Genomic DNA, 129,795 nt, shown 5'->3' with positions numbered 1-129,795 from the left:
AGAGGACCTCCAAGATAGACAGGGATGGAGTGGTGGCCCTGTGAGGACAGGCCAGGTAAGCAGGGCTTGCTGAGCCCGGAGGAGGGATGACTGGGCGGGAGCCTAACAGCCACCTCCCTGTGCTATAGAGAGGTCAGCAAGAGGAAAAGTTGGTCTTTACTAAAGTCATAAATTGAAAGAGGGGAAGTTCCAGCTGGGTGTAGGGAAAACTCCCTACGAGGACAGTCAGACGCTGGACTGGCTGTGCAGTCTCTGTCTTGAGAGGCCTTCAAGACCTGACTGGACAAGGTCTGAGCAACATGGGTTCATCTCTAGATGGACGCTGCTTTGAGCAGGAGGCTGGAGTGCAGATGTCCCAAGGTCCCTTCCAGCCTGAGCAATGCTGTGGTTTGGATGGTTATCCTAAATCCGCATTCCTGTAACTTTGACCTTTTCTACTTTCTCCTACTCTTGAAGGAACATAAAAAATGGTTTATCCCTTTCTCATTGCCCTTCAGCTAAATGAAGTCAGTTCTACCTTTTATTCAGTTTTCTCTTCTCTGAACATCTCCACTTCTTTCAGTCTTTACTCCTGGGTTGTGTTTCTCTCTACACCTTCCTCAGGCCATGTCCGACATGGGCCATATCTTTTTTGAAATGCAGCATTCCAGATGGGAGGTGGTACCTCAACAAAGCGCACCAGAGCTGAGAGTGCCATGTGTCCTGCAGACTATATTCCTGTTTGCATAACCCTGTATGATGTTTGCTTTTTTCACAACAGCAGGGCCTTGTTGACTCACATTGAGGTTGCATGGCACTATAGCCATACCTTCCACTCCACACAATTGCAGTCCAGATAGTGGCTACTTGAGCAGGTGATTGCCCCTGTCTGGCTGTAAAATTTTGCATTTGTCCTTAATGGCTAATTTCCTATTTTACTTTCTCATTTCACTTCTCCAGTCTGTCAAAGATAATTTTGAATTATGATTCTGTTCTCCCATGCAGTTAAAATACAGAGTGGCTCTTCTTGGGCTGCTTTTTCCTCCTTTTGTATAAAAATGTTTTCATGAGCTTGTGCAATAGCCTCGTGCTCTCCCTTCCCAACAGGGCTCTGGGTACCACCAAAGCACCATTTGTTCTTTGGGTGACTTCATTAGTCGCTCACAGAAAGCCTCCTCCACCTGATCGTCCTCCTTCAATGATCCTACCACAACAGCATTTACCTTTTTTTCCCCCTCCTTTTGATCACTGATTGCACTTGTCCAAGGGATCTCTCTCCTCAACCTTTCAGCCTTCAGCATGTCTGCTCATCACTGATACAAGAAACAACATTCTCTGCTTGCTGTTCTTAAGCAAGCTGTTTATTTCTATGTTAAAATTCCAGATGGTGTCACATTGCCGCTATGCTGATCAAATAATAATTTTGATTATATACCAATCCTCACTGCAACTCCTCTTGTTCCTTGGGAGAAAAATAATCCGAAGCATTGTCAAATCTCAGGAAATGGCTTAAGTGGCTCCACTTATGAAATTGGTAGTGACCTGCTGATTTATTGAAGTTGTTTGCAAGGCTGGGTTGAAGAGTAATCTCAGTGTCCCACTGATTGGGCTCAGCCATAATGGGTCTAATTAGTGGGCAGTGGGGTGAAGAAAAGCTTTGTGTATTCAGTCCCAGAGACCATGACTGATTTTACTGCCACTAATGCCAATGGCACAGTGTGTGTCTGTGTTGCTGTGGATACATTTTAAATCAGGTTTTCTTTTTAAAGTCAAAACTCCCATTTTCTTGTTAATGTTGTCAGTTTACCTTCACCTAGCTGCTGCCATGGTGAAGGAGATCGAATTTTGAGTGCAGAGCTGTGATGCAATTACAAATCCCTCTCATTAGCCTCACATGTTATGTTCAGATAGTTTCCGACATGCCTACCGCTGTCACTTGGTCTTACAAGTTTCCTCTGAGGTATCTGGTTTGCATTTTACAGGATCTGGCAAATCCACCTGTGCTGCCGACTTCATATCTTGATGCCCATCTGCCTGAAGTTGCAGTGGTTGCTGCGAGGCTGCCACTTTTTCAGCTAGAACAGCTGACTCAGCGCCTCTTCCCTCCATCCCTCCTGAAAGGCATGAAAGGTATGGTTACCCTCCCTGGCTACCCTCTGTGGGTACGACTGCAGTTTTCAAACCCTTGCATGCATTCTGTTCCAAATATTCATGATTTTTGCTTTGCTGTGCTTTGTGGCTGGACCTCACGTGTGCCCTGGTGTCTCACGGTTTTTCTGATATCCATTTCAAGGGCCAGGCATTCTTAACATCACCATCTTCACGTCTGTATTCCTCTTGTGCCATTCTGTAATTTAGCTGCACCAAATGCAAGCCAGAATCTGATTCCACATGCTTTTCCAATTGATGTTTTTCCAGTGGGACTGATGGTTACTTGTGCAAACATCACTTTACATGCATATTTCAGACATAATTAGCTAGGAAAACTGTGATTTGAAGTAAATAATTGTCCTGTTTAACAGCAGTATTTTCTAGTAAATCTTTCTTTAGGAAAATGAGGATAACAACATGGAATTCAAAGTAGGTTTGCATCTACTTTGATCCAGAAAGGGGCAAGGAAAAAGCAATGTCATTTGTTATCAGCATGGATTTTTCTCTGTAATTTGTGTGGACTTTTAGCATACGTAATGAAACAGTTGCCTCAGTGTCACTGTTTATTTAAGGCCAATATAAAATACCTGACTTTTGATTTGGTTTTAATTGCTCAGTGTTTTTTCTGTGGTTTTTCATAAATTTCACCCCACATTCTAGTCACTGTCCATTTTCTTACCAGAGACACCCTCAACTTTGTAACCCTAAGACTGGTCATTCATTCAGCTTCAGACCAGTCACATCCAGTTATAAAGTCTCTGCCGTCATTTTACCACTTGATTAAAACATCCTGTTCCTTACTCTTTATTTTTATACAGCATGCAATACTCTCCAAATAGCTATACTACGTAGTATCTATATGTACAGATGGAGGCATACAGTTGTCCCCACTCCTTCAATTACCTAAAACACATGGAACAGTTCAGGGTGAATCATGTTCTAAAATAAAGCTACCTTGAATTGCTTTTCTCTTTATTGGTTATTTTTTATAGATACAGAAAAAATTGCTTCTTGGACTTCCTACAGCAACAAGCTACGTTCCTGAGATCTCTGGTAAGCCTTTTTGGTATCTCATGATTTCATGCAAGGATTTCGGTTTTGGTTTTTTAACTTTCTGAATAATCTGGAGCACCTTGTGATTGTAAAGAATTACTCTGTGACAATTTGCACTGAGTGTCTTAAATTCACCTGCACCCCGTGTTATATATCGTAAAGCTCCATTTACAACAGTGCAGATGCAGCCATTGTGACCCTGAGCAACTTCCCAGGCGAATACCTCATTAGCACATTCTCAGACACCATCAGAAGTGTAACAGTTACATCAGAGTATAATAAGTATCTGTTACATTGGTGACATAAGGACTCACAGAGATGAAGGCAATTCAGCTAGGACACAGGCCCCCCACAAGGCTCAAGATGGCTGCTCCTTCTTCACAGGCAGCTCGCAGCCTGCCTCTGTACCAGCAAGTGCATCAGCAGACGGGTGCCAGATCGTAGGCAACACAGGAGCTTCAAACAGAGAAAGTGTTTAGGTGTTTTCCAGCATCATGCTCAGGGCTTGGCACCTTTTGGGGTAAACACATTTCTCCATTTGTGGCACAGCTACTGCTAGTGAAATGTGGTGGGGGTTTGTTTCAGCGACACACTTGCGCTTGCTTTCAGTAGCACCATTTCCAGCCTGCATCTCCCAGATGGAGGATTCACCGGCTCTTTCTTGCCCCAGGCTGGGTATTTCCAGGCTTTGACATGAGACCAAGAGACGCCTGGGCCTTCTCTCTCCACCGATGCCGACCTGGGCAAGCAGAGACAAGGCCCACACCGCTGGTGGCACAAGGCCGGGTGCCCTGACGCAGCGCCCCCCGGAGACCTCTTCAGGGGCTTCAGGTGCCGGAGGAGGGGGGTCTGGCTGCAGCCCCAACCGTGACACCCCTCACAGCAGCCCCCTCGGACGCGGTGGGTAGTTTTTTTTCCCAAATCAGACAAGCAGCCAGTGACACAGGCCGTGCGTGGGAGTTCCAAGCAGTCTCTGTGCCTGTTCCTCCCTACGGCCGGTGCCCACGGCCCCACGGTTAAATGTCGCCTTCGAAGGCGGGGGCCTGGGCACCGGCCGTAGGGAGGAACAGGCAGAGACCTCGCCTCGGGCTCCGCGGAGGCCATTTGGAGACACCCGGGCCTTTTGGTCCCGGTTTCCCCTCACGGCTCCGGCCCGGCCCGGCCGCCCCACGGCTGCAGGCGGCAGGGCCCCGTGGCCGCGCGCCGCCTCCCCATTGGCTGTCTCTGACTCGCCGACGCCCCCGTGACGGCCAATCGCCGCGCGCGGTCCCGCTCCCTCCCCCTCCCTCGGCGGGCGGGCGGCGGGGGCGGGGCGGGCGGGCGGCGGGGGCGGGGCCGATGCGCGGTGGGGCGGGGCCACGGCGCTCGCGGGCTCTTCTTAACCCTCGCGCCGAGGCGGCCGCCGCTGCGCCTCTGCCTCCCCGCCCTCCTCTTCCTCCTCCTCCTCCTCCTCCTCCTCCTCGCCGCAGCACGGGTGGGCGGCCTGGCCGTGTCCTGGGGAGCGCCCGGCTCGCGTGGGTGAGGTGGCGGCCGTAGCGGCGGGGGCGGCTGCGTCCCCCTCGCCGCCCGTTGCATCATCCGCGGGCGCGGCGCGGGGTGGGCGAGGAGAGCTGGGGCTGGCCGTGCCCTTTCCCCCCCCGGCCGGCCGGGCCGCGCTTCCCCTCAGCGCGGGCGACCGTTACGCGGCCGGTGTGGCGTGGGGGTGTGGGGAGATCGGCCTCGGGGGGCTGCGGGCTGGTGGGTGAACGTGGTCGTGCTGCGCGGTTGGGCTTTTAGTTGCTTTTTTGTGATGAAGAAAAGAGAGAGGAAGGGGCAGGTTCGGAGCTGTTCTGGGTGAGGGGGGAGCCCTGGAGCCAGCCCCGGCGCTGGCGTCTTGCGGGGAGGGCGGGAGCGCGGGGGTCGGGAGGGTGCGGGCTGCTGGGGATGCTCTGGGCAGGCCGGAGGGTGCCTGCGGGCTGCCCCCTCTCAACAGGGAACAGGAGGAAACCTTGGCCGCCTGCTTCTTATACAGGCTTGCATGATGACACTGTGCCTTTTGTTTTTCTCTCTGGGTTTGACACCAGCTCTTCAGCCCTTCTCGGGCTGTCATCCATTGTTCTCCTGGGTACCGTGAGGTCTCTCGCCAGTGTTTTTGGGGAAGCCTGGCTAAGGCAGTGGACCAAGAGGCTTCTTTTCTTACATTTTATTTCATACATGGCCCTTCTCCTGTTGGGAAGGGCCTGAACTTGACTAAAACCTGAGAGAGCTACTGGCATATTGTTGAGCCAGCTACTACTTGAAAGACAAGTGATTCTTTGCCTGTTCCTGTTTGAGTATCTATGTTCTGTATATCTCTCTAATCCTAAAGTCTTTGACTATGGAGGTTTTGGAGTACTGGCCCTATTCCAGCAAAGTTGCTCAGACTGTTTACCCTTTCAACAAGTCTGTTTGCTGATCTGAGGCATGAAAGCTCTGTGTTCTGCAAAACTTGTGCTGCAGAAAGGAGGGAAAACTCAAGGGTATGGAGATAGGTGAAATCTGAGGATTTTATGTCAGAGAGGAAAGGTATATCCTGGGAAACTGAGACCTGCTTAGAACCTGGTATTTCTCAGCAGGAGAATGGCTGTAGTGAGATTACTACAGGTGAGGTATGGTTTAGGTGCTAGGTTAGTAGGTCCTGTACTTGGAGTGTTTGGACAGGTCATCCTTTTTTGGTATTAGTTGGTGGCTCTTTAGTATCACCCTCTGCATGTGAGTTAACCGGCCTGCTTTCCTGAAGCCAGAGCACTGCTTCTAAAAATCGTGGTTGGTAGCCAGGGTCATGGGGGGCCTGTGGCCTGGAGCGTGCCAGCTGGCTCAGGTACGTCACTAGTCTGGCGCTGGCAGCATAGCAGGCTGCCAGGACGGCTGGGACGGGCTGGCCTCTGGCTGTTGGCAGGTGCCCGCTGTCTGCATGTGAGATCCATAGGAACTAGGCAGGGCGTACCGTGCTCATGGCTGCACTGTGGATGCCTGCCAAAATCTCTACAGATGTAGCTGGAGTGGGTGGCAGCTGGGCTTTCCCACAAAATATGCATCAGCCAAAAAGCTGGCTTCCTGCCCAGGCGGAGATGACCAGTGGTTCTCTGGCAGCCTTCATCTGAGGTCCCCGGGCTAACAAAAGATGTGATGCCTTGTGGGGGGGCACCATAATGCTGGGGAAGGGGAGCTGTGCTTCTACCTGTTTTACCGACTTGGTTAGAAATTGAGAGCCAAGCTCCAACTCCCTCTTTTTGTTATGCTGGGCAGCTTAATCTCTGAGCCTCTGTTACCCTACCTGTAACGCTTCTCTCCCTGTACTTGGAGATCTTGGCAGATCAAGAGCACTGTTCCGGCTGTAGGTTGGTCTATCTTTGTGTGCTGACTAAGAAGAGGGAACTGGAAGCAGGGAAAGAAATAGTGAAAGCTTCTGACTGCAGCAGGTAAAAATGCAGATAAGGCACTCTCCAGTCTTTTCTCTAATGCTGTTGTGCTCCTTGAAGACATCAGTGTTCACTCAGAAGACTTATCAGCTGAGTCCAGACAGGGATTGGAGCGAACTCAGGAAATGGAGGTGTTAGAAGACACCTGCTTTAGGGCTGCATGCACAGCTTCCCTTCTGTGGGGGGAAGGCAGTCTGAACACTTTCATGTTTTCACTGTCTGGTTTCTAGCACAATGATTGCCGTACCGGTGGAAGTTGTTTTGCTGTTGAAGTTTCAGTATCTTTGCAATGTTACAGAGGCAGGGGCATTAAAGAACTACCCATTTGTTTTCAGGAAGGTTATGAGTATGCCAGTCTGGCCTTGAAAGAAAGAGTGATGATTGAGAGGACATGCATGTGCTCATCTTCTCTGTAGAAGAAAGTGGAAATAAGACTTTTGATTCTTGAAGGAGCCCTTCCTAGAGCCACAGTGTCGTTAATTCATACCCCAGTTACTTCAGGTCACTTGATGTCTCCTGACACAGGAGCGATGGCTGCCTGCTACTGAGGAAGTAAGAAGGGGACACACATACCCAAAACAACAACAAAATCCCAAACCAAATGGTTGACTGTCTCCTGAATCACTTATAGCTGTGGTGTTTCTGAACAGCTTCTAAAGGCTGAATGGGTACTGCTACATCTGTAAAGGTCCTAAAGCTCTCTGAAGACCCTGCGATACTCAGAGTGAGCAGAACAGCTGGTTTGTAGTGATTGTTCACAGAGTAAAGTACCTGCTTAATGTCAAAGTTTCCCATTCTCAGGCTGCAGCGTAATGGAATCCTGTATCTCATCTCTTGCTGAGTAGTCAGCCCTTGGGGCATCTCTCTCTGATCCACCTCATACACCTGCCTTTTAGACAGCTTCATTTCTGCTTCAGACAAGACTCAAGTTAATTAGGTTCTTGCATACATGATACTCTTTAAATATCTCCATTAGTGCTGACATCATATACTGTTAACAGCCTTAGAAACTTTAGCTCTTAACATATCTGTTTGAGGATTAATTTCATTCACTGGCCTTGAATCCTGTTCTGTAGGAGTTGAGAAATAGTTTAGGTCTTGGGTTCCCTGTGGAGATGGATCCAGAGATGTGAGCTTTGCCCATGAGGCTTTCTGCATCTCGTACCTCTGTCTATGTCCCAATCCCCTTCGTGACTTAGGTTTAAGTGACTTTGTAAATCGTCTTTCTGATTTTTCTGCCTCATGTGCTCTGCAGATATAATGGCAGAAGTTAGTCAGGCTTTTCTAGCTAGACTCTGCCCACACCCCCAGCTAGTTATGGGAGTGTTCTCTTTTACAGCAAACCTAAATTCAGACTGATGGAATTTCTTTCCTGAAGATGGGCAGCTCTTCCTGCAGCTTATCTCCCTTAGACTCTTCTGAGCAGCATTCAGTTGCAGTTAGAGTAGCAGAGCTGCCATTCTCCTGCCCTGTCTCCTCAGCCTGTGTTCCTAGAAGAAAAACAGAGGAGAGGGTCAGACTAGCAAAGAAGTTGCTGTTATCCTCTGTTTTGGTGATTTCTGCTCACTCTCTTTCCTTTGTTCCCCAAAGGTCTCCACAGTAGAAAGGTGCACCAGCTTCCCATGGCCTGATTTGGACCTGTAGGCATAATCAAGGGGGGAATTTGGATGTCCTAGATTGACCGCCTCTGCCCTCTATTGTGCTGAAGTTCCATCATCTAGGGCTGTAAGCGCCAGTTGGATGTTCTGGGTGGTGTGTCGGGAAGCTCATCAGTAGCTCTGAAGGAGCTCAAAGATCTGAGGTCTTCCTTTTGGTTTTGAACATGACAAGTCACTCTTGGGCTCTTGACCTGTTTCTTAAGTATAACTGTAAGCCATTGCAGGTGTTTTTATGTCTCTGTTGAGTGCTGTAGTAAGAATTCCCCTTGGAGAACAACCAAGTCTGTCCTAGGACTTTTCTGTCCTTCAAAACCCTAAGATACTAGGTTGGCCAAAGCTAGGACTGATTCTCTAGTAGCATGATTAGAATTTGACTTTATAAATGTGTATATATATATATATATATGCATACCTATTTACTTTAGGTTGAGTGGATGTGGAGTTATTTAAAATAATGCCTAATAAAATGATTTGAAGGGATTTATTGAACAGGAGCTTGTGTTCCTTCCAGTGAATGATGGTTAGTATTTGGTGACAGGACTTTTGTTGGCAATGTTTGTGGTTAGCTTTTTCCCTCACCTTGTTTTTGTTCACAGGTCTAGCCCAATTACCGAAGCTTTGATTAAACATCAGAGTATTGCCATTCTAAACATATCTCACAGCTTAGTTGAAGGCAATAAATACAGCTTTTCCTCTGTTTCTGCTGTTTCTAGTTCAAGAGGTGATGGGTGTTGCTGTTAGTGGATTATGGATTTTTTTGCCTTGCAGCAGAGGAAATGAGATGAAATTGTCTTGCCCAATTCAGAGGGAATCCTCCAAAGGCAGCTTTTGAAGAGAGCCACATTCATTTCTTTCCTGCTGTCAATACAAAGAACAAGTACTTATTTTTTGAAACCTCTGAAACTTTTACTGCAGCAAATTTGTCTCCCTTTCTCCTCAAGTTTTGGACCCTCTTGAAAGACACTGAGGATTGGTGATTTAAAGCTTTTAAAGGTTTTGCACTCCTATTTTATGAGAGCCAAGAAGATGACCAAAATCTGCTGTGTCCTGTCTATAACGCCTTGCTGCTTTGTCTATAATCCCTTCCTGCATGTTGAAATGGTTTGATTCTTTGGCAGCAAGGTACCTTTATTAGATGGACTTTGTAAATATTGTCCGTGTTACCTGTGAGCAGAGGCAGTCGGTGTCCATGTCCAGTATTGCATGCCAGCTGTCTGAAAGAACATGTGGATGTGGCTTATAGAAAGACTTGAAACTTCTTCAGTATATTTCTTTACTAAAAAAATGCTGAAATTCTGAACTGTGAACCAGGGACCTTCTAGAAATAGAAATGAAGTCTGTGTTTCATTCTGGAATGGGAAGTAGGCTAATTTCTGGTAACAAAGACTGGTTGGTGTAAGATGATGTATATTTGTGGGATGTTAGCTTTCTTGGACTGGTGTGTCTCAGCCTAGTCCTGGTCAGTAGTCTAGGACAGGATGTAGTCCATCTTGGCTCTTGGGCATGCATTAGGCTAAATAAAATAGACTCATATAATTTTGGTGGCATGGAAGTCTTTATATCCAGAAGGAGAATTATTTCAAGCCTTAGTCTGGAAAGTTGGCCCTTTCAGAGGCTTTTTTTCCTAAAGGAGGACAGTTTAGATGCTTTAGGCATTTTCTTCAAATCAGCATGCAAGAAAAGAATTGCTGTGCATAAGGCAGTAGCGGTTAGTGGAGCATGCTAACTTGCAGGATCAAATGCTAAAGTTCACTGATCCTGTGCTTCAGAATTTTTTCCAGTGTGTCACCAGACCATCAATTTTGTCTGATCTAAGCTGTATCTGTTTTGCGTGCATTTGTCAGAAGGAGGAGGGTGAGGCGGGGGGACACCCTTTCCTGTGCTTTCCTAGCACAGTTCAATAATGGAAAGAGCAGAACCTTGCTGCAAAATGGTGATGAGAAAAAACAAATATTGGGAAACAACCTGCCATGCTTTCCAAGACTTCAGCCAGATTTTTGTCTTCAGTGAACAGGAAGCAGGCAGTGCTCTATGAACAACTGGCTGGAGTAGGAGAAATGAACTTACTGGCTTCCATTTTTGTATTTACTAATTTCTGAAACAAAAAGCCTGCTAGAAGGCTTCCTTGTGGTTGAAGTGTTTGCTGCATGTGCTACATCCAGCATCACTATAGTTGCGCATGCAACACTAATTCAGGTAGGAACTTGCAAGATTTTGGACTTCTCAAGGGTAGAGAGGCCTCTGCAAGTGTTCCTGTATAAAGCCTTTTCTTAAGTTGTCTACAGGGTCTTTTGGTGATGGCCTCATGAAGGCCTTTCACCCTTGGTGTCTCCAGAAGTATGTATCCTGTGAACTGGAGTATTTTCTATTACTTTGTGTGGCTTTCAAGCTTATGGAATTGCAGATAGTCCAACAGAGATGTTTTCTACTTACTTTACTGGTTCTGAGCTGTGGCGGGCAGGACAGAGGGAACATTAGGTAACGTGGGAAGAACAGGGTCAGGAGACCCTCAATTGGTCTTGCACAGTACCTCTGCTGGATGATTTATTTTTTTTTATCCTGTTTATACAAGTCATCTTCACTTGTTTTGCAGCTTCTTTTTTTCCCCATGGAAGTGGGACATGTGTCTTGCTCCTACAAGACTTTCCTGATGTATTTTTTTTCTAACTTCCATGATCTGTAGCTTTGAAGAAGATTCCAGTCTTGTGACCCACAGTACTCTGTCTCCTGAAAAAAGTCCAGTCTACTGTACCGTCACCTTCACCAACAACATGGAGAAGTTGATATTCAAAAGGCCTGTTTCTGTATCTAAGGTACCCATTGGTCTTTGGGGAATACTGTTGCCTGTCTTTCTGTCACCATAATTTGGGAAAGCCCTATCTGTTTTCAGAGGGATTTCTAGGTATTTTTGCTGGAATGCTGTGGAGGTAGGTACTATTGAAACCAGTGGCCTTCCTGGAAGAGTTGTCCTTGGTGACCACAAGTAGCAATGGAGAGTCTTTGGCACCATTTTCTAATTGGTCAACAAATAGGCTTACTCTGTTCCTCTCTGCTTGGAATGGGGAGGTTTTATTCCAGAGAGCTGGCTTTTGGTGTGGGAGGGGTGTCTCCTATGAGACTAGTCCTGTTTCCTTGACATTTATGGAGGCTAGTTACAGTAAGCCCATGCTTCAGTGTGTTTAAGTTCTCTTCATGTAGGGCACTGTATTGAGCTTTTGCACTCAGCATTGCAGTGCAAGATTCTTGTTTTGGTGATAAGGATTTGGCAAATCAAAAATATGCTGAAATGCTTCCCTGTCTTCACAGTACTATGGAAATAAAACTGAACATTAAAACAGCCACTTGTTGTGACCTTTTTCATATAAGGGGAAAACAAGATGGGGACACTTGACGATGGGACTTGTCTAACTGAAGCATACTGTGCTCTCTCCACTAATGCACGGGTCTTGGGTATAGTGACAGGATCTCTTATAGTCAGTGGCAGAACCTGTTCTTGGATATTAAAAGCTACTTGTTGCCACTGCCTCTTTTGGCTTATAGGCTATACTGCTGTCTTGAAAATTACCACCAGGTAATTTCTGTTCAGGCTTCCCTCCAAAGAACTGCATGATGAAACACTAGACAGGAAATAGATGTATCGGTGAAGGGACAGAAACAAGAGTAAGTACTCATTAGTAACATGATTTTTTAGCTATTGTAGGGTAGGCAATGATTTGAATGGGTGGTTTCCCGTGGTGCAGAACTTGAATAACTTTGATAGTCTCAAAAGGTGTTGTTACATCTGTTACAGCAGAGCATATGAATCACTCTGATTTGGGGTTTTTTTAAATTTTTTTTTTCCTTTCCTCTCCCTCAAGGATGAAATGCCTACACTTGCTTCCCAGGAGGAGCCAGATATGAACTCATGCCCTCATGCACCTGGCAAATATTTTCTCCCTGGTGGGATGGACAATGAGAACTGCAAGGCTAATGAGAAGGAAAGGGAGTGGATCCGCCCTGATACACCTAGCAAATGCACATGGAAGCTTGGGAAACCCCTCTCTGCCTCCCCTCATCGTCATACCACTTTGTAAGTATTTTATTTGTTGATTTTCAGCAGAGTGCTAATCCAGGTCCCCTCAGAGACATGTGGATTTAACAAAAGATGACTGATTTAAATTGATGCTGTTTGTCATGCTGGTGCTTCTTAATTTTCATGTATAAACAAAATTAAGAACCCAGATTAAGCATACAAGAGGCCTTGCACCAAAGATATGAAACTACATGGACTGGAACTAACTTAAGTAACCTGGCAAGCAGTTCCCTGACTAGATGAAAGATTGCACTGTTAATGCCTTTTGCTTGTAGAATAGCTGACTCTGAGCACTGCTTAGCTACTTCATGCCAGGAGGAAGCGCAGAGCACTTTGTTCTTGCCTCAGCACTTGGCTTGATGTCTGATTAATGCTTGTTTTGGATCAAGGACTTGATGTTTTGTGAATTTGTATCCAATGGGCATTCTTTTAAACCAAAATATCTAAAACAACTAGCCTGATAAAGGGGAGGGAGAGAAGAAAACTGGTTGAAATAAAAAGCGTTGGAAATACTGTGTTGCTCTTGTGTGACCTGCCTGTGGCCGCTTCTGTGAATACACTGACTTTTCTTGTATGCGTACCAGGCCAGAGCCTCTGAAAATTCTGCCAAGCATCCTGAATAAAGTTGGCAATACACCCTTGGTGCGAATCAACAAGATTGGGAAGCAGTATGGGCTCAAGTGTGAACTCCGTGAGTACTGCTGTACAGGCAGAAAATCAAAATAAGAACCATTGTTTCAGAAACATGGGTAGTCCTGGTTAGTAGTGTTGTGTAACCTGAGCATAGAAGGAGTGCAGGTACCCTGCAGAAAATGGTGAGAAAAATTCCTCTTTTTCCTCAGCATATTTTCAGGGTTCTAGGATTTGGTCATCTAAAACATCTTTCAAGTTATACTTCATGAGGACATTTCCTGCACTTTTTCCATTTTTTGTAGAAAAAGTAAAACTTTTTTCATAGAAAATAATTTTTTAATTTTAAAAAAGTTGTATGAAGTTTTTTGACTGCTGCTTATGTTCAGAGTATTTATCAGTGTGTGTAAAATCCAGATCTGCAGTTACTACCAAAGATCACTAAAAATGATGAGAGGGTTGAAACTGTCAGTGAATGTTTTCTTGTTTGGTTGTTTTTTTTAAACCCCAACCATACTGGAGATATCTGGAGGCTCTGATCAGAGTCCTGAAAGGTCATGTTTAACACCATTGAAGGGATTAATGCTGGGAGTACTGAAGTGGAGGCTAAACAAGGGGAGAAGCTTCCAGTTTGATCAGAAACATTTTGGCTGGACAATATAGCAGGGAAAAGGCAAGGCATGTTGCTGGAGTTCTCTTCCCCCGTGGTATTGCACTGGAAGAGCCCTGGGGCTTTTTATGCTGATGACTGGGCTGTAACAAAAAGGAAGGATTGAAAGGAGGGGTCATATTTTGAGGAGACTGACAGAGTATGGGTTCCTGGCTTCTGTGGCCAGCATCAAGTACCAGACTTGCTGTGTTGTTGTGACCCATAACAGTAGAGGTGGTGTGAACTGAATGCCCATCTCTGGTGTTGTAAAGCAGGGAAGTGAATTGGGCAGACATGTTAAGAGTTGCTCTTGTGGGTATGTTAGGAATCAGCAGCCTGTTAAGCAAATGACTGCTGTTTAAGAACTCTGCTTGGTTTCTTTGTTTCCAGTGGCAAAATGTGAGTTCTTCAATGCTGGGGGCAGTGTGAAGGACCGCATCAGCCTGAGAATGGTAGAGGATGCTGAGAAGGCTGGGATCTTGAAGCCTGGAGATACAATCATAGAGCCAACCTCTGGAAACACAGGTAGGGGATGGAGAGACCCTAGTAAAGTGTGGGGGAAAATGCTGTGGTGTTTTTCCGGGAAGAGGCAGACTTGAGATTAGAGCATGGAGGCTGCCTGTGCAAGGAAGAAAGGGGATCTCTTCTTGCCTGCATGGTGTAGGGAGCAGCGCCTCTTCCATCTCGCACAAGGAACAATTCTGCAGTCTCCAGCTGACCAGAACTACTAGGGAGGAGCTCTGCTAAATCTGCAGGGTGTCTTTGCTTTAAAAGAAAAGAAGTGGTAGGCCAGATTCACTAGGGTCTTTAGGTCCTATTCAGGAATTAAAGTCTGACTGAAATTCTTGGAAATAAAGCACCAAAAGACTAGAGTGAATCTGGATCTTCCCCTTCTGTTTGGGAAGTCCCATGGTCCTCGTTTCTATACTCTGTCAGGTGAGGTGGGCCTGGTTTGAGAAACAGCCTTTCTCACGTGGTGCAGTTGAGATGGGAGATGAGCTTCATCCCTGCGGCACCATCTGCTAACACAGGCCTTGCACACTTAGACTGTTGATAGATCCACTTGGATCAGTGTCTCTTCCTTGGAGGACTGGAGGAAGGAACAGTCCCATTAGTCAGGGGCCAGGGCAGAGCATCTGATAATCCAAGCAGACAAGTTAACTCTGGGCTCCTGCATCACAGCTGTTGTACTTCTGTTAAGCTGCTCTACTGGTGGGGAGTAAACATACCTGGAATGTTCCCTCTTGAGCTAGTTAAATATAGAATATACTGCCTCCGAGGAGGAGGATTCTGAGCTGAGCTACAAGCTACTTCCCTGCCTGATTTGCTCTTAGAGGGGTGTTTTGTCCTGTCCTTAAACCCTTTCCTGGGCATCCATCCACTGTTGCCTTCTGATAAACACAGGCCAAGCAGATCTTTCTCTTGTTCTTTTGATCCAGTCCAGCCTCTGTTAATGGAGGGACGGGGGTGATGACCTGATCTGTGACCAGTTCCCCTGCCTTCAGCAGAAAACTGAGAAGTCATATCTGTTGCTGTTTGCTCAGTAGGTGCTCTGTGGGGGGAGCAGTGCAACTGAAGCCCTGTGACTGTGGCTATACTTCTTGCCTGAACAATGGCATGTAGTGGAAAATACCCATATATTGCATTTCTCCAGTATCTGAGGTCATACTATGACACCCTGCTTTCTAGGTCAGTACCTGATAAATGGTTCTCCTTGCCGCAGAATTCAAAAGATAGAAAGAAGGCAAAACTGAAGGAAGTACAGGACAATTAGTTCAGAAAGCTGTCTTTTTTAATTTAAAAGCAAAGACTAGGGCAGACAGTAACCTGAGAGAATTGGCATTTGCTCAAGGCTACTGCTGAGCTGCTGCATATGTTAAATGTAAGAGCTAACGTGTTACATTTTTGTCCTCTCTGCATCCCACTTCTCCCTCAACCGAAGTCCTGTTTTGATGTTTGCTGTATTTCCAGGTCAGTAGCATAAGGTACAAACTGTTAGAGTTCAGGTCTCAAAATGCTTTCTTCATCACAGACCATAAGGGAAGATGCTGCATGGCTTCTTTTTAGTCGTTGACCTTAGTGAGGCCTTTGTCTTTTTTTTTTTTTTATTTTGGCACCCATATTTATCTATAATATACAGGGAAAAGTTTGTTTTTTTTTTTCCCTGCCCCCAAATATTTAAACACTACTTGAAGTACTTGGGGTGTGAGTTATACTTCCCTTACAGGAACAGTTAAAGATTTTTCTTTCACTCCTACACAATCCAGCACCATGTAGAAACAGAGCCAGCTTTGAACAAGCAAGTCTCTGTGTAGGGTGAACTGCCTGTGAGCCTTCGTCACAGGCATGTGTTGGTATTGTGCCTGGTACCCAGAACTGCAGGGGAGGTGCCATGCAGCCCAAGCTCAGACACATCTCAGCTAACTTGATCTGTTTAGCTTATCCAGGTGTAAGCTTCTCTTCTATGGGGAAGGCACTTCTGAGCTTAGCTCTTCAGGCAGGCAGACAGTGACAAGCTGGAAGGCAGAAATCAGGCTGGAGGTGCAGATTTTTAAAGTAGAAATGAGGTGTCTGTCTCTTAACAGTCAGGATACTTCACTGTGGTAGCAAGTTGACATAATGCATTAGAACTGCAATCACACACAGCATCTAAGTCATGTCTTTTTAGAAAGGACTTAGTTTTGGCACATTGCAAACTAGGGATTTAATGCAGAAGTGAGTCAATAGAGGTTCTAATACTCTTCTGACAGTATCAGAATGATTACTGTAGTCATCTTTAGCTTAAAGCTCATTCCTTTCCCAAAATACTTCTGTAAAAATGAAATGGGTGAGACAGGAAGAAGGTGATGTGCATGTGGTAAAGCTCGCAGTTTGCACATGTCAAGTTTCCCCACCCTTGGCTAAACTTTCTGTTGGCTGTGATCCTCAAAGAACTAGCAGCATCTGTAAATCCAATTTTCCTCAGCAGCCAGAAACATTCCCTTTGCCATCCCTCTAAAGACACTGTACTCAAGCCTCTGGTAAAAATCTGATTAAAGTCAGGGCATGCCAAAGCTAGCATTGTGGGTTTTGTTCTTTGTTGCTTCTCAACTGTATGCTCTACTTGTCTTTGCTTGCTTCCAGGAATTGGGCTGGCCTTGGCTGCAGCAGTGAAGGGTTACCGCTGTATCATTGTGATGCCAGAGAAAATGAGTATGGAGAAGGTCAGATATGCTTTTATTTTCAAGAATTAAAAGATAAGCATGCTTGCACTTGCAGAGTTCCTGGTGCAGATGCGTGCTGTGGCTTTAGCAATGGAGGTGTAGGCTCTTGGCTTCCAAGTCACTGGCCAAGCAGAACTCTGCTGAGGGCCTATTGCCAGTGTCCAGAGAAATCCAGACTGGCTAGCCATGGACAGAAATGTGTTTTAGACCTGTCCCCACAGCATTGTCACTTGGAAAACTGTCGTAACTGGTTTAAATACAAATGCCAAGGGAACTTGGGAACTTGAGATTTACCTAGCACATTGAAGTAACTACCCACCCCTAGGTTAGCTGTCGCTCCCTGAGCAAAGGGGGATGAAGGAAGGCAATGTTGAAGCTTTGAATATTCTGTTCTGCACTGGGCTAAGCAAGGCAATGAGGGAGCCTGCTGAGCTCCTCAGGTTACACTGGTAGGTACTGGCAAGCTTCCAAGTTGTGTCACCACGGGAACAAAGGGGAATGAAAAACCACCTGGGTAATGTCCACTTACCTTCACTATAGAAAGCACAAAATATCCAGCTCTAGAGCAAGCCCTGTCCTGTGCTCCACTAGGGTGTTGCTGCACCTGCAGCCAAAAGGAGATCCCCTGTGTTTCACAGCTGAGGCAGCAAATTGCTGTCAGCAAAACCACTTATCTCAGTTCAAACACTTCCAGCGTTCCAACTGAAAGGCAGTGGCACAAATGAGAACAATATCTCCTGAAGGCCTATACCCATTACTTGCTCTTGGCTACTCTGGAGGGAGAGGTACCACATGGCCATTGCCATGTGCCACACAGCACTAAAGGGCGCTCCTGTGAAGACAGGCCTTGTCTTAGCTCAGTGTCGTGATCCTCATAGCAGTCGAGCAGTGCATAGGGCCCTGGAAGATCTTCTTTGCTGCCTGAATCCAGTGGAGGAGGTAAATATACATAATTTGCACTTGAAATACTGGGCTACAGTACTGTTGGAATGCAGTACGTATGTGACTGGCATGAAAGAAGATGGTGTTTTGCCTGAATGAGACTTCTCAATGTGTAGTAATAGTCCCCACAGGCCTGAGGCCTAGAATAGAAACAGGAATTTGACATCTAGCTCTCAAGTAGAGCTTAATTAAGATCAAATGGCATTAAGGACTTGGACCCATGGCTAGTGATGTGAGGTTGGGGTTTAGGAGAACTGCTAAGGAGGTTATTGAGGACCAGGTAAAAAGGAAGATGTCTTCTTTCCCCTCCATCCCAATGAAGTCTTTGTGCTGGGAGAGTGTTTTGGAGTTCTGTGACCTTTGTTTGCTACAGGTGGATGTCTTGAGAGCTCTGGGTGCTGAGATTGTGAGGACCCCGACTACTGCCAGATTTGATTCTCCTGAATCTCATGTGGGAGTAGCATGGAGACTGAAAAATGAAATCCCCAATGCACATATACTAGACCAGGTAAGAGCCAAGGTGTCAGAGGTGCAGGCACAGCGTGGGAGGAGGTATTGCAGCCTTGTTCCTCAGTTGTCCTTGGTTGAATGTTCAACAGCCGAGGTGTGTCTCTGGAGAAAAAGGGGTCCCAGGTCTGGAGCTGTAGTTAAGCCATCATCGTGCTGTAGAGTAGCAAGCTTTTATAGTCACTAGAGGGCAGCAACAAGCCTATGTTTGCAGAAGCTGCAGGACACATGGCTGGCTTTTTCTGCTGAATTGGCAGCCCTGTGTGGAAGAATGGGTACAAAGGTCATGTTCCTAAAAAAAACTGTCCCGCAGACAGGACTGATCTTGGAATTGGAGGGTGCTGGCACCTTAGAACTACTCTTAAATTAGGTCACTTAGGAAGGTTGTATCTCCCCTCAGGCATTCTGCCTAGGTTAATAGATAAGGAAATAGTCTGGAAAGAGTATATGTAGCTGTCGTGGGGCTTGGAGAATGTTTGTCATGTTCTTGAAATGCAATGTAAATTTTGTCTTTCTGGTCTACTTAATGGCTATTCTGTCTTTCAACATAGTACCGTAATGCCAGCAACCCCCTGACGCACTATGACACCACAGCTGAAGAGATCCTGCAGCAATGTGAAGGTATGTTTGCTCTACTGCTAAGCCCCTCTTCAGTGAGTCCCTAATATTCTCTTGTTGTTAGGTACTTGGAGAATGGGACCTGAGGTGGTTGAGAAGTGCATGGATTTTGATGCAGCAAATAGAATACATATGCTGTGTGTCATTAGAGTTTCTATTCACGATTTCAGTAGCTGTAGTAATGAATTTTTTTTTTCCATTAAAGAGGGATGCTTTGGTTTTTATACTCCTCTGCTTATCATCAGGTGGAGAAAGCAGTGATGCATAAGTTATCTTTTTTTTAAAAAAAAAGACATAGCTAGAGTGTCATGAAGGAACAGGGTCTTTTTTCTCTGATTGCAAATACAGAAATAGGTATTTTTACGTTCTCAGACCACATACTCCATTACACTTGAAGTTTCTTAGTTAGGAGTCTTCAGGAGTACAAACTGTTGCTGTTGTCACCAGTAAGACCACTTTACTCTGCAGGGGTCACTTCAATGTTAGCGCTGGGCAGGTGAGTTGGAGTACTGGAAGTGATTGAGCTGTGGCAGCAGAGAGCTTTGGCTGGGCTAACTCACCCAGCTGAGGAACTGATTTGAGAGCTATTGGAGGCATTCAGTGTGATGCTGCAGCCCTCCACATAGGCATTTGCCACAGATGGTAGGAGGAGGTCATATAGGAGGCTACTGACCTGCTTTATAAAACAGTACAGTTTCTGATGGGACCCTCTAATAAGAAAATCAGCTATTAAATTCCTTCTCATTAACGTGAGAACCATATGAAGGGTTCTCCTCCCCCTCAAAAGTAACTCTAGCTGTTGAGAGGATTTAGATTGTCTTTATGGCAAATTTTTCTTTGAGTATGCTTTAACAAACTGCCATCCCACAAACTGAGAGTTTAGATGAGTTCTAGCTTTAGGCTTCTTGTTTATATTTACTTTTCCTCATAGGCCAGGCACTGCTTAGTTATTACTGAGCTTAGACCCCTGCTTGGCGTGGTGTTATTCTTTTGGCTGGTAAGCATTTGTTTTTGTGTGTGAATTGGTGACCTTTTAAAATGTATCTGTTAAAAACAAAGCTGTCATGTGGATGCACCATGGAAACTGTAGAGGGTTGCAGAAGAATGAACTATCATACCTGCACTCACTTGGAGTGCTCGTGACTGAAACAGTATTTTTCACATGAAAATGAGAGAGTAGTTGTGTTAACAGTTCTCTTAATGAATACCTATCCCATGCTCTTGGCACTCATTCAGTAGATTAACTAATATAAAGGGCTCCTCATTTTAAGTTAAAGAATGAATTATCTACTTCAGCAAATACAGTAACAGGAAAACTACAGGTGTCAGCTGTATGGGCCACCTCCAGCTCTATCCAAAGTACTACAAATTGGTGCCTTGTCAGGCCACTGGATGGACATTTCAAAACCATTGTTGAAGTAAATGGGGATTGAGCAAGGTGGTCTCAAGGTAGGCCTCATAACACAACTCTTAGGAAGCAAAGAGCCTTATATTGCCCATTTTTGTTAGAAAAAGTCCATACTTAGGTTTGAGTGGGTTTTTAATCCATCATTCTGGGGGAGATTTCACAACTGCCTTCTATCCCTCACCTTTAAACAGGAAAAATAGACATGCTGGTGGCTGCAGCTGGCACAGGAGGTACTATCACTGGCATCTCCAGAAAGCTAAAGGAGAAGTGTCCAGGTTGCAAAGTAAGTGGCAAGCCTAAAGCATTTCTCTTTAGCGGGGTGAACCTCAAACTTCTCCACTTGGCACTTCCTATTCCTTGCGAGCCTGCCCCGTGTCTCTGCGGGAAGGTCTTGGATGTTCTCAGTTAGAAGGTAGTTCTGAGCTGCAAAGAAAGTTTTTCAGACTGTCTGAAATCATCATGCTCTGGTCTCACTGGTGACCAGAGTTCAGGTTTGGCTCAGTGGATGAAAACTGGCCCTTTGATCCCTTCCTGGGGTGCCTTCATGGGATCAATTCTCTGGTGTGTACTGCAGCCTTGTGTTTCCTCTCTGACTGTTCCTTCACTAATTTGTCTGGAGCTGCTGAGGTTTTACCCAGTGAAATTTTTCTCTGCACACACCACCCTGTGTGTCTACCTGTGTGCTGTGTTAGATTTCCTCACAGAAGTTGGTATTGTGTTTCAATCGTGAATATTTTCCTACATGGGGAGAGAGTGGTAAACCAAATAAAACTTACCTGCTTACATTTGGCACAAAATGTATTGGCTGTAATGATGTCCGATGTGAATGAGGACAATCATGTCTCAGGGAAACCCTGTCTTCTGTTTAAACCAAACAAAACCTGTGTAGAACATGTGGTGCCCCTCACTTAGTGTCCATAGCCTGAGGAGGCAGGACGGGTTGCCAAGGGGCCAGAAGCAGCAAAGTATTTTGCTCACAGGGGAGGTGGATGTTGCCAGGAAGAAATGAATAAGAGACTAGGTTGCTGTTAGCTTGGCTGTGTGTGCAGCTGGTGTGACACCAACAGCTGTAATGAGGCCAGCACTCCAGAGTAAATAGCTGTTCTCAAAAGCAGTGGGTCATGGTAGCCAAAGTGGAAACTGCTTCTCCAGATTATAGGTGTTGATCCTGAAGGCTCCATCCTTGCTGCACCAGATGAACTGAACAAGACTGACAAGACAATGTATGAAGTGGAAGGAATCGGATATGATTTTGTCCCCACAGTGTTGGATAGATCTGTAAGTCATGCTGCTTGGTTTACTGCCCTTTGCCCTCTGTTGGGATGCAGAAGTGAGGTGAAAGGTGGAAGAAAAACTTGGGGAAGTATTTCTTTGAGCTGAAAAGGGGGGGCTCTAGCAGACAGAACTATTCCTGTTATTTTCATCAGCAAAAGCAGTCCTCGGAAGGCTTCTGCACTGGCCACATTCATTTTACAATGCTAGGTCGAAATGCTGTGAGCAGATAACACTTTCCTCGAAAACAGTACTTTTTTAAAAAATCCCAACAAAGCACACCAACCCCTCCTGGCCAAAAGTGGTATGACTGTGTCCTGAGCAGAGCCTGTGTCCCTGGGAAGCCCTCCAAGAGGGGAGGGAACTGATGCTGTCTGTGGCTGTCTCACAACAGCCTGTTCTCACAGCGAGGTTTCAGTAAGGAGTCTGCTGTGCTAATGTAATCGTCTTACCTTGGCAAAAGACCCCAACTGGCATTTGGAGGATGGAAACCCAGGCACATGGCTCAGTAGGGCAGCTGTTACCTCAGAGAGCATGGGCTGAATTCACACTAGTTGCGTGGCTCCCCTAGCCCTCCGCATTTAAATAGACCCTTGTTTCTGTCTTCCTGCCCCTTCCCAGACAGTGGACCAGTGGTACAAGAGCAACGATGAGGAGTCGTTTGCTTTAGCCCGCATGCTGATCCGAGAGGAAGGACTGCTGTGTGGTAAGAGCAGATGTGAATCCTTTGGGTTTCTCTGCATAGCATGTGGGAGGCTGAAGCCTTGTGCAGGTCAGGGAGACCCCCTTCCACTTCAGAAGCTGTCTTCCTCACCCTGGGCTCCTCTACTGTCTCTCCTCCTCTCTTTCATTCTTTCTCATTTCACTTATGGTTTGACAGTTTTGCCCCTTATCTGCACTTCGGCAGGTGGCAGCTCAGGCAGTGCCATGTCTGTAGCTGTGAAGGCAGCCAAAGAGCTGAAGGAAGGTCAGCGCTGTGTTGTTATCCTCCCTGACTCCATCAGGAACTACATGTAAGGACCTGCTTGTTTTCTCTCAGGGAAAAGGGTGAGGCAGTCCCTCAGACCTCCTTACAGCAGTGGCGAGTGGAATACGTATTTCTTATAGCACCCGGTTATGCAAGCAAGGAATGTGTTAGGGGCACAACTTCTGATGTACCTAGAGAGGGTCTGATGTGGAGTAGAAAGGAGCTTAGCCCTCTAAAAGCTGAACTCCTCCTTGTGTCTGACTTCAGTATATAATCATATAAAACTGGTTAGCATCTTCCACGGGAAGAGACTTGCTTTCACTGTTATTGGGGACCACTGATATTATCCCGTTTCTGGAAGGGTCCAGGTAGGGCTGTCTGCTCTCTCTGCCTGTATCCACAGCAGAACACAGCACAACTGGAGCAGCAGCCAGTGTTGGGGTGAGTTTACAGGTGGAAGTCTGAGGGCTTTGAGCTGTGGTGAGAAGTTTCTCTCCTACCACATTGAAACATATCCCCAAACATGATGTTTTTAGCTGTGTTTCCTGACTTCTGTTGCATCCGACACAATACTAGACAACTAGAAACTGCAGACAGACCTTGCTGAGTACAGGTTGGCACTTCTCAATTCCGGGCTGTGTCTCCATCATATTGCAAGGGACTCTGATGTAGTTGAAACTTTGTTTGCTATGGCATTCCTTTTTCTTCCTATGAGTATTACTTCTCAGTGTCCCTGGCTGGTAAGTTTGGATGACAAATGGCAGTATATTTTCAATTATGCTTTAGCTGTTAGTGGTAGTGAGCTGTAAACAGTTGCCTCTGTAGGCTGTTAGGTTTCCTGTCAGATGTTCAGCCTGCTACTGAGCTTTTCACTTCTTGATGCTTTCCAGGTCCAAGTTCTTGAGCGACAAATGGATGATTCAGAAAGGATTCATGAAAGAAGAAGACCTTGTCAAAAAACCTTGGTAAGCATGTCAGATCCATTTGGATTTTCATGAGTCTATTCAATCAACTTTATGGCAGTTACTAATTTAAAGCTCATTTCAATTTACGCTACTTCCTTTGATTTAGCTAATCTTTCATGCTATTGTGCTGCTGTATAATTGCAGCTATTAATCAAATCTGCTTAAATTAGTTGATTTCCTTTGTGTTGCATGACAGCAGAAGAAAACGGTACTTAATGATTTTTTAAAATTTTTTTTTAATGAAAAGGGTTGTATCTGAAATGAAAAAGTAGTATACAGAGAACCCTTCTGAGATCAGAGTTCTTGAGTGCAAAGCACTGGAAGTCTACATAGGTGGAGGGGGATCTTCCCTAAATTGCTATATATAATGACTCTAAATATGGCTAACTCTTTGAGTAGGAGCACAAAATTTTCTGTGTAAGATACAAATAATGAAACTAGGGAGATTAGTGCTCTCCACTATCTGTAATCCTAGAAAGCAGATGAAATTAGGAAAAGAGTTTCGGTCTTAAAGCTGCCTCACACTTCAGTGACTTTCTGATATGGAGGAGGAAACTTGAAAGCCTTGAAGCTTTACTGAATCCTGGCTCTTCCTTGCAGCCTTTTGTCATTCCTGTAGTGTTAAAGGCCACTGTACATGAACAACTGGTTCTGGTCTCTCCGTAAGACTTGCATGGTTTGTTTTTTATTTCATCCCCAGGTGGTGGAACATCAGTGTTCAGGAACTAAGCCTCTCTGCTCCCCTGACTGTGCTTCCAACTGTTACCTGTGCAAAGACTGTTGAAATTCTCCGGGAGAAGGGATTCGACCAGGTACCAGTTGTTGATGAATCTGGGTATGTCCACATATATCACTATTCATCTATATGTATCACTTCCCTCACCAGGTTCCAAGAGATGTTTTTTAAAGCTTACTAGAAGTATAATATCCTCTCACTCATATTTCTTCAGTTATAGTAACACAGTTCAGAAATGTTACGTTAAATATACTGATGCTGGACTTAATATGTTGTCATGCCAGGACTGTCCTTCCCTTCACATAATAAGCTTCTAATGATTATGATGATATACTTACTCAGTGTGTCTCTGCAGGTTAATTTCATTGTTTTTTTTTTTAATAGCTGTTTAACTTAACAAAGCAAAAATTCGTATTTAAAACAACAACCCCAAACATACTCATCTCCACCACAGCTTTCACCCAATTTCTTCAGAATGCTGCATTATAGTGCAATGTTGTAGTGACCCCTATAAACCAGGGTGTCCCCAGCAAGCTGGTATGCCTTATTACCCTGTAGGTCTCCTGTAGGACAGGCTGAATAATGAAGAGTTGCTGAGTTACTCTCCAGTTACAGTGCTAACTCAAGGGATTAATTGTTGCAGGTCCCTGCAACATCCTTGCAGGGAGAAGGGAAATGAGCAAAATGGAGGCAAGCATGTCTCTGGCCCTGTCACACCTTTCAAAAGGACAGATGACGGTGTAAAACAATGAAGTTGTGCTTCTCAAAAGCTGTCTCATTGCAAGATGCTCTCCAGTTGCAAGGACTAGAGATACAAAGAGCCTGATGCTCAAAATGGCCAGGCACCCACAGCAGCTGCTGACTTCTGTATGCGTCTCCAGAACTTCTGAGAGCTGGACTCTTGTCTCCTGCAGAAACACGGAGTCCAAGTATACCATCAATAATGTTGCTTTATACCATGAAGCAGTTGAACCGAGTTCTCCAGGCCAGCTGAGAGTGGATGCTTCTATCTACAGGAACAGCTGAGGCTTTTGTGTTGTTTAGCCCTATCTTGCCTCTCTCTTTCCCCAGGGTGATTTTGGGCATGGTTACCCTGGGTAACATGCTTTCTTCACTGCTTGCTGGAAAAGTTCAGCCTTCTGATGAAGTCAGCAAAGTAATCTACAAGCAATTTAAACAGGTAAGCAGGTATATTCTACAATTCCTAGTTCTCTGGTTTAAAGTACTACTGTGGGTGTCCTAACACTACAATGGCATCAGGTTGGGTAAGGTTTACCTGGGACTATACAGAGAAGCTGTTACTGAGCACAGATGTGCTCTGTCCCGATCCAATATCGGGGTGGGTTCTTAAATGGTCCCAAGAGCGAGATTAAGACACAAACAGATGTGCTCTGCATTCTGTCCCAGGTCACTCAGTAGCTCCCAGGTTTGTGTTGTGACTCTATATTGTGCTGTTCCATTACTTCAACAGGCTTTCTTCTAGCATGCTTATCCTTTCTTCCTTCCCCAAAAACCCCGGCACAAATCGGGGCAATGTAACTATCCAGGGGAAGAGACAGGGAGATGTTGAAACAGCTCTTCTAAATAATTTCTGTATTGACTGAAAACAAGCAACTGTCTGCCTTTTGTATCAGATGCCTGGCTGAAACAGGGGGATGGCTGCTGAAAGCTGATGTTGTCAAGATACGTGGATTTTGATGTTATTTTGATGTTAGCCAGTTTCGCCTGTCTGTCCAATGTGGTGTGCCAAGATATCACAACTTCCCAGCTGTAGGGGTGCTCTTCTAAAATACATAAGTATTGTTGCTGTTGCTTTGCTTCTCTCGCAGGAGAAGAATTTTGCTTTTAACATGGACTCCTTGACCTAGTTTTCACCAGGCTTTTAGTTTCAACACTGTCTCAAAGTAGATGAGGTGCTCTGTTCTGGAAGTATGTGTAACGCTTTCACTCGGTCTACAAACTACCAAGTCCCTGAGGTTGAGAAAGGATGCTAGTTCTTAATGGACAAATGTAAATATATTTTTTCCTTCCCAGACAGATAATCAAGCATCAGGTGGAAATGTGGTGCGTAACAAAACTGCTTAGTTCATGTTCTCCCTCACCTTAAGAGTTTCTGGGGCTGGTGGTGTGCAATCATTTCTGTAGCTACACTGGTGTTAGCTGTAGTAGCCAATTTTCTGCGTTTCTGAGGTTGTTGCTTTTTTCCATGGGCAGCTTGAAGTTTCTCATGCTTCTTCAGTAAAGAACAGCTTAACTGTTTCTTTTCTGTTTAGTTCTGACTTTTTTTCTTGGTGGAGGATGGAAGGGGAGTGACACAAAAGTGCTGGTATTGCTAACATGCTAACAAAAGGCATCATCCATTGGTTATTTTCCATTTGAATTGATGATTTAATGGAGAAACATGGTTAAATGCACATAACCTGAGAAGTGTTGTGGATTTTGCTTTTCTTACCACTTTAGTCAAGCTTATTTGGCTTGTTTACTGGTGGAATTGGGAAAATGGATCATCTGTGTTGCTGGAATGAATTAGGGTATCGTACAGTTAGGATCTGTACCACAGCATGCAGCAATAAGAAGTCAGCTTAGCCTGTGACTACCAATGTAAAGCTATCTTTTGGCAACTCAGGAAGCTTTTCTCTCTTACAGTGGAAGAGTAATGGTTATAGCTTTTTTAAAGTCTCTGGTAGGATAGTACTCTAGGGCTTTGAAACACTAGTCACAGGATAATTTGCCAATACAAACAAGTGCTGTGTGTCAATGGAGAGGAGGGCCGTTCTTGTGGAGTCGTGTGTTAGTTCTAGTGCTTTGGGGTCTCTCTACCCCTCCTTCCCCAAAAGATCTTTGCATCCACTACTAACATCTGTTAGGTGTGGTGCAGACATAGCCATAGCACAGTTCTTGTCTGCCTTTACCAGAAAATAGGGCTGGGGCATGGTCTCTGACACTTCCTTATTACTATACCTAGTGTTTAATTGTCAGCCTGTTCCCTGGTGTGTTTTAGGTTAGTGTCCTAAACCATTTAGCACTCTGCTAAACAATGCAAGGCCTGGTGTCCTCAGCATCCCTGGTGGACCAGAGCCTACATCTGGGGAAGGAGAGAATTTAGTCGTAGGGCCATGAGCAGTGCCGTGTCACTTGCCCTTAGAGCCAAACAAACAGTCCCAGTGCATAGGCTAATTGCCTTAAAGACTTAGAAAGTTTAAAAAAAATGCCTGAATGTGGGAAGACTGCTGGGAAAAATTTTTAGGGCGTTCTGTTAAATTTCCATTAAGCATTTCAAAACATGTTTATGTCTTCATAGTTGTCCCAATGCTGCCTATGGGCTGCTTGTCCTGGTCATCTTTAGCCTCCTCAGTCCCTGAAAACAGGTCAATTGATTTTACACAGTCAGATGTCAAGGGGCTCTACCCCTCCAGTGAGCTTTGAACTTAGGTTCAAAAGTTAGGCTTTGCATGTAGGTTTGCACAAAACTGCTTGTCAGTGGTAGTGACCGATAGCTGACTCGATGTGGCAGGAGGTCCAGATTTTCCCTCACCCCTTGCCTGACCCACAAGCTTAAGGATTGATGCTTCAGTATGCGCTGTAGCCTGCTGGCCCCTTAAATGCAGGCTGCTGGGAATCCTTTTGATCTGTTGTAACTCACAGTATGGAGATGAGAGCAATACGTTCCAGTGCGGCCCAACTGTTCATGCTGTGGCGTTTATTCCTCAGTCACAAGCTGAGCTCACTGCAAGATACAGGCTTTTTCTTATTCTGCAGTGCAAGACTTTTCTTTGCTGTAAATTCCTTTAATCCCCTTTAATGAAAATATGTCAGATGGTGGGTGCTGCTGCTACCTGGGGAGAGTCACCTGGGTAATAGACCTGTTGCTGCTGCTTAATGTATTAAAGCATGTAGGAAAACCAGTTTTATACATTCTTTCAAATAGTTCCAGCAGGGGATCAGCTAAAGTGTTTCAGAAGGGTCTGTATTCTTTCTGTAGAGTCAACACAGGGTGCTTTCTTGTTTAGTCTTAGCAAAGTTGGACTTCACTAAAAATGATTTCTCAATTCTCAGTTCTTTGATTTGCACCTGAATACAGCATTAGCTGAGCAGTCTTCACCCTTGGGTTTCTTCTTGGCATGTTTGGGCTTCTCTCTTCCCCTGCTGCCTTTGCAGATCGTATTCACTTCCACAATGATTTGCAGCCTGATTCATTCACTTTTTCCCAGTCCTGTTAAAGTCACCAAGTACAATGAGTTTTATGGTAACTTTTGTTAGATACTTGGAACACTTGACCTTCTTCCATCATTAACATTTTTCAGATATTCAGTATGTTCAGTATATTCGTTATGTTTATGGAACCAGAATTCATAACTTCGTGTAGTGCTTCATTTTTTCATTCTGTTTTCTTGGAAATTAGAAACAAAGAAAACTGATCTTGTAAGCTGGGCTTGATTTGTTAGTGTTTTACAATACTTCAGATGGGAGCAGTATATAAGTACTGATGTATTGTTTTTAATACTGCACGAAGTATATGGGGATTATCTAAACATATAAAGGACTGTTTTGTTTAAGTGTTGTAACTGTCTCCTCAGATTAACCTGAAAGACAACTTGGGGAAACTCTCTCATATACTGGAAATAGACCACTTTGCTCTAGTGGTTCATGAACAAATTCAATGTAAGTATGATGTACTGCGCCTTGTAAGAGGTAATCTTTGAGTGGTCGCAAGAAGCAAGTAGGAGTGTGAGTGTGTAAACGGGTTCTGAAGAAGCCAAATCCTCTTTCTATGTGTGTAACTATGTGCTACTAATACTTAGTAAGACACTAGCACTTTAATTCTTGTGGAGTAAGTGTTAAATCCATTCATAACCTCACATACTGTAATGTACCTGCTTTTGGAGCAAGGTACTGCTCAGAACTGAATGCCTGAGCCTAGTCCACTGTACAGTGTCTTTGTTAGTAGCAGTAAGCCAGTGAATAAGCTCCTGCAGTACAAATGATCTTTGCTTTTTCCTACTCCTGTCATACAACTTCCAGCAGTTCCATCACAGCGAGCGTCCCAGGTTAACTACATTTCAATTTTTTGCCTTTCTAAAGCAAAACCTTTATTACCACTTCATAAAGTTTAGTAAGATCTAGATGTCAACACTGATATCACTGTCTCAAAACAGCTTTATTTATTTTTCCCGTTTATTTTGTTGAAACTAACTTACTCCTCTTCACTTGATGTTTTGCCTCCAAACTCTACTTTTCTTTATCCTTCTCAAAGCTCTTTACACTGCCTTCTTTATGAACTGGAAATGACTAAATAAATCTTCAAAGCTATGGTATATCACTGTTACATGTGAATAATATTTCTTCCTGTTCTATCTTCCTTATAGCAGGCAACTTGCAAAATTACAAACACTGAGAAACTAGACTAAAAATGGTATTAAGACTCACCAGATAAACTTATCTGACAGCTATCTCAATTGTAACTTGTAAATGAAGAATAGTCATCAAATCTGGGCTTGTTCCTGACAATATCCATAAGGATGTGTTCTTGACTCTGTGCTGACTATTTATAAACCTAGAATCTCACTGGAAGCTTACAATGGAACAAAGACTGAGTAAATAAATGAAAAGTCCAGGACAATCCAGCTGGCTGAACAAACTGAGTATACAAGTAGGCTAAACATCTCGGTACAGCCAGACTTTAGGGACACGAAACTTGGACCACAGATAAAGGACCAGAGGTCACGTGGTTCCCAGGTCAGAGGCTTATGCTCACAATGAAAAATTGCTTGAACCTGTGCTGTCAGTGCAGCAATGATTAGATCATTGTTAATTTTTTTTGAAATAAATGGGGAAATGTTGTATTGTGATTTTTATACTAATTCTGTATTTGACAGTGGTGTAGGAAGATGGTAGTGTTGCATGTCCTCTAGTGGCCCTGGCTCAAATGAGGGATAATGTCAGTTTCAAGTAGAGCCACAGAAACTAATGTATGAGGAAAATATGCTTTATAACAGAGGATTTGGTTTGAATTTTCATGTCAAGAAGAAGAAATCTTATGGACTCTTATCCTTCCTTCCATAATGTTTCAGTTTCTAAATCCCTTTTGTTGAAGAGCCTTTCTGAAATGAAAATCCTTGAAACTTCCTGTGTGACTGTTGGTCAAGATGCCATTTGGGTTCCCCTTCCATGTACAAGGGTCACTAGTGATAACCAGCTCCACCAACAGGCCCTGACATGTGGAGCTGAGGTGGCTTGGCACCTGACTTTACAAACAGTGCCATTAAAACCAAGTGGGATGGTGTGGGTTTGTGCCTCCTAAAGCCAGAATCCCCTCTTTGTTTCTGTGTAGATCACACTGATGGTTCCTCAAGTAAGCGGCAAATGGTGTTTGGCATCGTTACAGCCATCGACCTGCTTAACTTTGTGACTGCACGAGAACGGGAAAGAAAGTCCAACTAAAGTCAAGTAGCAACATGGAGCCTCTTCAACAACATTTTGCAATCTCCAAAGAAGTATCAGGTTTATTTCTTAGGTAGAATGGTCTGTCCTTAGGATGTTTTTTCAAAAATTCTGAAAATAAGCAGTTAGCTATCCTGGTGTCAGCTATGCAGCTAGTGCATTTTACTGTATTGCACAGCTTCTGGGGACTTGTTTCTTGATCAGGTTACACAATATTTCTTATCAAGACAGTTTATTTTTTTACCTATATATATGTATGTAAAAATATTGCTTAAATTAACTGGTGTGTTCCTTACTTGTTACCTCTAAAGTCTGACTTTCCAAAACATTGTTTCAGATTCATAAAATGTGTTGAAATAAAGAGTTACTGAAGCAGAGGCCCAAAAGAGCTCTGGAAAGTTTTGGATTTTTTTTTTTTTTTTTTTTTGGTGCAGGGTGTTAAGTTAGATAAGACCTGTGTGGAAACAAAAATGGCACTGGGGCATGGAAAGAAGAAAGAGGGGTTTCCCTTTTGGTGAAATCAGTGTAAAGCAGGAGGAAATCCTGAGGGCTGGAGTTGAGGCTTGTTTCAAGCAGCTGCTCTGAGGAAAAACTGATTTGAGTTGGAAGCCTGACAGTGATTAACATAAACTAGTGACTTTGTTTTACATGGTGCTCCCACTTTCAGTGCAAAGGCAGACCTTTCTTTTTTTCCAGTTGTACTCTGATAAGTAAGCACCAGTGAAAAGATTAAAAGGTAAGATCAAGCTTCTTGCCTGAAGGTTTTTGAAGATCATGCTGTTTCATCTAGTGCCTTCTCCTTACCTCCCCACCCTCTTATTTCTCTTAAAGTGCTGCTTCTTATGCCAGTTTTAGAAGAGCCAAAGGTAACCTGTCAAGAGCTTTCAAGTCCTGTTCAAGTGCTCCTACACTGTAGTGCCTTATTCCAGGAGAAAAACCCTACTGTTAATTGAATTCACTGTAGCCAAGCTTGGAAGTAACTGGCAAATGTGATGTGGACTGGCACTGTCAAGAGTACATAGACTAATGTAGAGTAGGTGTGTGCAGCTACAACTTTTCACCACTTCTGTAACTCTGGATTCTTCAGTAATGTTTGATTGGCGTAGCTGTGGCGGAGTTTGGCACTAGCAGCCCATCTGTATGCTGCTGGGCTCAGGCTACCGACTGCTGCTAGTAGTAATGATGAGTGGAATCATCCTGTGGTTACAAGAGAAAAGTAGTTGTTCTTCATCTTCATAAAGACTGTTCTAATCTTCTGACTGACCTTTTGCCAAGAATAGTTTTTGATCAGCAAGGAGTTACATTTTTAGATTGTCTCTCTTTCCACTGAAGTAGAAAAGTACTATTTAGGCTGGGGCTATTGCTGATAAGATAGCAAAGTTGTGGTTTTGGTTTTTTTTTTGTTTTTTTTTTTTTTTAAAAAAAACAACCAACCAAACAAACAAAAAACAACCCAAAAAACTGAAGGGAGTTGTGAGTGAACTAAGGGAAAACAAAGGGGTTATTTAAAAATCACTATTGCTATCTCCTGTATATAGATTTCTTTCTACCTTGCTGGCCTCCCTGTGGCAGTGGAATTTGCTGTACATTTTGGAAGTGTGTGCATGGAGGACAGAGGTGGTGGAAGCCCCCCTGTCCCATGTCAGTGCTGAGCAAAAAACATCAGTTGTGCCTTGGGTGATGCTGGCCTGGATGAGGGAGGCAAGTGCTCAGAGCCAAAGAAGTGACACCAGTGGTGATGTCTGCCTGCCAGCACTGGGGCAGCCTCGTTTGTTTTCTAGCTGCTTCTCTCTCACCTTAAATTTATGAATGTTAAGAACTTTGTTGTAATAATAAAAAGCCTCAGACTGATTTCTAATAATTCTATAATGCCATGGTGGTGAATGCTGAGTTCATTCTGCCCTTTTTCAGTTTATTTCCTTAGACATTGGCTGTCCCTTCAGATCAGGGCTATTACTGAAGTAACATGACTCATGCTTACCTTAAACTATGGTTTAACAATCAAGTTCATATACTTATTTAGGATTTAAGACAACTTTTCCTAAGGCTCTGGAATAAACTACTATAAAATCTAAAAATGTGCAACTTCAGTAATAATTGGTTCTAAAGGATGGTTGATTTTTTTAAAAATTCTTTTTTCTTTTTTTTTTTTTTTTTTTTTTTTACTCTTATGCTGTGCAGTGATTTCTTTCTCACTGTTCCCCCTCAGTGTAGTAGCAACCCCAGCTTGGGTGCTTTGACTAGTGGAAAGCTGAACTAGTGTGAGTATCGGATGTGTGTACTTGTGTGTTAAAGACACTATTTTCAAATCTGGATTAGCTTTTCTAGGCTAAGCAGTTCTGTCTTACCTCTGTTGCTGCTTGCCAGAACCTAGTAACTTATCTTTCAAAGTGTATTTTTGATCTACTTCCCAAGGGGTCGTGAATAGCTTATCATGATTAAGGGCACAGTCTTTGCCCTGAGTGTTTCTGACATCCTATATGTTTCTTAGTGTAGACAGTCTGTGAATGGTCACTTGTATCCTTTGAGACATTAGTATTTCAGCCAAGCTTCTAAACTCCCAGTTATTTCAAATACTGTTGTCTGATATATTTTCATATTTATTCTTAATTTACAAGGAAGGCTGAGAGGGACTTATTTCTTTGATTATTTGTATTTTTTACTATATCCTTTGATTCTCACACTGTTAAAAGTGCTTCACTAGATGCTACTAACTGAAGGGTTTGCTGCAATCGTAGTTGCACTGCTGCTAAATTTTGGCATTACTCTTGCCCTTGGAAAATTTACTTTACTTGCTTTTATCTGATTTTTCCCCTTTTCCATCTGACCTTTGGTGGCAGTGGTGGGAGGGGGAGTACTTAAGTGTTTGGGTTTTTTTTCCTTTTCTTTTTGTGCCTGTAAAAGCTCCATGTCCCAGCCTAACTGAATTCAACAAGAAACAGGAGGAGGGTAGAAGGAGATTCCCAAAGTTGCTTTCCAGAACAGCAGTACAAGAGAGAAGTAAGATTGCTGTGTTAGAGTTGGAGCAACAGAAGATTAATGGGTGGCTTTACCTGTGACACAGAGAAGTGTAAAGATTTTAATTTGCTTTTTCAGTTTACTGTTCATAAATTAGTCTCTGTAGTGTTATGAAAACAGGGAGTATTGCTGACTGAGAAAGAAGAGGTGGTCAGAGCTGGTAGGGAAGAGGGGATGTGAGTCTAAAGCAGTCAAGTAAGCCAACATATCCAAAGAAATCTACCTGTGTGCCTCTGTGCGGTTTGGCAAGAGCAGGAGCTGTCTGCTCTTCTACACTGGCACAAGGAGAAAACGGTGGCCACCAGCCACTCTTATGCCCAGTAGCAACTGTCTTTGACCAGAGGAATTGGGGAAATAGATGGGGTTGATGAATGACTGAAAAACTTTCCAGAGCTCTTTCCCACAGTAGGGATGAAGGCGGCAAAGAGAAGGGGACAGGGAGTCCTGCAGGGCTAAAGTTTCTCTGATGCAAAAGCTTACGAGCGTGATGCTTTTTTGCATGCACGAGAATGTTGTTACTAGCCTGGTCCTGGTTAGTAGTGGTAGGGTTGTAATAACTCTGGACTCTTTGTTTCAAATACTGTGAGGACCAAGAAAGACATTGCAGTTTGGTGTTTAACCTGAAGTTCAAGTCCAGAGCTTGAACAGAACTGTTTTGGTTTGGTTTGTTTTTTCTTCTGAAGTGGGTGCCTGTGTCTTCTGTTTACCTGTGCTGGTTAAGCAAGTGCTAACCATATGTCTGAAAATTATTTTGCACATGGATATTTATATCAACAATTTATGCTGTATTTGTTTGTCACTATAAGAGAATATCAGTCCTTTTGGTCTAATGTTGGCTCTGCAAAAATACTTTTTATTTTCTTACCTGAAGACAATTAGCCAGTAAAATCTGTATAATATTTTGCAAACAGCTATCAGGCAATAACTTGAGGATCATTTTGAAGTTGTTGCGTCCAATGTTATTTCCCACTTCTTGCACAAGCTGTGGTTGACTCCAGAACTCTGTCTAGCTGAGGTTCCTCTAAGCAGCCAGACCAGTCTCATCTGCCCACCAAGCTTGTCGCTCAATGGTTTCTGAACACCACTTCTTGCTGTTAACAAATGTCACACAATATGCTCACGGTGAGGTGTTGCCTAGCACTGTCACTGTCATCCAACAGCCTTTCTTACTGTGTAGTGTCAACACGCTACCATGACAAAGGGAAGTCCTTTTATGCTTTAAGGAGCTGGGAAAAATCAATACTATGCGCTGTATTTATTGCACAAATGTTCACAAATGTACAAGATAGAAAGTTCAATAAACACTGTTTGATTGCAGAATGACTCTGGGTTTCTTAATGGCAGCTCAAGTTCACAGTGTATTAGACTGTAGCCTGTGAGATGTTTCTGTCAGCTGCAGAAGACCTTTCGCTTTCAGTGTGTGGACTGTGATGCTCCGCAGTTCTTGGGTCTCCAGAGAGCTGCTGGTAGGGCAGGACTGTCAATGAGCCAGCCCACGATCTGCTTCTCAGGGCTGGCTTTGCTCCACTCCCCGTGTTTCTGTACAGCCTGGGAAAGGAGGGATGTTGAGCTAGGGCTCAGATGCCACTGGGGAAGTTTTTAGAGCAACAGGTGCCTGTGTGGCCAATTGGATATTTCTGAAAAATTCAAGGGGTGTGGGCCAGCCAGTGTTTCTGTGAGAAGGCAATGTCTTTTGGGAATTAAGGTGAAGCTGTAATGTTAAAAGGTGCACGAATTCAAGCGAGGTGCATGGGTGTTGTTCTGTGCATGAGGAGCAGCCTGGAGAAACCAAAGGAGCTGATTGTGTATTTGTGCTGCTGCTCAGCGTTTTGGTCAATTTGCTCAAGTTAAACCATGGTGGAGGTGGTTTATGTCTGCTGGGCAAGTGAGTAAACTCCTCATCTCCCTTGTTTTTTCGGTCCCCCTTTCCTTATGCAGTGAGTCCTTGCTCAGCCCTGTCCAAATAGCTTCAGCCCCTGTCGCCCAGTCTCACTGGGATGTTGTTTCATCTTGCAGAGACGGGGGAAGGCTGGTGGGTGGAGAGGTGCAGGGGGGCTTCCTCTGCCTGCCTCAGGGGCCGGGACCAGTCCCACAGGCACATGGCATGAACTTGCTGGCTCATTCACCTGCATTCTGGGTTTTTGTATAGGGGCACAGTTCATTTACCTCCTCACACACACACAGTGCTCTGTCCTCAGCTTTATCTTCTTACTCCTGATGCAGTGTGCTCTCCAGCAGCATGGGGTGACTGACACAGCAGGAAAACGATATGCTAAACTTTCTTTACCTTACACATCCTTTTCATGTGATTAGTTGAAATGCTGTCATTGCTGGCAGCAATTGCAGATCATTACCTTACCTTTACCTTTTGGCAGTCCACTCAGAGGCAGAAAGGATCCTGACATTGCAGTCTGATACACAGAGGGCTGATGTTGCTCCTGGGCTCGCCCGTGCAAGGCAAGAGCGTTTCAGCAGAAAGGCCAAAGGCTAACCAGGCACAGAGAGCAGCAGGCAGCATGTGGGATCAAGTTCCACCTGCCACCAGGCTCAAGGCATGCCTGGCCCAGCCGCAGCCCCTGCTCCATGCTGCTGCCCCTGGCCCAGGGTCACAGTCACAAACAGGGAGGCAAACCAGTTAAATACCCTGGTAAGGTAGAATAGGGGTGGTTTTAGCCAGTGCAGCTATTGAGAGAAACATCCAGGGCTCTTCGGCGTGCCCCAAGGGCATCCCGTTAGCAGCAGCCCCCAGGTTCGAGTGTTGGATGCAGGGGACTGCACGCACCCTATTTTTGCAGGAGAAGGCAAGACCTTTCCTGACTTCTGAGGAACTGCCTAATGTCACTGCTAGGACTGAACTGGCCCCAGCTGCGGAGGTGCCCCTCCTCACGGGTCACCAGCACAGGGGAAAATTACTGGGTACAATCTGATGTACTAGCTCTGGAGATAAACAGAGGACTTCAGTCCAGAAAGCTATCTTACAAAGGCAATAAATTCCCTTTGGGAAAAAAAAAAACAACAAACACCAACTCACACTTGTGTTGCTGATGGAAGTGCCGTTACCTTTTGCTACTGCAAGGTAAGGCAGACGTGTTTGAGCTTTGCTTATGAAATATTCCTGAAGGCGTCCTTTATCTATGCGGGCTTATCAGAAATGGACCTTTGGAGAGGGAAGGGGCTGTGCGCAGGCAAGCAGAGGCACAGCCCCTGCAAGGGCACAAGGAGCCTGGCCTGCACCAGGGTGCTGGCCCCACTTGCTGAGGGGTTAAACACATACAGCAGGGATGCTCAGTGTGCGTGTGGGTCCCACAGAGCCCGGGTGGGCCCTCTCCCACAGTCCTTGGCAAGCCTGTGCTGCAGCCATGCTCACGCCCTGCCGTCTTGCCCGCCGGGGCCCTGGCTTGGCCCCAAAGCTGTGCACAGTGAACTGTGTTGCAGATGACATCCAGCTGAAATGCAGCTTTCCCCCCACACCACATTACCTCATCAGTGAAATCAGTTTTCTGGTTTGTTTTTCTAGGATTCCCTAATGGAGAGGGCAGTGTGTGAGGGGATGGCTGGAACAAGGGTGGGATGGATGGCTGCAGGCAAGGGTTGCTCAGCTGGGTATGGCTGCTGCATCAAACAGAGACTCCTACAAATCTGGACTGTCCCTGTGCCTTCCCTAGGGTCGGGGGGAACAGTGGAGGAGAGCCGTGTGTCATGGCTGTGTCCAACCACTTGGGTGCCAAATGCCAAGAGTCACCTGGCAGCTGTAGTGCTGGAGGACAGTGAGCGAGGGGAGAGCCTGCAGGACCTCACCCATGGCAGTAAGAAGAACAGCCAAGTCACCTTCCATCACTTGCGCACCCCTGCCTTAGACTTAAGAAGAAAAAAAATCTGCCCTTATTTAGGGGAAAAGCCAAGTGCTGTTTACACTGCAGGTTACACTACTCTTTCAGTAGCTAAAAATACACCATAGCTTCTTCAAACAAATGCACCTTCCTCTTTCACACCTGCTAACTCTCAGGCTTTGAAAAGTCACTGCCTCTTCTAGTGGTAACCAGCTGGGTCTGTATACCCAAATAAACAGGGCAAGTGGCCTGCATGCACCGACCGTCCCTGTCTTCCCTGCATGGTGGGGCATGCAACAGATACTCCATGTCCGTGGGGAAACTGGAGTGAAAGCAATATGCTAATTCATCACAGTGAGACTGCTGCCTTTTGGGCCCATCAGGCTATGGGAATGCGCTGATCAGCCCCATGGGGCAAGCACAGCGGGACTGACCTGCGAAGGGTGGGAAACCCAGCGTGTTTGGAGCTGCTCGTGCCTTGGGTTCCTTCCAGTGTCCTCCTAAAAAAGGCTAGCAGGTCTGCTCTTCCCCTGTCTGTCTCTCGGTGCATTGCTCTCCCTACAGCCACCAACAGTAGATGCCTCAAAGGCAGCACATCAGATGTGCTGAAAACATCCATGGGTTGTACAAGCAAATGCTGACCTCTCCTGAAACAGGTGGATGTGAATGGCTTCTCCAACTCGGTAACAAAAATGTAACTTTTCTAATCCATTTCTGCCTTGGACTGTGACAGGCTTGGGCTAGTGCACCTCACACTGAGTACCTCACTCTGTCCTACAGATCCCTGCTGAGGTGAGACTAGTCACAAAACACAGTGCTGCTCAGAACTGTCAGTGGGGTCTAGCCACTGGCAATTAAACTCTTTATCTGTTTTTGGTAAGACTTAAATTACAGGGAGGAGGGCTTCATAAAATCTGTATTTTGGACAGATGGCATATGTCATGTTTCAGCTGGAATAGTTTTGTACTAAAATAAGGCTTTTACACCAAGTGTGTTGAACAGGTGAAAAATATGTTTAACAGCAGGTAAGATCCTCCTTTTTTCCTAGTTTACCCACGTAATTCAGGTAGTGGGTATTCTGATCAGTATTCCAACTCACAGTCCCAGTCAGCTTGGCCAGTAGTGGTTTTGACCCCATGTCCTCACCATAAAATGGCTTTCTCTGATGGCCAAAGATAAGCCAAGAGCTAAGAAAGCCTGTTCTGCCCTGAATTATCTGCTGGGCCTCCTTAGAACATTGCTAACCCTTCTTCTCCTGACATCCTATCAAGCCCTAGCATGGAGCTTTCAACTGCTTTGACAAAGCCATTTTGATTATTAGACTACACGAGAGGAAAAAACGTGGTACAGTAGAATGAGGAACATTTTAAAACCAGATTGTCTCCTCCAGGAGAAAAATTCACCAGAGGGATGGCTCTGTGGTCATGAAAGATCTCTCCTTCCAAGCACCCAGAAGTAAAACATGAATGCTGCATCCCTTCCGACCCTGCCAGGATGGGCACTATGAAACTGCCTCTGCAAAGAATCTTGATGCTTTAAAAGCAGAGGCCCTCTCCCTCTGCATGGGCATGAACTCTCCTGTTACACTGTCATGTGAGAGCCAGGAGCCGTCCCGGTGCTCTTGCCTCCCTCACTCCCTGTGCCTCCCTCTCTTTTTATGGCTGGCTGGCCAGTTCTCTCCAGTCGTTGCTTCCCAGTCTGAGGACGCTGCTGTTTAGTCAGCGGGATCCTGCAGGGTAAAAGCCACAAGGTAACTCTTCAGATAAAGGACAGGGCGGTGCGAGCCTGCTGTGGAATAAACAGCTGTGCGATGTGCTCTCGTGTTTTTTCAACTTAGTAATGCTTAAGCACAAGCACCGCAGAACAGCAAGGTAAGATTAAGTACCCACAGGCCACATTTTTATTAGGTGCAACAGGCTATGAAGCGCCTGGTGTGTCTGTGTGGACTGGAAGCATGACAAGGGTGCCACTGAAAACCCCAGTCAGACCCCACAGACCAGCTCCTCCTCTGCCCTTAGCCCAGGCACAGGCAAAGTAGGAAACCCCATCTCAAGATGCCTGCCGTCCTCACCTGCCAGGGGCAAAACGGGCTGCGTGACCGCCCGTATGGCTGGTGATGCCAGAGTCAGACTGCATAGCAGCTCGGGGGCGGGGTGGGTGGTGGTGGGCAAATTACCTGAGCATTTGGATAAAGTTTAGCAAGCTTTTACCTCACCCAAAAAAAGGGCATGGGGAAATTTTTCAAAGTCCCCAAACTTGTCATTTAGATCTTTTGTGAAGAAAATGTTTCATTAAAAAAAAGTTTTATTAAACCAAGTATTTTATTTCAAAATTATCTTCTGTCCCTCCAAATGTGCATCCATATGTCTGTTTATTTTAGGCTGAAAAGATCTCCGTTTCTTGCAGTTTGGTCACTGAATCTTTTTTTTTACTGCGTCTTCTCTTTGAGCAGGCGCTGCTTCAGGAGGTAGCCAGGAAGGGGTGGCTGGGTTATTCTGTAACTGCAATGCCCAGAAAACACAATTCTTCCTGGGGTTAGGGTTATTTGCAACCTCTTTATGAGAGACCTGCATGCTCTGTGTCACATCAGATAGCCCACAAGATTTTCCTACAATGGATTACCTCTGGCAATGTTTTCCAGAGAGTTCATTTATTGCAAAAAGACCAAAAGTAATGTCATTCCTGTGCTAATACCTACAATAGTCATGTCTTTGAAAGGTTTAATTCCAAAATAAGCATTCCAGTAAGCCTTATTCTCACCTGATCATCTGAATAGTGGTGAAGTTTCCTTCACGACTGTGTTTTGGGGGAACATGGCCCCAGTGGCTCTGTGTACTGCCCCAGCTGTGGGAAGGAGTGGGGGAAGGAGAGACTGAAATTCCCATGGGCTTTTCCTCTTCAGTAAATCTTCACCCAGATAATTTCCTAATTGCCCAGCCGGCATTTGGGAATCACTGCAGAGCAGAAGCTGTTTGCTGATTTAATATTAATGCAATTGCATGAGGAGTGGGAGCTAGCACAAGAAAGAGGTTTAGGGCTGGAGGTGGTGTGGAGACTAACCCTGGGTTCCCAGAGGACACAGGGAGTCCATATCAGACAGCACCTAACGTAATATGTAATTTCTGTCGTTGCTTATGCCTGATACAACAAGGCACATGCTGACACAGACAAGCCAGGTTTAAGCAGCAGGTTAAGTATGAGACACGAAATCAGATCAGAAACAAAATTCTAAAACCACCACAAAATTGCTGAGGGATGGGTTGAGAGCACTTCTGAAGATAAGTATGAATTAAAACGAACAATAAATTGCTTATCTTTTTTTATACCCCAATCATTTACGCTCTGAGAGCAATCAGGTGCTGGGCATAATTAGGTGTGAGGCAGGACCCAATCAGCGTCCCTCCGCAGAGCGCTTACCGCCGCTCATTGGTGTCCCCTGCCACTGGGCACATATAAGCTCAGTGCTGGAGCACAGCGGAGGCATTCGGCTGATACACTGAATGTGGTAAGTATGGCTTATCTATTACTGAACACGCTGCTTTTTTAATGGCAGACTGCATGGGAGCCATGCCTACTAACCAGGTAACTTTGTTGTCGTGGAGAGGCTTGAAAAGAGGAGGAATCTGGTAGCCTCTGCTTCTCATCCTATTCAAAGGTTGACTCTGATCCGGGGAGTGTCTGCGCTTTCAGCAAGATCTGAATAAATCTGAAAACTGGGGAGGTTCTGGCTTTATGCTACTGACTTATGTCAGTCAGGTGGTGGAGCAGGTTGTCTGGAGAGCTTGTGCAGTCTCCATCCTTGGAGTTTTTCAAGACCCAAGAGGACAAAGCCCTGAGCAACCTGAGCTGAACTTAGTGCTGAACCAGCTTGGAGCAGGAGGCTGGACTGGAGACCTCCCAAGGTCCCTTTCAGCCTGAGTCACTTTGTGATTCTGTTAAACTGATGTTGCATTTGTCTTGCTCAGCGACAGCAATACCATTTCTTTAAAATAAAGCAAGAAAATGGCATTTTGCTTTGTCTGGGGCAAGTTCACATGTAACTCTGCCCTGCCGAGTTAATCTTATTTTCCTTCAGTCTACTTAATGTCTTGATTTTCTTCCTTTTGAAGTTATCAGTGCAGTCTGATAACCTAATAATTGCAATCTCCTATCTGCAAAGTACTCTATAAACATTAGCCTATGCTCTTTGTCGTGTATTTTCAGTAAGTAGCAGCAGCTGCAGAACTACGTGTTAGCATGCCCGGTCTCTTGGCTTGCTTCCCAGCTCCAGTGGATATTTCCATTTATCCTTTGTCCGGTCTTGTGCCATCTCAAACTTCTCAATTTAGAAGAGAGTAACGGGGCTGTTGCAGGACACCTACAATAGGTCAGATGTATTTGATGGTTGATCAGATGATAGCTGAAGCTTCAAGCAGTGGTTAGGGGGAGTACTGGGACATAGGTTAAGAGTTTTGGTAATCAAGAGAGAACGTATCTTTGCTTTGTGATGTAAGGTGATTTAAAACTGCACTGGAGGCAGTGTAGGAAGATGTTTGCACTGGACACTGCTCCTCTCAGCCATCCTTGGCTGCAGTCAGACCGTCCCCAGTGGCCCCATGCCCCTTTCTGCTCATACTTCCCAACCAGCCTGTGTGTTCATGGGGTGTAACTGCTGAGACCATCAGCAGAGGAGCAGCTTGCTGGTGTCGTGTCAAGGCCTCTGAAAGATACAAGAAAGTCAGATTCTTCCCATCCTTTGGTACCCTTTCAGGTCGCTTGTTGTCTCGCAGAGATGGTATTGGATTCCCACATTTCAGGCATTTTTTAAGGTTACCTTCAGAACCACAGTGGTTTTAGACATACCTTAATTTAAATATGAATCCAGACCCTGGGCACAGCCATGAAGATGTTTTAGAATGACTCATAACTGGAAGGACATCTGTGCAGTTCTGCAGCACCACACCAGGAATTAACCAATGCTTGAAGAGATAGTTGAGAAATCCTCCAGCAGAGAGGAATGTAGATGTTGACCTAGTCAAGGGCCAGGTCTTGTTTCTTTGTTTTCTGGGCATCTAGAAAATACATTTGCATACACTTTGGGTGAGCAAACAAATGAAAACTCCATTCTTGCCATTTTTTTTATGTCAGACATTATGGGAACTGAACACAATGAGCAGAATGCAACCTTATTTTAGAAGGTGGAAAGCCAGTAATGCTCTTCCTTCCATGAAGTCCTCCTGCACCAGCTGCCTCAGCATGGCATGCTGCCTCCAACCCTTGGCTTCAGGGCCAGGTTGGCTGCTCCTGGCAGGGGCAATGCTGGGGCCTGTGGCACTTCTTGGCGGTGGCAAGGGAGATGCTTGGATGCTGCCATTCCCAGGTGGGTGCTTAAGGGGGCATCAGGGTGCTCCTGAGCCCCCGCAGAGGTCACCCACCTTCACCCAGGGCTTGGCAGGTGTCCGTCCCTGCAGCCAGACACATGGCGTTGGCTCCCCTTGTGCTCAGGTGAAACATGTAGTAGCTCTGGGGCCACTGCCCTAAAGTGGGGGTGCAAACCCTCACCTGGAGGGTAGCCAGTGGCACTGGGCCCTCTCTGGCAGTCCCTGCAGCTCGATGTCACTCCTGCAGCTCCACCGAGCTGCCCCATGGAGAAATATGGGGCACACATAGTGTGTCCACGCAGCCGGGGCTGGAGAGGAGAGGGAGTTTGTGCGAGGCCCCGCTGCCGATGCCGGCCTCCCCCAGGCCTGGCACCCACCAGGGCAGGGAGTCACATGCCAGCAAAGGTGGAAAAGACCAGCAAAAGTAGCCCTAATAATTTCCGTCTCCTGCCTCTCCTCTCTTTCCACTCCACTGCAGAATGGTCGAGATGGGCATCACCAGCAAAAAAAAAAAAAAAAAAAAAAAAAAGGAAAAAAATACTTGTAAAATCTAGTTTGCCAACATTTTGGTTGGTAACCAGTGACCTCAGTTGTGAAAGCATGCTAACTGCCTCAGATACACGGTGGCTTATCTCTTCTTTACCCACAAGCGACTTTTGCTCCTTCCCAGTTAATTCATTAGGTAAACAAGGATTTGCTTGGGGAGATATACTCAAGGCCGACACAAATCCTGGCTTGCAAGGAAATTAACTTTTTTTTTTTTTTTTCGTTAATCCCTCCCAAAAAGCAACAGGTTTGGCAGTGGTGGGGAAGAGCACTGGGAGGCAAAGTTTGCCAGGAGAGATTTTGTCGGCTGCAGGGTCCAAGCTGTTTTGGCGTGACTGCCCTCATAGTCTCTCACTGTTTTGTGAGGCTGGAGTCAGTGTTTCCAGAGGAGAAAAGGCAACTTAGTGCCTGGCATGGAGGCAGCCTGGTATCCCCTGCCTTCTATCCTGCTTCAAGCTCCAGTGGCAGGACCAGGCGGCGACATGAAGTTGTTGACCTCCATCTTCAAAGATGCCCTAGGACCTCTGGCTGAGAAGAAAGCTTGGCCACACGCCACAGGCCATTTCAGCCCTCCTCTGCTGCTAGTATAACAGTGTGGTGTATTTCTGTGTTTCAGGGACAGCCTGACACTCAGGGAGTGAACCACAGCTCCATCCTCCCGGCTGGTGGGGAAACCACCGGGAAAGCACGGCGCAGACCTCAGGTAGTCGTGCTGTGCTACTTCAAAGAATCTCCTGTCAAGTGGGTGAAACGAGCAAGCAAGCAAAAGGAGAATGGCAGAAATGGTAATTAAGGCCTCCCTTGGACTCACATGTTGAGCCACAAATTAATTAGATAATCAGGACCCAGCCATAACAGCGTGCTGGCTGCGTGCCTGGCTGCTGTGACTCAGCTGGTCTTCACAGGTGCTGCAGGCAGCCCGGCTGTCTGGGGGGCAGAGCCGTGGCCTTATGGCCTGAGATGAAGATGATGCTCTGCAGACCTGTTTGCCTCCTCTCTCTGTGCAGTGCATGTTGGCTCCAGCATCCTCCTGTCAGCAGCCCGAATTCCCTCCCCGGGGCAGTAGCTAGAGTTCATTCCCACATCCCCTCCCCTCCACGTGGCAGTAGGCCTTGTCCTTCTGCAGGCAGTCCTCTGCGTTTAGAAATGTAGAGGTATTTCTTCTTTGTGTCCCTGGTTTGGTTCTATCAAATTTCAAAATTATGTCTTTGTTCTCAATCTGAAGTTAAATGTGAAAGAAGGTCCAATATCATGCCCTTGAGAATTTCTACTACAGTGAAGTTACCGAGAGCATTACACTTGTTCTAATAGTAAAATGCACCACCATGGTAGTGTAGGAAGATAGGACAGACTATGCTACAACAAGCAGGTTATTACCAACTTTCACCATCAACTGTAAGGAAGACACAAGTCTCCAACCATGACCCTACTGAGTTGCAAGGTCCCTTTATTCAACAAAGGCTGAATCAAGACACATTCATTCTGTGAACAAGCCAGAAAAGAAACTTTCAATTACCAAAATCATGTGTCTTTTCTCCATGTGGCTGGTTTCCTTAGTACAAAAGGTTGGCTGATGAATTTCAGAGAGGGTTACACCAGAGGGGGTCACACCAAAGCTCCGTGTAACTTGTTTCTGCTATTGGTCAGTAGCAGATGCAGAGAATAAACTATAAAACCAGACCCCTCCTTTTCTTTGTAAATGCACCAGCAATACAGAGAAACCAGCACAGCAAATTACCGTGTTCACAGAGCACAGGTACCATCAAGGCCAGTGTGTTTAAGAGCCATTAATGAACTTGACCTTTGCAAACTTGCTTTACTCTTTTCTGGTTCCACTTCTACCTGCTCTGCTCCTATGGTTGTTTCTGATAATTTCATTTTGCCTTATTATTTGATGCTGAAAAGCAAAAAAGTGTTTCTCGGTCACCTTCTCCCTATCCCCCGGGATTTACAGCCCGCTTTCACCACTAGCCACCTGTCTCATTTCCAATCTGACGAATCCTCCTCTAATTAAGCTGTTTTACTGTAGAACTCGCTCTTTACCCCTGAGCACCTTTGCTGCCCTTCCCTGTTGTTCTGTTTCTATCAATTCTCTCTTTTCCTTTTAATACTCAGATACCAGAGTCGAGGTGTCCTCTGGTGCTTTGAGGCCCACTACCACCATACAAGTATACTCAAATTATTGCTGGGTAGACTTATCTACAGTTTCTTCACTGCTAGGGTGAAAAACACTGCTCTTGACCAAATAATTAAATACAGAGCACCAAATTTTCTAGTGGAAGGAATGCTTCAATGTACATTAGACCAGGGGAAGACTTACTGGAGATGGCGGCCAGGTGATGGTTTACCATGTATGTGGTTCAGTACACTACTCGAAAAAGAGCAGTTTGATGCATCTGTAGAACTGGGTTTCTGAAATGCTGCTGCAGGGATGCCCCATGCAGGCTGACTGCCCTGCTTTCACACCCAAACAGGGAAGTCATTCCTTGTCTTCAGCAATTATTGCTCAGGTGCCTGCCTGCCTGCTTGTCCTCCTAGGTGACTGTGGGTCTCTATTTCTACAACACAGGAGCTGACCAAGACGTGCCTGCTCGTGAACGGCAGTTGTGTGGGAAGTCAGGAAAGCAAAGCTGACAGCACGTGGATTCTTCCCAACTTGCCCAGTAAGTGCACATGGACAGCTGCAACGCCTGCCACCAAGTCTCCACACTCCTGTATGCCCTTGTAAGTAATTCTTTCATGCTGGTTATTTCAGAGTGCAGACAGCTTGCTATCTTCTTCTGAAGATGAAGTACTACTGTTACACCAGGATGGTCAAGTCAATAGTTTGACAGTATGTTACATTAATGATGGTTTGTTTTCCAGGAGGCAAAACCCACCTACTATCTCCTCTCCAGGAAGAACTTTCTCACTCCCTTTAATCTTGTAGAAAGATGTGTCTGGCTCAACACTCAGCTATGTGTTTCCCAGCACACATTTGAAAGCGTCTGCTAGTTCGGGATATCTCATTTTAGAAGAATTAAGATGAACATATTTTAAAGGTAGATTTCAACCAGGCACTTGTACACTTCCGCAAAGTGGACTCCATGAGGTCTGGTGCACAGCAGAAGTGAAGCCACTCCCAGCTTCTAGGCACTCGAGGAGGTGCAGCAATGGCTCTCCTGGCTGTAGTGTAATGCATGCATACACCCCAAAGCTGTTGCACCCATCCGTTGTACAGCACAGGCAGTAGCAGCCATACATTCATGTGCAGTGGGTTTCCTCCCATGGTAAGATAAGCCTGCCAAAGTGCCCAGACTAGACTAGACGAGATGTGCTTTAATGGCCCGGCAAACCAGACCCAGACAAGCTATTAAAGATAAGGCTGTCCTATAAATGTCAAGGGAACTGCGGTCACATCCCTGCTGTGCTAAAGATGTAAAACATGAATTCAGCTCCAGCACGTGAGGAACTGGAGCCCGTGGAAGGTGCGGCACTGCTCTGTGTGGATGCCTGCCTGCCTGGGGGAGCTTTGTACAGCATGCCAGGCAGGACACGGCCAGAGCACAGCCACCAGGCTGTTGCTTCTGGGTCTGGCTGATGAAGGAGGCAGGAGTGGGCTCCACAGCCTCAGAGCTGACCCAGCAAACATGCATCCAGGCAGTCACCCAGTAAATTCCCTGTGCCTCAGGATAGGATCAGCTCTTTTTAGTCAAACTTTTTTTTTTTTTTTCCTTAGTTACCATGCCGAGCAGGATAACATTCTTGGTTTTTAGTAATTTAGCATCAGGGTGACATGGGGCAGCAAGGCGGGGCTGGTGCCAGGGCCCATCCCACCCCCCAGTCAGGAGATGGGCAGCTGGGGAGGTCACCAGGGCAGCCACAGTCCCAGGCATCGGGCACCTCCCTGAGGATGGGGTCTGGCTGAGGGGGCCCATGCGGTGTCGCTGCGGCAGGGACTGAAACATAACTCCTGTACAGCAGTGAGGAAAATACACTAGGACACGTCACACTGGAGGGGGGTGTTTGGTTTCTCTGCTCTGGGTAAAGCACAGGTGGCAGCCAGTGTAGCCAAAATCTCTGGACTTTCTGTGATTCCCATGTGAAAACTGATTGAGTTTTGGTGGTAGAAGCAGAGGATGGGGGTGAAGGGAGAAGACAAGATGTTATTTTAATTAAGAATATTAATTATTTAAATTTTTCCAAAGATACAGAGGTAGACTAGTTCTGATATCCCTTAAGCCAATTCTGACCCTCTAAACCCTCAGTAAGAATCACTTCATTTGCCAGGACTGTTTTTCTCCTGGACATCTTATGGAATAACATGCCATGAGTAAAAGCAGGGATCTTAGAGAAAAACCATCCTTGTCCACTGCAATTCTGAACTGATAATAGCAGCTGCAGAACTAGAGTGTCCCCACCACATCCTTTAGAAGGCATTTGCCAGAGATCCTTGTATCCCCAAAGATCTGCTGCCTTCAGGCACATGTACAGAGCTCATGCAGCTGGGGAAGGAAGCTGACCATGTTACTATTATTTTTGTAGTAAAATATGGCAGTGATTGGGAAAGGAATTTGATAGGAACTGCAGAAAACTTATCCCAGAGTGAGAGAAAGGCTATTCTTTTTAGGGGGCGGTAGCTAATTGCAGTGCAAAAGAGCAGTGCAGTTTCTGGTTGCCACCTTTGCCCTCCTGCCAAGGCTCGCTCAGGGATGCAAGGCAGCACAGATTGCCTTCCCCTTCCCTCTCCCCTCACCAGGCTCCATCACTGCAGACCCTGGAGCTGCACAGCACCTCACTATGCCACATCACCCCTTGCTGGGGTTCAAAGGGCACAGTAGCATCTTGTTTACCACAATTACTAGCTGAAGGTAAATAAATGGCCTTACTTTCTTCTCTTGAAGACTTCCAGCAATCTAGATGTGTAACGTAATATGCAGGTCACTCTCTTGAAAGCCAAGCTCTAGTTAAAAGCTGCCTGAAGGAGCTGGAGTCTCCTCGTGCCATGGCTCAGCTCCACTGAAATCCCTGAGCATTTTGGTGGCTTTTAGAGCAGATGGAAAATGGCTGCGGCTGTGGGTGAAGCTCATTTATTGAGTTATTGCCTCACATTTACCAGCACTCAATAGAGGTTGCAATGTGCGCAGTTACACTTTCCATGGAGGGAGAAGTAACAGCATGCATGTAATACTCCATCATTTCTGGGCTTGAGATGTAAGGAGGCTGGCTCCTTTTGGTAGTAAAGACCTGCACTAAACCACTACCCCCATACTCTTGCAAAGCAAAAAGTGTTTATATCATGCTTGCAAAACCTGGAAGGAGGTGTGTGTGTCTTTCAGTAAATCAGCATGTCAACCCTGCACCATATGGACTTTCTGTCAGCAGACAGCCATCTGCCCAGCTGTGATAGCAGACAAGGATAACCTGGGTTCAAGGTTCAAAGGATGATAGTAGGCGAGAGCTGTTCAAAGGAGACCTGAGCAGTGAGGGGGTGGGGCTTTGTCACCCCACTCAAGAGAGAGACGTGCTGGCTATCAACCAGGGGCAATACTTTTGTGGCCCCAATAAACACAGCCCTCATCAGTCTTTTCCCTCCATCTTTTAAAAAGTGTAAGGACACAAGTTCACTGGCTGCGTAGCAAGATGAATTCAGCTGTGTGTTGTGCAAACAGGTCTTTTCCATTCTGATTGCAATTGCTGTGACATGGTTGTTGGCTTCTGTTGGAGTCTGACAGAGACTAGCAAAACTGGGAGGCTGGATTGCACTGATCCAAGAGCTTAGTTCAATTATTTGCAAAAAAACCCTCCAGAGTCCTCTGTGGCTTGGGCCTTTCTGATGGCTTGGAGCCACTCTTGCAAGTCTGTGAGTCCTGGCCAGGCAAGCAAAAGAGATAGCTGAAAATGCGAAAAGCAGAGGTGGTTTTTGGTAGGACAGAGAAAAAAGGGGGAGCCTTGTATTGTGCACAGCCTTCCTGCTTTCTCACCCACTACATAAAATCCTGAAGCTTGTCAGCTCTTCTCACTTCATTGAGTTATAGGCCTGGCCCAAGGCCTTGCAGAACAGGACATTTCAGAAAAGCCCTGAAAATTAATTACCTTATTTTTTATGCAAAAGAATTAATAATTCTTTGTAAGAGTGATGGAAAACTGTAACTAGCTCCTGTTGCCATTAATTGTTGATGGGAACCTTTTCTCTTGGAGTTGGGGTGTCTCTCAGTGGCCTTGAAAAAGTTGCTGAAACCTCACTCAGATTTTATCTTGGTTCATGTTGCATAACAGTTGCTTTGATTTGACTTTTTTTTTCTCCTCTCTGCATTATTTCAGGCCAGAAGAAACAAAGATCTTGCCCAACATCCTGAAGAAAATTGGCTGCACCCCAATGGTCCGAATCAACAAGATTGGGAAGTCCTATGGGCTCAAGTGTGAGCTCCGTGAGTGTCCCCTTTCCACCCGGTTTTTCCGTGCCACGAGGTGAGGGTGAGGGGCGGTGTTGGAGGGGGGCTTCAGAAGAGGCTCTGTGGAGAGCAAGGACAGATGGGGAGGGCCAGATGTGGCACGTGTTGGGTACTCCTGCTTATTAAGTTATACTACAGTCATTTGTCAGACCAAACAGGATGGTTTCAAGCTGCAATGAGCAGGGGCCTAATCGTAGTGGAGGCAGCTCTCCTAAATAACTGCAGCATAAGCCCAGAGCAGAGCTGGGCTGAATTTGAGGATGGGCAGATGACATCATGGCAACGGGCAGGGATGCTGCAGTGCCTGGGGTAGCATGTGCCCAAGAGAGACTGGCCAAACCTTCCCAAAACGTGGTGGCTGGGATGGGGCCATGGGCATGGCAGGACTCCTCCCGTAGCCTGCCCGGACAGAGGGAGCAGCTTGGGCTGCTGGGGACACACACCAGCACAGCCCCTGGCCACCAGGCATTGCTCCCACGCAGGGGGGGATCCGCTCTGCTGTGGCATCGCCTGGCTGTGCCACCTCCACTGGGTCAGCTGGAGCTGGGCCAGGCGCTGCCGTCTGCTGCATCATTGTCCCAGGGGCAGCGACAGCCTCTCTTGGGGACCTTCCCAAAAGGCAGCCCCAGACAGAGCAGCGGGGACTGCGGACGGCTGGGTTTGTCAGCAACATTCATGCCAGGCCCTGGTGCTAAAAGCCAGGCCAAGGCACTGGCTGCTGGGGCAGGTTTTCCAGCAGGACTCAAGTCCTCCCCTGAGGGGATGTTAGCGTAGCGCTGGTGCTGTCTCATATAAGGGTTATTTTTAGCCTGCTCGCCTACAGAAATAAGGATGATATGATTAGGCTGTCTCTGTGTATATGGACTTTTCAGTCTCCTTTCCTGTAATTTTTAACCCTATTTAATTAATTTCAGCCAAATTGGGCAGAAGGACAGTAAGATTCAGGCAGTAAAGTTCATGAGTGTGACATAGCTGGGTAGGAAGGAGACTTGGCAAGCACTCACGCTCAATAGAAGGGCACAGCGGGACCTTGTGGTCCTGTGTGGCAACAGGGAATCCACCTGGCAGCCAGCCTTCATGGGCACACGGCCGCATGGAGCATGCTGTGCTCTTTGACCAGATTCCCCTCTCAGGACCTGGGATCCTCAGGCCCCTAACCCTGCAACATCCATGCTGCACTGCCTCTCGCTTCCCAGAATGAGGCCTCAGGGAATGTTAGGGGAAAGTGGACAGAGGTGGCAGAGGTGGGAGGACAGGTCTGCGGTGTCTGGTCCCCCTCTGAAGCAGTCTGTGCCTTGAAGGATGTCTTGCTGGGGGAAGAGCCTAACGGGTGTGGGAGGATTTGGTGCAAACAGCAGCGGGGAGGCCGGGGAGACCCTGTTTGCTGGGATGGTGTCTCCTCCCCTGGCACAGGAGGGGAAGGAGAGCAGGACAGGCAGAGTGGCTGCATGGTCCCCTCTGAGCTTCAGGTCAGCACAGAACCTTTTACCAAGCAAATATAAGAAATTGCAGCAGTGCTGTGTCAAGGAAGCAGTTATGGTTGGACACAATTACCTTGTAATCTCCGTGCCTCCAGAAATCTCTGAGTAGCTGAAGTTTTGGCAGTTTGGCATTCTAAAATGCAATGATGAGCATAAGATTCTTTACCCCATTGTTGTGGCTGCTCAGGTATCGGGTTGATTTGTCAGCCTGAAGTAGCTGTCTCTGCTAGGATGAAGTGAATGATACCCTGAAAGTACCCATTTCTTCCTGTTGTCTGTAAAACAATGCTCAGTACCATCAGTTCAGATGTAGATGCTCATCAAAACCCTGGTGCAAAGAGTCCTGCCCTGAGCGTTAGCAGTGTGGAAGGCCCATTTAGGAACAGAGTTTGAGTGAGCCTTGGGAAGTCTCCGTTACTTGGATTTTGGTAGCTTGGCTAAGAAAGCATAATTTTGGATGACACCTGAAAGTGCCTTTTCTATTATTTTTCTTTATGGCACCCCATTCAGGACTACAAATCATCCCTACAGAAGGGCACCTTTTTAGATACCTATTAATAACAAGCTGCCATGCCTCAGGAAAGACCATGAGACCTTGCTGTTAACGCTGGCAGTGCCTTGCTCAGAGAAAAGTCCTCAAGGCAGGGCAGCAAGGTGTATCGTACTGGTGTGGGGTCTTCCACCTAGCAATCACTCTATGTCCAGTTGATTTTAAACCCATCCTGGACTTACCAGGCCTTCTCATGCCTTCGGAGTGCTGCAGGTAGATGAAACATGAGGAAAGATGGACTATGGGCAGGTACACTTGTGGGTAATCCCATGACAAGCTGTGGCGCCCTGTAAGCAGATGGTGGTTGCGGTCCCCTGAGCAGGGGAGGAATGGGTGTCCTCAGATAACTGCAGCAAGGGCTAAGGGATCAAGGAACTGGTGCTCCCAGCTGAAGCTTGTCCCTGATGGAGCCTCCCTTTTCATTTCTAGTGGCAAAATGTGAGTACTTCAATGCAGGAGGCAGTGTGAAGGACCGCATCAGCCTGAGGATGGTGGAAGATGCAGAGAGAGCCGGGATTATAAAACCAGGAGATACACTGATTGAACCCACTTCAGGAAACACAGGTCGGAAGGGCAGGGATGCTCCCTCTGACAGGGTACCTGGGCAGGGTGGCATTTCCAAGGCGCTGCAGGAGGAGCAGGGATTTGAGGAGCTCTTGCACATGCCTGAAGCTCTGGCTCTGTCCTCCTCTCAGCTCCCCTCCCAGTGGCCATGGGCATCCTAGGGTGCTGAGGTGCCCTGTTGCTGAAATTCCCAAGGGCCTGCGAGGGTCCCATGAGGGTCCCGTGCCTGGACAGGCGTGCCTGGCAGGTTACCTTGTGGCAAGGCAAACAGCCTCAGGAGCTGGGGCAACCCTGGGTGTTTTCAGGCTGGGAAGCTCTTGAATATTCAGAGGTTCCCAGAAAGAGTTTTCCTGACAGGCTGGAAGAGAAATCGTCTGGTTTTTTTTCCTTACCACTGTCATCCTGCTCAGGCATTAGATTATGGTGGGGTATGAAGATGAAGGAGGAGAACAGAGGAGCCTCTCCCCTCTTTTGCAGCCTGCACAGGACCATCAGTGCAAGTTTCCATGTCCCTTTGCTGGTCCCTGCACCAGTGTTCCCACCACATGCATGTGCACAGCGTGCTTTCCTGCAAAACAGAGGCTGTCAAGGGCTCTGGACGGAATTGAGGCCATGTCCCTCGCTGCGCTCCCCACCTTCCTCTCACTAGCCATGCAGAATGGGGCTCATCTCTAGGAATTTTGCTCCTTACTGTCCTGTTGCTGCAGGTACCTCAAAGCCAGTCCCCCTCGCCCCGGCCCCCCCCAGACAAGCGGATGAGGGGACCTGTGTGCCCCCAGGGCTGTTCCCCAGGTGGCTGCACTGGCTCCCTGCCCATCCGGGGCAGTTGGGGCGTCACTGTGCTCCCTCCAGCCTCTTGCCAGGACATGCTGCTCCAACCTCACCTTCCTCCTCTAGCTAGGGAGCAGCTGGCTCCATCCATCACCCCCAGTGACATTGGAGCAGCAGTCCCCTTCACCTGCTCTCCTCAGGGTGACATGTGTGGCTTTGTGTGTGTGTGTGTCCGACTGAGAGCACTTGAGGGGGAGGGGAAGGCACTCCTGAAGCAAAATTACCTCTCTCCTGTGCTTCAGAAAACAAAGGAAGAGGCCTGACCCTTGGTGAGGGGAGGAAAGGGGTCCCTCTGTGCCATGCTAACAGACTCCTGGGAGCAGGAGGGATACTGCATCTCAGCTCGCCTGTTAGCACATCCCCCCCATGCTCCCTGGAACTCCTGGAACATCCCAAGAGGCTCGTGGAGGATGCCCTCACCTGTAGCTCATCAGTGGACTTTTCTAGGTTATATTCACTGGTGGGAGAGAGAAATGTAGGAAGAAAGCACGTCGGTCGGCCTTGCCAAATGCTGTTGTCAACCAATTCCCTTTCCTCCCCATCACCTAGGAATCGGGCTGGCACTGGTAGCTGCAGTGAAAGGTTACCGCTGCATCATTGTCTTGCCGGAGAAAATGAGCATGGAGAAGGTCAGAGCTTCTATTACCCCACAGCCGGGGAACATCTCCTTGCCTGTCTCTCTCTGCCTCTCCCTTTCTAGAGACAGAGTGCCCTCTCCTTTAAAGGCTAATGATCCTTGCTGCACACACTGACATAGCTTTGTAGTTATTCAGAAGATTTCCTCTTGATGAATAAAAAGCACACTGTGATGGCCTGGCTGATTATCTAGCATCAGCAGTGCAGCTTGGGTCATGTGTTAGACAAACATGGTGTGTGACTGCAGAGAAATGGAGCAATATCTGCTGTCTGTGAGGGCAAGGGCTGGATGGAGCAGAGGAGAGGCTGGTCCTGCTAACTTCCCCTCTGACATCTGGTGTGTCACTTGGTCTCTGTGTCTTTACTGTTTTCTTTAACCTGGAGATGCTTATGATTGTCTGAGCTGCTTTCTTGAGATGGTGGAAATCAAGTCACTTGCATGAGAGCTAATGATCAGGTAAAACTGCCATCCCAGAGGTGGCAGAAACTCTGCCTTGGGGATCCAAAAGTCTCACAAACTGTTCAGCTGAACTCATGCCAGTGAAGCCAGATCTGGACTCTGACATGGCTCAAAATTGAGCCCTTCTCCAAAGCACCACCCTCATTTTAACCTAAATCTCACTTAAGCTTAGTCTGAATCAGATGCCACCTCCAGCTGCCATGGGCTTCATCTCCAGGTGCTGCAACACTCACACATCCTTCTCTTTTGACCCCTTCTCCCCCTGACAGCCACATCTCCCAGTGGATTAATACCATAGGGCTGATTTGTAATTGCTCCTTCCCCATGCCTGATGAGAGGAGAGAAGGGACTTGGGGAAAACCAGCTTTAAGACCTCCTCCTTGCATGCAAGGGCTCAGATCACAGCACATAGGAGATGCTGCTCCCTACCCTGGTTCCCTCTGCCCCTTCCCCCAGGCACCAAGAAGCAGCATAGTGTTACCTACTGCTGCTGTGTCCCCAGCCTGCCCAGTGAGTAGGACAGGGCACGAGGCCAGGCTTGAATCCCTGTGCCAGCTTAAGGCAGGAGGCCCTGGGTGCCAGGAGGATGTCAGAGATAGTGTAACTGAGAATCGGACATTGTATCTTCAAATGCTAAATGTCTCCTGCATGCAAAGCTCCTCTGGCCTCTGGCGCTGCCATGAGCCTGCAGGTTTGCATTACCATTGCTACGTGGGATCAGTTACGTTACATCTACTCTCTTCCCTCCAAAGGTCGATATTCTGAAGGCACTGGGTGTTGAAATTGTGAGGACCCCGTGCACCCGCTTTGATGCCCCGGAGTCTAACATTCGTGTTGCCTGGAAGCTGAAAAATGAAATCCCAAATTCTCACATCCTTGACCAGGTAAACGCTGTTCCTCCACTGACTCTCTTTCCAAACATGGTTTATAATGTGTGCTCCAAGCGTGCTGGTGTTTGGGGGCTTCATTCAAACTGGCAACGGAGGCAGATTTCGTCAGTGTTTTATGGTGTTTGAAACTTAATCGCTCCTCTGTAAAGGACGGGGTGACAGAAGCAAAATAAGGGACACTTCCAAACCTGTAATACTTCTGCCAAAGCCTGGATGTGGGCGAGGCTGTGTTTTCTTGCACAATTCAAAGACTCCTCAAATTGCTTCAGATTTAACTTTGACCTGAAAAAAAATTACTTTTTATGCCTGGCTAGCAGCCTCTGTTCTGCCTCAAAAATAAGCCTCATGTTGTAAAGGGCAAACACTGATAATTCACGGCAGCAGTTTCTGCAGCACTGTGGAGGAGGGCACTCCACTGTCTGACCCCGGTGCAGGAAGGCACCCCTATAGCGAGTAGGGAGCCCTGTAGTGCAGAAAAGTCAGGCAAGCTCTTTCTTTTTAAGAAAAAGGGAGCTCAGTGCCTGAATATGCTTTTCAGAAGCAGCCTGATCTATGGGTGTGAACATGGGGCTGCACACATTTCAGTGCTGTACCTGTGTACCCCTCTGGTAAATCCCTCTGTACAGGTAGGACAGCTACTCTGGCCCACAGTTCCCAGCCACCTAACTTGCTGCACTGTCAACCACAAATGCCCTTAAATGACAAAGCAGCTCTCAAAATTAGATATAGATATGATACTTGAAAACAGTTTTCTAATGCGGCTTTTGAGGAAAGATTTTTTTGTTGTTTCCTGAGCTTTTTAGGAGTATTGTGGGGCTGTGTTTTCAACTTTTTCAAGGCAACAGGAAAAGTTAAAATGTTTCTATCTAAGCAATAACTAAAGTACCAAGGAGCTCTCTCCCCTCTGGCAGCTAGGGCTTTAACAAAACCACCAGATTCCACAAAACCTGGCAATGCAGCATATGGGACAGCTGCACCATCCCCACACCGAATAAGCACCAAGTGCCAGAGATTAAGTGTTTGTGGGCACGTTTAATCTTTCAGTGTGGACAAATTCCACGTGTCCTTGGAAATCTGTCACAAAGTGACAACCAGGAGGAATACCTGTGACCTGGCCTGGCCGGGTTGCAGTCCACCCCTTGCCAGGGAGAGGAGGGGGAAGTTGCATGCTTTGGGTAAAGCTTGGCAGGAGCTATTGCTAGTTTGGTATTTGACCTACGTTTCACACAGTAATTCATGCTGTTCTCTGTTGAAATAAACAGTACAGAAATCCAAGCAACCCCCTGGCTCATTACGACACCACAGCTGAGGAGATCCTGGAGCAGTGTGAAGGTACCATCTGCGCTGTTGTTCCTATGTGCTGAGGATGTGCAGAGGGCTATAGGCCCCTTTGAGAGGCTTATTTTACATCATTTATCGACCTAAATGTCTAGAAACAGCCAAAAAGTCACCCTTAATAATACTGACACGCAGAGTGTAGCAACTTCTCATAATCCACTCCAGATACACCTGAGCCTGCAGGGCTTTCCTGCTATGGCCTCCCATTTCAAAAGCCTGAGGGAGGAGACCAGAGGCTTAGCGAATTCAGGCTGTACCCAAGGAGGAAGAATCCGTCTCTCAGTGGCTAAAACATCTCTGTGAGCTGTCAGCTGGGAACACAAGATGTCCCAGGAGGCCTCGCTGGGGAATATAAATCCACCAGGGCATGGCAGGCTGCATCTGATCCTGCACACTCATTTGCAAATCAAAATAGAGAGAAACTTCACAGACTAATGACATTTGATATGATGGCTGTGGGAGGACTCTCCCAGTCCATGTCTGTGCAGATAGAAGTGAAATTTATTGCCAGTATTGGGAGCACTGCAAAATGTAAACAGGACTCAAGGATTTTAACTGGAGACCAGTTATCATAACAGTAAAGCAGTCGGGTAGCAACAGGAACAAGAGACTCCCAGCCTCCTCTCCACTACAACGTTTAGATTTGCTCTTACTGGCTGTCAGCAGTGCATTACAAGTCCCCTTTTCCCAATGCAGTTGCAGCATAAGGCTCTGAAGGCTTGACTCTGATTCTGCTCCTACCAGTCCTAAATCAGTATAATTCCAGGATGCCAGTGGGGCTACATCTGACCAACATGGGTGCCAGGGCAGAGCTCTGCCATCTCTCCACTGTGGGTGCTAACTCTAGCTGAAAAGTTGTGCCTGTTATTGATATGTGTTGCTATTCATGCGCGTGCTTTGCTTCCACATGGTGTGGTTTGAAAGGGCTGGAAGTGCTGAGATACTCCCTCCCCCTTAAGCCTGTAGATGCCAAAGACAGAGAAATCATGGAGACCAGCGGGAGATCTGGAGGTCACCTTCAGCCCCCTGCGCTGAGGCAGGATCAGCTGTGCTCAGATCCTGCAAGCTCATCTGAGCTTGTCCACAGGACCACGCTTTGGCCTCTAGCATGACCTCTGCCTATCCTTTCTGCAAATGGGGCTCTAGGAGCCAAGGGACGTGGGTTCTGCATCTGCGCAGGCCCCTGAATAAAGGGGAGACCATGCTGGAGGCCATGCTGAGTCCCTGCAAGCCTCCCTCTTTCTTGACCTGCAGGCAAGGTCCACATGGTGGTGATTGGGTCTGGTACAGGAGGCACCGTCACTGGCGTTGCCAGGAAGCTGAAGGAGAAGTGTCCAGAGTGCAAGGTAAACCAGGAGGCAGGGCTGCCCACAGGGAGCCATGGCCCCCCTGGGTATTCCTGCTGTGCTTTTGATTGAGCCTAACCCTCACCTGAGCTAGCAGCTGTTGTCTTCACCTATTTGTTTTTTTCACAGAGAGCTTGGCTTTTGTTGGAAGCAATTTGGTGTTACGCTCAGCTTGACCTAGATCCATCTGAGTGCCTTAGAAGTCAAAGGCTCCACAGCCCCATTACTAATGCCACCCTGCCTGGTGCCCTGCCCTTTGCAGGACACTGTCAGACATCCACCGCAGAAGCGGCTGGCCCTGCTGACAGCATTACTGCTCCTGGTTAACCTGACTGGTGGCAGTTTCTGTTCTGGCGGTTCTGCGGGACATGCAGACTGTGCAAGTGCTTCTCATCTGCCATTGCAAAAGCCTCCGTGCTTCATGGTTGACACCAGTCATAGATGCTCATTCTGGAGAGCTTGTGCTTCAAGGCAGACTGGAGGCCTGACAGTTACTGCTTCTCAGGCGTAGCCAGTGTGTGAGCCATCCCTGCTCCACCAGAGGCAAACCAAGATGGTGTGGACCCAGCCACTGGAGGACCTGTGCATAAGATTACCTCACCGACTGCTTGAAGCTGCATGTGGAGCAGTGTCACCATCCTTTCTTAAGTTGTGTGCTGAGGAAGGCAACCTCGGCCCAGATGTAACGCTATAAGCAACCAGGGTGGTGCCACTGTCAGCCAGCACAACTAGATCCAGAAAGGATGTCTGTAGCCGCAGCTTCCCACAGGTTTGAGCTAGCTGAATGGCTTTGCACTGGAGCAGAGTAAGGAGCACTCATGCTATCCTAAGGGTTGAGCTTTGGAAGTAGCAGGCTCTGCTAAAGGGGTGATGACAAACACCTTGAGAGTGGTAACATTTTAAACCACCAGTCACTTCTGTAGCAGCTGAACACTAGCTAGGATCTATTTAAAAAGTCAGTGAGAAACTACCCTTTTATCCTGGAAGCTCTCCATGCTGCCAGTGGATAGGAATATTAATTAATATAATGGGAAGGAAAACGTTGCTGATAAGGGCGTGGGTAATTTTTCCTCTGAGTTTTGACTATTTCTGAGCTCCCTTTGTGGTTTAACAAAACTTTGTTCCCTCAAAGATAATTGGTGTAGATCCTGACGGGTCCATTGTCGCTCTGCCCAGTGAGATGAACAGAACGAACACCACAATCATTGAAGTGGAGGGCATTGGGCATGACTTCATCCCTACTGTCCTTGACAGATCAGTAAGTAGCCATGTGATGAGAGGCTTCTCTCTGATCTTTGGCTTTGCATCCAGCCTGTTCCCAAATTCAGAGGTAGCCAGCCAGCTCTGGCAACCAGCTGTGGCCCAGCCCTAAGGCTACTTGTGTACCTTCCTGGTGCAAAACGAGCTGTTGTGGGGGGACTGGGACCCCAGTATTAAAGCATCTCTCTGAGTAAATCTGATTATAACTGACCTACAAGGAGAAGGCAAATACAGGGGCAAACGAGGAATATGGCACAGTACCAGCCTCTTCAGCTCAGCCTCACCAATGTTCAGTGTGCCTGTCACTAGAGTCACACAGAAGAGGTCAGTGCTGAGGCTGCTCTTCATCACATTCATGTTTCCTGAGGCTTTGCTGCTGCAGGCACCTCACGCACACAGCAGAAACCTTGCACCATTTATGGGCTGGAAGACAAGATCCAAGCCATATAGGACAACAGGTCATGAGCCTCGTACCGTTTCTTGTCAAGTTTCTTCTTGGTGTATCAGTTGCCACCAGGCACAGAGCTTTAAAGCCTTAATTCAAGCTGCCTGTGTTCCCTGGTCTCGATCTTAGAAAGGTCCCCCACAGCCTCAGACCCCAGATTCTTTCTGCTTTCAGTTTTGTGTTAACCACATCTCTGCTGTTGACACATGACTAGAACCGTGACCTGTAATACCTCAAAATTCTTTTTGTAGTTGGATCTAATTTTGCCTGGCAAAATCTTGACCGTTAGTGTAGCCTAGCCTGTGACATCATGAATACCACTTCGTCTTCTGCATCCTGATTCTGGACCTGTCAGACATCCCTAACTCTCCAAGGGAAGGGTGCTGGCTGGAAAGACTAGAGTGGGTGCCAGCAAGCAAAGACACACCCCCTGGACCAAGGATGCCCTGACAAATGCATTTGCTTTTGTGGAAAGCAGCTCAAAGCTTCCAGATGTTGTAGGCATCAGCACTTCAGCATGCCTCAGAGGGTCAGGACAGCCTGAAATAAGACTGCCAAGATCCAATCTTCTTGCTTTCTCTTCAGGTGGTTGATCAGTGGTATAAATGCAATGACAGAGACTCGTTCCTCATGTCTCGCAGGCTCATCAGAGAGGAGGGATTATTGTGTGGTAAGCACCAATGACAACAATTGCTTCTCTTAACAAACTTTCTGAACCTCATTCTCTTGGCACCAAAACGCTTCGGGGTAGGTGCTCTCTGCATTTTGTGTCTGCTAGGTTAACAGAGCTGAATGGCCAAACCCTGAGCTTGTGTGTAGGTCACTGTAGACTTCAGAGGTGCGGCAGTGAGCCTGTAGTCTGGGATCTGACTCATCGGCCACAATAATTATAGAAGCAATAACTCTCCTCTTACGGGAGCACTTTTGTACATGGAACTGGATCTTCAGGCCTAACTCTGTGTGGTGTAGTATTACATGTGCTGAAGAGAGGATTAATGGGACTTGAGGCAGGACAGGTGGGCTAAAACTGTCGCTCCGCTAACAACTCTGTGAGGCTGTACTCTCTGTCGTTGAACAGTTGCCACGCTAGAGGTGCCAGGTTTGGACCAGGACAGTTTGAAAGTAAAGAAAGTGTAAGATGTTCTTACTGAGTATTTCTGCCTGTGCCAACAAGCTGTAAGTGATCCCACCAGCTTTCCAAAATGAACAGGTGCCCTCAGACAAACCCTGCTTGTACCCTAAGAGCCTCTACACAGCATCAGAGTTTTTCTGCCTTCCCTGCCACCGATCAGATAGCTATAGGTTTGCATCCAGGACCAGACAATATGTAGTCTTGTAGTTACAGCTGATAACAGTCCTGAGCACTCACATCAAGGGAGTTTTGAAAAAGATCAGGCCATTTGTAATGAAACACTTAAATGTTGATTTAACCTATCAGGCACAGAGTCACTGTGTTTCAACAGAAACCCCTTGCTGAACTCAACTATAATTTGTGAATAGCTTCATGTTTCCTGAACTGCATTTTTCAGGGCCTTTCCTCATTTGTTTGAAAAATGTGACCCAGTGCTAATTAACCTGCTGTAAAATACGTGCTGCCTTGAATGCAGTGTGTAATTGGCACACAGATAGTGGAATGTGTTTGACTTCCAGTAGTCAAACTATTGGTGGAAGAATTGCCTCTGTAAAGCAGGGACCTGCTTTCCCTACGTGCAGCAAACCACATGCATGCACACAGACACAGGGAGCATTTAAGTCTTCCCATCACGTTGGCCTGGTATTCCAAGCATGAATGTAATGTTTATGGTTTTTTCAGTCTTTACAATGCATTTCAAGCCAATCTTTGATAGCGAAATATGTGAGTCAGAAGCTCTAGATTTGGCATGATCTTCTCCTCACCCAAAGGAAGGGTGCAGCATGGGCAGCAGTGGTACACATGTCCCCGTATTGAACCTTTCAGCCCTTGGCCTGCCCGTAGTCACTTCTTGTGAAGAAGTGGTTCATGAAGTTCATAAGGTGGCTCTTATGCTGCCTCTAAAGCCCATTGCCAAGAGACACCATATGAACATGTCCCTTCAGTCCCTACTTCTTCCTCATGATAAAGCCTACAAGGCTGTGGGACCAACTGTCCTTCCACTCCCAGTGTCTTTAGCTGCCCTGGTGTACAAAGTGTTACCTCTGCTACTGCTTTGCCTGGGTGCCTCTGCGCCGTTAGCCAGGGCAGCACTGTGCCCCATGCACCAAGACTGTGGCCCTACATCCTGGGCAACCCCAACGCTTGTCTCTCTCTTCTTGGTACCTATCTAGGTGGCAGCTCAGGCAGTGCCATGTCTGTCGCCGTGCGGGCTGCCAAGGACCTGAAGGAAGGTCAGCGCTGTGTTGTCATCCTGCCTGACTCCGTCAGGAACTACATGTGAGTTTCTCACTTCCTCGCCTGCTTTCCAACATTGGGTTGGGAGCTCCCATAGCCTTCTCCCTCACTCTCTGCATATGGCCTGGGTTAGGGCCATGGGGCCCTTCACTGGCATGAACTTAGCACTGCTGAGCCCAGGTGGTGTGGGTTGCTGGAGAACCACCCCAGTAATTCTGACAGCATGGAACCCAGAGATGGCACTCTGCCTCGAGCAGTTCACAGGAAAAAAAAATAAATAAAGAGCAGGGAGAAAGAACATACTACCGTGGCCAGCACCAGGGGCTGGGTGTTGGGACACTTGGGTTTTATTTCCTCTTGTTAGTGACTTACTGCACGGAGCAGGAATCAGTCAAGCTACAGTTTTTGAACTTGCATGCCTAATGTTAGGAAGGCAAATAGCTGGCATGCTTCTAAGAGTTACTGAGCACCCGCAGCTCCCGTTGACCTTAAAAGGGGCTAAGAGCAGCCAGCTGCAAAAATCATGGGAGCCCTGGGGCAGTGCTGTGGTCTAGTGCATGAAACAAAGCACGACTTCTTCTGGTAGGCTCACAGACTCTCTCTTTGTTGGTGATTTCTAGGTCCAAATTTTTGAATGATAAGTGGATGATAAAAAATGGTTTCCTAAATGACGTCCAGGAGCACAAGCCTTGGTAAGACAACTTCTGCCGGTATAAACTGTGCTAAGGGAATCAGCTTCCTGAGTCTGGAAATTATTATCTTCAAAGGAAAGTATTATCTTTCAGTATTTAGAAAAAATGCAGTTAAGTCCAGATCCCTCTGGGGAGGCCGTAATGTCAGCTCCTCTCTTTTGAGTGGTTAGATATCCTAGTTCTCCAATCCAAGTCTATAAAGGAGCTGTTTCTGTCCTGAAGTTGCTGATCGGCTCCCACAAGGCAATCATTGTCCAGCTCACCTAAACCCTGCTCAGCAGAAAGGCTGAGGTGGACATCTAGCTCCACTCAAAACCTTCTCTCTCTACTCCACAGCTGATGTTCAAAGGAACAACAGGCCAGCAGGGAGATGGGTCCCTCCTGTAGCAAGCACCCTTTCAAATAGCTCTGGAAGTCTTTTCAGGCAGGAAACAGTAAATTTTCACTCTCCAGAGCTGCAGGCCAGAAAAGATGACCAACTCAGCTGTCTCTTGGACACCATGGGGAGAGAGTCCCCTCAAGGCAGGGAATCACAGACAAACTGCTGATGCCAGTTGATATGTGGCTGGGCAAATAAGGTTGTTCAGAAAATGCCTAGTCTCACTTTACAGACAGCAGGTATTATTCATGTCAACTGCTCCTTTGGGTTACTATAACCAAAGGTTATTGCAAACTATTTCCTAAAAACATAATACATTTCCAAGGCCTCTCATGCTTGGTTAGAATTGCTCTTGGCCCTTCCAGCCTCTAGCATTGCCCTGTCTTTTCTGCAAGGACCAAGGGCTGAGATGAGTTGGGAGTTGCCTGTGGTGTCCAGTAAACAAGCGTAGCTTGTCCCTCATAAGTCACAGGAGCATCTCTGTCAGGCTCTCTCCTGGAGGGCTGCAAATGCTGTGTTTTGAGGACCAAGGATACAAACCAATGAAATAAAACTGGTAGACCTCCCCAGCCACAAGCTTGAAGTGAAGCCCTCAGTAACTTCCTTAGATTCAGGACAGCCTAGCCCGTTGCCAACTGCTGGCCTCTGCCCTGCCTCTGGAGTTGTATGAACACCAGCTGTAGGGAAATCTTGGCTTCCACAAGACCTGGCCGTGGTGGACTTGTAGCATTACTGCTTTGGGGATAAGAGTGGGGTGAGGTTTGCAGTCAGGCAGAACATCTCTGCGTGGTTGGTGTCATCTCTACTGTCCTTGCCTCCCTCAGCAAGGCCCACAGCCACACAGCAGAGAGTAACAGCTTGGTGCCGCCATTTGTCTTTCAACAGGTGGTGGAACATCAAGGTGCAGAAACTGAATCTCTCAGCCCCTCTCATTCTCCTCCCAGAAGTCAGCTGTCAAAAGGCAATTGAGATCCTCCAAGAGAAGGGATATGACCAAGCTCCTGTTGTTGCTGAATCAGGGTAACTATTTTCAGTCATCACAGAGGTGGCCATTCACATAGGAAAAGCAGCCATGATGAAGTTAAAGAAAAAGTCCCATTTATTGACCCAGCAACGGGGCTCTTGCATTGGATTCTATGATGCATATTTTTTAAGTATCATCTGCCTCCTTGTGAAGATGCATCAAGAAATTTCCCTGTAAATGATCTAGTTAAAGTCAAAGCCAAATCCAGTGCCCACCAGACTCAGCTGAGGTTGAATCAGTGCACAGGCAAGGGGAGGCCAGAGGAGAGGTGAAGGCTGGGTGGGAAACCCACACATATAAGCAGCTGGAGAGCGCACAAGTTTTCCTTCTCCCAGCTGCTAAGTCCTGGACTGCAATAGCAGACTTTAACTGCTGTTAAACCAAGAGCTTGGTGAGGACAAGGACCTTCTTGTCCTGCTCAGATAAGGAAAAAGCTGGTGCCTCCCACTGATGGCAGCAGCAATTTAGTCACAAGGGGAGCAGTTCAACCCTACGTAAAATGTGTGCCTTACCTCAGGTCTGCCTTTTGTAAAACTCCCTGTTTCCTTACAGACTTATTTTGGGAATGGTGACCCTCAGCAACACCCTCGCCTCAGTTCTGGCTGGAAACGCACAGTTCTCAGACCCTGTTACGAAGGTCATCTATGATCAGTTCTCAAAGGTACTGCTAAGGCTGTGGCTGGTGTCAACTGCTGTCCAGAGACGGGGAGAGGGGGAGAGGTGCACCACCACCCTGAGGTCTGAGAGGAGCTGGGAGAAGAGGACAATGAAAAGACAGAGAGGTGAAGGTAGAGAGAGGTGGGGAGGGTGATGGTGACATCATGAAGATGAGAGTTAAGGACGGGCACCTGCAAAAACACTGCTGAGCCGCTGGAGTTCAGACATGGCAGTTTTCACACCAGGATCAAAGTGTGTGAATATCCACCCCCAACCTTACATTGTCAGAAGACTTAATCCAGCTGGGGAATCAGCACCCTCTGAAATCAGAGCCCAGCCATCGCCAGGGGTCAGCACCCTGGGGCAACAGGCACAGGCTGCGGTGGGACACAGGGCAGGTCCTGTGGGTGTGCAGGGGAGGGATGCCTGGGTCGGCTGGCAGTGGTCCAGAGGTGGAGTGAGCTAAATGGATGGTGTTTTAGGGGAGCTGGAGCCATCACCTCATGCTGACCCATGGAGGCCCTTTGGGCTGTCGGGAGACAGTGCTGTATTTCAACTGCAGCAAAGCCAGGTTTACAGGTTGCTTGCATCCCCTCCCATCTCCCCAGAACAGTGCGGGTGGCTAAGGCGCACCTGATCCTGGTCCATCTGGGTGCCACCCTGCCTGCTCATGGCTACAGTCAGAGGCAGGAGTCAGGCTCCACACTACTGTCCTTTAAATGTGAAGCAAAATGTATAATGCCTCTTTTTGTCCCATTTAGATTGGCCTGGAGGACAGCCTTGGGAAGCTTTCCTCCATCCTGGAGAATGACCATTTTGCTATTGTTGTACACGAGCAAATGCAGTGTAGGTACCTATAGAAGCACTGTACAGGCTTTGCACGAATATTTGAGAAGGGAAAGGGAAATGCTCAAACCGAGTTTGGTAGGTATCAGCGCAGCTGCTCCACATGTGCAGCCCCTGAGCCTTTGCAGGAAGGATTTCTGTCCCATGGCTCTGCAAAGCCCTGGAACTGCCAACTAGTCACCCATTTCCTGTCCTGACACCACAGGGATGAGGGAAGAGGGGGGAAGCCTTAAACACAGGAGCCTGGGACCAGCAAACTACTGGACAGATCCTGGCCATGGGAGCTGTGTTGTCCCCCCATGCTGGGGTGACGCTGAAGCAGCCGTCAGCTCCATCCCCTCCCCTTATCACATGGTTTCCCATGGAATCCCACTTTGGCGATGGGAAGGTATTCATTATGTGATTTCATCCAGCCCCCTCTGACAGCCAAGGTGGGCTGTAGGTAGCAGCTTGGGGTGCTGTGCCTTTGCTGCACAGCTGTAGGCTCAGGCTTCTAGTACTCCTTTAGTCTCTTGACCTTAAATTCAAATCACTGCCTTGCTGGTTGTGGGCAACAGAGGAAACAAGGGGGAAGTCAGGGGCCTCCATAGACTTAGCATCTCAAGGACAAGGGCAAAAGGAACATTTGGGCACATTAGATAAATCTTAGGTGGAATTCAGGCATGTAAGTGCAAGGGAACAAACTACACAGTCTGCATCCCACTGCTTAAAGACCTGCCCACCCCTGGAGATGCAGTCAAGAGATGTCCTTATGCCTGTGTGCCCCAGAGGGTCTGGGTAAATTGATATGTTAAGTATGTTAAGGGACCTTGGGTGCTGGGTGCTATCAGACACCTACCCTGGAGATCCAGGGAAAGTCAAGAAAGCTGAACACAAATGTGTTGGACCATGAGCAAGCCCTGTGGCAGGAGCACGTGAGTCTGGAGTCAGAGGGCACAATGCACATTGATGCGTGCATCCTGGGGCACCCGGACCATGTCTGGGTATAGGGTTGCTCTGTCAATTTGGAAGCACCATTAGCCTAGTCCAATAAAGCAGCTGTACCAGCAGCTTTGGTTTATTCTCAAGCCACTGTACAGCCACCCCCTCCTTGGTGAAGCAAACCGACTCAATAGAGTCATGTGCAGTAGGACCACATTAGCATGAGGGTTGCTGACACATCCATGGCAGCAGGGATCACACCTTGTCGCTCCCCTCACCAAAACAGGTATGTTGGCAGGTTCTGTTCTACAAATATGACCTAACACACCTTTCCAGTACAATTATACCATAAAACTTCTAGAAGTACAAATTTGGCCTTATCTCGAGGGAGTTGCTTTGTTTAAAATGTTAGCAATGTGAAAAGGCAGTCAGAAGACCCACATTTAGGTCTTCTAAATTAGGGCTGAAGGGTGTAATTATACTGATTTTACGGGATTGCACACTGAACATGCAAAGCACTGCTATGGTGAGAAGCATGCAATATTGCACTGTATTGACTGCCAGCAAAGGGTTGCCTGCTGAACTAGAGGCCTCTGAAACCCACCATGCACAAACATCCCAACACCTCTGCTTGTAGCTCCGTGGCCTGCCGTCCTGACACCCCATCAGCGCTAAAGCTGGCTTGCAAGTCTAGCCATTTTCCCACAAAACGTTGCAAACAAAATTCTGTCATTTAAAACTGCCTTTGATGCACATTTCCCGTTCTCTTACCAAAAATAATGCTAGGCAGAATTTCCTTTCTCAGCTGTGTTGTCATAAAATAATGAAAATCCATTCTGTATCACATTTCAATATAAATTAAATGGTATCTGCAAATGAAATGGTACCAATCAAAAAATATCAGCCAACTGTATGCAGTGCCTCTTGCCCTGGTTTTCAAACAACACTCGTTTTCTTTTCCAGAGCTGCGTTTTAATGCCGTCACAGTTACCCCCTTATTTATTACTTTCTTCCCACCACCTTCAGAGCTTGCACTGTATCTCGTGTTTGGACTCTGGTGGCCAGTTTTATTTTTATTTAAGGAAACATTTATCAGACAGTTAAAGGAATTGTTGCAATGCTGTTTTATTAATGGTGGTGTAGGACGTTATGAGAACAGAGCAGAAAGTGTCTCACTGCTGCTCTTAAAGAGTCTCATTAGTTTGGCCTGAAAAGCTTTGTGGTGATAGAAGCAGGACTGGAACAGAGGTTGGGTAAGAACAACTGGGAAATTAAGATTCCTGCTCTGGTAAAGTGTGCATTATTTGCAGCTAAAACCTCCCTGATGTGATCCCAGTAACCCAACCAAGGCTGCATTAGTCATTTCTGTTGAGGCAGAGCAGAGACAGCTGCTGTCCCCATTAAGGTTTTCTCTTAAGAAACAAATAGCGTCCTCTGCACAGCTGGGTGGGGGTGTGTATGTGTGTGTGTGTGTGTGTGTCTTCTTTCCGCCCCCCCCCCACTAAACTAGCATTTTCTGTGCTTACAGTCAATGGAAATGGCAGTTCATTCATGAAGCAGATGGTATTTGGTGTGGTCACAGCGGTGGACCTCCTCACCTTTGTCAGCAGAAACGACAAGAAGTAGCACAGCGGCGTGGCTGCGCCCAGCTCCACTCCTCCGGAAGGGCCAGCTGCGCCCTCCAAGCCTGAACCACCCAGCGGAGGGTGCCTTCTGGTCTAATCCAGCTCATAGTTTCTCAAAATGACTAGGGGAAAATTGTAATGTAATAACCATTTGTCTGCTAAATGCCACCCAGAATATCACTAAAGAGACGATAACTAAAGAAATTGTGTTTAATAGCCATGTGTGGTTACGTGGAGCTACCCAGGGCTGGAGAGGTAACGGGGGGGAGGGATGGGAAGGGGATGGTTGCTATGGCCCAGATTTTAGCAGGTGTGGGGTTTGGCGTGTTTGCCAGCAGGAGCTACCTATGCACTGCTGGTGTTGTAGCTGCCGCGAGCTGTCCTGGTCCCATCAGTGCTGGAGCCTGTCTCTACCATGAGAAGCTCCAGCTTTCTTGAGGGCTGGGGGCAAGCCATGTCACGGCTGCTCCTGCTCCTCTCCACCTTCAGGCACTCCCCCAGAGAGCTTTCTTCTCACCGCCTGCTCTGTCTGGGGGCCAAGGAGGCAGCTGCTTCCTCCCCTCCCCAGGTGCGAGTGGGAGAGGCAGAGCCCTGGAGGAGCAATGAGGATGGAAGCAGGTGGGACATGGGACATGGCACCCTGGCATGCGAAAGGGGGGGAGCTGGGCAGGCATGGACAGGAGGGACAGGAAGGGACAGGCGAGGGCTGTGATGGGCAGGGGGGACGAGGTGCTGGGCAGGTGGGGAATGATCACTCCTGTAGCGGCAGCTGGCCTTTGGAAGGCACCTTCCTCACCTCTGGGGGAGCTGGTGGCACCAGGGTCTCGCCCACGGTGCTGCGGGAGGGGGCAGTGAAGCAGACCCCTTCAAGATGTGAAGACTCCTTCTCAAGATACAGTAACTGAGAGAAGGGATATGGCTTCATCCCTGTGTCCTGTAACAATCATCTCATGAATATCCTGAGAGTTCGTTATGGAGGGGTAGAGGGGAAGGAGAGGTTGATCTTAATTTTGCTGTCAGAGTATTATGTTCCAGGAACTGATAATGAAGGTCTGAAGAGCCATTTGCCATGGCTGAAAAGAACATAAATGAAAGCAAATGTGAAAGGAGGGCTGTGGGACCAAACTGAATTGCCATTGAAACCCAGTTTGGGGGACTTGATCTCAAAAGATACTAAGAGCTTTGCAATCTTTCTATAAGTCTTGGGAGTGCTCCAAGGGGACAAGAACCAGTTTTGATTTTGGCTTGCTGCTAAGTGGGCTAGTCCGTACTTTCAATCTAATCTAGTTTATACGAGATTTTTATTAAATTATAGAGTGCTTAAGTATTTATATTTAGGAAGAGTGTCTCCACTGTCTTTTGTTTCCTGAGTGACACAAGCTAGATCAGATCTGCAAGTTTTTGCTAGAGCAATAACCGTATTTGTCCAGAAAAAGTAAAAACTGATTATCTCAACCTCATTGTATTGTATTTATTTTAGCAACTCTGTTGCAAACTGAAGGATATTAGTCCAAATGATAAAGTCTTAAAGTGCCCCATAACTTCATGAAGCCCAGAACTGAGTCTGGACCACTTTGAAGCCTGGGACATGCCAGACCCTTCCTGATGCCTGCAACTGCAGTATGTCCTCCTGTGCAACAGACCTGCCTGCAAGAGGAGCAGAGATTTGCCTCCACCCAACAGCCAGGGTCTCTTTGCAGGGAGCTCCTCTTCACTGGGAGTTGGGACCCTCCCCTCCCCTCCAACCCCCAGATCCCCCACCTCCGATGCGAGTACCCCAATGGGACGGCTCTTGGCTCAAAGGCAGCTCATGAGTTTTAAGGTCAGGCGTGAGACAGCTCCTTGGGCTGCTCCAGAGACATGGGCACCTTCAAAGGGATGACCTATTTGTGCCTGGAGACCACTGCCACCTTGCCCCAGAGAGAGCCCCTCTACGTGCACATGGAAATCAGATCCTGCATGCTGGGCAGGTCTTTCCCAGGGGGTCACACCCAAGAGCTTTGGAGCAGGAATGAGAGAGCTCCAGGCTGCTGCTGCGTGTGTGTGCAAACAAGAGCTTAAGGCAGCCCTCCTTTTGCTCTAGCAGTGCCCAATCTGATAAAAAAACCAATCAGATGATGGGCTAACAGCACATAATGGCTGCCCAGACTTCTGCTGCCCTGAAGCTCCTCTCAGTCCACATGGCCGCTATGGCTCAGCCCAAACCCAGTGCTCCCAGCAGCAGCAGCCACAGCACTGCGGGGCGGTGGCCACCAGCTGCAGGCAGGCGATGGGGCAGGCAGCTGCACTTCAGCAGAGGGTGAAGTAACTGCTGAATATTAACCACAAATATTTACAGAGGCTTCTGTTTGTTAATTATGAATGTGGGAACTAATAAAGTTGGGTGCAAGCTCCAGACATTCTGGGATTGCTCCACTTGGGCTGGAGCCAGCCTCATCGAGGGGTTCCCAGGGCCCCTAGCCCCCTGCCCTCAGCAGGCACATCTGACAGTGGCATTGCCCTGTCCAGGGGTGTCTGTGTTGCATCTGCTTTAGTTTGCCACAGGCTGTGACCCTGAGGATGCAAACATGCCCCACAGCACATGCCGAGGGCAGAGTACTGCCCCACTGGCACCCTGGGTGATGAGAGGGACTGGCTGGTGCTATCCTGCCCGTGTATCTCTGGGGTGGAAAAGGCCTCAAGAAGCAGGGGAGGAGGTTTCATTTGCCTTGTCTGCAGAACTCCCTGCAGGACCTGTGAACACATGCCCGTGCACAGGTTGGTGGCAGCAGCGGGACCTAGCAGTGTTTCACCCACCACCCACCTTCCCTTCTCCCCACGTCCCCAGGGCTGCCCTCTGACAGTGACAACCCCTTCCAGATAACTGGTCTTGCGAGTTTGTTTCCCTTCCCTCACCACTGAGGCTCTATCAGTATTTTACGTATCCAATGAAAGGCAGCCCCCCAACTCAGTGCAGCTCAGTGCTCTCGGGCTCTGCGGGGTGCAGGGGTCCCATGCATCTACCAGAGGAATGGGGATTTTCAGTCTTAAGGAGCCGTGAGAGGGTGGTGGGAGGAGGGCGAGGCCCAGGCAGCATCCCATCCCACTGCCCTGAGCGTGGCACCCAGCTGCGGTGCAGGAGATGGACCCCGGTCCTGCAGCACCAGCCCACGCTCTTTCCCAACACCTCCTGCTTCGAGGGGTGCGCGTGTGTGTGCATGGGGGTGCGGTGCTCCCGAAACTCTTGCTGCTCTCCACAGTCCCATGTGCTGCAAGATGTCTCTGCTTTTCATCCCACTGCTCTTGCAAAGTTGGGGGACACATTTCCAGCAAACTTATTAGTACCTCAGGCTAAGACATTTTCACACCAGGGAGCAAATGGCCCCCGGGGGAGCTCAGGCTGCCCGCACTGGTCAGGGAACACACGTTATGCCCATACGTGAAACTCATGCATACCTCCTCTGCTGAGATACATGGCCTTGGCTCCCTGCAGCTTAATCCAGAGGAAAACAGCCAGGCAGGGCCTAAAGCACTTTAAATGGTGTATGTCAACTGTGCTGCATGGGAGGGCTGCCCTGCCCTGGGAAGCTGCATGGAGACAAGAATAAAACGTGTGTCCCGAGAAGGTCCACACCCGCCTCCGGATCCTGAGGAGACTGTGGGGTACATCACCCCAGAGCTGGCTGCCCTCCACCTGTGCTGCCTTGCTAGAGCTTTTAAATCATTTTGCTTTCCCTCTGGACACTGGTGTCCAAGCCCAGGGGGATGCTGACGCTTCAGAAACCCTGGCTGAAGTCTGAAAAGAGGGGCGTGGGGAGAGATGACAGACCTGCAGACAGCTGGGAGATGCCAGATTAGTCAGCAGTCGGTCAAACTAAACCAACACCACCAGCAAGATAAGCATCTTGCTGGCCCTGCCCAGCCACCTTTTGTGTTACCGAGACTTCCCCGCCTACCGAGGACTCCCCCCACCAGTGTTTCATGGTGGAGCCACCACCTACAGCACATAAATAGAGGGCCCCGGGCGGACTGCAGGGTGAAGACAAGAGACACCACTCGGGGTCCCACACTGAGCCCCAGCACCTGTCCCACCTGGCCGTCCACCCTGCAGGTAACCAGCACCGCGTGGCATGGCCCCATGGCCGGGATCCACAGGGACCTGGCGTGGAGCAGGGGGGAGCGCCTCAGCCAGCCCACAGCCTGGTTTTCCAGAACTAAGAGGGAAGATGAACATTTCACTAGGAAAAGTGGCCTGGCACAAGCCGTTCCCGCTGCAGCTGCCCAGTGACAAACTCCATGTTGTGGTTTTGCTGGAAATTGGCTCTGTTGCAGAAGTCTGATTTCATTGCTAGGTGGGGTCAGAGGTTTCGGTGGTGAATGGGGCTGTCGGGGCTGGGCAGAGGTTGGGGTGTGCAAAACCTTTGACTTAATGGTGTCTGACGGCGGTGCCCTGCTCTGCCTGTGTGTGAAGCCCAGAGGAACCAGGTGGCTGAAGCTGGGGCAGTCGGGAGGGGGCTCTCGGCATGGGGCTGCGGAAGGGAGATCCTTGCCGAGCGGCAGCCGTTCTGTGGGGAGTGGGTCTGTGCTGCTTGGCACAGCGATCAGTCCACTGGGAGCAATGGTAAAGTAACTGGTAGATTAAAATGTGTGAATGAAATGAGGGGCCGGAACAGTAGGTTAGAGCAAGGATGAAGCAGTTACCAGTAATTTGAACAAACAAAAGTTTGCTTTTAAAACAGGAAAGTTTTAAAGTCATTCTTTTTTTCAAATTGAAGGCAGATGCAGTTCATGCTTTCAAGTTTTATTTTTATAGTTATGCAATTTGGAAATAGCAAAGGCTTCGCAAGTTGAAACAAGGATGAGGTGACCCCCTTGGCTTCCCGTGAGGGAGTGAAGCGGCTGGAAAAGGCAAGCAGCGAGCTGCCAGGTGGTGGGTAGCACAGCATGAGGGGCTCAAGCTGACACCCAGACCTTGTCCAGGGAGATGCAGGGCTCTGACTGACATAGGAGCCATGGGATGAGACACCAAAGCAGACAGTGCTTCTCTGAGCCCTTCATGTGTTCATGCCTGAACGCCTCCCAGGAACAATTAGTCATTAAAATGTAAATTATTAGCATCGATATAGGGGTGAACAAGTGCCATTTGCTGGCTGGGGCAACCGTGCCAAAGCTCAGTGTGTGCTGCAACATGGACTTTGCTAACCCAGTGCCCATGCTGCAGCCAGCCAGGATGAGCATTCGGGCACAAGACTTTTTGTTTTAGAGCAAACCACCCGGGGCCCAGCAAGCTGCAGATGACCAAAACTAGAGCTAATGGGCACATTGGGGAGAGGTGGCTGCATCCCGCTCATTTTAAACCTCGGGGGGGTCCAAACCTTGGGCATTTAGTGTGCCCATGCCTACCATGATGCCTGCACCTATCTCCCCCTTTCTCTCCCCAGAAGCATGGCTCTCGCCGGCACCCTTCGCCTGTTGCTCACCTGCCTCCTGCTCTGCAGCGCTGCCCCGAAACCCACGTGCGACCCCAGCGCCTGCACCCCATGCTCCGAGAGGGACGTGGAGGGGCCGACCATGGCTGCGGGGGGCTGCTGTCCGCCCTGTCCCCCACCATGCGCCTGCCCCCCCTACCTGGAGAGCGACTGTGAGATGCAAGGCTTTGCCAGTGGTCACGTCCCTGCTGGCCGCTCCTTCTACATCGACTTTGCCCGCAAGCTGTGCACCTGCCACCCCGGTGGGGACATCACCTGTGCCCCGCTGTGCCCCCGCCTGCCCCCCACCTGCCAGGCCGTGGGCAGCCCCGTGGCTGACGGCTGCCCCCGCTGCGTCTGCTACGACGAGGAGGAGATGGCGGTGCCCGCTGGCACCATCACCACCCGCGGTGACCGGATTTGCACCTGCTCCCCCCAGGGGGGCCGGCTGCAGTGCAGCAGTGGCAAGAGCAAGGAGTGAACCTCTTCTCTCCGCCAGCTTGACGGCAGGGGGACAGGGGAGCCTCTCTGGCAGCAGAAGGCTTTCTGCACCGTGGGGCATCCTTGCTGAAAAGCGTTAAATGCTTTAAACTGTCCTAGAAGACTTGGCAAATATGGCCATGCCACAGAGCGCTGAAGAGATGCCCCATTGTATGTCATTTATATGCCAGGGCAAAGCATCTATAGTGGGTGAGCTTTCTTTGTTGTAAGGTTTGTTCCATGACAGTGGGCTATGAGAGGTTAGATTGCTGCTAGCATGTAACTGAAACAATGCAGTTATTTATTTATTTGTAAGATGATGGGGCTTTTTGTACGTGTTTATGTTTATATAGTCTGTTGATATAGCTTGCTGGATAAACTACCTCCCAGGAGCCAGGTTTTCACTTCCTGTAATTCCACCAAGTTCAAAGTGGTGGGACCAAAATCAGAAGATTGGCTGACATCCCCCTCTCCAGACTTTTTTTTGTGGTGGGAGGAGTAGGTGGGTTAGTACATGACTGTGTTCTTAGGAGGAGACACACCCCTCTCGTGCCTCCATCCTCCAGAACAAAACCTTGAAGACTCCCGTGAGGATGTTGGCAGTCAAGGGTCGATCCTTCACAGCCACCCTGATGAATCAGTGACCGTGTTGTCAGTCCCTGCTGTGTCCCAGTTCAGCAGGAACACCCCACATTGAGTGTCAGTGACTGTCTCCTCCTCACTCTTGCTCTCCCCTTACCACTGCTGCAGACATAGGATATGGCAGGACTGCATCTTCTGAATGTTTTGACATATATAGATATATACACATATATTAAGGTACAGGGAGATTGTAATAAAAAACATAGCTTCATCAGGCTGAGACATTAACAAGTGTTAATTGTGTTCCTTCAAGGCGCTGAATAAAATCAATTTTACCAATATACTTTTGAAAACTTTACTGATAAGCACACATACACTTTCCTCATGCCATTAGTTGGTGTTACTTAGACGAGGCAAGCCTCGAGCCAGGCCAGCCTCTCTCCAGTCACCTTGGCCCTGGGTATACCTGGAAACATTAAACGTGCCCCCTGGTTTCTTTTCCTATGCCTCTCTACTGCTCTGTCGGATGCCGTTCAACTGCAGAAAAACAGCAAGCGCATAAGAATCAGGTGAAGGGTTGGAGAAAGATTGGAGGAAGCAGGTGAATTTGCTTTTCAAGACTAAACAAGGGTCCCTGTCGACTGGGGCTGTCGGAGGCTGACCCTGCCCAGGGCTGTGGTGACCCTTGGCCAGATGTGAGCACTCAGCACGTCTGAAAAACTGCTTCATCTCAAAGCTGAGCCTGGGAAATAAGGGCACCCGAGTGACCACACTGTCCCCCTTGGCATGGCCACCACACTGATGGCCCTCGGGTGGCAGCTGCAGAGTGGGAGCGGGCTGGGACCCAACATGGACTTTTCTGGAGGCTGGAGGGGTCTTGGGGACTAAGTGTGCCATGCTGGTCCAGGGCTTTGCACCAGCAAGTTTGAGAACACATGAAGGGGATGTGCTGGGGACATAATGGGATATGTTTGGTGTGGAGCTGGGGCAGGCAGGATACCTCCTTGCCCTGGTCCTGCACTGGCTGCTGAAGGAATGGGGAAGCAAGAGAGGAGAGGAGAGCAGGAGGACACCTCTAACGGTGAAGAAGTCCTTGCCAGGAGCCCAACCCGTGCCTGGCAAGCTCCCTGTCCTGTCCCTGCTGGCAGGACGACACTTGCAGCCATCACCCACCCCACAGAGCTGACGCTCTTGGCAGTTTTGCCTCCTGCCTATGTGATATGCAGAAAACCACAGTGAACCTGAGGGCTGGTCTGGGTAAGGAAGAGCGCTCACTACAAACTGAGATGCGACATGGCCTCGCAAAAGCCACCACGCGCTCCCGCTTGACATGGAAAACCACAGGAGGCACCAAATTGCGTAATCTTCGGGCAGTCAGCAATTTCTGCAGTGCTTGCTTTGCAGTTCAGTTTTGAGAAACTTGTCCCTTGTGACAACTAACAAGGTTAGGAATCAACACCTCTTACTTTCCCCTGGTGAGGTAGGTGTTACTAGAAATGGTAGATAGCGGCTCTGGATGTCAGCTAACACTGAGCTTGTGACAGTGAACACACACCTCTTCCACCATGGATTTTACTGCAGCTGAGCTGTGGGGACGGGGGCAGCAATCACCCTCCCCGGGCAGCGAGGGTGTCCTCACCCTGGCATGCTCCAGGTCCAGCCGGATGCCTGCGCACCCCAGCTCCAGCACAGGCTGAGCCCCTGGCCTCACGCCATCACTGCCCTGTTCCCAGAGGATGTGTTTCTGTCATGGTGAAGGGGGTTTTACTTGGTGTCCCATACCCCTCTGCTCTTCTACATCTGGTTGAAAAAACCTCTTTGTTTTTAATAAGGTTAAAGCTCACTGTCACCTTACGGACCAGACACCAGACATCCCGTGCTGCTGTTGAAGCCAGCAGTGCAAAGAAATTCCTCCTGTTACTGAGGTTTTTAATTACATGCTGTGCAGGTATTTGCAAACGGCTGAATGCATTCACATCCTGTATATGCTTGCAAGGTGTGAGTATTTTAGCCTATGGGGTTACCTCTCCTTCGTGTTTGCCAAGCATTTAAGGAAATCAGTGTGCAAGCATTGTGATCAGTTTTGCAAGTGTAGTGATTGTTTGGAGGGAGCCACGAGTGACTTGGGTAGACTCCGTGTCGCCTGGGGAGGGCGGTGGTCGGCAGACGATGTTTATTCTTTGTCACACATCTTATCTGCCACAACGCTTCCCCCCCCCCCCCTTTTGTGACTGATAACCTTTGAATGAGAATGACTGACAGATGGCAATCCCTGAATAATATTGGTTGTGTGTGAATGCTCTTTATACAGCATAGGAACAGTGAGGAGTTATTCATCAAACATCTGTGCAAAAGGTCCCCAATGGCTCCTTTGCAAGCTGCCCGTTGGAGGTGGTGAACAGTTTCTTTGCTCTGCCACCATCACGGATATATTTGAGGACAGCATGCACCTCCAGCCTCTGGCTGGAAGTCTCACAGGATCTCTGTCTACATTTCATGACATTGAAATAAGTAGCCACGTGATTTACTTTTTCCATAAACAGCTGCACCAGCACAGGGAGAAAAGAAAAAAAAAACCCATTCAGAGATTACACCATTCAGTTGTCAGAATTTATTCACTTATGTTTAAACGTCTTGGGTTTTGGCATGCTTTATTTAAATGGGTGCTGTGCTGGATTCTCAGTATTAATCACCCATGTGCTTGTCTGCACTTTGGACACAGTATTGCTGGTATGGTTATTTATATCTTTCCAGCTCAGATTTTCCCCATGGACATCGCCGTATTTTTATGGCTACCCATTCACATGGTCGCTGTAGTTTTGCATCACAGCTAGGCACATGTTTGCAGGTAAGGAGCCATACGTGTTTCTTAAGTGCAAAGCAGCATACAAACTCTGGTGCCTCCCTAAACTAGCCCTGAAAATTGAGTCAAAAGCCGGAATTTGCAACTCCTAAAAAGAACTCCTTTTACATATAGTGCAATCAAGTCTGGGGGGGGTGTTTGTGTTCTTCGGTGTCCCGTAACTTTGTAAAAGATCATTACTGCTGCTTAGTTATTGTGGAACTAACATAGCCTTTCTTCAGTGTATTAATGATTTAATCATTAATTTAAACAGAACCATGTTTTAGGCATCAGTCCTTCTAACATGCCCTCTCCATCCCTGCCTTGTGAGGCTGTAAAATATTAGGGTAAAATATTCATGAGTGAAGGCCCATTAGGAGGTGTCCTTTTGGCACAACTATACCCAGTGCCAAGAAGTTAAAGTGTTTGTCCAAGTCCTTCTACCTTTCCTGACACCCTGCCAGAAGTGAATTCCTTCTGGGTGGTTCACCAAACAGCTTTAGCATCCCTGCTGCTCCACTCCCCCAGCCTGTGTCTGCAAAGCCTGTGCAGGGGGATGGCTGCCTGTCATTTTGTCTAGGTGTTATGTCTTAAATTATCAGAAATCCTGATCCTGTGGCAGGTTCTGTGCTTATGATTCCTGATCAGGATGAAAATGTGACAGAGGTTTCTTAGAGGATCCCCTAATTTAACTAAACTGTACCCATCAGTGTTAGTAATGGAACTGATTACATCCCTATAGAATACTTTAAAATTTGGGGGCAGGAAAAGAGGTAACATTTGACACTACCTTGAATTTGTTCACTGCCTTTTGGATCTGTTCCTTATAGGAAATTTTAAGTGCATACAGTTGTCCTGACATGCCTGCCAGCATGCCAGTGATGCAACGTACTACCCAACACACAGCACACAGATGAAAACTAAATTCACACAGGCACATGTGATTGGGTCAACATAAAAAGACAAACAGTATGAAGTAAAAGTTGACCTACATCGGGACATTGAGCTGAAGAGGATTTTTTTAAGCGTGACTCCTTCCTATATCCCTTTGGTTCAATATCACAGTGAAAAAATCATGGAGGTATTTTAGAAGAAACTGCAAACAATATTGCATGGTATTAAGATAAGTCCCAATTGTTAGATGTTCTCTGCGTTACAAATAACAGCCTTTCCTTCATGTCGGTGGGCAGGGAGGGACCAAAAATGTAGATTTGGCATTTAAAACAGATGTCTTCTGGGAAGAGCAGAGGAGCTGACACTTGGGTTATCTTAGTCAAAATTACATAACAGCAAGCAAGGGGCTGCATAAGATTTACCAGTCAGGAGTTTCAGGGCAAACTCAATATACACACACTTGATGCAGTATATATTTTGCTTCTGAAATTTAAAACAAAACTAGATTTTTCTGACTCTTTAAGTGTAATTTCTTTAAATTAAGGATTTGCATGCTTTAATAGGGAGGGGTTTTTCATGTTTCTCTAAGATGTGCATGTTTTGTGATGCACAGTATTAAAATATGCATTCCTATGCCTAAGACCTTTTACTGGAGCAAACACAAACATTATTAAAAAGCACGTACATGACAAAAATGACACACATTTGTTTGGGAAAATAATGTACAAATTGTTTTATGCCTAAAGTGATTTAGCTTTAACATTGTGCATCTATGCTAAGGACAGGTTATTTTTAGTTACCACTTCAATACTGCATTCATAAATAGCAGCATCCACAACTCAGTTCTGTAAAGTTGTTGGGCTTTTTCCAGCAAAGCTGGCTTTGAATCTTGGAGTGATTTGTGGAGTCATTATTCAACACTATTCATGGTTCAAAAGCTCAAGAGACACAGAAAAAGTCTAGGGTATATAATCAAGGATTAATTGTTGCCAGCTTTCAAAGAAAGGAAGGGGGGAGGAAAGAGAAAGAATAGGAATACAAAAAGAGTTGCTTGAAAGCAGAATGGAGGATCTTAGAGGAAAATTATTATTTCTGTAGCTGCTTAAAGTGTCACTGCGTTTAGAAGTGAGTCAGGAGTACTGTTCCCCCCAGCATCTGAAAAGCTGAAAAGGCAGCACAGGTATTATCTAACAAATACCATCCCAGTTCCACAAAATCTCTGGAGTTTTTCAATTCTGAGTTTCATTTGATGATGCTTCTTAAAGTTTTCAGAAGCTTTCAGGTTTCAATCCAGCTATAGTACTGAGTTAAGAAAGTTAATCAGAATCAGCTGTGCAAAATAGTCCTTTTGTGTATTAAAAAAAAGAAAAAAAAAATCACCCTCTTGTTCCAATATAAAAATACAGTGAGACACCAGTAACAGAAATATTCTCACCCCCCCTTCCTGGCCTTAATTTGAATCTCAACCATGGAACCACAGATACTCCTAAGTATCTTCAAAAAAACAGTACCTGTGCAGTAATTGATTTTGCTTATGTAATTGCACATCTAAGTCCCCTTGTATTTTCTGTGTGCTAGCCGCTGCTGAAAGTGGTCTAAATCTTAAAGACCAAATAAAGTTATAAACTGTGCTACACAGAAATGCGTAGTAAACATAATTTGATGAATGTTAAGACATTAAGGAGAGTCTCTGCAGTTTGCAGCTCATAGTGAAAGGTTGCGGGGGTGGGGGAGCAGAGCAAAAATGGCATGTAAATCAGTCACTAGTTTCTTACATATGATCTGCATATTTTTCATGACTATCAAAAATTTAAGTTTAAAAATGCTTGGATCTTAACAAAAACGTCTCTAAATTAAGTTTTATTACCACACTCACATTTAGTATATGCATCAGTTTATATTTAGGATTCAGCGCTCAACAAAAAGTGGGCTGGTCAGGAGTAGTCCAAGGGCCTAATATTCTGATTTGTGCTAGTAGTGACACAAAAATCCGAAGACCAACAGAGAAGATAAATATCCATAGGTTTTCCCCGATTACTTCATAAGCTCTAGAGCAAGTCTTAGTTACATCAGGAAGACAAACCAAATCTGACCTGTGAAGGTCACATTGCTTTCAGGTATTAGTAGCGTATCTAAATGGTGGTTTGTCATTCTGTTTTTTAAACACAGCTCAGGTTTAATCCTGCATACCTTGCACACTCTGAACTTGCATGAATTTAAGTATGGATTTTGAATAAATAATACAGTTACCTAGCGTGTCCCCCCGCCTTATCTGTTACTTTTTGCAGAATCCTCATTTTCCACTGTGCATGTTTATTTTCCCATATTGCTCTGGTTTTCTACAAAGAGGGGTATTTAAACAGCCCTAAACTGCATACTAAAGGATTACTGTTTTGTAAACAGGTGCTCCACAAAAGCAAACAGGCTCATCAGTTACTTATGACTATGCTTCTGGTTGCTGTAATGCCTTCTTGAAGAAGGTGATTCATCTTTCAGGGAAATTTGAGACCAACAGACTAGGAATACACTATATTGGACATAATTTAGGTGAAATAATCTGTTTTACAGGTTGGGGTTTTTTTTTGGTTGTTATTTTACTCTCTTCAGATTAAGGAAAAAATTGCTCCCTTGGAGCAGTGGAGTTAAAACTACTTCCAACGATATCACCAGGAATTATTCTCAGGCGCTCATTTAATGTCAAAGAAATGATCGAGTGCTCTTTTTACAAGGCCATGTAGTGATAGGACGAGGGGAAATGGTTTTAAACTGAAAGAGGGAAGATTTAGGTCGGATATAAGGAAGAAATTCTTTACTGTGAGGGTGGTGAGACACTGGCACAGGTTGCCCAAAGAAGCTGTGGCTGCCCCTCCCTGGCAGTGTTCAAGGCCAGGTTGGACGGGGCTTTGAGCAACCTGGTCTAGTGGAAGGTGTCCCTACCCATGGCAGGGGGGTTGGGACTAGATGACCTTTAAGGTCCCTTCCAACCCAAACCAATCTGACTTTATGGTTAAATACTCCTGTGTCTAGAAGACATACTACTCAGAACACATACTATTCAGTTAATCACAGATTAACCCTTTAAAAACAAAATATCATTCAAAATCCTCGGAGACATATTCTCAGGTAAAAAGCTGTAAAAATTTGGCACGGCATCACGAGGCTGCACCAGCCCTAGCCAGTACAGTCACATACAACCGCTTCAGCCAGAGGTACTGGGCTCAGGGCTGCACTGTTCAGGGATCACACTTGGATGACACCATGCCAGATGCTGGGGAAGCAAGAGTAGGAATAAATAATGCTTCAGTGCTAAGCAGAAGTACATCTTATCTTCAGAGCACCCATGTCTGTCTTCATCTTTGCTGAATAAGGCTCATACACACTGGATGAAAGAAGTTTGAGTTTCTTGCTAGAGAGGAATCACTATCTTACAATAAAAAGTCTGCTCATTTCCTGAAGATTTCTGATCTAGTGGAACACGGTGATTTTAGAAATTTAGAATTACAATCTATCTGCCCAAGCAAGTTAACACATGGGACTTGCACAAGAGGAAGTCTTTTCAAATGAGTTGTCACTATATATGCTTGGAACCATTATTGAAAGTTTGATGTCCATGCCATTTTAATTAACAATTTTGAAACAACAACAAAAAAAACCCAAGTCACACATATTATGGAATATTTACCTGCTAATTCTTTCTTTCATTGAAGCTGCTCCTGCATTACAAAAGCATAATAAAAATCCCCATACTGGTAAGAATTAGAAAACATTTTTCTTCATTTGCATAAACAGGAAAACCCAAACAAATGAAAAGGCTGAGGATTGTCCCTGGCCAGGAACTGGTTAAGCTTTTTGAAAGTGTGCTCAAGATTTCTTGAAAACATTTGTCTTTCAGCCAAACAATACTGTTAAAGAAATGTGAATGCTTTGCTTTAAAAATGTGCTTTTTCAGTTCACAGAGAACAGTAGTGTAAAAATAAATCATCCATGAAGCATATTCTGATTTTTAATTTTATCCCTTGATAGATCAGTTGCTGCAAAATCCCTTAACAACCAAGGAAAAAAAAAAGTTACAGGGTTCACATTTTAAAGATTGTCGATTGTGTAGACCAAGTGTTGCTAACTCACAGAAAGATTTATGGGTGACATAACCTGAAAACACCGGATTCTATTCACGTGAAGTCAGTATCTTTATAGTAGTCTACAAGGTTGGTAAGGCATTTCATTGCTTTCTCACACCTTGCTTTTCTCTGGCAAGACCAGCTGCGATCACTCAGCAGGTCCTAAAGAACTAAGTCACAGAAAAGGAACAGATTTTATATTTCCAGGTGACAAGAATGAACAAATAACATGATTTGGGCAATCACTTAAAAGCACATTAGTGCCAATTTCACTACACTTTACACTGGATGATCAAGTTGCTTTAGGACTTAAAAATTAAACAACCCAAAACCTATTTGAAGGAGCTTAGCAAGCCAAAGGCGGATGGGGGGAGGGATTCACAATGAGTTTGAGTTTGGCAAAACAAACCTGCTTTACTATTCAGCTACACTGAACAGTAAAAATCAAAGTGTATTCAGCACAGGGCTGATGATTTGATCATTTGCACACTACAATTAAACGTGCATTTTCATGGATATGCTCTGTTTTTAGGAGGTGGTGAGAGTTTGAATTTATTATTAGGAAACCAAAACATTTCACTTAATTGTTTAACATGCGAGATTTTCATGAGGGAATGGTTACTTACATTTCCAACAGGATTCCAAAATTACATTTTGCCTATTCAGCTCTAAAAACTAAGCTGAATATAAGGCTGAAAAGTTTAAAAGACTGATCAAAGTAACAGAAGTCAGAAAGACAATAACAATACAGCACCTAAAAATGGGTAATTCACACATTTTTGACACCTGTGTCTTGCATAGACAAATACTTACTCATTTTTTTCTCCCAAGATGACTCAGCTTCAGAAAATAAATCTTAAATCAACATAGTTACAATTAAATGCATGTGTTCCAATTTTTCAAAATACCAGGGTGTTTTGGCGTTTTGTTTAAGTGCTACAAGTCTAACGGTTTTATGAAACTATCACCCTTTGAAAAGGCTTTGTTTCATCCTTTGGGCTGTCAAGTTCATAAAGTCAGGAAGCTGAACTGCCTTTTAATTCCACCAGAAACAAATAGATATATTATTCATGCATTAAGTCTTTGTGGCCCTACTCCACTAGAATATCCATAAACCTGAAGCTACTTTTAAAGCACAGGAACCGGGAACTCCTAATTCTGCAGTGTAGGTCTGCTTTCTGGCCATATTTTGAACATCAAAACGGTATGTGGTGCACACCAGGTCAACATGAATTGCTGCTCTTCTAAGCCCTTCATCCACACCCTGGTTTCCACTGATAGAAAACCTAGCTATGCAGGCAACAAAGTTGGAGAGTTCTACAAAGGTTCCCACTAGTGATCAGGGACCAGAACAAGGAACTGATTCTCTTGCAGGTAAGTGCAGCCCGACATGCAGCCTTACAGAGCTTCCCTGAGGTCAGCAGGACTCCACTTTGACCCAATATCCAGACTGAGGAACTCTCTGCAGAGCCAGAGCCATGCCTGTCAATTCTAAATGCTTTCCAACATGATTATTTCTTTGGAACAGTCATTTAAAAATACAAATACATCCTAATCGATTTGGAATTAATTTCCTAAAATGCAGTGTTTCCAAAGTTAAAGAACAGGAAATTGCCTTGCCTGTTACAGAAATCTTGGAAAAATTGGATTGAAACCCCTGTTTTGGATTAATGACCAAGATTATCTTGAAAAAATATTAGAAGTTTCAATAATCATAACTGCAGAAGAATGAAGAATTACATTGATTTTAAAAACAAATTAGTTCTATTGCATATGAATAGGACTTTAATGGGGGGGGGAAATCATACATGGGTTTAAAGTTAGTTTCCCTGTAAAGACTTTTTAACTAATGTGAACATGTACCTTTCCTGAATAGTGATGCTTTGCTTAAACCAGCAATCTTTCTTACACATCAAAACACTAAGGACACTACTTTTTTTTTTTTTCTTTTTTAAATCGTGAAAAGAACAAGTGTTTCTGTGCAGTTCATACCCACTACAGAATAAAAGACAAGGTTTGAGTTCCCTATGTTAAGCAATACCTTTGATTGCATCGGTATAGCCTTTACAGTTTTAGGAATTCACATCCCTATGTTTTTCGGTTTCTAATCTGACAGTAAAACTATTCCATATTCCCCCCCTTTCACAGTAAACTTTGTCAACTTCACTTTCTAGGTATTGATAAACCAGCTGAAGACAATGTTGCAAATGTTTCAGAAGAATAAAACTTCTGCTGCATGTAAGGTAGGGGGAATAAAAAAAGCTAACCAGGTAAGAGTTTCTTTCTGTAAAATAAACTTCCGTAAGTTTGCAAACTCTGATGCCTAGTTGTTTCCAGTTGAATTCCAAGTGGCACATAAACCACATATTCCTGAACTCTCTTCCAGCCAGCTGTGTAGATATTTTAATTATTTTAATACCTTTTAATACTCTTTTTTTAAGATCTCAGTTCTCATAGTTTTGAAGTGTGGGCAAATGCCCATTGCCACATTATCTCCAAACCACAGAAGTTTTGCCCGTTTTGGTTTACCCTTCCCTTCACTGCTGGCTACTTGCTAACCCAACAGTTCTGTCAGCTTGGCTGCTTTCTAGACTACCTTGAAGCAGGCTAGGGAAAGCTCTGCTGGTAGAACTGAGGCAGCATCAACTGGTCAGGGAGGGAAAGGAGATAGTGAGAAATGGCCTGTTCCTCCAACATAGGTTGATTTGGAAAAGCACGTATTTGTCCACAGGCCTGCACACACTGAAAAAGTAGACTATTCATCTGCCTACGTGCTAGAAATACAAAGATTAATGAGCTATTAAATATGAACAAGAGTAGCTGAATAAAAACTCCAAACAAACCAACAAGTATAACCCACTATATAATGGAAACTGTGGGGGTGATGAAGCACTTACGGAGTTAAATCAAACACAACTAAAAAGAAAAATACAGAATCTGTTTCTCAGTTCTAGTCATCTCAGGTATCCTTTGCAGCAGCAGGACGTTGAATGTTTCCAAAGGAGCATAATCTGTACATGATAGCTGTCTTTTTAAATGTTTTGGGGTCAAACTGGATTTGACAATAGCCTTTGACATAGTTATGCTATATCAAAGCCTTCCGAATTAAATCTTTCATTATTCATTTACTATGCTTTTTAACAAACATGGCATGTTAGTGGCCAAGCAGAGAAGTTAGAAGAAAACAAATTCATCAGAAATTACCACTCCAGCTGGAGTAGATCATTACAGCATTTGAACTAAGAAGCAAGATCTGCAGCCAGGAATAAGCAAAAGCCATAGCAGAAGCATCACCTGTGTTGAGTAAAAGCCAATGCCAATTTTTCAAAATAGCTACTAGTCATTGAAAACTAGTATTATTCTCCATGTACGTATGCCAGTGCTACTGACCATACCAACTTACACTTGCCTTGGAAGACAATCTTTAGAGACCAACTTCCAACCGTCTGAGTATGCCAAAAAGTACATGCGTTAATCCTGCTGAAATCAATGGGACCTAAGCTCATGCCTGAGTGTTTTGTGAAGCAGAAATTAAGTATTCAATTAAATATTTGCATCTGTCAAAGGTCTTTGTTCAAATACAATGTCTGAAGAGTCTAAAAGCTAACGTCTTCTTCCCTGTCATGTTAGAAATGCAACTAGATTTGGTCTAAATAAGAAGGAAGTTCTGGCTTTGATCTCATCCAACACTGTGACAAATGGACAGGGGGGAAAGAGGATGTTGATCATACCATGAGACTCTTGGAGTCTGTTATTTGTACTTAACAATGGGAACTACAAAGTTCCAAAAGTAAGTGTTCATGGATAGACAGACACAGACTCCAAACTTTGGGAAAAAAAGAAATGAACTGTTAGCACAAAAAAAATGCCTTTTCATCACTAGCTTTTAGTTTTTAAATGACACACAAAGATTTTCTACTCTAATAAAGCCTGCTGTATATTCTGGTAGTGACCTTCAGATTTGAATAAATTTTATATAAATCAGTAAGATATATTTCTTTTTGCATTAGGGGAAAATATTTCAAATGCAATAAAATAGCAGAGTGATAGCAGAATTCATGACTGTATAGTAGGCAACTTTTCATTTTTCAGATTCAGTTGTATAAACTATAAACTGTTAAGCTTCTCTAATAACTGGAAAAGTTGTGGGTGTTTGAATTTACTTACCTGAATAGTCATTTAGCAAATATCTTCAGATACAAGTCTAGATACAGAGTTAATGTAATTTGAATATTAGTTTACACATAATATAAATCAATGTTTGACAATATCAAAATCCCATCGAACAGTGGGCCCTTCTTATGCTATTATCAAATATAGTATATCACTGTGGGATAGCTGAGAACCATAGAATGCTAGTGTAGGCTTGTTTATTAAATTTGGTCAGTTTTCAGACCTTCCAAATAGGAATACTAAACATTTATTTTTCCCCTCTGGAAATTTTTTTTTTTTTTCCCCTCCTGCTTAATACAGTCGTCATCCCAATTCCTAGTGAATTTATAAAAATATTTTTTATCCAATAACCCCGGCAAGGTAAAAATAGGAGTTTTTATAGCAAATGATAAACAGGCTCACGGACTATGAGAGAAACTAAACTTATTTAAATTGCCATACATTCGCTACTGAATCACACATCAACATTTTCTTTTTATGTGTGTTGCTGTCCACCTCAGACTAGCAGTTTTTAAGGTGCAGAAGCATCTTTCAAATATATGCATCTAACTTAACGATCAAGTTCCACACACTAGTGTCAACATGCTTTAAATTTACATCACCTGCCCATCAAGAGCTGTGTTAAATAACAGCACTAATTGAAACTGCATAACTTTTTAGAAATTGCAGCACTTCCAATTCATAGAACAAAGGGGTGCTTATGTGGTTCTTTATATTACTAGATATAATTTTCTGAAGTAAGAAAAAGGAAAAGAAATGAAAGAACAACACATTTGAAAGAAGTTGCTGCACCTGCAAAAACACTCTTTAAGCTTACTATGAAATACAAAAAAGTGCACCCTTCTATATCTACATATAAAACATATTAGAAATAAAACTTGTGTAAAATGTTTGCTGTGCAAACTATAAAAACAGTCAGTCAGTCCATTCTTTTTCCTAAACATTTTGTCACACTCTCTTGCTTCCTACTGCAGAGAATCACTGTTATCCAAGACCAGCCCACTGATATTTGTTGTTGAGAGATCTCCATCATCTTCACCGCTGTCTACAGACTCATCCTCACTTTGCCCTGCCATCATAACTTGCTGAACAGCCAAAGTAGCACCATCGGATGACAAAGACTGGAGACTGTCTACATTCATGTTGACTGGAGCTGTAATTGTTACAACAGCACCTGGAGAAGCATAATTGTAATACTTTAGCACCCTTCTTGGTTTCTAATCTCAAGTAATACATATTTATATATAACAGAGTTTGTTTCTAATCAACAGGAAGAAAACCTAAGGAACTAAATGAAAATAAAAGCTATATAGGTTGTCAAACACTTAAATATCAGAAAATGCCAGAATTAAGTTGTCCAGGAATTTTAAACTTAGCTGTGTTATGGACACCCATTACAGCAATTCTCCAGTGAAGGCATCACAAACCCATTTCTGCAAAGTATTCCAGCTTAATTCATTGCAGAAAAATGGGAGTGTTCACAGAGATCCAAGGTGGCTTAAATGGATAAAGCTGTTGTCAGATCCAGTGGAGGCTGAGGGAAAAGTTGCTACAAAATGGAAAGCAAAAAAGCAGCAGGCAGCAGGACAGAAAGGACGGTCCTGAGATTAAAGCAGTTACTTATCTTTCTGAAATTAAGTCTATTTGTTTGATCTGATGCTAAGAAAGTTACTTCAGTCTAAGTCCTTGGAGGCTCTATTACATTTCTCTGCTTCTCAGTGTTCAACTTGAAACACATGAGGCTTATATAGAATTGCAGAGGCTCAGTCCCTCCAGCAACAGTGAAAGGAACACGAACAGGAAGAGGACTCACAAAACTGAAATTGCAGTCCAATACTGCTAATCAAACAGAATGCTGCTGACATGTGTACACATACTGAGAAAACTTAGTTGGCACATCTAACCTTTGTTCTGTCGGTTCAGAACTTCTGAAACAAAAGCAACAGTCTCTCAACATGAATTCCAATAAAATACCCCCCAAAACACAGAATGGTTTTGAAGAGAGAAAAATTGACACATTTCTGTTGCTTTTCCAGATTAAAAACACATTTATACTGAAATATCAAGAAGCTCCCCTCCCCCCAAAGGCATCAAACCCTTCATTTCCCTGTTACAGAGGAATTAACTTTATTATCTGTGGTTTAGCCAGTTCTCCTTACCATCTGACATCGTGAGCTCGTTAGACTGCTGCTGAGCAACTCCTGAGGCAATGGAGTCAGGCCAGAACCTCTGAACTGGTCGGTTCTGAGCTGTTTTCTTCTTTGTTTTTGGAGTTTCAGAACAACTGGAATCCAGCATCGGCTGAAGAATTCGCCTTCTAGCATTGATAAACCTAAACACAATCAAAGGCAAGAAGTACTTATGACCAGTTGGCTGTAAATTCTCTCTCCCTCAGATTCTGAAAGTATGCAGCAGGAAAAAAAAACAATTAAGAATATAAAATCTTCTCCCTACCAGCTTGGCTTGACACTCCTTTTAACATGTAAAACTGCTTCTAGAATACTGGCATCCTTTGATTTTGGCAAACTAGCTAGGAAAGTACTTCTATCATTTTGCTGCTAGCAGCATCTTCCCCCCCCACCTCAGAAGGGGAAATTCTCCAGACAGCATGACAGATGTACATTTCAAGATCTTATTAAGAACTAAGCACCAGAAAACTTGCTGACAGCACAGCTCAGAAAGCCGATACTCCTCTCATTAGGGTTCACCTAAAATCTAGCCCCTGCCTAACCTAGTTTGTTTGGTCTGGTTTCATTTACTTCCTTAAACTCCTGTATTACTTATTTTATAGGCTTTACAAGGTCTGGTTCCTGATCCAAGAGACAATAGCAAACACATTTTTCAGATCTTTCCCAATTCCTTTTTGTTCCTTGATTTTCACTTGTTTATTTTGCATGCTAATTGCTGCCCTTCCCTTTTCTGCTAGTGAACAAGAAGATGATACTTAAATCACATCTCACTTAGCTACCAGCAGTTAACTGAATCAATGTCAACGTAGCCAGGTGTGGCAAGGAGCTGTGACTGAGGATAGCATCCCTTGCTAAATCTGACAAAACACATCCAGGACCCATCTTTACCTGCAATGGAAGGAAGTAGGGTGCAGCTGGCAGGTCCACATGGTGTAATGCAATGCTTTGCAGAGACATTAGTCGGATCCCAGTACCACAGAGCTCCGTTACTACCGTGTCACACAGGCATAGTTACACTGTTCCACTTTTGGAACCAGTGTACTGCCACTATCTTGAGTATTTCCCCACCAGAGCCCCTCTGCAGTCATGCAGCCAGCGTCATCTTTGAAATCTGAGGAAGATCCCTGTTGGACTTAGCTGCAATAGTTTTAGGAATGAACACCACAAGCAGAATAGGATGCATGTCAGCACCCTCGCTCCTTCTTCTGCAGGGGCAGGTGTATTATCTTAAACCTCTAGTGAAGATAAGACATGCTAAAACATGTTGAAACCATGAACTAGAGTAGTTGAGGTACTGACACTCTCCATTTGGACATTATTGCTCAAAGGATACCACCCTCTGATAGGAGAGCAGAATGCATATCTGTTGACATAACTTCTTAACATTTGCAACCATGATTACCAGAGAACACTTTTCAGACCTTCAGGTCACTAAACGCCTTTAAACCTCAATTTCTTTATTTGCAGAAGAGACATAAGAGTACTTCCATCTCTTTCAGTAATAGAACAGAATGTAATTCCTTAATGTTGCAAAGTTTCTGGAGTCCTTATATAATTTAAAGGGCACAAGTATTATTATACTTTACCATAAAAATAATATGCTTGTGTATCAGTGCATAATTCTTGTATTTTTATATGTATTTTGTAACACAGGTAAACCAGGAAACTCAACTCCAGATGTCCAGGTTATACCCTTAACTATTTCTCTATGTTGTAAGCATGTGGAGACAGTGACAGATATTAAGTAAGAGTTTTTGCTCTTACCAATTGTTAACCTGGAGTAGTGTCAGATTTGTTTGTGCTGCAATCTGTTTCTTTTCATCCTCTGTTGGATATGGATGCTAAACAAGACAAAAAAGCAAACAAAAAAGGCATAAGCTTGTTTCATCTCCTCATCAAAAATAAGGACTCCTTTATTACAACTGATTAAAGCTGCTAGATTAAGACCATCTGACTCATTAAAAAACAAACTTTAGAAACCTCACAAACTTTTATAGATAAAAATCATTTAACAAAGAGTGCTTTACTACATGAAACTGATTTTATCCTTAAAAGTGTATATGATACCATTAAACAGCTGATGTGTAATTCAGAAGAAAAAGCTTCTCATGGCTGACAGTCTTTATTAAACAGCATGATCCCTGGGCAACACAGCATGTGACAAGATCTGATTAGTTATGCTGTCTAAAGGCAATGTCATATGAGAGTACTGACACACATTTTCTAGTTAAATAAAGCTATTCTGAACTAAATGGATGAATAGAGCGTACGTAACGTAAGAAGCGTACACGCAGTTTCCTTGTATCATTTGTCTGTTGTAAAATAGTTGTAAAAGACAGAATATCAATCAACTAAACATTGTGATATAACTTGAGACCCATTTATCCTTTCAGGATAAGTATTTATGCAAAAGAAAGACATTCTGCTGAAAGTACAAGTAGACAGTAACACACTTGGTATGCATTAGAAGGATTGTTGGAAAAGGAGATAAAGCCAGAAAATTTGAAATTCTCCTCTACAAAAAAAACCCCAATCAAAACCACAGATGGAACTACTTTCCCTTGTGCCATGAACCAGGGTGGAGAGAACGTTAAGTCCTCAACACAATGAAGAAAGATCCCTTTTGAGATCATGATGTACAAATGTAACTTACTTATTAAAATAATAAGAAAGTCAACCAACGTTCAGCTGTGGAACTACTCCAAATGACTTCAGGGAAAACTGAACTGAGATTACACAAATGACAACAGAATAAATTCACCTTCTTTATGAAGTAAAATCATAAGAGACCACATAAAAGAGTTACATAAAAACCTGTGACTCCTGGCCATGTTCAGTACTTACCCCTATGTGCTGAAAAAGCCAAGATCTCATCACATTTGTAGCGTGCTTGGGAAGAACTCCTCTTTTATTTTTTGATGAGCCATCATCTTGATGCAAGATGCCAAGATCTTGGTTTAATTGCAACTGAAGCTGCACATATAATTTTAGAAGAAATAAGGCAGTTAACACAGTAATAGCAGTATTCTGTATCAATGTATGAATAACTCATTTATAGAAGGAATGAAAAGAAATTAGGCTTGAGGCATGCTGCTTATAAAAAGCTACTTTATTTTCTAGGGAAGACTTACAATAGCAGCTCTCCTACAATAGCATTCCAAATATCTTTATCCAGAATAAATGTTGTATCAGATTTCTACAGTTTTCACATTTCATGTAACTTCTGTTTTAAGAAATTACAGCTGCTATCAGGCTGTGTACGTGATCCTGTGACAACAGTCAAATGCTGATTTACTGTAATTTAGAATAAAATCCACCTACGTTAATGATCCTCTGTACTAATCTACACTACCCTGGGGATCTGATTGCCTTGTCACTCTACGTAGTCATTTGCACATGTGAAGAGCACTTGAAAAATACAATGCTGAATATACTTACTGTGTGCAAACATAAGCAACTATGAAAACAGTAAAACAGTACTGGATTTAAGACTTAAACGAAGGACTTAAAGTAAAACTAATTATTATGCTAGAGGCTAGAGTTGCAAACAAAGATGATAAAGGTCCTGCTAAATTAATGCATTTAAATTCTCAAAGAGCAAGAAGATATATATGGTAGAACCCTTAATTCACCTTACAACACACTTACTATTTTCCTAAAGGTTTGTATTTCTTTCTTACTTTTGCTTTCTTTTTCACTTCCTATGGATACATCAAATAATTTGCACATCGGTTATCTGAACATTAGGGAATACGTTCTTAAATGCTTAAGCAGAGATAAGAAGAAACAGCATATAAACTTCATATGAGATTATATTTCAGATAATTATAACTGAAATAATTCTAAATCAGGTTTTTCAGACAATATGGAGCAATTTCTTCAAGCCGGTCATTATGCCTATGTCCTGTACGAAACAAGTTTTAAAATGAGGTTTAAGTTATCAAATTACAACAAATATATCTTTGGAGCATACTTTTATTTCCAAAATGTTTTGCATTCTAAATAATCTGCTTGTATATGGAGGCTTTATAATAAACTTTCAATAGCACCTCCACAGCATTCTGAAACACTGAAAAAAGAAGAATTTGAAGAAGCATTTCCTACAGATGACAAGGAATACAGGTCCAAACCTACGCATAAGTGAGTTTGGAGATTCCAAAAAACATGAAGAGTAGCCACAGATATATAATGGAAGGTCAAGTCCTTTTTTTGTTTATAGGCATTATTTTCCACCCAGCATTTTTTTCATCAGAGGTATAAAAAGCATTTTCCTTCAAAACCACTTAAGTCTAAGAGAGTAATCCTAAACATTTCTTTCTGAAAGGCATCTGAGGAGAGAATGGCATACATTCTAGGGAAGAATACGGGCAAGTACATACATTCTACTGCCAATAAGAAGATAAGGATACTCTAAGCATACTTTTTTGGTTGGAAGGTCAGAAGAAGAAGACAAGATGGTGAGTCAGTGATTACCAACAGATTTTATGCTGTGATGATGGTAGCTCCTCATTCACCTTTTTAATTGACTCCAGATTCCTGCTCCAAGAGAAAGCTAGCAAGGTTTTCTGTAACTGAAGATGGTCTAGTTTTCATGTTTCCTTTTCCTCAGTTGTTTCTTTGAGCTCTCCAGATTCAATTCTTAAGAGTCTCCCCCAAAAAAAGAGTGCTGGCCCTTATCTTTTAGGGTATGATATGAGCCCAATGTGAGGATCTCCCATAGTCTCAACTGAGTATTTTAAAGGTTTTATGGCAAAATGCTTCTCAACACACATAAATTCTGAAACACATACAGTTTCACAGTACTAGTGGTTGCCATCATGACAAAAAGTCAAAGTTCTGACAACAGCAGTGTGGCACCATAATGCAATATAGTAATCTATCCAACCATAAACCTAGTTCAACAATTAGAAAAGTTGTATTAATTGAAAAAGTATCTATTTCATTCAGAGCGGGTTTTGGTTTGGTGGGTGGTTTTTTTGTTTGTTGTATTTGGGGGTGATTTTTTGTTTGTTTGTTTTTTTAAATCCATGTACCTACACTTTTCTCCCATCAGCAAAACAAGATATTTAACAGGTAGGAACTACGATGACCTGTCACGGCAAGGGAGATCTGTCTGGGACCTTATGCCAGGTTATACAACTTGTAACTCCTACAGCAGTGCTTGCGTTAATTTTACATTAGTTACTATGTATGTGTACACAGAGCTCATTCTGACAGTGTGTCAAATTTAAACCAAAACTCTTAAAACCAGTAAGATTTATTTCAACCCAGAATACTATTCTGTGAAGCCCAGGAAACAAACCTGAGAGTTCTGGATCCGAATAGTCCCAGGTGACAGTGCTTGTGTCACCACTTGACCTTGTGGAGTGACCACAGTGACTGGCTGATACACTGTTCCCCCTTAAAACAAAACAGCAACAAAGATTATAGGTAAGTAAAAGACCTTCAAATATTATTCTCTTTAAACACACAAACACATCAACACTGCAGACAATACAACAATTTTGATAATACATCAACTATTCTTTTCTGGTAAGCATGCAAGATGTGCTCTATGCTACAGTAAAATTTTTCCCATCCACGAAAATCTGTAAGAAATTTGATTATGTTTCCCTGTATTTTAGGCATTCTAAATCTATTTTCAAAGGAAATCTATACTATCACACTATAAAATAGTTCACCGTTTTAATTGAGCTAACTCTTCAGCCAACAAGGGTCACAACACCAAAACCACACCTCTGTGCGTCAAGTGATTAGGGCAGTCAGCTGGGTGACACCTAGACTTTTGGGTCAACTAAGATGACAGAATCTTGGGTGAATGGACAAGGGGGTCCTGGGACCAAGGCCACAAAGCACATATTGTGTCTCGGGATAACCTCTCTGCAAGTATATGCTGTGGGAGCAAACTGCATTGCTTGGTTGCATTTGTAGTCAAAGTTTTTTTTCCTGTTTGTTTGTTTTAAAACGTTGCTCAGAAGCAAGATAAAACATTTCAGTTCAAATGAATACAATAATAGAACAACTTGGATATCAAAGATTTCACAGACTTGCAGGTGTGGTTCCAAACTCCATTAAGCATGAGACAGCTAACAAGTGCAATATTTTAGGTAATGCAATGCTTTGTCAAACAGAATTCTTTTTTTGAAGGGGGGGGGGAAAAAAGTAAAAAAAAAAAAGAAAGAGTAAAACACCCCAGTCTCTGAAATGTCTTTTAACAAAAGTAGTGTTGCACAGAAAGATCTCTTATTATTATATATGTAACCTCCACTCACATATGCATACTTGGTACACATATAAATTAAATGAACATTCAGAAACCAGTAAGGCACTCGACTGTATTATAACAACTTTTCAAGTATTAAAGTTGAAACACATTTTAAAAACTATTTGTGTATTTTTTGTAACAACTATAAAAGAAACCAAAATTAAGAGCAAAGTGCCAGTTTTTCTTTACGGTGTCATACCTGCTACTGTTGCCATAGTTACATTTCCCTGCTGCAATGCTGATGCTGGCACCATAATCCCTTGGGGACTGAGTGTGCCTGCAATGGCACTTGGAATTTGCTAGAAAAATAAAACAATTAGTTGCTTGCCTTTTTTTTTTTTCTAAAAAATTTTTTAAGGAGATAAAGCATACTTCTGTAATTTTGGCTCTAAAAATACATTTGGAGTTTAATCACAGGATTAACTTCAAAGAGAAAGAGACTTCAGTAGAGGTTCATCATTACCTACATTAACTTTCTCATTATCACCAACCATTACCTTTGAAAACCCTCATGAAAGCAACTGTTAGAAAAGATGTAAAACTATCTTGAGAAATTTTAGGAGATAAATTATTCTAGGTATATAAACACTAAGAGAAAGAGTTTCCGAACGCACAAGGGAAAAAGGACAGATGAAATGGACCCTTGATGCTCTCTTATTACAAGCATCAAAGATTTAGAATTTTAGTTACTGCCCTAATTCCTTCAGTTTCAAAATAACGTATATTCAACATGCCCAATATGTTTTACTCTGCTCAGGATAGTTCTTACTCAGCCCTGACCATGAAACCTTTACACATTCCTTAATATGTATGAATAATCTCCATTGTTACGAAATGCAAAATTCAGTCTCTCCTGTCTCTACGGAAGACTGTAACAAACATACAAAAAAAAAATATCTTTTAAAAGTTGTTTTTATCTGATTTTAGACTCTCCTTTCCACGCTTCCAGACACCAAAACCTAAGTAAGGAGTCCAGACAGTGAAGTTTAAAGGTCATTATTTTCAGTATACAGAGCATCAAACACATCAGTAAGTCAGAGAAGAGCCCTCCTCTAAGACTAAATATCTAGTAGGTACTCAGATGGCAGGGCTCACCTTCCAGCACCTAACAGCAGAAGTATCAACCATAACATACTAGCTGTTGTTAATTAACTGTTGTCAATTCACTACAAAAAATGCAACTGGCTATTGCATTTAGGTAATGTCAACAATACGTAAACTGAGGTTCACATGTACAGAAATGGGTACTGATCATAGCTACAGTCACCCCAGGTGACATGCAATGACATACATCTCAAATATTGCAACTACAATCCATTAGACATTGCCTATTTGTTCCAGAATACAGATTGTGTATAAAAAGTATCGGTCATCTCAATATTTTAATGAAGCAGACCAGACTAAGGAGACCTTCTTAACAAGGAATTTTTTTTTCTTCTCCTTTGTTAATTCTGTTTCCTAGCCTCCTTCCAATGAAACAGCAAATCCAGGCTATTCGGAATATCTCCATTTGCTGAACTGAGGGAAAATCATAAAAGGAAGACAGACTAAAAAGGTAACTCTGTGTTCTGGCACATTTCAACACATGTCCATCAGACAGTGGCACACAGGTGTGCACAAAAAATACATCTGTTTCTACTCAATAACAGATTTTGAGAAAGTGAAAGAAACTGTAGAAACTCTGTTTGCAAGCTAATAGCAACAGAAGCATAGTTATAACTTCTTAAGGAAATTTAAGCAAAAATACACTTAACTATATTTGAAACATACCTGAGATTGCACAGGTGAATAAGGACTTCCAGGCTCTCCGCTTAATAGAGTTTCACTGTTCATTTTTGTCTTCAGGCAGGCAATGTAACGACTACAGAAATCCTTGCAGAGTTCATTAACCTTTTCTAGCTCAAGCAGATGGATACGTAGAACTTGGATTGCTTTTACCATCTAGGGAGAGAATTGGAAAAAAAAAAGTTAGAAACAAAACAACTGTTAATTTAAAAAACAGTTAGTGTGAGATTTAAGCAAACACTACTTTCCAGTAAAAAAGACCATCCAATTAAAGCAGAGTTACTATTTGCTAAGTGCTGACTAGAGTTCTCTAGCTCTGACCATTATGCTTCTGAAATGTGACAGGAGCATGTCTATACGCAAAACCTGTATCCTTCCACTGCATAAGTAAACTACCATCCAGGGGAAACAAAACATGACAACAACATAGTCTTTGTCTCTGGGACACATTAGAAAGACAGAGTATAGTTAAGCTGTACGTGGAGCACAGAATGAGCCTGCATGTCCACGTGATCTTTAGCCCCATCATACAACTCTAGGTCATATACCACACAAGACTGAAAGTGAAGGAAAGTAATCTCATCCACACGTATTATTTGGAAAGCATGGTTGGAACAGGCTTGGGAAGCAACAGCCATCTTGAGCTACATATCAAAAACATCAGGTTCTGTTCCACATTACACCCTGACCCAAGAAAACAAAAAGTGTACAGATGAATTTGAGACACACTGAGAAGACCCTTCTGGGACTTAGCACAAATTTGTCACACAGATTGCTAGAGGGAGTGAAAGGTACAGTAAACAGCCTGCCATCTCAGTATAACAAAAACACAATAGCTTTTATTTTTCTATAAAAATCAGAATAAAGAGGTCCCAAAGTTTGTCACATTGTTCAACAAAGCTTAAAGTAATCAAACAGTTCTTCAGCCCTAGAGCTCTGAAGTTCCTCTGCAATTGTATGTCAAAGATTAATAAATCTGAGGTAAGATCTTGTAGTAACCTTCAGGTGAGGAGACTGTTTCTGAAATATAAACTATTAAATACAAAACACTAAACCCAGTAACAAATCCATGTTTGAACAAAAATTGAAGCACAGGAGATATGTACGTGATGAGAATACTTACCGAGCTTACCACCAGAAAAAGACTCGTAAGCTTGGATAGCTAATGGTATTACATACAGCATAAAAATAGTTTAGGTGATTCTAAGGGTCATGGCAGAAGATCAAAAGCTAAAACCAAATCCAGATGGTCTAAATTTTCATGAAGCAGCAGGAAATTCAGGACATTCAAATATGTTCATAACACACTGGCAGAGTAATTAATTACTTTATTTTTCATACAGCATGCCATCCCCAACATGTACTTGCTATGCTAGATCTCCAAGAAAAATATCCTTCAGTTTTATGAAACTGAATATATTATAATTTTGAAACACAGTGCAGAGCTTGATTTTAGCAGTATTTGGAAAAAATCTGTCCTATACGAAGGATCATTTAACTGGCCAAAGCACTGAATTCAATGACCAGAAATGATAGCTTACTAAGTAATACACTTATTACTTCGAACTAAAGAAGCCAACTGGGAGCTGAAGTTGCCTTTGTTCAAAGCACATGAAGGAAATCAAGGCAGGCAAACTTCTGGCTGTGTTCCCCCCCCTCAACTGTGACAACTTTAGCTTTCACTGTGACAGATCTTTTCCCTGCTTTTTCAGTAGAAGGTATTCCAGTTGTATGACACTCACTCAGTGTAGACAATTGCGTGTTAAAATAAACAAGAGAAAAAGAATGAAGTGATAACAAAAAAGGAAATCTTACCCCTTCTCAGGGCTAAAAAGAAAAAAATCCAACATATTATCTTTAAAAGCACAGCTGCAGAAAAATCAAGAGCTGTAGACTTGAGGCAGTTGATCCAAATTAGTATCTGGTAACTCTTATGACCTACGACACCAAAAGCCTTTGAAATAGTAAGTGCAATGGCCCAGTCCTGGTGTATATAAAACAGCAATCTTCTAAAATAGCCCTCAGCAGTGGTTGTTGTTTAAACTGTGTTTAAGCACCTTTAAACACAACCAAGTTAAACTATGCAAATTTAACTAGATTTTAACACAAAACAAATGTCATCTATGTTTAAAGATATTCTGCTCCTTTCAGAATTATTAACGATTGTTTTGTAATACTGCAATAGTCAGAGAGTTTCAGAGACAAAAAAATTATAGAATACTTCATGTGTGGCAGACCAACAGCGAGCACATGTATTAGTGAATGCCTTAAACATTCAGCTAAAACTGAGGTAACAAAAATATGCCTTTGAGTACATAATATTTGATCGTATTAGTGATTAGTTTTGCTCAGTCAGGAGGACTTTTTTTTCTTAAACCATTACCCATGTTTATATTATGTATTTATCAGAATTTGTTTGGAGGAAGGATAAAATTCCTTCCTTCAGCTTATATTTAGTTTCAAATTGATGGTTGATTCTTGAAGTGAAAATTGAATTAAAGTCAAAATTAGTCATAAACCAAGAATTAGTAACGCTATCCAGGTTTCTGCAGAGCCACACACAGTCACACTACTCTTACAGGAAGCTGCGCTACTGTGGTTAGGAAGGCAAACAGAACTTTGTAAATACGCTGTGCCTGTCACCAGAACCTATTTACTCATTTACAACTACACTAATTGTGGCCATATGGCTCCTGCTCTCTTGCAGCATGGGTGGACCAAACTTAAATTTGCTGGCAGAAGTTCACTTCTTCCTTGAAACTAAAAAAATCAGGAACTCCTGATAAAATCACGCATGCTGGACAAAGGTAATAGAAAGAAATGCTTCCAGACAGATCACAGCAGCAGTAATATTTCATTCCTGTGTTCTTAAAAGGCACACCTTAAAAATCTACAATAACCATGTTTTTGTTATGTAGTGCTACTGAGTAGAATATGTCTCAGAACAATGAATTTTTATAACCCAATTGATTCAGCCTTTTCAGCTGTAGAAATAAACCTGGAGCATAATTTCAGAGAAACACACAAAGATGGAAGTAACCATGAGATGTATGTATATTGTTGAAACCGTCGTAAATAAAGATAATGGTAAACTATTAAGCAGAGAAAGATTAGCAAGTACTGGAAGTTTTTGAGTAAAACTGCTACACAAAGAATATTCACATATAAATATATCATATACTAAATTTGGAGACATCTTTAGCCCTAAAAATGCTTTAGATCGTGCCTGTGTCCTGTCTTTTTAGTCCCTTAAGCATGTGATACAAAGGGCAGAGAACACACTATGCACTACTTCAGTCATAATCCCCAACTCACCTTTGTTTATCTAAAACATATACCCACAATTTTTTATGGATTTCAGGGCTCATAGCATAAGCATATAGCAAACGCATATGCAGACAACATACATGAAAGAATCTCCATATACTGACAAGTAATCTTCTCACTCAAATGACTCTTCTCATTTGCAAAAGAACAATTAACATAAGTACATTCACAGCTCACCTACCTTCCTGAGCAAATCCTTCCAGGGCGATTTAGGTCTTCAGAGGAAGAACACAAACTCTGGGAGAGGGGGTATTTTGTTTTCATTTGTTTTGATTTGATAAACTGTCTCCCCTGTTTTGAGTCCCCAGCTATGAGACATAGCTAGGAAACGTATGGCTAGAGGTTTATGAGACAGTTCTGCACATTACAATAGTAAGAACACTTTTCAGAAATGCAAAAGTATGGCTTGTTCAGTCAAGAATATTCAAATGACATCTGCTGGCTTCACCATCACTACAACTTTTCCTGGCACAACTAAAAATTCAGTAGGATGGTCTTTGAGAAAAGGGTACTGAACCAAAAATCCTTACCCCAAATGAAACAAAAAACTCGTGGGGGTCTTCAAAAAAGGCAGTGTCCTGTTCAAATACAAAAGTGAGAGTATATTTAACACCCCTTATTTTATACTGTTTCTAGACTTGCTAAAGCCATAAGTATCCTGCTCTGAGTTCACAGCTGACCCTACTCTGTCAAGGAGGTTGGACTACAGAACTTCTTGAGCTTGTAATCCAACCGGCATCGTCCTGCGGCCCTATGAATGTGGGGAAATTTAAAAGGCCACTCATATATGGGAAGAGCTTACTCTGAAAAGAACCTATACAAGAGGTAGGAGCCATCCTGAGGCAACATGATGTTTCTGCAGTGGCTTGGCTAACAGTAAACAACAAAGAAGTGTTAAGTACTACTGCGTGTCTTAAAACATAATGTAATCTGTGAAAGCTCTATAATTATCTGCAAATACTCATGCTGAACAACTTCTTAAACATGGAGGAACCTGTCCATGTAAGTCCTAAGCACTAAAGGATACTAATGGAGAAGATGGTTCATCGGTTCATTCCAAGATCCGTTTTATCTGTGAAAATGAGATAGAGATGGCAAAGGGTAAGGAGCTCCAACAGATGATACTCCATGTTATGGAGATACAGCTGAGTGTGGTTCCAGAAAGAAGCAAGTGCACTTGGGAACCTCTGGCTAGCAATACAGACTACCAAGATTTGGTTCTTAACAGCAAACACATCTCTTCTGGTACTGATCTTCGATATAAGGACTAAAATCTATGTAAAGTAACAATCCAAAATGATATGGAGAACGTTAAAGCTCTGGGAAAGAAAGCACATGTCCAGTCTAGTGAGTAAAATGTAAGCACAAAACTTCAGCCTCCACTTCCTTCCCACAGGGACTAGGATTTGAAAAGGGGAAATCTGCAGAACTTTTTGCGGCTAATCGGCACTTACATCAAGTTCAGAGAAGATCAATGGAGACACAGACAGCATAAGCGACCAAGAATCAGAAAGAGAGAACAAAATTGTTGAAAATCAGAAGAAACCTGTAGAAGACATTCCAGGACAGAGGATAATTCTGGCTCAAATAGTATGCTGTGGCACAGATATCTTCTATAAGAGCTAAATATTTACTGAAAAAAAAAATCATAAACTTGCACCTCTCTTTTACCTCCCTGAATAGTCTAACTTGCGTGGTCAGTCAGTGAAGTTGGAAGGGAAAAGTTTCAAAGTTCTGTTCACAGCCAACAGTTCTTGAAGAGCAAACCACAGAAAAGCCATTTTCTTTGTGTATTTATTAGGGATGTACTGGAACTTCTGGGAGAGTTTCAGTCCAAAGACAACTACCTCTTCTGACTGGAAGATGAACCTGCGTTAAAAGTAAAGACATACCTAGAATGACAAGACTTCCTACATCTCAGAGCAAGCTGCTAAAATCTGTCCAGGAGCTAGCACTGAAGCTTCTCAGTTTTCTTTCAACAGATCTTAGAATTGAACTTTGCATTTTCCTGTGATATGCTCTTCCTTGGAAGGAAAAGAGACATCTTTTGCACTTCTCAGACAAAGGAAGAGACAACAACTGAAACTTCACGCTTCAGGGAAGCCATAACACAATTTTGTGGGTTTTTTAATGCTGCGGGTTTTGAACACAAACCATTGCTGACTATTACATGAATGCACATACAGAAGAAGAATAGCAACATAGCAATAGATCAAATAAAAAATATGCTGAATCCAGGTCATTTCACAGAGTACCTTAAAAATTCATTTAAGGAAAAAAAAACTTCCACAAGAAAGTGCCATTTTTTCCAACTCTTTTCAAATTCTTACAATCTCTTCTGAGAAATTCTCACTCTTCTAAATATGCTGAAGCCTAATACCAAAGTTCTGACCTGATCCAGAAGCCATCAGTACTTATAGAAATGTTCTCATCCATTTCACTGCAAACATCCTATTTTCATAGAATCATAGACTGGTTTGGGTTGGAAGGGACCTGAAAGATCATCTAGTTCCAACCCCCCTGCCATGGGCAGGGACACCTTCCACTAGACCAGGTTGCTCAAAGCCCCGTCCAACCTGGCCTTGAACACTGCCAGGGAGGGGGCAGCCACAACTTCTCTGGACAAGCTGCTCCAGTGTCTCACCCAGAGCGTGCTTTTTCAGATTATACCTAATCTGAATCTACCTTCCTTCAGTTTTCACAATGTGTCTGACAAACTCAGACTTGGGAAAGACACTGCAAAACCAAAAGGCCTCATAATACTGTTTCTGTGTTGACCATAACCCTTTGCCATGCCACTTCAAGATCACCAACTGACGCTTTTGGAGTGGTTAACTAGAAAGAACAGAATCCCTCCATCTAGATTATAAAAAAGGACTGAAACTTGGCTTACAGGCCAGGTTTAGCAATATATGGATATCCTTAAAATTAAATTTCAGGTGGATGCTACCTGTATTCCCCACTGGTGAAATCCTTTATACTACTAATGCAGGAAACCACCAATTAATTTAGAATGGGAACCATAATACCAAAGTAACAAAGTAATCTAGACCATAGTTTACTAAGAGCTACTCAAGTTAGAACAACCATACACCGCTCTTAATGAACTTCCTTTCTGGTCAAACTCATCTAATGCCTGTGCTGTCCACATTAAGTCTGTGGTCCTCTGGATGAAATCCAGACTTTTCCTTTGGAATATTCATGGCATTTCAAGCGAGTGCACAATGTGAAACATTGCCAGGATTGCAAGAGGCCCTACAATCAGTATCTGTTACCCTTCATAATTTCTCTTATCTAGGCAACTAGCCTATAAGCAGTATGGAGCCTAAAATGATATTCAGCTGTTTTGAAGCCATTAGTTTAGGTTTATTCACAAACACTGTGCATTGTAGTTGAGTTCTACATGACACTTCCAAAAGAAAAGGAAAACGCTGAAACAGCTGAATCAGTGCCCAATTTCCTTACTCTAGGCAGGCCTGTGACTCTTTTTGGGTAAGTACTATAATGGTCAATTCATCTCAGTTTAGCTCTGGCTCCAAATTGAATGACTGCTACCAAACAAGCATTTACACCTTATTTGTTTGAGTGCTGGGGTCCAATAAGAGCACAGGCAGAAAGCAAGCTGTTATCTGGCCTACCTGCTCCACCCTTCTGGCTTGTTCTAATTAGCAGTCTTCACTAACTTCTCCTTTCAAGTGAATGGTTGATTTAACCTTGGAGTTAAAAAGGGAGAGAGAGCAAGAACAGAAGACATAACAAAGGTGCACAGTATTAGAATCCCTCCCCACTAAAAAGAGATTTTTCATCTATATAAAAATGTATATATTTATGTGACACAAGGCAGAAAAAACTGCCCAGCTACAGCCTTCTCTGTGCAAGCAGAAATATTTCAAGCTGAAGAAGAGACTGAAAACCATACTAGCTATTTTGCAGCTTGACAGAAACTCTTCTGTTCATTGCCTCTGACAAAATTAACAGCTTGTCAGAATGTCAGCTGCTTAGAGTCCCCAGCCTTCAGGACAGGCAGAGGACAAGTCACACTCACATTTCATTTGGTATCTAGTAACAGAAAGTCATAGCTAGCAATATGATTACAGAACAGGAGTTCAATGCCAAAGATTTTTGACTTTGCAATGTGGTTCCAGTTTAAGACAGTACTGACAGCAGCCACGCAATGCAAGACAAATACTTCCACATCCATCTCAAGCAAAATCAGCCAGATTTGTGCAGCCCATTAACAAAGACAAACACCACATAAACCAAGAGACTTTGTCACCACTAAAATCAGAAATAGGTCAATCAGTAGGAAGGACTATTTGAACACAGCAGACCCATCTACAACCAAAGTAAGCTAGTTCTGAGAGAATGTTTGTGTACAACCAAAAGTATGTGAAGCAGACCAAAGCATGTAGGACCTTTGGGAAACCAATCTTTGAAGGCTCACAAAAAACACATTTTAGTTGCAGTTGGAAGGGACTCCTGGGATTGTTTAATCCAAACTCCCTGCACAAAGCAAGTTCAACTAGGGCAGGTTGCTCAGGGCCACGTCCGGTTGGGTTTTGACTGTCTCCAAGGATGGAGACTCCACAACCTCTTTGGGCAACCTGCTCCAGTATTCAATCACCCTTACAGTAAAAATGTTTATTCTTATGTTTTAATGGAACTTCCTATGTTTCAATTTATGTCCATTTCCTCTTGCCCTTTCACTGAGTACCACTGAGCAGAGTCAGAGAGTCTGTCTTCTTTACTCCCCCGGTAGGTTTTTAGATACATCAATAATATCGCCCCAGACCTTCACTGCTGTAGGCTAAACAGTCCCAGCTCACTGAGCGACTCTTCACGAGAGATGCTCTAGTCCCCTGATCACCTTTTTGGTCCTTTCCTGGACTCACTCCAGTGTGTCTGTATCTAGTAGTGGGGAGCCCAGAACTGTATCCAGCACTCCAGATGTGCCTCACCAGTGTCAAGCAGAGGGAGAGGATCACATCCCTTGACCTGCTGACAATGCTCTTCCTAACACAGCCCAACTATGTTGAATTTCTTTGCCGCAAGGATGCACTGCTGTCTCATATTTGACTTGGTGTCCACCAGGACTGTCAGGTCCTTTTCTGCAAAGCTCCTTTCCAACTGGTTGGCACCCCAGAGTCTATCGGTGCATGGGGTTATTCCTTCCCAGTTATTCTGTTGAGCTTCAAGAGATTCCCGTCTGCCTATTTCTCCAAAAGAGACAAAATACCTCTGAATGGTGGCACAGCCATCTGGTCACCAGCCACTGCTCCCAGTTTTGCAACATCTACAAACTTGCCAAGGGTACACTCTGTCCCATCATCCAGGTCATTAATGAAGATGTTAAACGGCATTGCTTCCAGTATCAGTCCCTGGAGTACACCACTAATGACTAGCCTTCAACTGGACTTCATGCTGCTGAAAGCAATTCTTTGAGCCCAGCAGTTCACCCAGTTCTCAGTCCATCTGACTGCTCATTTATCTAGTCCTTATTTTTATCAGTTTGTCTATGAGAACATTACAGGAGACAATGTCAAAAGCCTTACTAAAGCCATGATAAACTACATCCATTCCTCTTTCCTCATCCCCTGAGCCAGAACTACTACATTCCAACTATTACATTTCAGATGTACTTCTGAAAATAATCTGGGATTAGACAGATAAGGGAAAACTATATTTGTATTGAATTCAGAGTTACAAATTAAAAGAAAACCTGTGGCTTAGCAAGTCAGCAGTCCTGCTTCATGCAGAACTATCATTTTTGAGTAAAGTATTGGAGGCAAGCATATTCAAAAAAGTTTCTGAAGAAAGAGCCATGGAGAATTTTGCTGGTGTCTTCAAATGCACAGCTGATGTGGAAGAAGCACTCTGGAGGTGTCACTGATAGCAGTAACAAAAACCTAAACATACTACAGAGTGGAAGAGATAAAGAAAGAAGCAATTCCAAAATGATAGGCATTCCTGGTAGCCAACTTTCTGGATACCTGGGTCAAACCACAAGATCCTGAAACCAGTAAGTTATTTGGGGAATTCTGTGTGCAATTCATTCTTCAACAACCAGATTTTGTTACATGTACAAATTAGCATCTGTTACAAACTGCAGGTTTTAGCCTGGATTTAGTCTTCCTCAGAACCTAATGACTCTTTAAAGTATTTATGTCCTTCTCCCTCAATAATGCACTTTCCCCTGCCCTTCCTCCCCCAAATTTGCCTAAGTGCTTTCCTGTTCAAGAAAGATCAAGAATGTTGGTACCAGTGGCCCTCAATCTCCAAGGATTTCTCCACCCCAACAGAACAGCCATACTCTTCACAGACAGATCATCTCATTGTAACCCTTCTGAAGTACTTACTTCTGCTTACAAACATAAGACAATCATTATATTGTGCTACAAGTATTTAATAAATATTACACCACTCACATTTCAAATAAAAAGAAAATTTTAAAAAGCAAAGCACCCCACACCTCTGCTGCTCACACTAGGGCAGTAACTAAAGAGAATTATCATTTATGTCCCCTTGCCTTTATTTTTCTTCTTTCATATTCTATTTTTAACTCCTACAGTTGACAACAGTCATTCTGCTATAGGGTTTGTTCATGGAACTGTTTTAGTAGGTATGCCAATGCTTCCTCCTACTTAGAAAACTAAGTCACTGTCTGTATCAGTAAGTATTTCTCAGGTGAGCTGCATCAAAATTTGCTCACAAAGATCAAATGTTTAAAGATATTAAATTGAGATTTTGGGGGTTCAATTCTGTTCTAGTTGTAACTTTGGTCAAAGTGGTCAATGCCTGTTCTTCAGTTCTTCATTTATAAACTGAGAATTTTTACACTAATACTGAGAGTATCATTATGCATAAGATTATGTGTCCTCCTTTAGCTGCTTTTGATTCATTCTGAAGGGCAATGTTTTGGGTCACCTTCTAACACAAAAACTTTATTTGAGCCCCAAAAATGTTTCCAAACAGAAAACAAAAGCTTCTGTAAGACAAACAGCTCCACAGCCAAAGCTGTAAGAGAACTTTTTGAAAGCAGTCTTGCAGGTGGATTAGTGCAAAGTGAATTGTGTTAATTTGATCCATCCTTGAAGAAGATTTAATCTAAGGTGACTGACTTTATATTTACATAGACTAAGATCATTGATGCAATGTATTAAGATATTTCAGTCCTGGGCACTGTAACCTACAGTTAAAAGGATGTAACAAGTAGCTACGAAGGTAACTTTTTATGACTCTCTGAATAGAGCTGTAAAAGCCTTCCTCACTCTAGAACATACTGTTTTCTGCCTTCTTTACTCTCACACTGGTCTAATTATACATAGAGACACTTGTACCTTTATTTTCTATGATACTATTTAAACACTATCTTCCCAGAACTTAACTACACTAACGATTGGTCATAAATTGCTTGGAAAGAAATCAAGTTACGTAAAATGACTATTTAGGCTGCTTGCAAAAGCAGCCAAAATTGACTCCTTTTTTTGCTACAATATGTGCCCCTCCTAACATGCTGTTCACTGCAACAGTCCTGCCAATTCTAAACAGCATCTCAGATTAATTTGTTGTTTAAGTCTTGGTTTTATTTAAGAGTTTTCTCCACGTACATTACCTTCGCCTCCCACACAGGGTATTATTTACCCACGTAAATCTTTCTAAGTATCAGCTTTAAAACATTACCATTTCTGTTGTTTACAACCTCACATCAATTTAGTTTGTGAACTTCCATACTGTAAGTATCTTTTTCTCCTATGAGGTAGACTCAAGGATGAATACTTGTTTTATTAACACAGTCCCCTTAAAGGAACAGGTTTTCAAAAATGAAACAGAACACTTGACCTCTGTAATTCTAACACTCTTGAATGTGATAAAATCTAGATGCAACATGACTCTAAAGAGATGAAGGCAGGTAGACAGTTTAGAAATTAGCATTCTTGGGAGATGTGATTCAAGAGGGAGACTAAGGGACTGGGGAAATCACAGCTTGATCACAGGAAGGACTTTCAGAAACCCTGAAGGAGACAATGACATGAAGAAAAAATTTGTATGTGATGAAGAGTTTTTAAGCTCATCTTATAACAGCTCTTCTCCCACATTAACTAGATGAACCCTGATTAAAAAAAAGTTGGAAAACATTTAAATCAATTACGTGGTTTTGATAAATATGTTATACACTTGACACTCTCAAACTGATTTGCAGAGTCAACCTGGCTATGGCAAGCATATGTTTCCGTTCATCTTTAATACACTGATCTCAGCCAGTTTAGAATGGGAAATAACTGTGAAGGGCCCAGTGTAAGTTTACAGGTCAGAGGCAAAAATGGAGTCAGAAGAAATTTTAAAAAAATGTTTCTGAGCATTAACATGAAGAAGAATCTCTCGTAGGAAGAAAAACGTGAGGAGAAACTGTAAGTACCAGTTGAGATCAGAAGTTCGGAGTAAGAGGCAAATGCGATGATTGTTTCAGAAATAAAAGAGATGGCTTATACTTACCAAATTATCAGTTTCTGGATCTTCACAGAAAAAGGGTTTTCCTTCTTTCTCTTGCTTCCTTACAAAATTTTCAATATCTACATCAAAACTAGCAGAAGTTGTGCCTTCTGAGCCTTGTGTAGATTGTTCACATTTTTCAAATAATAGTGCTAACAAGGGAAATAGTGGGTGCCTAGAATAAAAGTTAAAATACATGAATAAGTATTTTCACTTATGTGTACACCACTGAAAAGTAAGACATCTAGCTCACGTAAGGTACAGTTACTCATGTAAGAAACAGAAAGACAAGTCCTGAAAGAGACTGCTATAGCAAAACATGATCAAAGTTTGTTTTTTTTTTTTAAATTTTGATTTACCACACACTCTAGAGGCAAGTAAACCAGTAAAATATATATACTTAAATGAACAGAACAATCACAAGCTAAAAAGCTATGCCATACTATTTAATTCACTGTAACTGAGTGGCAAGAGATACATTAACACAGTGCATTAGAAATAAGGATTAGGATTTACAAATAGGATGAATGCAGATTTAAACTATGAAATAAAGTCTGATAATATTCATTTATTCTTCAATGTGGGCCCTATTTATACATCACAAATAACTTCACAGAACTGAGAATAGTATTCAGGCTGTATGCAGAGGCCTCCTATGAAATCATGCTCAGAGAAGACAACAATTTTGTTAGCACAAGTCTGTAAATGAGCAGATAGATCCTTCCGCTTCAGGTTTTTGGTTGTATTTTTTTTTACCTGAAAACTAGTAATAATTATGTCTTTATACAGCACTTAAAGTGAAAGAACACTTAACCTCATCAAAACTGAGCACGCTGCTTAGCACAGCATGTAACTGGAAAAATCTCAAATTAGCGCATTTATACATCAACATTTAATCCAGTTTGAGCTAATTACTGGGCAACAGATTGTCATCCCTAAAGAAAAGGGAGTAAAGATTGACCTAATTACAATAAAGATAAAATCTCACATTAAAGATAAAAACTACAGTATAACAAATAGTGACCATAGTTCAACAGTCTGAGTAGCTTGCTAAATTTCACTTGTGCTTTAAAGGCAGCCACCTTTAGAATATCCTTTAAAACTATGCTGAAATTGAAGAATCCCACAATAAAGGGAATTTTTTGGTTTTGACTGAAGACTGACAGTGAAGCTAATTTGATCTCATTCTTTCCCTGCAAACTACTGGGACAGTTAGCCAAGAGACCATCTGATTTTAAGCTACTTAATTTTTTTTAAAAAATTAAATTCTCTATTCTTTACCCATCAAAAGACAGAACACGAGTCCATTACTACCTGTAAATGGCCTGCTTGTCTGCATCCATTGGAGTTTGAGATTCTACAGGGGCAGGACTCACCCCTTCTGCATCAGTTTCAGAGCAGTTGGGATCTTGTTCAGTTTTTAACTCTGTTACTACTTGCATCTGTAGAAAAAAGAGTAAGTAAATCTCTATGCTTGACGTAAAATAAGTGTACTGTTTTCTAAGGAAATAGCAATGCAAAAGGCTACTAAATTGCCAGAAGGTTGGTATGACTTGGCAGTTACACAAAAAGCCATAGCAGTAACAAAACCCCTCTTTTAATCCTTGGCACTTTTTGATGGGTCATGTAAAGCTCACTTCAAGTTTCACCACTCAGCTTTAAAATGGGAATGACAGATATTAGTAAATTGTTAAAGCATTTTGTCTCGAAAGAGGCTATTTTTGGAATAGACTAGCAAAAAATAGGAATTTTTTGCTCCAAAAAATTTATGGGGATGTCTGCATAAAAAGCCTTTAGGATGAAAACAAGAGCAAGGAAAGTTTCTCCTCTAAAGTTTTCTTTCTTATTTCTTACTGTACATTGTATCAAGATACTGAAGAGATTCTCAAGCTTTCCTGTCCATTAAAATGGACATTTTCTTACAACTGAAATATTCTGTGTCCCCCCAACCTTTCAATTATCAGGACCATAACCTCCCCTGACCTTTACCACTCGAATTTACATACTGTAATAACATATTATTTTAGGAATGTCAAGCTACTGGAGAAAACAGCAGTAACTCTTTTATAAATCCATTTAACACACAATCTGCCACCACTGGAAAAACAACATAGAACCACAGCTTCCACTGAGCACCTCCTAAATTGCACTAGAGCCTGCTAATACCTTTAAGGTGCTTTGAAGGTGTTGAAAGTGGTTTTCCAATCACCTCCAGCTAAATATCTTTCAAACTAAAAGGTCTTAAAGGAACCTGACCTCTAAAAGTCATAGTTTCCACCACCCCAACCCAAACTTCTTGGTTTTCTCCCCTTTGAGCACTAGGAACATGTGTACAAAGACAAGAAATGACTGCAATCTTTTTTTTTTTTTCCTACTTCAACCCTACCAAGTTTTATCTCGAGGACAGACACTGTTCTAGATATCACCAGGCAGCCAGAACTGACACCTACAGAAAGGCAGCATACAGAATGCAATCCTCTGTTCTCTTTTCCCATGAGATGTACGTATCACATCACCCACAGGAACCCTCCGAGATGAGAGCTGGCCTCCAGAAACTATTAGAGAACTTCATTCTGACAGAATTTAATCTATTTCCACACAGCATAAGCAAAAGGAATTTATACTATTCCCAACAAGAAGTCTGGGAGAACCAAAAGGTTTGTGCTTTATTATCTGTCGGGGCCAAGCCACCTCCCAGCAAAATCAGAAACTGAGAAAATGCCAGCATATCCTACCCAACAGAGCAGCCTGCCTTGCAAAAAGCTTCCTCAGCAAGCATAGATGGTTTTTAAGCCAGAATGCTTGCAAAAAAGATGCAACTAATGGACTCATTTCTTGGCTAATGCCAAGAAGGAGGAGCAAAACAAAAGGGGATGACTCATACAAGTGATTATAAATGTTGAGCCATACATCTGCAGAGTTTGAAAGGGGGGAATATGTTCAGTTAGGGCTCTATCTCACTAAAAGAGGATATAGCTCACTCAAAACTGCAAGCTATTTTCTGTGGGCCATTTCCAAACTACAAAAGCAGAAGACACCCAAATTACCTGTCTATCTTGGTCACTGAGAGCTTAAAATACAAAACAAATGCAAAGAAAATGCTCTCTCCCAATCCATTATTTACAAAAAAATGTATTACTTTCACTGATCTGTCACAGGATGGCATGTATTTGTTGGGGGAATAAAGTAAAAGATGTAAGGTAGGTGAGAGGAGAGAGAAATTAGAATTGCAATAAAAGAAGCAAACAACAACAACAAATCAATAATCCCAGATTGCATTCAGATAAATATCTTTTTTTATAAGAGTTGGGAAAAGTTGCTGGTTTTCTTCTGTTCACCACTGTTGCCATCTGCTGACAGAAGTACTTGCATTTACTGCTTAGGGCTGACACACAGTAATGTAAAAATGGGTTTTTTACATTAGTAAAAGTACAGGCCACAGTATTTTAATTTAGGAATTCAAATTTTTGCAATATACAGCCTGTTGTACAAAAAAGAAATATCATGACCAGACATATCTGAGTATGTTTCACTATTCTAGCTATTTGTTAGCAGAAGTAAGAAACTGGAAGCCCACTGACCAGCTTTCTAATTAGCAATTCTAAACAGTAACCTCATTAAAATTAATACAAGTATTTTACCAGTTTTCAGCCTGCAGCATAATTGCATCAAATGTAGTCAAAGTAGCATGTAATTCTAGATAACTAAGTTTATCCTTCGCTTGGTCAAGACCAACAAGTCTGTGTAAATGTCATCAATCTATTGTAACTGTAAACATGTAAGAACACTGAAGCATCACATACACAAAATATTACAGATGCCCATTTCGTTTTCCTAAAAACAGGAACATTACAGAACACAAATCATCTAGGGCAGATTCAGAAGAAAACTTATCTAATCATTCTTCCAGAAGTTAAGCGAAGTCATGCAAAGATTAGCTAAGCCTTTAATAAGTATCCAAGTATTAAAGCATAGCAGCTTATCACTTTAGAGATCTTGTTTTACAAACAAGAACAGATTCTTAAATAATGCCAAAGCAATCATTAAGGAAAAGTCACTACCTTTTTTCACTTGCTAACTGTATTTAGTTCATAGAGGAAGAAAAACACTTACCTGTTGTCCATCTTGATAGTTGTCTATACTTAATGTCTGTGTTGCCATCATGGTTAATAAAACATTAGTTATGTCAAATCATCATAAGTATGAACAAATATTCTTTAAAAAAAAAAAAAACAAACAATCAATTACAAAAGTGACTACTTAGAATCCAGTTCTAAAAGATGAAAAAAGATATTATGCACACCTCTGTCCAAAAGATCAGCAAGTTTATTGACAATGACAGTTATGTGCATTTTCTCAAAAAAAAAAAAAAATTCACATTGGAAAATGCAACAGGTTTCATCAGCAGAAAGTTCATTGTATCATTTTATATTTTAACATAAGATTTTTAAGAAGAGGCTGAGGTTCTTTTACATTCACAAACTTCAAGTAAACTTCAGCATTTAGTTTTGCACTACTTAACTAATACTTACTCTAAGGTAATACATAAAATGTAGAAACGAGCAAAAATTTATGGTTTTGTGTTTTGAAAAGGCTAACAACACATCGAGCATTACTGTAACTGAAACAATAATAGTCTACAACCAATGAACCAAATATAAAAAGTGTTAAGGAATACCCTATTTACTCACGAGTATGAAACCATATTCGAAAGTTAGGGCCTGAAATTACTTTTAGAAACCAAAGTCTCAAATCACTTCTGACATCAGGAATCTACCATTCAAGTCATTTAAGGCTCAACAAACAATGGAACAATATCTAACAGCTTTTAAACAATTGTGCCTATGTGATTATATAGTTTCAAAAGTGACCTTGGAATTCAGAAGTCTCATTTCTGTAGACATTTGATAATTTGGGAAATATTAATTTTAATGGGATAACACACGTAAGCTTATGTACTTTATTCCCTCTAAGCATAAGTTGGAGTTTAGTGCCCAGATGAGTTAAACATTTTTTTTTTTAAAGTCAGACATCCAGTAAATTAAAAAAAAAAAATTTAGCATAGCAACACCACCAGATAAGAGATTATCCATCAAATTACTAATTTACATTTCATTTTCTTGTCAGAGTACCAGCCATTACAACTGAAGTCACATAATTCATTAAGCTATTACCATTAAATATTACCATAGAACTTAATTTTCTTTGACACACTGGAGTCCTAATGTTTAGCTACTATAAAAAAATATTCATATTAGAAGAGACAGAGCTCATGCCTTGAAAAATATTACATCCAGGTATTAATTCCAGCTTTTCTGTTCTCTTCCACTTGTATCAGCATCAAAGAACTAAGTTTTAGAATTTTCACCAGTTTAAGAACTGAAACAAAACCTTTTTTCTTTGTAACGTGTTAAATCACTACAAATTTTTCAACTATTTTTAAATCTTTCCTTCATCATTGCATACGACTACAGTATATGACCGTTTTGAAGACCAATTTTTACATTTCTGGGTATTTTCCCCTACAGATTATAATAGTCTCAAGTAAATGTTTCATTTAAGAAACACAGGACAAATTTCAGGACTACCTTCTTTGTTTACTTAACAGTTTCAGGCACAGAGACAAACCTAACTCCTCAGGACAAACCTCAAGCCTTACTTTGCATCAGGTTCTACTCAAAGTACGATTCCTAAACATTACTGCAATTTTTTTTTTTTTCCCCCAGAGAAGTTCACCAGGATGATGTAAGCATGATTTCCTTTACAAACTAGGTTACTGACTTTCACTCACTCATGCTTAAATAGAGCTGTTACTCTTTGGGAGTCTATGCTATTTTACACATACAAAAGCACGTTGGGAACCACAAATGTGAGCAGACAGCAAATCTTGGTTCTGGCATTGGGTCACGTGCTTGCAGAGCTGAACAAGTTTCTATATGGAAACAACATGCACATATCAACTTAAGTAGTCTGTGGAATACTAGCTAAAAGGTATGCTACAGTTTGGGAACTCCTACGCTAAAGTATGCTTTTCTTAAGAACACAATTTACAGAGGAAAAGAGTAAAGACTGTGTTTAGAGTTTTTCTGATAGCTTTAATGAAAGCATTTTCTGGTTCTAGTTTGTCTATCTGTCTTTACAGAACATCAGTATCTCTTTCTTTAAAACTCAAAAAATATTACTGATTTCTCCACCAAAATAAAAAAAATAACGACATAAATGCACTCACTGATGGAATTACTTCAGATTCTAAATTTTTTTAATAGATATGAATAATTTAATGTTAAAGTTAAATCAGCATTTGCCACAATAGCAAGATGAGATACCTTTCAAAATACTTTAGGGGGACACGTTCTAAAACATCAGCCCTGTAAGCATTTGCCTTACCTTTAAACATTTATTTTCTTTCAAAAATGGTAGCTTACAACTGAGGCATTAGTGTCTTTCTGTATTTATAGAGTGAAGGGGCACATACAAAATGCTGCTTTTCTTCCTCCTCAAAAGGCACACATTTCATTTCTGACTGTAATACCCAAAGCACAGACCAGACTACCCTCAAAATAAAGTACAACAGTTGAAGAGATCAACAAAAGAAGTGTAATCACTATTTAGTGATTGTCTGAGAAATTGAAGAAGTTCCTCACAAAAAAACTGTTAAAGAAATTCTTTGGCTGTGGGAGAAAGATGAAGTTTTTAGTCAGAAATGAGGAAATAGGAGGTAAAACAGTCATGGAAGAGGAAGAAAGTCTTAAGAGTTAGCAAGGAAGTGAGATCGTATTAGTGACACAAAGAACAAGATGGAGAGAAGCAACAAAGATAACACATGTAAACTGGTGTAGACAATAGGACATGGCAAGACTTTCTGGAGAATCAGACAAGCTGGACCAACTCTTCCTTCCAGATTTCCATAAGGAAAAGACATTCCACATCTGGAAATCCCTCAAGCCACACAAAGGAAGAAAGAGGTGCACAGCTTTGAGACAGATCCATAGATTATTTCATCAAGAAGGACTTTTGCCCTATTTTCTCACAGGGGAATGGCTGGAAAGAATTCTACATGGGTATGTCCTTTATTTCCCATAAGAGCTTCCCCTCTGACTTATAATTACAGTAGAAGAAGATTAAGCTATTAGGCAAGATAGCAACTGATGAGATTTAGTGAAGACAACTACTGCAAATCAAGAAGAACAAATTGAGCTAATCACATACTTAAATTGAGGCAATTAACTGAGGAATTACTTTGGTTCACTAAAGAGAAACATCTCTTCATTACCCAGTAGTGGTAAGAAACAAACTATGTTAAACTTTAAGAAAAATAACTGAAAAGGTATTTACACATTTGGCTTTTATAACCTCATTTAAGATACAACATCCAGTTCTAGTTAGCAGATACACAGCCTAAGCAGATGTTCATTCTGCAAGCAACGATGTTAGATGAAGCTGGTATCGCTCCCAGATGTTTATCACTGCCACCCTGCCAGAGCTAATTACTTCCACAGCTTCTACCACTGAGCTCACAGAACACGTGAATGATTTCTGATCCTTTTTACATGAAGTCAGCTAGGCTAGTTCAACCCGCTGTTAAAGGTGGCTATGATTTAAACCAGCTGACTTTGTCTGAAGCACATTGCTCTGCAATCATACAACCCCTGCTCTTGGCTGACCTATTAGTGTGGTAGTTTCTGGCTCATGTGTGGCGATTATCAACTCACAGCAGGACTATCTTTAACCAGCACAGCCATACCCAGTACTATATGGCCTAAGGTATCTGAAGTGAGCCTAAGAACATATGACTTCTGGACAACTTAGCTTTAAAAATGCCAATTATTCTTTGTTAAAGAAATGGAGAGTAGAAGGAAAACTGTGCATTTGTGTTATATTCAAGGAGTTACAAATAACAAAAATAACCCAAGGCTGAGAGAGTTAGTCAGTCTGCTTCATGCAGAAGAGTACTGACTATTTATTTTGAAAACAAAGTGTGAGGAAAACCCAAGGAAATGTTTTAAGGTCATGTAAACTGGAAGCTGATGCATGAACTGCAATCAGAAACTCCATTGATACCTGTGGTGAAAGGGAATTCATAAAAGCATTGTGTTCTGTAAAACAAAGTGAAAGGAAAAAATGCAAACCTTTAATAAAATCAAGTATGAAGGTAAAACAGAGTAGAAAGAAAGCTAAATTAAGAGGGGTAATCATAATTAAGAATTGTGGAGACTTTGTTCAAGTTAAGAAGTATTCAAGAGAAGAGATTAAAGGTGAGCTGAAGCATATACACAAAGTGATCACTTAACATACATCACTCCTCACTTGCTCTACTTACTCCTTCGTAATTAAGAGCAAAGGGACCACCCAGAAACGTTAACATAAGGTGCAAGTAAGCTGTTGGAGTTCAGTAATATCACTTTTAACATATACAAGCTACAACAGATGTTTGTAAGAGATATAAATAGTTATGCTTCAGGGTATAAACTAACCACTAACTGTCTTAGGGTTGTGAAGAAACTACGCAACAGACTTGTTAACAAGTAATCGTTCCTTCTAATTTTCCCCTATATCCATTCCTTTGAAGTCCTTCACAGAGAAATGGAGAGATTGGCAGATTCAGCATGGCTATTTGCTCATTCTTATTTAACTTTAGTCCTGGCACTTGCTCTATAAATGTAAATCCTTATATTCACATACAAAATTAAAAGGAAACAAAAATCAAAACAGCAAGCCCCTTTGACACATGAATAGCATCTAGAACTAGCTTTACTTTGCACCAAAATACATTATGATATTTGTTTCCAGGGTACACTGCTTTCTAAAGGAGATAAAATATGGCCGTGAGAAAGCTACTTACCCTTTTCCTTCAATGGGTTGAAGACAACATTATCTTGTTCCAGCAGAGCGATCCCACTAAAGTACAATGTAGAGGACAGAAACCTAAAAATCAACAGGGAAATATTCAGAAGGAGATAACAACATAGAACATACTTTCAGAGACTGAATATGATTAAAGAAAATATTTTGGTTTATTATGTGGTTCCCTCCCCAAGTTTAAAAAAACTGACAGGATTTTTTTGCATGTTTTACAAAATTTTTTTTGCATTTTTAATAATCTCTAATTGCACCCACTATTCCATGCTATTATTTGAACTTTCCCTCATCTTATTCCATTCATTCTCCATATTTATCTTTGCTGACACTTCTAACAGAAGGCTACATTTGGACTGCTAACTCGCTTGCTGTTCAACCTTCACATTTTACTCTCTGGCTCAGTGTCTGCTTAGACTAGACAAGACACATCCCAAAAATAAAACTACGAAATGCAAATAGGAATAACTCATGAGTGTTGCAAAAATTAAGCATGAAACCAAGAAAGGTGAAAGCCTTTTTAAAAATTTAAATCTTCTTTATAATCACGCTTTGATATTACCATGGAATGTATTCTAAAACAGTTATGATCAAGTAATCTGCTACACAATAAAAACTAACAGACTATAGGAAGGAGCACAAGCCATTGTTAGCATCGTGTGTTCTGTGAAGACAGGTTCTGCTACAGGTTTATTCAGCAACTTTTAAAAGCTTTCAGAAACTACCACTTAAAATTACTTTAATTATATTTAATGTAATAGCACTTGTTTGATATATTAAAGCTACTTTAAAAAAGTAGTAATGATTGTGAAAGCGAAGATTGTGAAAATACATTTAGAAAACACAACTGCTGAAAAGCATTAAAAAAAGCCTGCAAAACTCTCCCAGGGTAAATTCCAAATGCTAGCGTTGCACAAAGGCCATCTGAAATTATGTGATGGCTAAAACACACAGCTGAGATCTTGAATCAGATTATCTGTTTCTCACATGGACAAAGTTCCTGTGTTCCCAGTTTTCCCAACTGCGTAAGAACTGGAATGAAAGTAACTCAAACATTTTTGAAAGTGAGATGAAGTTTGTATTTGGATTTGAGAACCAAAATTTATCCATGTGTAGCGTAGAAATAATGTTTTTCAGACAAATTCACAGAAAAACAAACTGCTAAGGGCTACTCAATATAGATGCCATCTTTGGTTCATGAAACCTAGCTCTAAAAGAGCAGGGAAGATACTCTGAGGAGTTATAAGGCGGTATAAGCTTCAGCAATTGGTTAGAGATGAAATACTGACCTAGGAGTTTCAGTCCAACTGATACACCTGGCCTTGAAAGCCTCAAGGGGCAGATGACACATCAGAAGTTTTTACACATTCTCTTAAACTGTCAAAGACCTATGTCCCCAAAGAATGGGCTTCTCATTTTTGGAACTTCTTAAGTCTGTTCTGAGAAGACAGTGTACCCTCTTAATCCCCTCTTAGCATGCTATTTATCTTCTATAATTTTGGTACTCATTTTCACCCACCTCAACTTAATGGGCTATTTTCAGATAGAGGACTTCTCATTATTCATAGCATCTTCTGAATGTAGGTCACTGCCAGATAAACTGGGATTATCTATTCCTTGTCTCTGCTCAGACATAAAGAAGGGCTACCTCACTATTGCAAATCTGAAAAACCTGCTCCCTTCATTCAGAAACAACTGCAGCAAAGAACTGATTGTGCCACTGCTGCCAGATATGGTCAGTCAAAATATTTCATGTTTTAAGAAGCAGCCCTTGCCTGCAAAGCCTTCAGCTGGAACTCTGGAAATAGGCAAGTTTTTAGATAGTGTGTGAGATATCAAGGGCAGAAAAAAAGAGGTACTGAAGAAATGCACGCCCAGGTGAAAGATGCTGCAGAGGAAAAGGTTTGGCTGAGAAGGAGCCAGAGAACATTGCAGTCATACTGTCTTCTTCCAAGAAACACTTGACAGCAATTAAGATTAGAGTCTACCCTAAAACATATCAGACAAGAAAACAAGAGAGAGCTGAGCTTGCATATTATGTCCTTGCGTGTCTCAGTGGGGACAAGAACAGGGAGCAACCTGTTAAAGGACGGAGACAACACCAAGGCATTGTGGAGCCTAAACTTGGAATTGCTATTGCCAATTTGTTTTTTCCTTTTATTCCTCTTGCAGACAAGCTTTAAAGTCATGTTATCATAATAAAGAAGATACTTAACTGTGAAACCAAAACCAAGGGCAACTTGCTTTGTCACTTAAAAAGCGTATCATGATTGAAGTTTTTACTACAAAGCAAAATATGACCTTGTTCATTCAAGCGCAGAAGAACCCTCTTTACAGTCATTGTCTCATTTTGCATGTCAGCTAGTAAGAAACAAAGACCTATGCACACATTCACATACACAAATATTAGCAGACATTAAGATCATGACATTTATATTTTCATAGATTCAAATAATAACAAAGAAGCAATACATAGAGTATATATGACAACATGCCATCAAGGGATTCGTTCTACCTTTGCTGCAGTGGTTATCTATCTCCATCAACCTGCCTACAAAGAGATGTTCAGTACAATTAAGACAAACAGATCAATATGAAGTTGATGCATACAAGTTTATTAAAACTGTGCTCAATGACAGCGTACTCCTTATTCAGCAGCAAGGTGGCTTCCATTTCCGCTATCTTATGTACTTGCAAAGCATAGTCATTATTTAGAAAATCATACTTTTAGAAAGATGATGTTCCCGTTCAGGAATAAACTACCAGCCCCAGGGAGTTGCACTACACAGATACAGCTAAACAGTTATTAGACAACAGCTATGCTGTCAATTTCCCTGGGAGACAAAACCTAAAAAGCCACAAAACCAATTTTCGGCTGCAGTAAAATGAGATTTACTTTGTGTCACTTTTTCCCTTTACTGTTTGGTGGTGCAATAAAGTTATTTATATATTAATCTTGATCAATATGAGATTACATTAAAAAACTGAATGCATTTTATACTTTAAGAAACTGAAAATTAAAAATAAATTAAAATCCACCACTGAAGTTAAATTTCTTCAGAAATACAGGCTACACTATAAGCTATCATCAACCTGTCTTTTCCTGTAGAATTTTGAACATATATACTATGTAACACTGACTTTATTCAGCAAGACCTCTCCAACACTACATATACTGCTTTGTTGCCCCATCAATCTCTCATAGCATCCTCTTTTTGTATCATCCCATTTCAGAATTTATCAAGCCATACAAAGTATTTGTATCACAGACTATCTTCCGTGCATCACCACACAATGTCACACAGCATGACAAACATCATACGGTCTCATGGAAAGATCTGTGTTCCTTTAGTACTCTGTGTAAACTCTGCTTTCGGAATTCTAAAGGAATTCTGGAAATTCTCCTATCTGCAGGTACTAAGTATGAAAAGGGGTATTATAAAAAAATGTGCCACTTTACAAGCTAGAATTGCATATGGAGTAACTGATAAAATGGATATTACAGATGCACAAGGTAATATCAATTTCTCAAGGCACAACAACAAAGCAGAAGGGCATCTGGGTCTTTCGAAAAACTTCCAGCTCCTTAATTCTGCATACACCCTTTGTCTTTACACCAGCTTATTTCTTGGGAAGCATGTATAATCATGGTTCATGTTCATGGTTCGTGTAATCCCCAATTTACCACAGTACTTCTTAACAACAAGGAAGAGAAAGATGAGAAATCCTATCCAATCTAGTCATAAAATGTCACCTCAGTATGCTAGGTATCCTGCCTTCAGGTAGCTCTTGGCATTGCAGAAAGAAATCCTTGGGTTGCTCTCCTACCTTCTGCAAAATGAAAACCTCCTTCTTCTATTAAAAGATTCTCAAATTCAAGAAACTTCTGGCAGCATCTCAGTTTCTCCTACCCATTTCACACTGTAATTTGACCCTGCTTTATTAGCTCCATAAAGTAAGGAATTAAGGGGACTAAACAGAAATTTTGGTAAAAGGAAAACAAAACTGAGGGGAAAGGAAACCTCCTGTCTTTAATTGCTCCAATTAGCAATTGGGATTAGGGTATGAGGGAGCAAAAATACCTACCATCACTCCTTCATCCATGCCTGATGTAAATGAAGATTCCTTTAGTGTTTTTTTCCTGTGTTCTTAACACTGCAAACTTAAGGATTTTTTATGGTTCCTGCTTGCGAATCCTGGTATACACATGAATCCTCAAACATATCTATTTGCCACAGGACAGAGAAGTATTTTTTTCCTCTCAGTATTACCCAATGTGCTGTGATCATAATATTTCAGATCCCAAATCAAGAAAACAGTATAGTACCTGCCTTGCTGCTATCGTGGTAAGAGGACTGCATTAGAAAGACTAACAAAACCCCCTTACGTACCAGAGGACACGTACCAGCAGTTCCACTGCTGGAACTGATTTTGGTACAACTTTCCTACTTAATGATATTCAATTACTTTTTCAAACACAATTTTATCTAAAAAAAAAAAGGTAACTCCACCCTCCACACTTCTCCAGCATTCCACATGGATAAACAGGTTTGCGTATGTGCTAGACTCAATTCTGTTTCTTTGCCACTGAAGCCTCTGGAACATCCACACAAGCCTGCAGTCACTGTTACTTCTGGAGACACTCATTTTATCATATCCTTCCAGGCAAATTAAAGCAAAGCAACAGGAAATCCCATTTTAATCATGAACTGTATCAGCACCCAATAAACTATAACTGAAATTAATCTTGTTTTATGTATATACTTTGTGGTTTCATAAAGAAGACACAGAATAGCCACCAATCTCACTATGCCTTTATGGCTGTTGATTACAATGTTAGCAAGCAGTTTATGTAAGCATATGTAAGTTTTCCAACATTTTTACTATAAAAATCATAGTTTCTAATGATTCTATGAAAGACTGAATTCCTAATGCTACTGAAGTACAGCTAAAGAATGAAGAAGAGTTTTATTTAACTAATAACTGCATTTAAAATGGACTTGAGATGTTGAATACCTAAGAAAATCCCCTCTACACACTTTTGGCATTTAAACACTTCATCAAGATTAAGATGTTCCATTGTCAATTATTTCATTTTGATGTCCTTTATGATTTCAGAAATAATGAGCCTGTCAGTGAACCAAGCATTATCTTGGATGAGCTGAATAAACTAAAGTGACACAAAACCCTGGTTCTGCAACCCTCTGTCAAATTTGGTTCCTATCAGTCAGTAACTTTTCCAGAATATTCCCTCTTTTGACTCTTAACATTTGGTCAAATGTGAACAACTTTGTTTTGCTACTAAGTTTAGGCCCTAAAATGAAGTGTTATTTTCTTTTCAAAATGGTAATTAAATAATTCTTCCTTTCCTGCTCCACAACTCTTCAGTAATGGTGACACAGAAGCAAACAGTTCAACTAGTTTTTGCAAGGAAGACGTGCTGTGTTCCAGCCTCTTCTGTTCCTGCTCCCAACACTCTTCATGCTTCCTTTTCTATCCATGTTCTTTCTGCTCTTCAGTCTCCTACTCACCTTCTCCATTGTTCCTCCCACACCAGCATACAGCTTGTCCTCCTTCTCGCCTCTCGCCCTCTCTTGTTCCCCCACTTCTGACAATTTGTAATTTTGCTAGTACCATCCTTTCCAGGTTCCCAGGCCTACTGCATTTCCACCAAGCTTCAATCGCTGTTCCCCACCTCTCCCCAAACACCAGTCTTCATCCCTCCATGAGTACAACTGCTGCCTAAGCATTCTGGGCTTGGGGGAGAAGCACAGGTAAAGAAAGACTATTTAGGATTAAACTTACCCATCACCTACTGCTGTGGGATGCATCATGCTTAACTACTTGGTCCAGATGATGACTGCACAGTCAGGTGACATGCAAGGACCAACAGACAGGAAGATACTTGTGTTACATGGAATATTCAGATAATTTAGTTAATAAATATTTGCCAAGTAACATGCATGAACCAGTTTTTCACGAGCTTATGATTTGTTGGAAGTTTCTTGAGGAACCACCATACACGCCGTGTGAATGCTTACGCTCTCTTCCCCTCTCTCTTCAGCAATGCTTAGTTCCAGAAATCACTGATATGCTCTTACATAAGACAAACAGGCACACCCCCCCTCCTTAAATTAACATATTTACTTTCTCTTAAAGGGATTTTCAAAATATTGAGTCATTTTAGCTTAAAGTTTATGGAATAACCCTGCTCAAACATTCATCATGGCAAGTTTCAGTATGACTAAGAAATAAACTACTGGAAACACCACCTCAAAACAAAAGAAAAATATAACTGGGTAACCTTACTCCTGGCATCGCTAATATCATGGCCTAGAACACACAAAAACCAGCTACAACACATATAAATTAAGTGATCACAGACTGACCTGGAAGTTCTTTAGCTATAAAAACATACAACGCAGCACACACATTCTCTAGCTATGTTAAATGTGTAAAGCTCCAATTTGGTTTTTATAATCGCCTCTGTTTCCTTTGAATATAAAAGTTTTGGACTTTATTTTTCAGTAATAAATATTATAATATCCTTTCCCCTTTGCTTTGTTTGCTATGTAATTTGACAAAAGCTAAGCAGGATGTGAAGTATAGCCACATTTCCTAACTTCCTCCGTCCTCAAGAAAAAACACAGGCAACTCCAAAAGATCACAAATAAAATATAAATTGGAATTTGGTGGTTTATAAAAAAAATTGATCCCTCTTTTAGTACACCAGCAGTAAGCTACCATATTCTACTTTTTTGCCTGAATTTACTGTCAGCCACAGAAGATGAGTTACAGACCCATGGGTACAGCAGGCTAAGTGACAGTACATGATTATCACAGTCAGTTAGCTCCCATTTTCAAAAAATCACCTTCTGACTAAGTATTTAAATGGCCTTCCTGTTTAATAGCAAATACCTCTTATACGCATATGTAGAAAAAAATTAGAACGTTATGGCCTGGAGTAGCTGCTGTATTAAAAATAAACAAGTGCATTCATAGGAAGGATGATAAGCAAGCATGTGACAACAAGCAGTCCTAGGTTTTATTTCCACTTCTAACACCAACTTCCTTCTTGTCCTTCAGTAACATACAGGACTTGGTATCCCCACACTGCTGGCAAGGGACCCAAGTTACTGCCCTTTACCAGCTTCATTAAAACATGCCAGTGCCCCATTAACAACAAAGATTGGTATATCCAGATTCTTGGTGTCTTTATTTTATACTCCATGCCTAGTTCCACTTGATGATACCCACGTTCCACAGTTATGACATGAAACAATCTTATTGAACAAAGTGAAGAACATGTTAACAAACATGAATACTTCAGCATTCCGTTACTTGGGGAGAGCTGTAATGGTCTGGGTAAAATACTTTGGTAACATCTGGCACCAAGTAAGCAAAAGAAAGAACTCTATCAGCAGCTTTTTCCCTTTCTCTTGTAATCCTCTTGCTTAGAAGAGTAGTAAGTCGTTTTACATTTTGTACAGCATTGAGCTGTGGTAAAATACCTCCCCCCCCTCCCCCGAGACTTATAATTTGTAAACCTACAGACTCTTAACAAGTGAGACTGAAATAACCAGCTGCAAGAGAGAGAACTAACATTTGTGGAATTTTAAATTTCACACACAAAAAATAACTCAGTCTTACTTACACCAAATTAAAAATATTAACCTTCTTTTTAGTAAGCTTTCACATGTGCCAGTTTTGCAGAAGTAACCTTTGGCTCCCAAACCACTACCTAAGATCCTAAGATTTGGAAATACAATTTGGACTACATGTCTCTTTATTCAGGACATTATCAGAGCCATCAGACCAAGCAGTTCCATTATCACAGTGGTGGTTCTCTGGATAATTCACCCTTGACCGTTAGTACAGGGCTTAATAACAGCAAAAGAGTTACTCTTTTCCAGGAAACTGAATTGCTCCTAAACACTTCAAAACTTGCTGTGGTAGCAAAGAGAATTATTATGACTTTATTACAGCACTGCATTTACAGTACAGGGAAAGGCATGAGAAAAATACAGTCAGAAAGCAAAATTCTGAAAGTACAGCTTCCAGAAGACATAACCATTTTATAAGACTGAAGTATTTAGAATATGTACATTTCATTAAACACCTTTCAACTACACTAATGGAAGACTGAAAGGACTGCGTTTTAAAATGTTATTTTTATATTCAAAAGATAATCTTTAAAATCGTATCTAGATTAAGAAATCTGAAGAATTCTCAGTTTTCCTGTTAGCACATAGGAAATGGTAACAAGGTAAATTCCAGTCCAGCAAAGCACTTCAACTACACAAGACCCACTTCACGTATGAGCCAGGCTTTAGTATTCAATTTATGCAGAGAAGGATATATGGGCAGATAAAAAAAATGCATGCCCCAAAATCACTCAGGAGATCAATGAGAATGAACACTACCAGTCTTCAAAGTCTCAGTGCAGTGCAATAGCCTCCACACTACCTATATTTACCCTGAAAATGAAGTAAATGGAGCTATGCCTTTCGCCACTTAACTGAAGCTCCCATTAAGAAAAACATAGTGAAACCCCCACTGAATTTTTCCTGTGGATACTTTAATCATAAGATGACAAGAAAATATGTAAAGTGGTAACACTTAATGGTAAAAAAAAAAGCATATACTTAATAAAATAAACCAAAAATAAGTACATTAAAAAAAAATCAGAATTACTTTGGCTAGATTAAAAACAATGGCATACCGCAAAGTGTGAAAGTGTTTCTTCAGACTGAATAAATGCAAAACGTTTGGGTTTTTTTCCTCACAAATTTTTGAAAACTTAACGATAATATATGGCTACACACAGACTCACAAAAGGATAATTCTGTAATTTTATTTTACAGAGCTATCTAGGAAATGCACTCAAAATGCATTTGCTGTTGGCTTGACACTCCAGCAATGACAAGGTCTGGAAATATACAGAATCACAACAATTTGTTTTCTGGTTCAGTATAATCTGTAATAATTGTATATGCAGCTAATGGGGACTAACCAGGACTCATTCTTAAACAAGACTCCAGCACTTACCCAGCTGCAGAAGCCCTATCACTTTAACTACACATATATAACTAAAGGGATAGAACCCCATAGCACAGGCAGACCGTAACAGTTTATATCCCACGGAGGAAAGGGAAAAGCCTGTAAGTGTATTCACAGTATGGAGAACAGCGAGGTGCTTAAATTCCTTAAGCTACAGTTGTTACAATTCCCCTAATCAAACAATCTACACTGGTGAAACTTTGCGCAGAGCATGCTCTAGAATAAAATTATGAACAGTAACTATATGAGCATGTTTTTGTAAAGACTAAGGAAGAATTCTTCAGCTTTTAAAAAAATCAATTAGATGAGAGAGTTAGCATACACTGAAAATGATGTACACCCCCCTCCTGCCATTCTCCATAGGAGGCTGGCTCAACTGTTTTCCAGCATCCACACACCAGAACACATTGTCCATGCTCCCTACTCCTGCTATCTGTTTAATGGAATGCACACATCATATTCCAAATGGGGGCAAGGACAAAAATCAATCTTGTCTGGACAGCTCTTAACTGCATGTGACCAAAAAAAAAATTCATTGCATGTCATAAAAATTTACTTATAAGGGTATCATACTGGATCTAGAGTCTCATTCTCCCCCCCAACACCATCCTAGTAATTTGCTTAGACATAAATGACAAAAAGGGGCCACAAACTGCAGCAGATTAAAAAAAAACAAAACACCATGACCGTGTCTCTAAAATTACATGCTATGTTGCCATTTAGGACAACAGAAAATATCTAAGAAATAATAAAAAGCTATAGCAGTAAGTTACACATAATAGTATCGCATAGATGTGTTAACTACTTATCCTGTTAACTGCTGAACTCTGGGCCATACAGCTGGCGTTGTGGGAACGAGGGAAAGCTATCGACTACTCCACGGAGACCCGGGACATGTGGCTAATTGAGGCAATATTTCAGGATAAAACCAGCACTTGATTTATTATTGTTTACACACATCATAAGCAGGGCCTCTGGGCAATGTCAAGTTTCAGCTCCTAATTGCGGCTGTGTAAACACTCAGGAAGGCTCTGTCTAGGTGTCAAGAAGCCTCTCCTCATAACCGAGCCAAGAGACAATGAGGTCACATCAAAATAAGTTAAAAAAAAAAAGGAGAGGAAGAAACCACCTCACGCCAGAACTGCGCACACTGCCCCAAGTGCCAGCCGCTAACAGAATCTGCTTTCTATGAATAAGCGGGGAGGCGGGGGGGGATGCACAGCCGAAGACGCGCCAGCCCCCGCTCTCCCGTGGGCCAGGCCGGGCTCCGCCGGACCCCGCCGCCACCGAAGCGGCACCGGGGACGGGTCTGGACGTCACCACCCCCCCCCCCCCCCACCGCCGGCACCCCACGGGGCCCACGCGCGGCCCAACTGCCGCCGGCAGCCCCCTCCCTCCCCCCCCGCCCCGGGGCCGCACCCGGCCGGGCCGGGGCAGGTGCGGAGGGGCGGCAGCTGCCGCGACCGTTTCATCCCCGCCACAGGCGAGGGCTCTTCGGGGCTGGGTTGAGGCCGGGGGCCCTGGCACGGCAGCGAGGGGAGGCGGGGGCAAGAGGGACCCCCGGAGAGCCCCCGCCGGGCGCTCGGCTCTACCTTACCCTGCCCCACCCCCCCTCCCCCAAGGACCGCCTGCCAACACGGCGCTGGCCCTTTAAGAATCACGTCGCCTCCCCCCCCCCCCGTCGCCCCCTCTCCCGCCTCCTCCCCCCCCCCCGCCGCCGCGTCCCCTCCGCGCGGCGCACGAGCAGCGGCCCGCGCTCCCTCTCGCCCCGTCTACACTCCCCTCCCCTCCGCGCGCGCGGGGCGCCTGCGCGCCCCCGCCGGCGCGCGCCCGCAAGAGACAACGGTTACACAGCGGCCGTTCCAGAATTTTCCTCGCTCCCCCCCCCCCCTTCCCCTCCCCTCCCTCCCCTCCCCGCGCCTGCCCGCCACCGCCCCTAACCCCCCTCTTGGGCGAGTTGCGGAGTGCGGGTGCCCCCTCCCCGCTGTTCCGCGTGCCGGGCTCGGCCCCCCCCCCCTCTCCTCTCCCGCCCCGCTCCTTCCTCAACCACCACCCCCCCCACGGTGTGGTGGTACGCCTGGGCCCGGCCGGCGGCGGCGGCGGCGGGCGCGCCGTGATGGATGGCTGGCTGGCTGGCTGGGAGCGGGTTTGAGTGACAGCGCTTACCTGGGTGCCAATCTTCGTCACACTGACAAGCGGCTGCAGCAATCGGGACCCGCACCGCCGCGACACGCGTCACCGCGCACACACGCACCCGGCCAATCGCCGGCCGCGCCGCCCGAGACGACACCACGCCGCGCATCACGCCTCATCAATATTCACCGCGGGGGGCGGGGCACGCGCCGGCGTAGGGAGGTGGCGCGCGGCCGCCCCGCCCCGCCGCCACCGCGGCGGGGCGGGGCGGCCGCGCGCCACCTCCTTACGCCGGCGCCTCCCGGCTCGCGCTTATGAATATGGATGAATGGGGCGTAGCCCGAGCGGGCCCGGCCACGCCCCTCTCCGGGTCGGGGTGGCGGGGGGGGTAGGGGGGGAGAAGAGGTGAAACCATCTCCTCGGGGTGGGGGGGGAGGAGGGCGATACCAAGTGGCTCGGCTACGCGGGGAGAGGGCGGCAGCCGTGAGGCGGGGGCCGCCGCAGGCGTCTTCCCGCCGCTCCTCCTCAGCCCAGGCTCGCGGCTCTCCACGGGGCCGACTGGGGCGGGCGGGGAGAGACCCGGCGGGCCCCATGAGCCTCGAGTCTGGGAGCCTGGGGTGGAGGCAGCCGGGGGGGTCTCAGTGGAGGCCTCCCCGAAGACAGTACAGGCCCGTGTCCCAGAAACTCGAGGGGGAACTTCTCCTCTGCGCTGTGCCTGCTGCAACTGCCTGGTGAAACGGCTCAGCAGAAGGCTGTGAGCCTTCCTCCTCCAAACCTGCTCCCGTCTTCCTCCAAACCCCAGTCCCACTGCAGGCTCTGAGTGAGGGCAGTATCCCTGCAAGCAGCGTATCCCCAGGACTTGAGGATCCCACCCTGAGGTCCTGCCGTGACTCGAAACAAAGGTGTTGGGTACCAGATGCCTTTTACTGAAACGCGGCTTCCTTTTTCCACTTGGAAGAAAA

At 43.9% G+C, this 129,795-nt stretch overlaps 3 protein-coding genes across 15 annotated transcripts; 2 read left to right on the top strand and 1 right to left on the bottom strand.

Moving 5' to 3' along the window:
* The first annotated feature begins 4,578 nt into the window (after positions 1 to 4,578).
* Positions 4,579 to 35,029, top strand: LOC141939188 (cystathionine beta-synthase-like protein). 8 transcript variants are annotated; one of them, XM_074858431.1, is made up of 18 exons: positions 4,579 to 4,701; positions 10,965 to 11,094; positions 12,139 to 12,350; positions 12,938 to 13,044; positions 14,023 to 14,157; positions 16,756 to 16,835; positions 18,151 to 18,285; positions 18,836 to 18,905; positions 20,502 to 20,593; positions 21,463 to 21,588; positions 22,204 to 22,288; positions 22,490 to 22,595; positions 23,440 to 23,514; positions 24,215 to 24,349; positions 25,322 to 25,430; positions 26,285 to 26,314; positions 28,828 to 28,912; positions 30,582 to 35,029. In XM_074858431.1, the coding sequence occupies exons 2-18, from the start codon at positions 11,053 to 11,055 to the stop codon at positions 30,689 to 30,691; spliced, it is 1,734 nt and encodes a 577-aa protein (XP_074714532.1). In that variant the 5' UTR covers positions 4,579 to 4,701; positions 10,965 to 11,052; the 3' UTR covers positions 30,692 to 35,029. The 8 variants fall into 8 exon arrangements, 6 of the variants coding, with proteins under 6 accessions (XP_074714532.1, XP_074714535.1, XP_074714533.1 ...); XM_074858434.1 differs by lacking the exon at positions 4,579 to 4,701 and adding an exon at positions 4,847 to 4,920; XM_074858432.1 differs by lacking the exon at positions 4,579 to 4,701 and adding an exon at positions 6,364 to 6,623.
* A 9,189-nt stretch (positions 35,030 to 44,218) lies between these two features.
* On the top strand, positions 44,219 to 68,409 carry LOC141940133 (cystathionine beta-synthase-like). The gene is made up of 16 exons (XM_074860913.1): positions 44,219 to 44,230; positions 46,015 to 46,169; positions 49,749 to 49,855; positions 52,340 to 52,474; positions 53,855 to 53,934; positions 55,154 to 55,285; positions 56,554 to 56,623; positions 57,884 to 57,975; positions 59,108 to 59,233; positions 60,266 to 60,350; positions 61,985 to 62,090; positions 62,669 to 62,740; positions 64,005 to 64,139; positions 64,696 to 64,804; positions 65,562 to 65,646; positions 68,096 to 68,409. Exons 1-16 carry the CDS (start codon positions 44,219 to 44,221, stop codon positions 68,191 to 68,193), a joined length of 1,599 nt encoding a protein of 532 aa, XP_074717014.1. The 3' UTR covers positions 68,194 to 68,409.
* A 13,618-nt stretch (positions 68,410 to 82,027) lies between these two features.
* PKNOX1 (PBX/knotted 1 homeobox 1) lies at positions 82,028 to 129,055 on the bottom strand. 6 transcript variants are annotated; one of them, XM_074858424.1, is made up of 14 exons: positions 128,867 to 129,055; positions 123,446 to 123,500; positions 117,627 to 117,709; positions 112,898 to 112,999; positions 110,099 to 110,226; positions 108,788 to 108,959; positions 100,825 to 100,872; positions 96,953 to 97,123; positions 95,382 to 95,481; positions 94,220 to 94,317; positions 91,762 to 91,890; positions 90,682 to 90,758; positions 88,888 to 89,060; positions 82,028 to 87,902 (listed from the first exon to the last, which is right to left on the bottom strand). In XM_074858424.1, exons 4-14 carry the CDS (start codon positions 112,946 to 112,948, stop codon positions 87,694 to 87,696), a joined length of 1,356 nt encoding a protein of 451 aa, XP_074714525.1. In that variant the 5' UTR covers positions 112,949 to 112,999; positions 117,627 to 117,709; positions 123,446 to 123,500; positions 128,867 to 129,055; the 3' UTR covers positions 82,028 to 87,693. The 6 variants fall into 6 exon arrangements, with proteins under 6 accessions (XP_074714525.1, XP_074714523.1, XP_074714526.1 ...); XM_074858422.1 differs by lacking the exon at positions 123,446 to 123,500; XM_074858425.1 differs by lacking the exons at positions 100,825 to 100,872; positions 123,446 to 123,500.
* Positions 129,056 to 129,795: the final 740 nt, after the last annotated feature.

This window comes from Strix uralensis, chromosome 2 (genome assembly GCF_047716275.1).
Source record: "Strix uralensis isolate ZFMK-TIS-50842 chromosome 2, bStrUra1, whole genome shotgun sequence".
Taxonomy (NCBI): domain Eukaryota; kingdom Metazoa; phylum Chordata; class Aves; order Strigiformes; family Strigidae; genus Strix; species Strix uralensis.
This window is presented reverse-complemented; position numbering and strand designations above follow the sequence as displayed.

Coding starts and splice junctions, on each gene's coding strand:
- LOC141939188 (XM_074858429.1), top strand. CDS start 10,954: ATGATCTGTAGCTTTGAAGAAGATTCCAGTCTTGTGACCCACAGTACT. Junction 18,286..18,835: donor ATGCACATATACTAGACCAG/GTAAGAGCCAAG, acceptor CTTTCAACATAG/TACCGTAATGCCAGCAACCC. Junction 28,913..30,581: donor GGTTCATGAACAAATTCAAT/GTAAGTATGATG, acceptor GTTTCTGTGTAG/ATCACACTGATGGTTCCTCA.
- LOC141940133 (XM_074860913.1), top strand. Junction 55,286..56,553: donor ATTCTCACATCCTTGACCAG/GTAAACGCTGTT, acceptor TGAAATAAACAG/TACAGAAATCCAAGCAACCC. Junction 64,140..64,695: donor CCTGTTGTTGCTGAATCAGG/GTAACTATTTTC, acceptor GTTTCCTTACAG/ACTTATTTTGGGAATGGTGA.
- PKNOX1 (XM_074858424.1), bottom strand. CDS start 112,948: ATGATGGCAACACAGACATTAAGTATAGACAACTATCAAGATGGACAA. Junction 110,227..112,897: donor ACTATCAAGATGGACAACAG/GTAAGTGTTTTT, acceptor TTTTTTCTACAG/ATGCAAGTAGTAACAGAGTT. Junction 100,873..108,787: donor ATCCAGAAACTGATAATTTG/GTAAGTATAAGC, acceptor GTATTTGAACAG/GACACTGCCTTTTTTGAAGA.